We start from the raw sequence: 144,179 nt of genomic DNA on the forward strand, positions 1-144,179 counted from the left end.
TGCAAAATAGAGATTTCCATTTAAAGGAGAAATGACTAAGACAATGAATTTAAAAAAGTATCATGAGAGATGAGAAGAAAATAAATGAGGCATTTTTAGAAAATAGTAACAGATGAGCAGAAGGCAAGTTAATGCTACCTCTGTAATAATAGTAGTTCTTTTTGTGTTGTACCTTACTTATTTAAAATATTAAATACACAATGGAAACATTTATATTTAGGATTAAGTTTTCAATATCTTTTTCTATTTGAAAATGTGTCACAGAAAGAATGTCAGCCTAAAGATATAATGGAAACATGTAATAACCTACACTGTTCGAATGTCTAATTTGTAAATGCTGTTAAAGCAAACTTGTCAGTGGCTTTATAAGGAATTAAATATGTTCACTAATGAAGATTTGTTTGAAATTCTAAACTGAACGGTTGCGGACACTTTTTCTAACTCTGCCAGCTCTTTCCAGCTCTTTTTCTTTTAGCTCCCGTTGGAAATAGTCTTTTCATTGATCTAATTAAATTTTGTTATTGTTTTGCTAGCTTTTGGCCTTTTTTTCCTCCTTTACTTTTTCCTCTCCTCCTCATCCTCTTCTATCCTAAATACTTTCTCCAATTAAGTTTTCATTTAGCAGCCAAACTGTCTCTGCCCCACTATGAATCTTTATCAACAATTTGCTTACCCAAGATATGAGATAGTATCAATATTTGGAAGCTAGGAATTTAAATAATTTGCTTAAGCATACATTTAAAAAATTTGTTGAAGTATAAATTAATTGAATTTAGATATTTATAAAATTTATCCCGGATACTCAAGCTATCAGCATCTCCATAACACTTATTTTTGTTCAGTGCTCAAATTAAAACATGGTTATTTTAAAAATAATGAAGAAATGTAAAGAAAGATTAGACCATTGCTTTTAAGTTTTGAAATTTATTTTATTGATTAAAAAACAAAACACTAATTTAATAATATTTTTTCTTAAATGACAACAGTAGAGTTTTCTGAGTTGTGTTTCATTAAAAGAACAACGTGACCTCAGTTCCTTGTTTAAATTATGACCTTAAAGGGTAATCATGGAAAACAGTGGACCTTTGAATTAGTTATGAATGTATCAGTTATGAACGTATTGTATGGTCTAAGGAGTTCCATATGGAGTTGCTCCTTTTTTTTGTTTTGTTTTGTTTAGGGAGCATCAGCCAACTATACACATGAAATTAAACCTAAGAACTTTCACAGGAATTCTTAAGGATTTTCTGAGAAGGCAGCAAGGGCAAGAAAAACTTCAGCAAGGCTAGTTACAAGTTTCAAGTGGTCACCCCTTAATTTTGAGAGGTTTTAAGTTAAAGTAATGCATCTTTTTATAAATCTATCATATTTCATTAACTACCCCAAACTGCTCTCTTGAAATCATGGTTTAGCACTTACATTCTTTTCACATAGGTCATATACTTGGTACTTAAAATGACCCCTATGATTTATATGTAAAGGTATTTTACTAATTGGCTTATTTATATGTATATATAAATAACTGTGTAAATTATATGTTTATATATGTAAATTCTGAATATATGTGTGTATGTATTCAGTAAAAAGTCTTCTTAGGTTAACATTTTAAACCTCCTATACTTGTTATAAAAAGACACAGACTTTATGGACTCTCCAAATGTCTGATTCTCAAATTCATATTGCATTTGTGAAATAATCAAACTAAATACATTAAACATAAGCCCATCATATATAATAGTGACTAATGCACTACAGAGCATATATAGGATGTACCAGCCTCAAGCATTGTGGACTGCGTGTGTCCTAAGTTGCTTCAGTCATGTCCCACTCTTTGTGACCCTATGGACTGTGCCCACCAGGCCACTCTGTCTATGTGATTCTCCAGGCAAGAATACTGAAGTGGGTTGCCATGCCCTCCTCCAGGTGATCTTTCCAACCCAGGAATTGAACCCATGTCTCTTATGTCTCCTGCATTGGCAGGTGGGTTCTTTATCACTAGCACCACCTGGGAAGCCCTAATTGTGGATTACTGAACTCAAATTTCTATCCCAGGAGTATTTTGTATGTGTTTGTGGTTTATATGCCATGATCAAGTGGAAACGTTCTTTTGCTCAAAGCTTCCAGACGAATATACGTGTATGACAGTTTCAGAATAGGTAATTTATAGACCAGGGACATAACATTATAGTTTAATATGTAAAGCACTGTAAATGCTGCTGCCATTTTAATTTGCTTAGTAAAACATTTCTTCCTTCAGTTATCAAATATTTTACTTTATACAGAAGTGACAGAGTAATTTTATAGAGTAAAAAACATAGCATAAATCCCAGAAGCCTTGATCATTTTGTTCTGTCAATTTTGGAACATAAAATTAAGGTTTAAATGTAACTTATATTAGTGACAGTTGAAGAAAAGCTAATTAAGAATTTTCTTTAGTTTTAACACTTTAATAAGGTGATGAACAGTCCAAATCAGTGAAAATAGAGAGTTTACAATGAAAACAATAATCTCGAGTGTATAATGACCCCCAGTGTCTTAATAGTGTGTGTGTGTGCACTCAGCAGTGTCTAACTCTCTGTAGTTTCATGGACTCTAGCCTGTCAGGCTCCTCTGACCATGGAATTTTCCATGCAAGAATACTGGAGTGAGTTGCCATTTCCTACTCCAGGGAATCTTCCTGACCTAGGGATTGAATCCGTGTCTCTTGTGTCTCCTGCATTGGCAGGCAGATTCTTTACCACTAGCACCAAGGAAAGTATCAATATGATCTGCTCAATTCTGTGCCCATTGGATTAAGGCTTATTCACATTGTCTCCCACTCTACAGTAAATTATCTAATCAGATTTGCAAAAGCTAAAGATAATATGATATTGGCTAGAGAGAGGGAATAGTATCTAAAATCATTTAGTACTGATTAAAGAAAAATCATTTAGTACTGAAAAATAAAATCTTGCTTTACCAAAGTGAATTTATATTTCTCTCCTACATTTAATGGATTTTGGGGGACTTAAAGCACTTCTTCCATGCCACTTTAGGATACTAGAAAGAAAGCAGAATGGTAAAAGAATATTCACAGATTAGTAGTTTTGGATGTAACTCTGCCATAATACATAATAATGTAATTAAATCAGAGTATTGCATATTATAAGTTTTTAAATACTTGCTGGCATGTTGTAGAGAATGTTTTTATTTCAATGATTTGAATATTAACTATTTTCTATTATTTACTAATAGTACAAAAACATCTCAACAAAATACACAATACTGTGAATGGATATTATGCTTTCCCAGTCACACATTGCAAAATAAGCTTTTAACAATTAGAATAGACTTAAATCCATAAAACATAACTGAGTCAAGATTTCAGCTTAGGTATAAATAATTTTCATGGCATAATTCTCTCCACTTTGACCTTCTGCCTCTGACAGCCCTTCATTTTTAATTGAGGGTAGGGGGTACCATTTAGTTTACTTGGCAAATTTCTTTTTCTTTTGTCAAATAATGATAAACTTAGTTGACTTTATGATAGTAATATCACAAAGACCATATCATTGAAATATAGTTACCAACAATTGTTGTATTGCTATATGTAACAACTAATTGTAGCAAGGATTAGTTTGTAGCTGGTGTTGGTATAGTAACTTATAATTTTTTCTTGTCCAGATACTTTTTTTCATCCCTCTTGGTCTTGATCTTGTCTGTTGTTTTATTGGTTTAAGAAGTTTCTTTATACTCAATATAGATGAAATTACCCATCACAATGCCTTGCCTTTGAACAAAATGTGGACTTACAACACATATTGGACCCCCAGATTTTTTTTATCTACATGATAAACCAATGAGATTCTTCCCTGAAACATCTTAAGTAAACTCAGTAGAAAAGAAATGCTAACTTCTTCTTTGACAACAACAACATTAAACGAAATTTACCTTAAACTTATGTGATTGTATTGCCGGATTTCAAGGAGAAAAAATAGCTGCAAGACAAAACCGGTATACAAAGGGAAGGAGAGACTGATGAAAGGCTCTGAAATGACCGTCTAAGGCACTAGATCCATTTGTTCCTGAAGTCATTCCTCGGGCTGCTGCTGCTGCTGCTGCTAAGTCGCTTCAGTAGTGTCCGACTCTGTGCAACCTCATAGACGGCAGCCCACCAGGCTCCGCCGTCCCTAGGATTCTCCAGGGAAGAACACTGGAGTGGGTTGCCATTTCCTTCTCCAATGCATGAAAGTGAAAAGTGAAAGTGAAGCTGCTCAGTCGTGTCCAACTCTTCGCGACCCCATGGACTGCAGCCTACCAGGCTCCTCTGTCCATGGGATTTTCCAGGCAAGAGTACTGGAGTGGGGTGCCATTGCCTTCTCTGCATTCCTCAGGCATAACTGGCAAATTCCTAATTTTGTTGTCTAAATTGCATTGTATTATTTTGCCACTGGTAATTGAAAGAATTTTGATAAATATGGAAATTATTTTCTGAAAGTATGCTTTTAAAGTAACAGTACATAATATATGATATGAAAAGGTGGAATTGAGGACAGAGAAGATCCTTCTAATTCTTATTGAAAATTAATAATATTCACATAATAATTAAGCAGATTTTAATTTTTATTAATATATGTTGCCTTTTGAGATTCAGACTTTCTCAAGCCTGAAATTTTAGAAAAGTAGCAAAAAGTATCTGAATATTGGAGTGGGATGATAATTTATGAAATTCTCTTTATGCAAAATAATAGACAGAAACACATGGAATCTGTGTTCAATTTCTTTTAGCTTTGTATTTGGGGGAAAAAAATGGAAAAGTACAGATGACACTAAATTCTCTCGGGGAATAAAATACCAAATTCATGAGAACAAATAATGTGAAGCGCTCTTGACTCTACAAGTAAGCAGAAAAGTGATTGTCTTTGATTTTGAGATGTACAAGAAGTGTAAGATAATTTATCTAGGAACAAAATTCACATTACAATTTTTTAAAAGGCCATAAAAAAAAAAAAGGCCATAAAATAAAATGACATAGTAGCTGACTTTATCAAGCTGCTTACCTAGTCCAGAAAACTTCTTTTATATCTGCTGTCATATTTCTGCTGAATGGACTACATTTCACAAACTCCCCCTCCTGGAATTATAAGGGTTAAAATAGGTTAAAGAGAAGGAGGTAATGGGAGGTTGGTGGTGAAGTTGAATCTATGGTTACACTTTTTGCTTTAGGTTCTTTGCTATATCCTTGATTCCTTAGTTTCATTACTTTTTACATAAGTCAACTACATCAGATTTTGTTTTATACACTTTATCCAAGCTGGATTGATCAGTTATCATAGGTATAAAATGACACTACTAGAGTCTGAAATTAATCCATTCTTGGCTTCATCAAATTATCACTTTCCTTTAATGGTTCCTTCACTTTAAGTGTCTAATATTCATTCACATTTCTGTTGATTGTATATCTTTTTAATTTTAAATTCCAAATTTACTGAGAAAATTTTAAAAGTCAGAAAAACAAAAATGTATTTTGATCTAACCCAATGGAGATAATTAGGTTATTAAAGTCTCTTGATCCTTCTTCCCATATATATGTTCTACTTTCATTTCCAAATTAGGATCTACTGAGATTATGATGAATATCCCCTTAGTCAAGAACATTTCTGGCTATAAATACAGCTTACACTCAAACAACAGAGTATAAAATATAAAAGACATTAGATCCACAAAAAAAAAAAGTCCTTTAAGTTTGGTCTTATCCAAAACTACCATGAGCATATTTGGTCTATGCCTAATGGTTTTGAATAGAAGCAAATTATCAAGGACATTTTGGCATAGATGAATAATCTGAAGATGTTTTAGGCAGAAGTAAAATGTTCTGCCAATATCAAGGACCCTTTGGGATGGACCAAATGCCCTACTGACCAAATATTCCATGAATCAAATGTCTTATAGATGTTTTGGAGTGGATCAAATGTCTCTGTTGTTCAGTAGCTCAGTCATGTCCAGGTCTTTGCAACTCCATGGACTGCAGCATGCCAGGCTTCTCTGTCCATCGTCGTCTCCTGGAGTTTGTTCAAACTCATGTCCATTGAGTCAGTGATGCCATTCAAACATCTCATCCTCTGTTGTCCCCTTCTCCTCCTGACTTCAATCTTTCCCAGCATCAGGGTCTCTTCTAATGATTCGACTCATCTCATCAAGTGACCAAAATATTGGAGCTCCAGCAACAGTCCTTCTAATGAATACTCAGGATTGATTTCCTTTAGGAGTGACTGGTTTGATCTTGCAGTCCAATGGACTCTCAAAAGTCTTCCCCAACATCACAGTTCAAAAGCATCAATTCTTCGGGATTCAGCTTTCTTTATGGTCCAACTCTCAAATCCACACATGACTAATAGAAAAACCATAGCTTTGACTATATGGACCTTTGTTGGCAAAGTAATGCCTCTGCTTTTTAATCCACTGTCTAGGGAAGTCCCCATGCATTAAATCTTGAAATTTCTAAGTTACTTGGAGTTCCAGATATGGATAATCATTTTACACGTCTTTATACAATGTGATTTGCTCATTCCTACATTTCATCCTGATCAGTGTTTAAAGATTGCAACATACTGGTAGTAAAGTTTTAACTGAAAGCAAACAAACAGAGATAAAAATATATTCTTCTTCATAATAGTCAAATATTTTTAAAAGGTAAAATTCATAGAGTGATAAATGTTAGAATTACTGTAAATATTGAAACCAGGTCGAACATGGACCTTGTAGAAGACACCATCAAGTGTTATTTTTGTTTTTTCCAGTGAAGTTCTGTCAAAGACTAAAATGTCTTATTATTAAATAAATTTATGCAATAAATAATACAGAAAAATAACATTTAACGAGTTAGAAAAAACATGCAAATTATATCAGTGATTAGTATCCAATATTGGTTGTTGTTTAGTCACTAAGTCATGTCTGACTCTTCAATTCCATGGACTGTAGCATGCCAAGCCCCTCTGTCCATAGGATTCTTCAGGCAAAAATACTGGAGTGAATTGCAGTTTCCTTCTCCAGGGATTACACAATGTTTACCTTATACCAAAATCAATAAAAAGAAAAAGTTGATATATATTAAGGTTAAATAACAAACATGAAAACACGAATGAATTTAGAAAGTTATTATGAAAATGAATCATTTCCAAGTCACAAAATATACCATCAACCTTATTTTTATTGATTTATTTTATTCCTTTTTACTGATTCATATGGATTGTTTTTATTCTTCAAGCATAATTCCTTCCTGGATTCTATAAGGAAAAATTTTAATAAAATGTTATCACCTGAAATAAATATTCTAGAACTGACATGAATGCTGAATCTATTTGAATTTGTTTCAAGTCCAGAGTCTGTGAATAATCGGCTACATCTTTAAGAATTTTTTGAAAGAAAACTAGCTTTCAGTGTAGATTTTCATCAACATCAAAGAGAATAAAATCATATACATTTTAGCATTAAAGGAGAATTGTGAGAAATCTGTACTATAGGCAAATTAACACATATTTTACATATAAATCCTTTAATTTAGCTGTCATAATAAACTGAATCAGAATGCTAGTAGTCTGTGATTAAGCATCAAATATGATACATTCATGTCTGGTAAAGAAAAAATTAATGATTAGCTAATAAAGTATCTCTCTCCTCACACATTTAATCATTGATCTCTTTTCTGAAATGTTTACTTAGCTTTTTCTTGAATTTTAAAGTGCTAATTTCTTTATAACTGCACAATATGCTCTTAAAATCTTTATTAAATATAGATTTGGAAAACTAAGGCACAATGATATCTCTTCTGTAGTTGATTTTTAAAATAATTTTAGATCATTTTGCTGAGGACAATAAAATATAATATTCTTTTAGTTTCATATTGTCTCCATAGCAAATTACCACAACTTGGTTTGAAACAACATAAATTTGTTACTTTATGTTGCTGAAAATCAGAAGTCAGAATGGAACTCACAGGGCTAAATTTCTTTCTGAAGCCGTTAAGGTCGAATCCATTTCTCTCCTTTAACAGCTTCTGAAAAGCATTCCTTAGCTCCTGGCTCCTTCCTCCAGCCTCAAAACCAGCAATGACCATTGGAGGTTTTCTCACAGTGTCAGTTCTATTTCTGATTCTTCTGCCTCTCTTCCCAGATTAAGGCCCATTCAAATATTTAAATAGTTTCTTTACCCTAGGATCAGTAGGTTAACAACATTGATTTGATTCTGTGACCTTAATTCTCTTTTTCCATGTTCTATAACATTTTCATAGGTTCCAGGGATAAGAATGTGGACAGCTTTAATGTCTGAGGTAGCATTATTTTGTCTCCCTCAATTCTCATTATACAAATGTAAATCAGTTATTATGTTTGTTATTCATTAAAAATACTGATTATCTACTGTGGGCAGGGCACTATGATAGGTGCAGATGATACATTAATAACATGGTTCTTATTCTCAAGATATATGGTACATAATGAGAAAATAAGTGTTGTTAATAGACTATTAAATGTGCTAAGTTGCTTCAGTTGTGTCCAACTCTTTGCAACCCCATGGACTGTAGCCCACCATGCCCCTTTGTCCATGGAACTTTCCAAACAAGATTACTGGAGTGGGATGCCATTTCCTATTCCAGAGGATCTTCCTGACCCAGGGATCGAACCACACCTCTTGCATCTCCTGCAATGGCTGGCAGATTCTTTATCACTAGCACCACCTCGGAAGCCCAACACCATTAAATACTGTGTATTAAAAATACATTGAGAAGGGCAAGAAAATACACCAAAGAGGTCCTCATTATCCACTAGGGATGACATTTGCTTGTTGAAGATGGCGTCTTTTAAACTGAGGTTCTGGAAAAAATATAAATATCCCATGCATACCTATGTGTATGGATGTGTGTATATGTACATGTGTGGCTGTGCATGCTTGCAATGCATGTCCAGGTAAATGAAGATTTTGTGCAATGATCCTGAGGTGGAATAGCATAAAAGACAAATTTTAGGAAATAAAATATAGAAAACCTCTATATTAGCATACAGGAAATAGATAATAGCATTGTCAGTGGTAAACATGGGAATTAAGAAATAAATCAAATGGAGAGGAATGTATCTGTCTGTGTAAAGAGATCAAGGATATCTTCAACTCGGAAAACCTGATAGAGAATTAATTTCATCAGACCTGTATTTAAGAGGATTATTCTAGCTGTTATTGGAAAATTAAATGGAGGTTGGCATAGAATTATGAAGGATTAATGACAAGCTCACAGTTTGTTGCAACAATCAAGAAAGAAGAGAATGAGATTCTCCAGGTGACTGAAGCAATCTGTTATGTTAAATAAGCAGGTTGGTTTTAACATGTGAAATCTTTAGCGTATGAGTACCTATCAACAGTTTCCCAGCATAGGTACATCTACCTCTTCATGGTGAGATGCTCAGTCCACAAGAAAGGGCAAGGTTTTATGTCATATCATATTAAACAGTCTGGACTGTCAAAGAAGTGTGAATTGCAGTAGTCATAAATGTATCTGTTCAAGTCGTGTCTGCCATAGGAAAGGTGGGTTTTTAGTGTCCACAGCTCAGAAATCTCTAGAAACTTCAGTTAATATATATGTAACATGTATATAACATATATACTTAAATTTTTCCTGACTGCATATGTGGACACTGCCTTCATTTTCTGAGCCAACATTTCAGTAGCTCCTTGCCCCCAACAAGCTTCTACAGCTAAACTCTATGCTAAATTATTTAACAATTAACCTATTGAGACCATTTTCCCCATTTTCTCTATGGAGAATCATAGCTCTTTCAGAGAAACAGGACAGTTATTTTTATTGTTATGGATATCAAGAGCTTACAACTCTCAACACAAGAATTTAACTTCATTATTTTCTCTATTAAGTGCAATCTCCTTTCTAATTTACCTTTAATGTATTAACAGAGGGTTCTTATGTTAAAAAAAGAATCATGACATAAATAAACAGTTAATACCTCAAGATTTTATTGATAAACAGATGGCATTAGCATCATAAAAATGGATTTCTGCCAGATTTTGGACAAAATTGTAAAGAAACGAATACAATAGAAGAATGAGTAAACCACTCTAAAGTTACCAGGAGATATGTTCAAGCCATGCACTTCAAATCCATCAAGCAGGAAAAGAGGAGATCCACTGAAAGGGCAGTCAGATTTCACATAGGGAAGAAGTTGAAATGGATGTTCTGTGAAGATTTTTCTTTTTTTAAATTTGACTCTTGGGCCTTCCCTGATAGCTCAGTTGGTAAAGAATCTGCCTGCAATGCAGGAGAACCCAGTTCAATTCCTGGGTCAGGAAGATCCCCTGGAGAAAGGACAGGCTACCCACTTCAGTATTCTTGGGCTTCCCTTGTGGCTCAGCTGGTAAAGAATCTGCCTGCAATGTGGGAGACCCAGGTTCTGGGAGACCTGGGTTCATTCTCTGGGTTGAGAAGATCCCTTGGAGAAGGGAAAATCTACCCACTCCAGTATTCTGGCCTGGAGAATTCCATGGACTGAATAGTCCATGGGGTCACAAAGAGTCGGACGTGACTGAGCGACTTTTACTTTCACTTTAAAAGGAGAGTTTTGCTTTTAAGGCACAGTAGAATGGGTCAGGAGAGACACAAACTCACACACACACAAAAAAAAAAAAGGAGGAAAGATGAAAATCATAAGAATGGAAGCTTGAGATAGGAAACATGACTCCTGAATTGCATTTGATATAGCATAGTACCAAAGGCTAATAGAAATGAGAGCTATCATGAATTGACTGATCTTGAATAGCAGAATATAAGAAATATTTTTTCCAATTAGCAGCTGAGGTCTTCATGTAGGTTTTCAAGGAGAGCATTGATAGGAAACTGTTCAATGTATTTGAGGATTATGCCAATAATGACACAGTATTTTTATTAATATTACAGATAGTTCTCAATTTATGATGGCTCCATTTAAAATTTGTCAACTTTATGGTAGTGTGAAAGTGATACACATTCAGTAGAAACTCCACTTTGAATTTTGAACTTTGATTTCTTCCCTGGGCTGGCAATATGTAGTAAGATACTAGAGCCTCAGCTTGCAATCAGTTATATTATTATGAGAATGAATAACCAATACACTTAACAACCTTTCTATTCCCAGACAACAATTCTGGTTTTTACTTTCAGTACGGTATTCAATAAATTACATGAGGTATTCAACACTATAAAATAGATGGTGGTTTGATTATTTTGTCCCATTGTAGGCTAATATAAACATGTTCTGAGCATGTTGTAGGTAGACTAGGCTAAGCTATGTATGCTGTGCTTAGTTGCTCAGTCATGTCCAACTCTTTGTGACCCCATGTCTGTAGCCTGCCAAGCTCATCTGTCCATGAGGATTCTCTAGGCAAGAATACTAGAGTGGGTTGCCATGCCCTCCTCCAGGGAATTTTCCCAACCCAGGGATTGAATCCAGGTCTCCCACATTACAGGTGGGTTCTTTACCATCTGAGCCACCAAGGAAGCCCAAGAATGTTGGAATGTGTAGCCTATCCCTTCTCCAGGAGATCTTCCTGACCCAGGAATTGAATCAGGGTCTCCTGCATAGGTTAGCTCTTTTGTATTTCCCTACAAATTGATGAATTTTCCCCTCTTGAAAAAAATCTGATTACAGTAGGATTTTGTACAATGTTGAGGATATTTTGTATGATGAAATTGGCAATTTGGGATTAATGTCTTCATCTTGGCAAGTGTATTGGTCAAATGGAGGAGGGTGGAACTCAGAAAAGGTTTCTAATTGACTGTAGGCACATGGACTTCTCTGTTTAATGACACGATGCTGGTAAAATTTAAAGGCTATAAATTTGGAACTGATTGGAGGAAAACCTTCCCATGGTGTGATGACCACTGGCAAAATACTCTGTATCAGGAAATCAGAAAAATACTGTAACTGCTCCTTAAAATGGACTATATAATTTTATGGCTGGTGTAACATGTGTAGCTATGAAAGTTAAAATAATGATGGGTAAAGTAAAAAGAGGTAATTAAATATCACACTTCAGTGCATTAACCATTTATCCACAGGGACAAGAGAAGTGCTTTTTCTCTAATTGATTCTAGTAAAATTGATTCTGTTTGAGTTGCTATGATTTGTAAGGTCTATTTTATTTTGCTATTGCTGAAACATCATTTGTGGTTCTGTGTTAAAAATGGTTTGCTGTTTGGAAGGACATGGTTTCTACTCCAACACTTGGCATAGTACAGATATTCAGGCAACTTGTAGCCTGCCTTTCTATTTCAGATCATAGCAGCTTGGGGGTATAAAATGGTTTACAGTCTCACTTATATACTCTGTTTCTCTCCATTATAAATCTTTTCAATACTTTCAAAATTTCATGCAGTTTTCTTTTTCTGAGAGCAACAAGTGATTATATAATCCCGATATAAATAATGACCAATCTTCGGAAGTTTTCAGAGAGTATAATTTAAAAAAATCTTAATTTAAAAGCTTTACTTTTGCTTTTTAAGGCCTCAAGTTGTGAAAATAAAAGGGAAAGTGTCTGAAATATTGTAAAACTAGTCTGAGTATAGGTAATGAAGTTGACCCAAACACTAGGCTTTCAGTCAGCCTCTATTTATTTCATGTAACATTGTAATTCAGGACGATCTTAACAAATTATTTAATGCAATTGTTCAGTAAATTTTAGGATCAATTTTCCTATCCCCTTTTTAGATTCTTCTGGCTGGTCTGATAATTAACTTGACATGGAACAGATCAAAGGAAAAATCAAACAAAAGTTTAGTAATAGATGTACATGGAAGTGACCCTCCAAAATTGAGTAATTCACCAAAATGGCTGAAGCAATTACCTTAAAATTATCTTTGGCAAAAGACAAAAGAAGATGTTGGAGATAATCTTTTTGGATTTAAAAGGGGAAGATGGCAATTTATATGAAAAAGTAAATGTTTGGTAAATGAAAGTTTGTTGAGCCATGCAGAAGCAATGGGACACAAAGTGGACTCTGATTTCTAAGCCCTGCCAAGTTTTCCCCAGCACACTTAGCCCATATTTTTTGCAGATATCTGTACTAATGACTCTATTTCAGGAACAGATCCTCCATCTAAATTCTTTTAGGCAGTTTGAGGGAAGGTTAAAATTTCTTTCCCAGTCTTTTGAGCCTTGATTGTTTTCAGCTTGAAATAATCTCCATGCTGTAGAAACACATTTCAGGGTGGCAAATTTTAGTTCCCTAGAAATGTAAAATAAGATCATTTAAAATTAAAATTACGTGTGACAAATAAATAATAGACTAGATTGAATAAACTGTATCTCTGGTGTGTCACTAAATTAGCTTCAGCAATGAGTTTATTATCTCTCTTATGTCTGGTTATTGCACTATTTCAAAAACATTTTATAATTGCAATTTTTCTGTATTGAATGCTAACTTTATGTGAGAAGCTGTATTTGATAATATATCTGCTTTAACTCAGTTAATTACCACAATACATTTCCATTATCAATATATTGCCTTAACTTTATAGTTAAGTGAATTAAAGCAAAGAAAGGTAAGATCACTCAGAGATCACCAGTTACTTCAGGGGAGATCTGGGATTCACTCTCAGATTGGATTCAAAAGCTCTTATTCTCAGTTATTGTATTTGAAAACCTATACCAAATTTACATCACTGTGGTACAGCTCATGTGTAGACATAAGTATCACAAAGTAGTCATTAAATTCTTTAACAAAAGAAACTACAATTTGCCCAACTTTATATGCCTGTTATCCATAACAGTTGTTCATACATTGTACTTCTGCCACTTGTTGGCTGTGCAAGCTTGGGAAAGTCTATTTACTTCACTCTGCCTCAGCCATATCATCTGTAAAATGAGAACAGTTTAAAGTATGCATCATATAACAAAGGGGCAGATAAGGGAAAGGAGAGCAAGAATGGGAAAAAAAAAAAAAAGATCAGCAGATATCTGAGTGTAAAATACTTTAAAAACTGTCTTGCTTAATTTTCTATGTAATAAAAATATTGCCACAGTATTTCCATGGGCTAAAGAGACTCTTTCTCTTGCAAATTCACATTTGATAGTATGAAAGAGAAAGAATTAACATGTATTAATTATTAATTGGGCTTCCCTGGTGACTCAGATGGTAAAGAGTCTTCCTCCAATTCAGGAGATCTGGGTTCAGTCCCTGGGTTGGGAAGATCCCCTGAAGAAGGGAAATGCAATCCACTCCAGTTTTCCTGCCTGGATAATTCTAGGTCACATAGAGTTGGACACAACTAATAAACACAATAATTAATTAGGGATAACCTGCTGGCTCGGTGGAAAAAATCCATCTACCAGTGCAGGAGATGCAGGCTCTATCCCTGGGTCAGGAAGATCCCCTGAGAAAGGAAATGAAACAGCAACTCACTCCAGTATTCTTGCCTGGGAAATACCATGGACAAGAGAGTCTGGCAGGCTATAGTTCCTAGGGTCCCAGAGAGTCAGAAAAAATGACTGAACAACCACACCAATCATTAACTAAGCAGAGCATAAGATCTTGGGGTGGATTAAACAATAGTTAACAGTTGAAAATTGACAAGAGACCATTGACTGGTGGTCTCTAAAGTAGGAACCATTTCACTCCTTGGGCTAGAGAAGAAAATTCTAGAAATTCTATTCACATTAACATATTTAGTGTTATAGGTACTTAGTTTAAAATTTAAAATAATTAATCAACTTTATGTACATTTATCATCTGATTTTTTAATGAGCTTTAATAAAACAAACAAGTTTATAATAGAATAAAAATGCATGTTAAGAATGCAAGCATCTCTAGTGTAAATATATTCTACTAGTTTTCTTTTATATAGTCCTTGTACAAATAAATCAACTGGTAATAGACTACAATATTATTCTTGGGTTCTATTTTTCTTGGTTTATGATAAAGGAGTAATGTATCATTTACATGGAACAACATCAAAGAAAATGATAGAAATTAAATGATTTCTTAAAGACTCAAACTATGTGTTTGTATCACTATAGGTGATATACTATCCTAGTGTATAGGAATCTACATCAGCTTATGGAACAATGAATGGCTTACATTGTGTCTTGAGGGATGGAGTAAAAGAGAAAATAAAAATTTTTAAAACAATGCATTCTTTGCTACCTATGAACTATAGCAAACTAGGGAAACTGTCATCAACAATATGCTCTAGAGATAACCTTTAATCATTTCTCAGGATCACATGAACTTTGAAAATGTCAAGGAACAAGTACTATAGCCTTTTCAGAATGGAATTTGGATGCCTGTAGTCATCCCAGGAAGAGTTTTAAAGAAATCATTGTTGTAATTTTCAACAAATGCTGTTAGAATATGAAATTGGATTTTTCTATCGGATAGCTATACAATCAAAAGATCTTTGCAGTCAATCTATTAAACTTTCTATTTATCCTATGAAATTTAGGAAAGTATAGTATTTAAGTATTGTGCATAATATAATGAGGAATTTTAATTATCTTGAAAAAGCAATGCTACATTGAAAAGTAATTTAAAATTCTCAGTTGTAACTTGTTTGATTCAAGGAGAAAAAGAGATCTCTTTTTTTCTGAACATATTTGTATAACAAAATGGCTATTGCTGTACTACATTTTCATCTCCTTTTCAAATATTTATAACCAAACACAAATAAAACGTGGAATGAATCTTTGATAATATTTGTTTTGCTTGAATGAACTGTTCTTAAACCCAAGTAAATGAAAGATTAGTAGGAGGAGGTGGAGGAAGAGGATGAGGAATGGAAACTGCTTTGTGTCTTCGAGTAATGACATCAAGAAAAAATACAGTGTGCTATTACTACATCAATTCTGTCTTAGCAGAGTTATGTCTTAGAGTAGTTACCACATAAAGTATTTTATGCTCTGAAATTATTTATAGCAATAGCTTAATCATTAGGGTCTACCATACCCCCTTTATATAGTTTTTAAGATCCAATCTAAATTCTAAATGTACTATAACACATATAACTGCATGCTTATAAGACAACTTTTGATTCATTGACAATGGCTTTGAGTTAATGACTTCATAAATATAAATTGATACATAATTTTATAATGATGTTTATCATTCCTGGTATCATCATACAAAGGTTGCTATGGTTTAAATATTTGTATACTCCCAAAATTTACATGTTTAAATTTTAATGCCCAATGTATTATCATTAGGAGGTGAGTCTTCTGGGAGGTACTTAGGTTACGAGGGTCAAGTCCTCATTGATGGGATTGTTGTTGTTTTTGTTCAGTTGTTCAGTCATGTCCACCTCTTTGAGACCTTGTGGGCTATACCCTGCCAGGATCTCTTGTCTAAGGAATTTTCTGGGCAAGAATACTCAAGGGGGTTGCCATTTCCTCCTCCAGGGGATCTTACCAACACAGAGATGAAATCTGTCACCTGCTTTGGCATAAGGATTCTTTACCACTGAGCCACCAAGGAAGCCCTCACGAGTGGGATTATTGCCCTTTAAAAAACACCACAGAATTATCTTGCCCTTTCCACAAAGTGAGGAAACAGTGAGGAGTTTGACATCTACAACCTAGAAAAGTATCTTCACTACAACCTAACCATATCAGTACACTTTGGACTTCCCTGACTCCACAATTGTGGCAGATAAATTTCTGTTGTTTACAAGTTATCTTTCCTATGGTATTCTGTTGTAGAATTCTGAATAGACTAAGACAAGTATGTTCCTGTGTTGGAATCTCACCTAAGATAGAATCTAGTGACTATATTCAGTTTTGGCACCAGGCATTCTCAAAGTAGCCAACATTATTCTCCAGAGGTTCGTATTTATTTATTCATCCAGTATTCACTAAACATGCTTAGAAACAAACAAACAAAAAAAATCTGTTGCATACAAAAGAATTTTTGACATATGTATAGATAATAGTGGGACTCAAAGAACTGGGTAATACAGCGACAATGTAACTGCTAATAGAAATAATAGAAGCTGGTATTTAGGGAAGGAGTTTGCTATGACCTCAATCAAAATCGCTGCAGATGATGATTGCAGCCATGAAATTAAAAGACGCTTACTCCTTGGAAGGAAAGTTATGACCAATCTAGACAGCATATTAAAAAGCAGAGACATTACTTTGCTAACAAAGGTCCGCCTAGTCAATGCTATGGTTTTTCCAATGGTCATGTATGGATGTGAGAGTTGGACTATAAAGAAAGCTGAGCGCTGAAGAATTGATGCTTTTGAATTGTGGTGTTGGAGAGGACTCTTGAGAGTCCCTTGGACTGCAAGGAGATCCAACCAGTTGGTTCTAAAGGAAATCAGTCCTGAGTATTCATTGGAAGGACTGATGTTGAAGCTGAAACTTCAATAATTTGGCCACCTGATGCGAAGAGCTGACTCATTGGAAAAGACCCTGATGCTAGGAAAGATTGAAGGCAGGAGGTGAAGGGGACGACAGAGGATGAGATGGTTGGATGGCATTACCGACTCAATGGACATGAGTTTGGGTATGCTCTGGGAGTTGGTGTTGGACAGGAAGACCTGGTATGCTGCAGTTCATGGGGTCGCAAAGAGTCGGACATGACTGAGTGACTGAACTGAACTGAACAATATAACATTCTGGTAAAAATCTTTTAGATCAGTGATTTTCAATGTCACACTTTGAGTGACAATTTTTGTTCCCAAATTACCCGATTGCAGAGGAATTAGGAAGAGGTTCTAGTATGCTAAGAAGCCAGTGTCTGTCTCAGAGAGAGCAGACTGTCAATTGTTAAGGGACAACCAGCACCCAAGATCTTTTTTCCATTTTGTGAACGTATTGCTGGCCACATTCCCTCATCAGTATCTAAGGGAGAGGGAGATGGAAGTTGGCCTATTTTCTAAAGGAAATCACTCTACAAGTTGTATCAGGATTGGCACCTTGGAGATTCTGCTTGAGGCAAAAAGCTTTGGAAAGGAATATCCCTACTAACTATTTTCCAGAGTTTTGTTATACATACACAGACAAGTGGCACCACAGAAAGAATGAACTAACAGATCATATTTGTGCGATGAAAGCATGCTTTATACAATCAAAATGTATTGAAATACATTTTTAAAAAACCTGGTGTAGTCAACATCCAACATTAGAATTCACCCATTACAAATACATTGGAAGTCATATATATTCCTTTCCTGAATAAATTCTCCTGTCTGACAAGAAATATGTATTCAGTTTCTCAATTGTATCTGAGTCTTTGTGACCCTTTAAACTGTAGCCCTTCAGGCTCCTCTGTCCATGGGGATTCTCTAAACAAGAATATTGGTATGAGTTGCTATTTCCTCCTCCAGGGGATCTTCCCAACCCAGGGATGGAATTTGCGCCTCCTGTGTCTCCTGCATTGAAGGTGGATTCTTTGCTGCTGAGCCATCCAGGAAGCAAGAAATAGTGATCCGTATTCCAATGCATTTTCATGCATATCTTCATATTTTATTACATTTAAATTCATCTCTAATGAATTTAATATATCCTTGATTAATATGCACTGTTTGCATTTTTTATCTAAGTTCATTATATGTCTATTTTAAACTTTCTTCACTCCTAATTTGTTAATGTTTATTTATGCCAGTAGGTACAGCTATAGTTTGTTTTTATTTTGATTTCAGTCTACTATTCTACTGCATAAATATTCTACAGTATACTTACCTATTCCACTGGTGTGAACTTAGTCCCCCTTCCCTCACTTTTTCACTCCTATAACTTTTTATTACAAGCCTCCATATTTCTCTGGGATTACATAATTATATAACCTGTAACTGGGTTATAGGATATGCATATCTTTACCTTTACTGAATATTTTAGTAATATACTCTGTAAGCACTTCAGTGAGTACTATTGGGAGAAGTCTTAGAGGGGTGTGTGTGTGTGTGTGTGTGTGTATGTGTGTGTGTGTGCGTGCACGCTCAGTCACTCAATTGTATCTGTGTCTTTGTGACCCATGGACTGTAGCCCACCAGGCTCTTCTGTCCAAGAATACTGAAGTAGGTTATTTCCTACTCCAGGAGATCTTCCTGACCCTGGGATCGAACCCGTGTCTCCTGTGTCTCCGGCATTGCAGGCAGATTCTTTACCATTTAACTGGGAAGCCCCTAGACTTGATGAGTATTCTGTTAAATATTTAAGTCATAGATGAGGGTATTATTTTTTGGAAACAGACATGCAAATCTATGACTAAACTGGAAATAAATAAACTTCCTAAAATATGCTGCCTTTAAATGCATTTATCTTTCAAAGTAATTGTTCACCAACATCCAGAAAACATAATTTCTGATTAAAATCAGGTAACCTTTATTTCTATCACTAATTTACTTGCTGATCCACTAATACTGTTAATTTAGTTAAATTTAAATCATATTAGCAACTACATTTGCATGTATTAGTTTTCATTTTATGTGTCTTTGAATATTTAATTACCCAATTTTTGGAAAGAATTTTACTCAAGTCTGAATAAAAACCTTACATTTTTAACATTGCTAGTGGGTAAAGAAATATTTTGAATATAATTTTTTCACTATTTCCTACACATTTGTGATTGCATTTACATTTAAAAACATTTCCTTTGCTGTAGCCCTATTGGACATAATTAATTAGAAGCATCCAATTCTAGAAAACTAATACATCTATAAAAAGATTGAGATTATACATCTAGACATTTAACTTGTGAATTTCTACCCCTTAAAAAATAATATTAAAATTATATGGAAAATGTATCACTAAGCACTTTTCTTCTGTACATGTCATGACAAATATTAGCATTGTGTACCTTCAGCATAAATGAAGTTGACAAATTGTCAGAACTCATAAATGAATAGAGTTAAAGAAGTTTCTTGAAATTTAATCCCCTCCTTCCTTGTAAAGTATTTTCTTCTTGAATTACTAACCAACACAATAAAACTGAAGTATTAATAGTCAAGATTAACAAAAATAATGCTGATTAGATGTTTTTATTGTTTTTGTTTTCAAGACTATCACTAATTCGATGTCTTCAGGATTTCATCACTTAGTCAAATATCTTAGAACAACTGTACACAAGCAAATCAAGCACTTAACGAATATAATGAGTTTGATCTTTCATTTAAATCATATGTCTATAATAACAGTTGTGCAACGAACGGAACAATCATATTTCCCTGATTTCCACACAATTAAACTCTCCTAAGGAATTAAAAATCCTGACTTTAAAAGACCATGCCGTCTTGTGAATTTTAAATGTCTTTTTTTTTTTTTTGGTATCTCAGCACTGGAGAGCATATTTTTAGTTCTTAAAATAGAAAGGGTAAATTTCAAAGCAGTTTTTCAGCATGTGAGTATTACTCAATGGTAGGCAGAATAGTAGTCTCCAAAGATGTCCAAAAAATTTGTCCCCGAAAAGGCTAAGGCCTGGATCTGTGCATAAATGAGATTATATGAAAAGGAACATGACTTTCTCTTGTACGTGGAATTTGTGTTGCTAATAATCTGACCTTAAAATTGGGAGATTACCCTGAATTATTTCAGTGGGCCCAGTATAACCCCAAATGATCCTTAAAAGTAGAAGAAATGAAAAGAAGAGGAAAACCAGAGAGATTACCATATGAGCAGGACCTGGCCAAACATTGCTGGCTTTGAAAACAGAGGAAGAAGATGGGCCATGAACCAAGGAATGTGGGCAACCTCAAGAAACTAGAAAAGGCAAAGATTTCCTCCTAGGCCCTAGAAGGAACACAGACCAGCCCACACCTTGATTTTAAGCTAGAGAAACATTATGAACATCTGACCTTCAGAATTTAAGATAGTAAATTTGTATTGTGTAAGCCACTAATTTTATGGTAACTTTTTTACACAAGCAATAGGAAACCAATGCTGCCCCAGAAGATATTTAAGGTTTTTCATGTGTGACATTCATGGTATTTTAATGAATAGAATGTCAATCTACAAATATTTCATATTTTGGAATGTATATGTGAGTCAGGAAATGTATTCCACTTTCAGTCAAAATTCACAGACATGTTTTACTCAGAAGCTTGGATTACCAAATAACTACAGAAATTAGAGACAGGAAGCACATTAATTCTGGGTAAATCTATCTTCCATTTTTAGCACTTCTTTGTTAATGCTTCTTTTAGGTAGATAGAGCTCACTTGTTGCTCTGATATTCTCTAATTCTTTTTCTTTGTGTGTGCCACTTTGATATAACTTTCCTTCAATTATTCCTACCATTTAGATTTAAACATTTCTATACACTTATCTTATTTCAGATTGTCAAGCTTGTATTTCATTTTCTCAAGGATCACTTTTTCGATGCTAATCACCAAATCCAGGATAAGGCAGTAGTAAGAGCAAATCCTTTTTTTCTGTGATTAGATATGAACACTGTTTCTTCGAATAAGTTATTCAAATTCAGCCAGCATTGGTTTGGGTATAAAGAGTTCATTCCTGAAGAAATAAGTGTCTTCTGCTGCTTTTTTTCAGGGGGATTAAAATTTTTATTTTTTATTTGAAGTATTGTTGATTTACAGTGCTGTCAGTTTCAGGTGTACAGAAAACATTCATTTTTGCACATATATTTATCTGTTCTTTTTCACATTCTTTTCTATTATAGATTATTATAGGATTAAATATAGTTACATGTGCTAAAGAGTAAGTCCTCACTGCTTATCTAATTTAGGGGAATTTTTATTAATTATGTTGATTAGTTCAGAAAGGCTGGCCAATTTCATCTAATCTTGCACATTTCTGAGTCACTTCAATCTACTTAGTCTTTTTTTTCTGTGGCTGTTTTACACAGATGTTTTCTTCCATTGTCATTTCAAATGGTTCATTTGCCTGTGAGAGAGCCATGGGTTTCTTTTATGTTAATTCTGACTTTGGTCCAGTGGCTGATGCTTCCTGCTGCTTAGAACTGCCTTTAACTGATTCTGGAAGATTTACCTAGCACTGGATTGCACTCCTAGAAACGATTGGTTTTCTTTGCTCCTCCTATTTTTTTAAAAAAATACTTTATTGGAGTATAGTTGCTTTACAAGTTTCTGCTGTACAGCAAAGTGAATCAGCTATAGTTAGTGTTAGTCGCTCAGTCATGTCTGACTCTTTACAGCCCCATGGACTGTAGCCCACCTGGCTCCTCTGTCCATGGAATTCTCCAGGCAAGAATACTGGGATAGGTTGCCATTCTTCCCTACCCAGGGATTGAACCCAGGTCTCCTGCATTGCAGGCAGATTCTTTACCATCTGAGCCAGGAGGGAAGACTGAATCAGCTATATGTGTATATACATAATTTACTGTTGTTGACCTGAAGATCCTGGCACACTTGAGCCAGGTAACTGTAGTCTTTCCATGAACCTCCTATAACATTGTACCAAATGGTGTTGAAGTGTCTCTAAGACTAGGAAATGTGAGCTAAAGAGTCTTTCTAGGGAAAATGAGCTGCAAGCCTCCCTCAAGCCAAAAAAAAAAAAAAAAAATCAAAGTAAAATGAAACTTTAAAAGAAAAAAAAAATTCTATGATTAAATGGGTTATTTCTTTAAATAAAGGAAACAGTGTTGTTGAGTTCTGTGGCTTCAAAGAAATCATTTATTTTCTTAAATAGGAAAATCTCATTAAATCTATTGGGGAAAAGTGCACGAATCAAGGATGGCGTCCTAAAAAGAGGCAACTCAGCAGACCTGGGTTGTAAAATCCCAACACATTTCAAAGAAAAACTTGTCTTAAGAACGAGCCCTTGACTGGCTCTGAACTTAACCTCTGATTTCTTAGGATGTTCTGCTTGGTAAGATTATTATTAGTTTTTTAACGCCTGAGGCCTTGGACCAAACTACCAGTGTGACCAGATAAATTTATCCTAATGATGTGATTTGTGGTGAATGCTTATTTTTTCTTTGGGATGAAGTGTGGATGCAGTCTGAGAAACTGAAGTCAGACACATGGCAGTACTTCACGTGTACTATCACTGCTGCTGGGAGAATTAAATCTATGCCTTTATGACTCCACTGGTCAGGGACACCTGAAAGCTTGCACCTGGTTTCTCTGGCCTTCCCCCGATGTGCCTTTTCACTTTGCTGATTTTGAACTGTGTCCTATGTTATGTAATAACTGTAACCATGGAAATAACAGATTTATTATGACTAGTAAAGTCTTCAAATAAATTATGGAGGCTGAGATGGGTCTTGGGACCCTGATATAGATGAGAAAAAGAATATTATTGTAGAAAAATACATCTTGTTTAATAAAAGTCTTAGACTCCAGTTACAGTTGCCATGAAAGTTTTAGCACCAGTCAAAATAAAATTAGCAATAACAAAAAATTAGGGCAGTGAATTTTCCTAGTTCTGTTTGTTATATAAACAGCAAAGATCATATTTACTCAAAAATAGAAACATTAAGGAAATTAGGGCTACAGAGTCTATCTGCCTCTTATAGTTTACAATTTGATATGATTATTTTCTATTATTCACAAAAACTCATCTTTAATCATATAATTTATTTAAGTGAAATCAGGGTCTCATATGTCTAATTTTGATTTATAGTAAACTTTAAAAAAGTATGGTTAGAGATATGACAGGTATGTAATATGTATTGATGCTTAAGGTGTAGTTGAATTTCCTTTTAGCGTGCATTCATATATGTGCATGCTTAGTCGCTCAGTCATGTCCGACTCATTGCAGTCCCATGAACTGTAGCCCACCAGGTTCCTCTGTGGGGATTATCCAGGCAAGAATCCTAGAGTGGGTTGCCATTTCCTCTTCCAGGGGTTCTTCTCAACCCAGGAATCGAAACTGCATCTTCTGTGGCTCCTGCATTGACAGGTAGATTCTTTACTACTGAGTCACCTGGGAAGCCCACATTCATCTACAGAAGGTGCTGAGGATCTAAAACTATTTCTCAGATGCCTTTGCAGCTAATTTTCTGGATATACTTTGGTTACTCAAATAGTATAAATTTAGATTTGAATTATTGGAACAGGGAGGTAGGAGTTGAGATGTCTCTTGTACTGACACAGATGAGGAAAGAAAAACAATGCAGTTAGGTCAACTCTGCTTTCTGATTCTAAGTTGTTTGATTGCTTGTTTTTTTTTCTAGAGTGGAGCTTATGATCATGGTAGAGGCAATTTTATTTGGAAGGTGAAATCATTCCTGGAAGTGTGGCCAGAACATTTATTTTAATATACTTCCAGTGATTTTGTATCCTCCTAATGACCAAAGTGAAGTGAAAGTCACTCAATTGTGCCTGACATTTTGCAACCCCATGGACTATACAGTCCATGGAATTCTCCAGGCCAGAATACTGGAGTGAGTAGCCTTTACCTTCTCCAGGTGATCTTCCCAACCCAGGGATCAAATCCAGGTCTCCTGGCATTACAGGCAGATTCTTTACCAGCTGAGCCACAGGGAAGCTCAAGAATACTGGAGTGGTTAGCCTATCCCTTCTCCAGGGGTTCTTCCAGATCCAGGAATCAAACCCGGTTCTCCTGCATTGCAGGAGGATTCTTTACCAACTGAGCTATCAGGGAAGCACTAATACTGGCTAATAAATCCCTTTTGATTTAAATTTGCCAGAAAATGTTCAGGTGCCTGAAAGCAAAATCAAGGGATTCAATATTTGGAGGAAAAGAGTCACCTTTAATTTACGCTGCTTCACAGCTTTACTTGAAAAAAATTTTCAAAAAAGAACATCAATATTTCACAGAATTTTCATGTTTTCTTTTTCTTCAATAGAATACAACCAATTGCAGTGCCAATTTACCTAATGAATTCCCAATCTACCAGAGTGAGCTCTACTCACATAAAAAGCACAGTCAAAACCTTTGTTCTAAGGGCTCTTTACATTTTAGTTCAAGAATTCAGGAAACTCAACATAAAAATGATATTATTAAGTGGATATAGATAGTTCTCTGTTAAAACCATAAAATGGTTATGCCAACATGAGAGTCACTTTTAATATACTCACCTCAAACCATTTATTTCTTCACCTCTGTCAGAATCTCTGGAGAGCATCAGCATCAGTACGTAAAAAATGCATCTCATTTTCTGTAGTAGACAACAAAGCAATAGCCGGGAACACATGCTGAATCATAGCCCAGCAAAACTCGTGCTATTCACTGTAACTCCTCCATGCCTTAGGCGCCTCCTAACCTAGAATTCTGAGTGAAGGACAACCATCACTCATAATTTTGCTTCAGGTGTCTCAAAGAATTTAAGAGCTAAGTGAACAGCTAAGTAAAGTTAGCTTAAGAGTCTCAGTCTCCAGAACTTCTGTTTGCAAAGTTATTCACATTTCTGTGCCTGTGACTTGTAAGTAAAACTGAAGAGTCACTTAAAGAAAATCATGTTGTCTTGGGAAATTATTTTACAAAACAGACACAAGAGAGACCTGAAGAATCCTTACTATATTCTAATGTGCTTATAATCTTTGTTTCAAAGGAAGAAACTGTTTCTTTGTATTCTGTCCTTTACTTATATATGAATTATTGTTAAAATTCTATTCTAAAAATAATAAACACAAAGCTTTAACCTTTTATAGATATTTAATTCCATTGATAAATGAGAAATACAAATACTTAGGAAGTAAATGTAGTTTTAGTTACCAAATAGTGAAAAATGGTGACTGTACCAAAAACTATAATCAAAGCAATGATAGCAAATAAAGCTATAATCTTCTGAATAACCCAGGTAATATATGTGTGTAAGTTGAAAGAAATAGTAGTGGTAAAATATTTTGAAATACTGTTTCAACATGTAAGTTTGTGCCTCTAAAAAACAAAAAAATGTAAGAAAAATGATAATTGTGCATATTCTTAACTCTAAGAAAAAGTGTATGTGTGGTCTTTCTTAGTTCTCAGTTACCATGTCACACTGTAAATACCTCTCGCCCCCATGTAAATCTCATTTAAATGACTATAAAAATCATACAGGTACCTTTAATTTGAATCTACCTGCAGAATATAAGGAATTATATAGAACTGACCCTTGAGGAGGAAATGGCAACCCACTCCAATATTCTTGCCTGGAAAATCACATGGACAGAGGAACCTGGCAGGCTACATACAGTCCATGGGGTCACAAAAGGTCAGACATGACTGAACACACATGCAATAGATGAATAGATTAAAAATGCCTTCTCCTATATACATTTCTCCTCTACTACATTTTGTGTTTTCCTATGGCATAACAAGAGTCCAATTTTGTCAAGAATTCTGCTAATGCAATTTGGAGAGAACTCTCCTACCCGTGTTATCAGATCATCCTCAACATCTAATTAAATTCTTTCTATCCCACATCATCTCCTAGGTGATACATGATCACCATGACATACCATCAAGGAAGAATTCTGTTAGGTCAGTTTACAGTGAATCTCTCTACCCTTTATGCTTCTTCTCAGTAATTTCCCATCTAACAAATCACGTCCCCCCTCCCCCACCACACACACACCAAATACTCCTTGGCTATTAATCCCCATTTTTCTTTTTTGTATTTAAAGTTGAGCCTGATAGCTCTCCCCTACTGTGATACTCTTGACACCTATGATGATAGGCCTTACTTTTTTTTAACAGACATCAAAATAAGTTTTTCTTTAACCCCACCACCTAAACAAAACAATTAAATACTATCTTTCTGTTTCTTACTTTGGCAAAGTTCCTCATAGGGTAGTCTACATTTTGTCTCAAAATCTTCTTTACCACTTTTCTTTTCAGCCCAATTAAATCAGCATTTTACACCTAGTATTCCACCAAAACTATCCTTGTCAAGATCACTGAGATGGAGACATTTGATTGAAGTCTTAAAGGTGGAAACGGAGAATACTACTCAAAACTGTGGCCCTAGAAAAACAAAGGAGACAGTAAGGCTCAGTGTAGTAGAATACGTATTCAGAATGGAAAAGATCTCAGATGGAGGAAGCATTGTAGGTCGTGAAGATATAAGGTCAGCTCTACACTACCCTTAGAGAATTTGAAATAAAGCAGAGATAGGGTAAGGAGATGGGCTTTCCTGATGGCTCCATCAGTAAAGAATCTGCCAGCAATTCAAGAGACACTGGTTCCATCCCTGGGTCAGGAAGATCTCCTGGAGAAGGAAATGACAACCCACTTCAGTATACTTGCCTAGAGAATCTCATGGACTGAGGAGCCTAGTGGGCTACAGTCCATGGGGTTGCAAAGAGCTGGAGACGACTGAAGTGACTCAGCACACATGCGTGGTAAGGAGATTATCCGGGCTATGGTGCTGGTGCTGCCAACAGACAGAAAAGGAGATGACTGGAAGCACGGAAACCACTTAGGAGGCAATGAGAATAATCGAGGATCTAGATAACACTGCCTTTGGTCCCAGAGTAGTAAATTGCTGATAAAAATCTGAAGTATTTCCAGGGTTGAGTGGACAAGATTTGCTGAAGAAATTGACACAGAGTATGAGAAAATGAATCTAGGATAATTCAAAGATCTCATTGTTATCAATGAAGAATACAGTATTCTCATTTTCAGTCCTATAAGGGGATTGTATTTATAGGGAGACTTGAGATTTCAATGTGGGAAATGTGAAGACAAGAATGATATGAAGTTGGGGGAGGGTAGATTTTTCTTAGAAATTGAAGCATGCTTCATGCTGAGGATAAGGATTCAGTTAAAAAGGGTGGAGGAGGGAGAATGGATCAGAAGAGAGATGGGAATTTTGCCTGAGAAATATCACCGTGGAGGAAAGTACAGATGGAATGTAATGTATAAAATATGAGTTTTGGACTTGAAGAAATGTGCAGAAACACAATAAGGGGCTGTGTTTTCATCTTAATTGCTCTTTCTGGAGCACTTTTCTCAGAATGTCCTTATTGAAATATCTTCCCAATGTTTTGCTTTGTTGAGGTATATGTTGCATATTTTGAAATGAATAGATATTAAATATGAGTACTATATGCTTTGGTAAATGCATACATCCATGTAGAGTGTGCTTTTATTGAAATATAGACATAACTCCCTTTATCTCAGTTTCCAATCAATAACATCTTCATTCTGACTAAATCATTGGGAGCAAATTCTCTTCTGCTTTCTTTCACCAGAAAATAGCTGTGTCAGGTTTAAATTTCAGAAATGTTTGGTTCAGTTGCTAAGTTGTGTCCAACTCTTTGTGACCCCATGGACCACAGCAGGTTAGGCTCCTCAGTCCTTCACTATCTACCTAAATTTGCTCAAATTCATGTCCATTGACTCAATGATACTATCTAACCATCTCATGCTCTGCTGCCTCTTCTTCTTTGGCGTTCAATCTTTCCCAGTATCAGTGTCTTTTCCAATGAGTTGGCTCTTTGCATCAGATAGCCAAGTACTGGAGCTTCAACTTCAGCGTCAGTTCTTCCAATGAATATTCAGGGTTGATTTTCTTTAGGGTTGATTGATTTGATCACCTTGCTGTCTGAGGGACTCTCAAGAGTCCTCTCCAGCACCACAGTTCAGAAGCATCAATTCTTCAGTGCTCAGCTTTCTTTATGGTCCAGCTCTCACATCTGTACATGACTACTGAACAAATCATAGCTTTGACAATATGGACTTTTTAAGCAAAGTGATGTCTCTGCTTTTTAATATGCTATCTAGGTTTGTCATAGCTTTCCTTCCAAAGAGCAAGCATCTTTTAATTTCATGGCTGCAGTTACTGTCTGCAGTGATTTTGGAGCCCAAGAAAATGCAATCTGTCACTGTTTCCACTTTTTCCCCATCTATTTGCCAAGAAGAGATGGGACTGGATGTCATTATCTTAGTTTCTTAATGTTGAGTTTTAAGCCAGCTTTTACACTCTCCTCTTTCACCTTTATCAACAGGCTGTTTAGTTCCACTTCACTTTCTGCCGTTAGAGTGGTATCATCTGCATATCAGAGATTGTTGATATTTCTCCCTGCAATCTTGATTCCAGCTTGTGGTTCATCCAGCCCAGCATTTCACGTGATGTAAGCTGCATATATGTTAAGTAAGCAAGATGACAATATGCAGCCTGTCGTACTCCTTTCTTTTAAATTTCAGAAATATGGAATGATAAACTATGAAGTTCTCTGCTATCATGAATTTTAATGCTGTGGATTTATAATGTTATGTGTGTGTGTTAGTCACTCAGTCACGTCCAACTCTTTGCAACTCCATGGACTGTAGCCTGCCTTGCTCCTCTATTCATGGAATTCTCCAGGCAAGAATACTGGAGTGGGTTGCCATTTCTTTCTCCAGGGGATCTTCCTGACCCAGGGATCAAACCCAGATCTCCCACATTGAAGGCATATTCTTTACCATCTGAGCCACTAGGGAAGCTGTATATTAGAGTTGGACATGACTGAGCAACACACATAACATTATAAATCCCACAACATTAAATTTCAAAACAGCAGAAGAGTTCATATTTTATCATTTCATATTTGTGAAATTTAAAAGAATGGAGTGTGATAAGACTGTATATTGTAATGTTATATGAATCAGTAATTTGTCCTTTTTAACCCCATAGTTGTAGTACATTGTATGAATATATACACTTATACCAGATAAGAGGCATTTTGGTTGTCTTCTGTTTTATGGTGATTATGAATAGATTTACCAGAAATATTATTGTAAAATTCTTTATATTGACATTTGATTTTATTTCTCCTGGATATATGCTTAGTGGTAAAAATGTTGAGTTATAGAAAAGGTATATTAACTGTATAATAAGTTACCATATTATTTGTTAAAATGATTGTTTTACACTCTCTCAAGCAATGTAGAGTTCTGGTTGTTACATTCCTTACCATCATTTAGTTGGATGTGGTGCTCTGTCTCATTGTGGATTTAATTACGTTTCATTGAAGATGTTGAATATTTTTTCATATGCTAGTTTACTTATTTGCCATTTTCCTCCATAAAATGTTTCTTCATGCCATTTTAATTGTTGTTCATTTTCTGGTTTGTCTCTTTAACATTAGAGCTCTTTTGTTTAAACTTATATATTTTGGGATTCACATGTATGTTATAAACATTTCTCCCAATCTGTTACTTGCTATTCTTTAATTATATATATATATTTAATTATAAATATATATATGTATACATATATATATATATACATATATATATATATTTGACTGCATTGGGTTTTAGCTGTGGCACACAGGATCTTTGTTGTAGTGTGGAAGCTCAGTGGTTGCCACATGTGGGGTTAATTGCCTCATCCATGGCATCTGGGATCTTAGTTTCCCAACCAGGGATCAAACCCATGTCCCCTGCATTGGAAGGTGGATTCTTAACCACCAGACCACCAGGGAAGTCCCTCCTTAGTATTCCATTTTTTTATGTAAATTTAAAAATGATTTTTTTTTCTTTTTATATCTGATATTTCATTGGTAGCATAAATAAATGCAATTGATTTCTGTGTTTTAATCTTCTATCTTGCTACCTTGAGGAATTTATTTATTGAGTTCCAGTAGCTTTTGTGTGGATTCTAAAAATAATCATGGCTTTAAAAGAGCATTTCTCTATGACTCAATATTAAGGAGGCTAGCCAATTTAACTTTCTGTCTCCGAATAGTATTTGTCTCAGTATTTTATGTTCTCAAAAGCAGTTAGCATGCACTTTAAATATTTATTTTCTTGATTATTGGCCCAGCTATATCTATACTTCAGGGACTATATTTGTCATTTTCATCTTGGTAGCTTCCATGCTCCATAATATGTCTGGAATATTTTAGTTGCTCCATAAATAATTTTAAAGCTAAACCATACACTAAAAAATTATTATTGCTATATTATGCAAGCATTCAAATGATCACTGCTGTAGTCTTAAAAAATGGATTTAAATTGTAGCTTAATGGAAGAGTGAAGCTTAAATGACAAAATGGAGAAAGGGAATTTCAAACATGTTATACACACATACATTCTAATTTTAAATCAAACAGTGTAGATATGAGAATAGCTCATGTCTATTATGGTAGATGGGAAATAATGTCCAAAGTTTAGGGGTGAAGCAAAAATAATTAGTAGGGAGAAAGTCAGATTTGAAGAGATTTATGAACATGCAATATTATGCTGAATGGAAACACACAATTGTTCATTTATTCTATTAATGAGTTTATGTTAATACAGATAATTATATCATATCAGCTATGTGATCAGAATCAGTCACTTGTCCTGTGTCAACATTGTATGTGAAGTAACTTAATTGATAAAAGTCTACTCTGTCTTAGATAATTTTTCATAACTTCAGTATCCAATATGATGTAATGGATCTGGTATTTACATTTCCTGTTATGCTTGAAAGGTGTCATTTATAGTTTCCTTTTCATTCATGGCAGCATGTTTTATTATAAAAATGAGATTCAGCTTATGGGGTATGATATGTTGAGTTACCACCTGCCAATTTAGGAGACGTGGGTTCAATCCTTGGGTTAGGAAGATTTCCCAGACAAGGGAATGGCAGCCCACTCTAGTATTCTTGCCTGGTAAATCCCATGGACAGAGGAGACATCTATAGCCCATGGGGTCTCAAAACAAGTCAGACATGATTTAGTGACTAAACAACAACAAAAACATGTTGAGCTATCTCCATATAAATATGTGTGTGCTCAGTCGTTCAGTCATGTATATAAATTCAATAGACACATGGTATTACAATACTTAATTTTTTCAACTAGTCTAATTTAATAAAGAAACTTAGGTCATGCAACTACAGAAGTTTGAATCTGGTGAAACATGAAAGAAAGTTTATATTCAAAAGATGCTTTAAAACATTGATGCTTACAGTAATTAGGCCTAAGTACAAAGCTCAACTTTTTAATTTACTAATTGTATGACTTTGGCCAATGTGGTCCTTTTGACTCAGATTCCAAATATGGAAAATGGTGATGAAACTCCCTCTGTCATGTATTAATTAAATAATTATTAAAATTAATTTTAATTAAAATTAAAAGAGATAATATACATAAAAAGTTTTGCCCAATGTGTGATATGTAGAAGGCCATAGTCAGTGGTTTTCATTAAGATTCATAAAAATCATTTCACTATAGTATCATTTTTTCCAATTGTTTCATTCATCTAAAATCTTCCATCATCTAGAGGGAGTTTTGGATCCTGTGCTTTAGAGCAAGACTACATATTATTATGCTAAAAGAGTATTTTCATTACTAAAAGTTGTATTTTTCAGAGAACATAGTGTAATCATTGATTTTCTATAAGCAAAGTTGCTAAGTGCAGTGAAAATTTAACATTTGAAAATGCAGGCTACAAATAACCGGTTTTTTCCCAACAAGGCACATCAAGTTGGCTAATTTAGTTTGCATTGACCTTGTGCCTTTGAGTTTCTTTTCCATTCTCTTCCATCAAACTGACAAACTCATTCACACTCAATATATTTTTCTGGAATTTATATATAATTATTTTAAAAATATTAGGTAAAATACATTAGAATACAGAACTTAAAGTAAAGGCATTGTGTGCTCAGTTCCTCAGTTGTTTCCACCTCTTTGTGACCCCAAATGGGATTTTCTAGGAAAGAATACTGGACTAGGTTGTCATGCCCTTCTCCAGGAAGAAAAGGTATAACTCCTGACAAAACTGTAGAAAAATAATGATAAAAAGTTGGGGAAAATACATCATATAACTTCAATAGTCTTCTCGGCACTTTCCAAAATATTGTTACATAGAAGACTGCTGGCTCTAAGCACAAGTAATAAAAGACTAGAAGGAGCTTTTGTATTGATGTCTACATTATCTACTTAATTGTTTTACTATACATTAACCAACTTCAACCATATAATGATTATATGTTAATTATTTCATATTTAGATTGTCTGGATTCTATAGAGCTAATATTTTCCCTTTAGAATCTTTGATAACAAGTGCTTAATATTCAAAGATATTACTAAAAAGAGTTGTCTTTGGTAAAAGTTTTTCTCCAACATGCATTTAATTTGTCTGTGTGACCCTAATGATGGCCTTCTAAAATCAGGCAACTTTTATGAGGAGTCCGAAGCAATCAATGCTTACCTTGGATATTTTGCTCTTTTGTTGACCCTGGTTTTACAGTATCAAATGTGACTACTCAGCATCACTCATTAAGTATGCACTTCATTTTAATAACATATTTCAATAACACTTATGTGGTAGAGACGTTTATTATTTTTTTCTTTCCTAATTACAACTGTGTTTTTTTGCATTCAACAGAACATGTTGCAATTATTAAAAATGGTGATGCTTATTCAGCCTGCATCTTCAATCATGTGTGAAGACTGTCACAGGGGAATGAACAAATTACTTAATTAAAGTTATTTTATATAAACCACATTTATGAATGACTTTTAATTTCTGAAAATAATTAAAGTTGTATGTATTTAAAAATATATTGCATACCAAATTAACTTATAATGGTCTTATCAGATCCTAGAACATTGGAAATATTTAATACATGTTTAATGGGCATGAGCTCATGACAGGTCACTAATGGAACCCACTTAATATATGTCTTAGGAAGTTTTATATATATACATATACTTCATATAAATCAACTTCAAAATAGATACGTTTCCCTACGATTAGTCATGGAGAGCAAGCATAACTAAATTAAATGGATAAAAACAGGTTATATTTACTCTCACATAATATTATCTATATATAAATATAATCAATGTGTCTCAGAATACTATCCTTTTACTTTAGGAGGAAAAGATCTTAAAAAGGTCTTCTCCATTATCAACCTCTGCTCTCCCTAGCCCCCATAGTTTATAAACTGGTGATTTTTAGGGGGAGAAGCATATGAATTGAACAATTAAACATTGATTCAGTTTCAGTTCAGTCACTCAGTCATGTCCATCTCTTTGCCACCCCATGGAATGCAGCATGCCAGGCTTCCCTGTCCATCATCAACTCCCAGAGATTACTCAAATTCAGGTCCATTGAGTCAATGATGTCATCCAACCATCTCATCCTCTGTTGTCTCTTCTCCTCCTGTCTTCAATCATTCCCAGCATGAAGGTCTTTTCCAATGAGTCAGTTCTTCATATCAGGGGGCCAAAGTAATCGTGTTTCATCTTCAGTATCAGACCTTCCAATGAATATTCACGACTGATTTCCTTTAGGATAGACTGGTTGTAACTCCTTGCAGTCCAAGGTACTCTCAAGAGTCTTCTCCAACACCGCAGCTCAAAAATGTCAATTCTTCAGCACTCAGCTTTCTTTATATCCAACTCTTATATCCATCCATGACTACTAGAAAAACCACAGCTTTGACTAGATGGATCTTTGTCGGCAAAGTAATGTCTCTGCTTTTCAATAGATAGTCTAGGTTGGTCATAGCTTTTTTTCTAAGGAGCAAGCATCTTTTAATTTCATGGCTGCAGTCACCATCTGCAGTGATTTTGGAACCCAAGAAAATAAAGTGTCTCACTGTTCCCATTACTTCCTCATCTATTTGCCATGAAGTGATGTGACCGGATGCCATGATCTTAGTTTCTTGAATGTTGAGTTTTAAGCCAGATTTTTCACTCTTATCTTTCACTTTCATCAAGAGCCTCTTTAGTTCTTCTTCACTTTCTGCCATAAGTGTGGTACCATCTGCATGTCTGAGGTTATTGATATTTCCCCCAGCAATCTGATTCCAGCTTGTGCTTCATCCAGCCCAGCATTTCTCATGATGTACTCTGCATACAAGTTAAATAAGCAGGGTGACAATATACAGCCTCGACGTACTCCTTTCCCAATTTATAACCAGTCTGTTGTTCCATGACCGGTTCAAACTGTTGCTTCTTGACCTGCATACAGTTTTCTCAGGAGGCAGGTAAGGTAATCTAGTATTTCCAACTCTAAGAATTTTCCACAGTTTGTTGTGATCCACACAGCCAAAGGCTTGGGCATAGTCAATAAAGCAGAAGTAGATGTTTTTCTGTAATTCTCTTGCTTTTTCTTTCATTCAATACATGTTGGCAATTTGATCTCTGCTTCCTCTGCCTTTTCTAAATCCAACTTGAACATCTGGAAGTTCTTGGTGCACATACTGTTGAAGACTGGCTTGGAGAATTTTGAGCACAATTGTGTGGTAGTTTGAACATTCTTTGACATTGCCCTTCTTTGGGATTAGAATGAAAACTGAACTTTTCCAGTCCTGTGGCCACTGCTGAGTTTTCCAAATTTGCTGGCATATTGAGTGCAGCACTTTCACAGCATCATCTTTTAGATTTGAAATAGCTCAACTGGAATTCCATCACCTCCACTATCTTTGTTTGTAGTGATTCTTCCTGAGGCCCGCTTGACTTCACATTCCAGGATGTCTGGCTCTAGGGGAGTGATCACACCATTGTGGTTATCTGGGTGATGACAATCTTTTTTGTATAGTTCTTCTGTGTATTCTTGCTACCTCTTCTTAATATCTTCTGCTTCTGTTAGGTCCATACCATTCCTCTCCTTTATTGAGCCCATATTTGCTTGAAATACTCCCTTTGTATCTCAAATTTTCTTGAAGAAATCTCTAGTCTTTCCTCTTCTATTGTTTTCAACTATTCCTTTGCTTCGATCAATGAAGAAAGCTTTCTTATCTCTCCTTGCTATTCTTTGGAACTCTGCATTCAGATGGGTATATCTTTCCTTTTTTCCTTTGTCTTTAGCTCTCTTCTTTTCTCAGCTATTTGTAAGGCTTCCTTAAACAGCCATTTTGCCTTTTTGCATTTCTTTTTCTTGTGGATGGTCTTGATCACTGCTTCCAGTACAATGTCATGAACCTCCATCCATAGTACTTCAGGCACTCTCTCTATGAGAACTAATCCTTGAATTTATTTGTTGCTTCCACTGTATAATTGTAAGGGATTTGATTTAGGTCATATCTGAATAGTCTCGTGGTTTTCCCTACTTTCTTCAATTTAAGTATGAATTTGGCAATAAGGAGTTCATGTTCTCAGCCACAATCAGCACCAGGTCTTCTTTTTGCTGATAGTACAAAGCTTCTCCATCTTTGGATGCAAAGAATATAATCAATCTGATTTTGGTATTTACCATCTGGTGATGTCCACATGTGGATTCATCTCATGTTGGAAGAGGGTGTTTGCTATTATCAGTATGTTCCCTTGCAAAACTCTATTAGCCTTTACCCTGTTTCATTTTGTACTCCAAGGCCAATCTTGACTGTGGAAAAGAATGTTCAAACTACTTCACAATTGCACTCATCTCACACTAGCAAAGTAATGCTCAAAATTCTCCAAGCCAGCCTTCAACAGTACATGAACTGTGAACTTCCAGATGTTCGAGCTGGATTTAGAAAAGGCAGAGGAACCAGAGATCAAATTGCCAACATCTGTTGTATCATAGAAAAAGCAAGAGAGTTTCAGAAAAACACCTACTTCTGCTTTATTGACTATGCCTAAGCCTTTGCCTGTGTGGATCACAAAACTGTGGACAATTCTTAAAAAGATAGGAATACCAGACCACCTGATCTGCCTCCTGAGAAATCTGTATGCAGGTCAAGAAGCAACAGTTAGAACCAGACATGGAACAACAGACTGGTTCCAAATCAGGAAAGGAGAAGGTCAAGGCTGTATATTGTCACCTGGTTTATTTAACTTATATACAGAGTACATCATGCGAAATGCTGGGCTGGATGAAGCACAAGCTGGAATCAAGATTGCCGGGAGAAATATCAATAACAACAGATACGCAGATGACACCACCCTAATAGCAGAAAGCAAAGAAGAACTAACGAGGCCCTTGATGAAAGTGAAAGAAGAGAGTGAAAAAACTGACTTAAAACAGCATTCAAAAAATAAGATCATGGCATCCAGTCCCATCACTTCATGGCAGGTAGATGGGGAAATGATGGAAACAGTGAGAGGCTTTATTTTCTTGGGCTCCAAAATCACTGCAGATGGTGACTGCAGCCATGAAATTAAAAGATGCTTTCCTCTTGGAAAAAAAGCTGTGACCAACCAAGATAGCAATATTAAAAAGCAATGACATTACTTTGCTGACAAAGGTCCATCTAGTCAAAGTTATGGTTTTTCCAGTAGTTGTGTTATGGATGTGAGAGTTGGACTGTAAAGAAAGCTGAGTGTCAAAGAACTGATGCTTTTGAGCTGTGGTGTTGGAGAAGACTCTTGAGAGTCCCTTTGACTACAAGGAGATAAATCCAGTCAATCCTAAAGGAAATCAGTCCTGAATATTCATTGGAAGGTCTGATGCTGAACCTGAAACTTTGGCCACCTGATGTGAAGAACTGACTCATTGGAAAAGACCCTGATGCTGGGAAAAACTAAAGGCAGGAGGAGAAGGGGATGACAGAGGATAAGATGATAGAATGGCATCACCTTGGATATGATTTTGAGCAAGCTCAAAAGTTGGTGATGGATAGGGAAGCCTGATGTGCTCTAGTCCATGGGGTTGCAAAGAATCAGACACGATTGAATGACTGAACTGAACTGAATTATTTCACTAAATTAACTACAGTAAACATTTTCAAATTAGAAATTGTGTATTAGTAAGCATTATTTCTATGTATCCTATAAGTGGTAGCTTGTTAATTATCAGGAAATAGTTTAGAGAAGGAAGATATTTAAATCACTGTTTAATTAATTAATACCTTCATCTCCCTCCACCATGGAAAACTAGTCACTTCTAAAATTATATGTGGTATGTTAATTTTAATTTGTTTTATGCAATGTAGATTTTATAATGTTATTTAAGGTAGAATTGGAAAACAATATTTGAGTACTAATTAAAATTAAAATTATTAGATAAAATTTCAGGTGTGGTTTCACACAAAATAGATAAATTTGTTTACTGTGTGATAAGTACTTAATTATGCTTTATTATATGGTTGTTCAATATGTTCCTGAATTCCCAATTCAGTAATAATTATGAAAATGATAACTTGAATTATTATACTTTAGGAAAATATTTCATATCTTTTGATAGCATATTTTTTGCTATTTAGTTATTTTAAAGTAAATCCAACAGTGAGTTTGTCACTTTTTATACATTCCATACTTGGCCACTAAAATTATAGGTAGTATAGACATACATGTACTGGATGCCCCATAACTTAGAAATAAAAATAGGGTTCGTATTATAAACTTATAAAATGATACACATTCTCTTGCTGTCCTCACATTTCTGGTTGGATATAAGATTTGGAATATCAGTTTTTACTCTGAATATCAATAATCTTAAAAGAGTTTTTACTTTTAAAAATATAACTATATTAGAGATATAATGTAAATATTGTACAATTTTTAAGATATCTGAACTTGAAGGCACCTATAAGATCATGAAGAAGTCCAACAAAAATTCCAGATACAAATTAAGAAGGTTTTCTTTGCAAATCTAATGAACTGATTTGGGAAAATAACTCTTTTCAAACTTTGCTTCTTTTGACTTGAAGTTTTATTGCTCTGCACTTTAAGATTCATCCTCATGTAACAAAGTGGTAGGGGTTTACAGTTTAAAAAATATCAACAGTGGAGAAAAAAAAAAACAACTCTAGCCAACCAATCAAATACTCTTTAAAGGGAAATGGTAGCAAGTGTTCTGAATTTGAGCCAAAAGCAATAAAGCAAATAAGGCTTTCACTAATATAAACATATTTTCTGTAACTAAGAAAAAAATCCTTGTTTAGGTTTACAAAACCTCAGATAATGCCTGCAAAGACCAGTTCTTAAACCTTTGCACATAGATTAATTATCATAATCTAAATATACCTAGAGTCATTAGCAGAAAGGTATATATTTATGTATCAGGATAGTAGAAGGATATTCAGAAATGAAAGAGAAATAGGTGTTTTTTGTTTTTTTGTTTTTTCTTTTCAGTTTGGAGTCTAAAAGCTTGGTTTATCTTATACGAGAAAACTCAAGCAACCAGGCCCCCTATAAGTTAAGCTCCTTTTATTACCCTTCATTTTGCTCTTTTTAATGTAATTTCTCTCCTTGATCAGCCATGTGAAGTATGAAAAAGAAATGTTTTCCAAGCGTCAGGCAGCTGTATTAACCTCTCATTTAAAGTAGCTCTATCATCTGCTTAAGTCAGCATGGAGTAAACTTTTTTATTATATGAGTTTCACATTATTAAGAGAATTCCCCAAACAAGCACAGCTACATTGAGTAGAAAGAAAATCAGTTTCATAAGGAAATTTGTTTCTTTCTAATCACATGCTGCAGTCCTTGGGGTTGCAAAGATTGGGACATGACTTGGTAACTGAATAGCAACAACACCCACAAATATTGGTATACTATAATATTTTTTTTATTCTATCACTTGTATACCAGAGCACCTGACCTGCCTCTTGAGAAATCTGTATGCAGGTCAGGAAGCAACAGTTAGAACTGGACATGAAACAACAGACTGGTTACAAATAGGAAAAGGAGTACGTCGAGGCTGTATATTGTCACCCTGCTTATTTAACTTACATGCAGAGTACATCATGAGAAACGCTGGGCTGGAGAAAGCACAAGCTGGAATCAAGATTGCCGGGAGAAATATCAATAACCTCAGATATGCAGAGGACACCACCCTTATGGCAGAAAGTGAAGAAGAACTAAAGAGCCTCTTGACGAAAGTGAAAGAGGAGAGTGAAAAAGTTGGCTTAAAGCTCAACATTCAGAAAACTAAGATCATGGCATCTGGTCCCATCACTTCATGGCAAATAGATGGGGAAACAGTGGAAACAGTGGCTGACTTTATTTTCTGGGCTCCAAAATCACTGCAGATGGTGATTGCAGCAATGAAATTAAAAGACACTCCTTGGAAGGAAAGTTATGACCAACTTAGACGGCATATTAAAAAGCAGAGACATTACTTTGCCAACAAAGTTCTGTCTAGTCAAGGCTATGGTTTTTCTAGTGGTCATGTATGGATGTGAGAGTTTGACTGTAAAGAAAGCTGTGCACAGAAGAATTGATACTTTTGAACTGTGGTGTTGGAGAAGACTCTTGAGAGTCCCTTGAACTGCAAGGAGATCCAACCAGTCCATCCTAAAGGAGATCAGTCCTGAGTGTTCATTGGAGGGACTGATGTTGAAGCTGAAACTCCGATACTTTGGCCACCTGATGCAAAGAGCTGACTCATTTGAAAAGACTCTGATGCTGGGAAAGATTGAGGACAGAAGGAGAAGGGGACGACAGAGGGTGAGATGGATAGATAGAATCATTGACTCGATGGACATGGGTTTGTGTGGACTCCAGGAGTTGGTGATGGACAGAGAGGCCTGGCGTGCTGCAGTTCATGGGGTCGCAAAGAGTTGGACACGACTGAGGGACTGAACTGAACTGAACTGTCTGACCTTTATTCAAAGTAACTCAAGTTGCTCCTGTGAATGTGAAAGTAGAATATGAGTCATGGAATGTGGAATTCAGTAAAATGTAAAATTCAGTTCAAAAATCACATATTTATGCCAAAAAATACAGGAAAGGATTGAATGAAATGAAATGATTTTGTGATCTGTGTTACCTACTAATAAAGTTAATCAATGTTGCAATTCCTTCAAAAATTTAGACCATGTTACTCAGAAGCTTATGCAAAGCACAAGATATAATCCTTTGAAGAACTCTGAGCATATTAATTGAAAATAATATTTTGTAATCCTATCATCTAGTTTGGACTTCTCCAGTGTTTAACTGGTAAAAAATCCACCTGCCAATTCAGGAAACACAGGTTTGATCCTTGGGTGGGGAAGATACCCTGAAGAACAAAATGGCAACCCACTCTAGTATTCTTCCTGGTTAGTCCAATGGACAGAGGAGTCTTGTGGGGCTACATTTCTTGGGGTTGCAAGAGTTGGACAAGACTTAGAGACTAAACAACATCTAGCTTATTTCCAGTATCTACAAACCTGGAATCACACTACAAGTGCTCAGCCTAGACCTGACAACCTCTTTATGTTTATGTATTAGGCAACTAACAACTAATTTTAGCATTCAATTCTCATTTCCCTGGTTGTAATATGAGAATATTAAACTTTGCCTTGAGTATTGTGAGAAATAATTATATAATGTTTATAAACTTCCTTCCAGCTCCAAAGTAGAAAAGTCACAGATGTATTTCCTATAGTCACATTGGATGTTCTCATAAATGCAAATCGGGAAGCGTTATTTTTAACTATAATCAAAATTTAAAAGTCAGAATGAGAAAGAGACAAAGATAAAGATGATACAGTGCCCAATGTATATTTTAGCTGTTAGAGGAATGAGTTTCCATGTTTTATAATTTTTACCTCCAGCCATGCTAAATGACACAAATGTAAAGAATGTGTCAGATGGTCTAATGTGGAGTTGAGTAACAGTAGTCCTTCCTTATCCAAGGATTTCCAATCTGAAGGCTTCCAAGGCACAGATTCAACCAACCTAGGATCTGGGGTTGGTTGAATCTGTGAATGGGGAAACTGCAGATAGAATAGGAAAGGCCAAATGAAGTATTTGAGGACTTTGGTATCCCCTGGCATCCTGGAATTAGCACTGCAAATAAGGATAAGGAGGGATGATGGTACTTCTGTGAAACTGGAATCACTCAATGAAAACCAAATTAAGTCAAGTCACATAATATAACTTTACAATGGACACCTGTGCAAGTTAGAATCTGCCAGAGGGCAACAAGGAGAAGGCTTATCTAGATGGGGTTTTAACTACATTTTGGGGGCTTCCCTGATAGCTCAGTTGGTAAAGAATCTGCCTGCAATGCAGTAGATCCCTGTTCGATGGGTTAGGAAGATGTGCGAGAGAACGGATAGGCTACCCACTCCAGTATTCTTGGGCTTCCCTTGTGGCTCAGAGGCTAAAGAATTCACTTGCAATGCCAGAAGACCTGGATTTGATCCCTGGGTTGGGAAAATCCTCTGGATAAGGGAATGGCTACCCACTCCAGTATTCTTGCCTGGAGGATTCCATGGACTGTATTTTCCATGCAATAGCATAGAGTCGGACATGCCTGAGCAACTTTTACTTTCACTTTCATACCAAATAAAGTAGTATGATGATACTCTTTTTTACCATTATGTTATAGAGAGAAAAGTAATACAATTGAACTAAAGATAAGGAAAACTAAACGTAATTCATATTTTAATAGTTCTCCGAATCCAAAATATATTAGAAATTTTGAAAATAATATATAGAATTAACATATGTATTTGGGCTATGCCAAAATTTGGTGACTTGATAAAAGTGTTAACCTTTCTCCTTCAACCTTTCAATTGGTGAAATAGGGCTATGTTATCACATTGAATTTTTGGAGTCATAAATTTAAGAATAATCAATAATATAAAGCCTGTAGTGCTAATCTCATTGCTCTTTCAGAAAGATTGATAGAAAGGCCTGGCTTTAAAACACTAAGCTGTCCAGTTTTGGTCCATGAAAAATAGCATCAACATGATTATATCTTCAATAAGAAAATAAAATTCCTCCCAGAAGCTTAAGGTCTGTGCTAAACAAAACACTGGGAACCATTCAGAATTTTGTGATCCTAAACGACTAAAATTTACTTAAGCAAAATTGATGAAAAAAGGAAACAATGGCAATTTAAAAAATCTGATTTAATTTAAAGGGCTTTTGATCAAATATCCAGCTTTGAGCAGCAAATATTCCCTACTTAGTAACTTTGCCAAATATCTTGCTTTGTGTTTGGCCACTGCAACATAAAAGTGCTTATGTTGGCAGTAAAACTAAAGGGGATTAATTAAGTTGTACAAACAAATATAAATGTGGTATTGTAGTCTTTCAAGAAAATCAAGTTTTGTTTTATTTTTCTCATCTAATCCTGGTCTCCAAAACTGCCTAATAGAAGTACAGATATTTTATATAAATTAAAAATTTAGTAAGCTCTTATTAACTAATGAGCTAGATCTTTTTTTTAAACTAAGCTATTTGAAAATCAATTTACTTGCTTCATTTTTCTTTTAAAAGGCCAACAAGAAATAAGTGAAATTATATTTTAAAATTTTAGATATAAATGATAGGAACATAAATTAAAACCTCCTGTGTTCATGCTAAGTCACTTCAGTCATATCCGACCCTAGGATATGAGAGTGTAGCCCGCTAGGCTCCTCTGTCCGTGGGACTCTCCAGGCAAGAATACTGAAATGGGTTGCCATTTCCTCCTCCAAGGGCTCTTCCCAACCCAGGGGTGGAACCTGCATCTCTTAAATCTCCTGCGTTAGCAGACAAGTTCTTTACCACTAGCTCTACCTGAGAATCCCCAAACCACCTGAAGTTCCCTAAATATAGTGTACTACTTCTTTGAGTAAACTCTTACCAATACATATTGGAATTTCCTTTGGTAAGGATTCTGTGTAAATATTAAATTAATATTAAATATTTTGTCATTTTATTGAGTTTTTTTGAGACTGAGTGTTTTTATTTTTGTTGTTTTGTTCAGGCATTCAATTATGTCCAATTCTTTGTGACCCCATGGACTGTAGCATGCCAGGCTTCCCTATCCTTCACCTTTTCCCAGAGCTTGCTCAAACTCATGTCCATTGAGTCACTGATGCCATCCACTCATCTCATCCTCTGTCATCCCCTTCTCCTCCTGTCTTCAGTCTTTCTCAGCATCAGGGTCTTTTCTAAAGAGTTAGCTTTGCACATCGGGTGTCCAAAGTATTGGAGTTTCAGCTTCAGCATCAGTCCTCCCAATGAATATCCAGGGTTGATTTCCTTTAGGATGGACTAGTTTGATTTCTTTGAAGTCCAAGGGACTCTCAAGAGTCTTCTCCAACACCACAGTTTAAAAACATCAATACTTTGGTGCTCAGTCTTCTTTATGGTCCAACTCTCACATCCATAAATGACTACTAAAATACCATAGTTTTGACTATATAGACCTTGATTGGCAAAGTAATGTCTTTGCTTTTTAATATGCTACCTAGGTTTGTCATAGCTTTTCTTCCAAGGAGCAAGTATCTTTTAATTTCATGGCTCCAGTCAGCATCTACAGTGCTTTTGGAATCCAAGAAAGTAAAGTCTGTCACTGTTTCCATTTTTCTCCAACTATTTGCCATGAAGTGATGGGACCAGATGCCATGATCTTCATTTTTTAAATGTTGAGTTTTAAGCCAGCTTTTTCACTCCCCTCTTTCACTCTCATCAAGAAGCTTTTTAGTTCTTCTTCGCTCTCTGCCAGAAGGGTGGTGTCATCTGCATATCTGAGGTTATTGATATTTCTCCTGGCAATCTTGATTTCAACTTGTGCTTCATCCAGTCTAGCATTTCTCATGCATATAAGTTAAATAAGCAAGGTGACAGTAGACAGCCTTGACATACTCCTGTCCCAATTTTGAACCAAACCACTGTTGTGTTGTTTCTTGACCTGCATACAGGTTTCTCAGGAGGCAGATAAGGTAATCTGGCATTCCTATTTCTTTAAGAATTTTCCACAGTTTGTCATGATCCACACAGTCAAAGGCTTTAGCATAGTGAGTAAAGCAGAAGTAGATGTTCTGGAATTCTCTTGCTTTTTTTGATGATCCAGTGGATGTTGGCAATTTGATCTCTGGTTCCTCTGCCTTTTCTAAATCCAGCTTGAACATCTGGAATTTCTTGATTCACATACTGTCGACGCCTAACTTGGAGAATGTTGAGCCTTGCTTTGCTAGCATGGGAAATGAGTGCAATTGTGCAGTAGTTTGAACATTCTTTTGCATTGCCTTTCTTTGGGATTGGAATGAAAACTGACCTTTTCTAGTCCTGTTGCGGCTGATGAGTTTTATACATTTTAGATATAATTTATGTATCCAATATATGCTTTGCAAAAATTTTCATCCAGTCAGTGGTTGGTGTTTTCATATTTTCATTCTTTTAACAGTATCTTTTAAAGAGCAATCATTCTTATTTTCCCTCTCTCTCTCTTCTTTTTTGTTTTTTCCCGTGGTTGAAAAATGGGTCTTGCTTTTGGTGTCTTGGCTAAAAAAAATTTCCCATAATCCAAGAACACACTGTAGTTTTGTTTTGCATTTCTCTAATAATTATTGATGTTGAGCATCTTTTCATTTGCTTCTTGGCCATCTGAAGGTACAGATTTTTTTAAACCCAAAAAGATTAAATATTTTGAAGTCATAGTTCTGGTATAAATATCCACACTTTTGAATATTCTGGGTTTGCAATATTAGTGTAGTAAAATAATTATTTCATAAAATTAATGATAGTATATCATGTTTTATAAAGAGAACAAAATTTTATTAGGTAATTTTATCTAAGATTAAAAATAACATGGAATTTACATTGAGAATGTAAATAGCAAATGGTAGCTATATTAAACTTATACAAATTTTAATGCCACTCTTACATTATTTCCTTGACATATTTTGTTAGTAGTATGAAATAATTAGTGAGAAGAGAAAGAACATTTTAGTATAAATGTTAAAGTGCAAAATATACTTGAAGCATATACTATTATGCATAACTTTTCAATATTTATTTTACCAAGACTGACTGCTAAATAAAAAAATAATAAGAGATTTTACGAAAATATTCAGAATTTTTATGTTCAGACAAAAGAAAAGTGAAAGTTGATTTTTTGTGTGTGTCTATTGTATTTTCAAGAGTGCTACAAATAGAATAGTATAAAAGAAAAAGAATTTTAAGAAGCACAGTAAAATATAGAACTTACGTTTTCTTGTTGCTAGAATGCTTGGAAGTTATAACCAAAAGAGCTCTTGACCTTATGAGCACCTCTATCTTTTATGAGAGCAAAAATATCTCAAGTAGCACAGTGCTTCTCTTTCTACCCCTAGTTTCATTAATTTAGATATACAGTAAATGTTCTTTTTCAGTATTCTTGTTTGATCAAATCAAAAGAAACCATAATACCTGTGGTATCACAGGGAAAATGATTAAGGATTGGTGAAAGTGAAGTAAATCGGTTGCAGTATTGGTCCATCAATAGAGATGAATCAGAATACAGCAGCCTTTTCATTTAAATTTTTTTCCAAAAAAAAAAAAAATAATAATTTTATCCTTGAAGCAACTACTTCCTCCAAACTACCACTGATCTTATTCATTGTTAATAGAGAATTACAGTTCAGGAAATTCTAGAAACTAAGTGTATATTTCAAATGTTTTAGTTAAATGTATTTGGTATATATTTCAATGGGAAAATCAGAGTGCTTGCACCCTTCCTTAAGTTCATAAAAGTTTACGAATGCATTATTTAATAAGTATATCTTGCCATACAGAGAAAAAAGCTAGACAAGTACCTAACCATGATTAAGTTGTTATTTTGAGGTGAAAGTAGCAAGGAAAATAAGCCACCAAATTTTACTTTTAGCTTTAAATGATTAAATAATAGAAAATATGTTTCTATTTCCTTCAGCTAACTCTACGATTCTGTTGTCATTCTCTTTGGTTTCTACTATTAGTCCTAACACAAGAAGGAGATATAAAATCAACAAATCTAACTTCCTAGGGGCTTTCCCAAGGATGGCTCAGCAGGTAAAGAATCCTCCTGCAGAGCCAGATACCACTGAACACACAAGCTCCTAACCTCTCCAAAATATATTAAGTCTCTCAAAATTGGCAACCAGACTGTGCTCAAATTAATAACCTAAAAAGAATACAGGACTTTTTTTTTTTAGTAAAGCATTTTGAGAGCATATGAAAGTTTGTGAGTGGTTTGTTCCTCAAAGAAATAGGTTTTTTTTTGTTTTTTTTTTAATAAATTTATTTATTTCAGTTGGGGGCTAATTACTTTACAATATTGTAATAGTTTTTGCCATACATTGACATGAATCAGCCATGGGTTTACATGTGTTCCCCTTCCTGGACCCCCCACCCACCCCCTCCCCATCCCATCCCTCTGGGTCATCCCATTGCCCCGGCCCTGAGCCCTTGTCTCATGCATCGAACACGGAATGGTGTTCTGTTTCACATATGATAATATACATGTTTCAATGCTATTCTCCCAGAACGTCCCACCCTCACCTTCTCCCTCAGAGTCCATAAAATTGTTCTATGCATCTGTGTCTCTTATTCTGTCTCGCATATAGGGTTATCGTTACCATCTTTCAAATTCCACATATATGCGTTAGTATACTGTATTGTTGTTTTTCTTTCTGGCTTACTTCACTCTGTATAATGGGCTCCAGTTTCATCCGGTTCTACTGATATGGATGAAAAGAAATAGGTTTTTTTCACTTTGTCACTGATTTACAGCTTTGCTTACTTTAATTTTTTTTTCTAGCTTTATTGAGGTATAATTGACAGTTAAACATTGTATATATTTAAGGGTACAAATTGATGATTTGATATGCTATATATATTGTAAAATAGTCACACTACTTAGCTAATTAACATATCCACAAATTCACATAGTTACTATTTTCCTATTTTTTGTGTGTGCAGTGATAAAATTTTGATCTATTCCTTTAGCAGATTTCAAGAGTACAGTACAACATTGTTAATATAGCCTACATTGTTGTCCATTAGATCTCCATGACTTATCTTCTTACATAACTGAAATGTTGTAGTTTTCCTTACTTTTTAACATGTCAAGAATTTTTAGTTTTTCTGAGTCTGGGAGTATATGAAATGGGAACTTTAAAACTGAATCAGGCTTCATTGGCCTTATATGCACTGAAGATTTAACATACAATGGTCTCTACTAAAAGGCTAACTACATGAAAAGGTGGAAGACAATAATAATTAATCACACTGATAAAAATTCTATTTTTGGCTTTATTTTACTTAAGAAGTCCAATTCTTAAGATTTAATTAAATTGTCTCATATTTTGTTTAATGTTTGAAGTTTTCCATGTGCAATGAAAGTGATCATTTGACATAAGAAAGGAAGAATACTATTTCTGGGAACTGTTGTAATGACTTTCTCAGAAGAATAAAGAATCTGACTAGTAGTGAAGAGTCTGCCTTGGTCAAACTGTGCTAATTAGTAATCACTTCACCCATCTAATACTATCTTAATTTCAAAACACCGAAGCAGATTGGTTCTGGAAAAAAAAAAAAAAGTGACTTGAATAAGTATGTACTCACCATTCACTTTAACTCTATTGGATTTGGAGAGTTGATGTATGGCAATTTTGAGCAATTGACCAATTTAAAAGGAATTATTTCAGATAGTGTTCACTGTAATTTTAAATTCCTGTCTTTTCTACAGGTTACTATATCATTGATAACTGAAATTTTTCTCAGAGCTCTTCCATTGCAAATAAACAATTTGAGCTTCACTTTATTATTTATAATTCAATGATGTCAGGAACAATGAAAGAGATATTCATCTACTTGGCAGATTTCATAGAAACATGCATTTATGAAATACTGATGCTATATCTGCACTGCATAATGGTAATATGTACTCAAGAATAACCTGTTTGGAAGACTATTGTATTATAATCTCAGTCCTCTGGGGAGTTATTTAATCAAAATAGCTCTGCTCAAACGCACTACAAGAGGAGACATGAAAAAAATGTCAGAGGATCAAGGAGAGACAAAGGACTAGCAATTGTAATACTAAAAGTAATTTAGTGCCTTGAGGAATGGCAATTTTTTTTTTCTTGAAGTGGAAAAAGCTCTGATAAGTCAGGAATATCAGAGCTCCAACTGAGATCTCAGTGAATGGCAAAATAAATTCTCATACCCTGAACAACTAAACACTTAGAGAAAACGTGTTAAGTGAAAATGGAAATGTAAGTCACATTCTGCTCCTTAATAATCAGTGTTAGTGAAACACTAATTGGTATTATATGATGATAAGCAACCATATTCGATCGTATTCCTCTATCTTCTTAACTCTTTTTTGCACCGCATTACTTCAAGTAGGCTTTCCAGTAACTCTATGGGCTAAATTCTAGCAATCTTCATGAGTTATAATAAGGAGTTAAAGAACATAATGTTTTTGCATAACAAATCAAGTATTAAAATATACACTCTTATCTTACAGTTGAAATCCATGGTAATTACTCTATTAATGAGTAGTATGTGTTTAACCAACATGCTTAATTATCTTAAACTTTCATTATTGAGGATAAAACAATATAGGAGGTACAGAATGGTACAGAGTTTAACTGCTTCTATTTATTTGTTTTTGTGTGTGAATTCATTGTTACCTTTCTCCAGTCTAAAAGCATCATGTCAAGATTTCCTCCAAACTATCTTTACATAGCTTTCCTCCCGTAATACAATACCAGTAATTTTTCCTCCTCATTAATAGTCAGTATTTTGGCATTACACAATTATTGATATTATCATATTAATCTTTTTTAAAGTATTCTAGCTTATAACACATGTTTGTGCATGACAACCTTTTTGAAATTTGTCTTCAACTTCAAAGTAATTGAGAATAATACTTTGTCGATCTTTATCTCTGGCATTAACTGTTATTACTGAGCAATATATTTCTACAAATATCTCAGGCTACTGTTGGTGGTAGGTGAGTTTTAAAACATAAATTTTGAATACAAATTTGACCCTCTATTTCCGGCAGAGTTTATTTGCTCTATGTTTGATAAATCACTTGGTTCAGTATGTTCCATGGGTGCTCCCATCATTGCTCTGATTTCAAGAGCATTATCCACCTTATATACAGATTAGTGTGTAGCCAGTGTTTCAACCAAACATGATTCAAAGCTTATCTCTTATGAGAGGGTCCTACAATCATGAATGGTCCTCTTTATGAAAAAAAATCCATCCAGTACTGATCTACTCCCTTTAGATATGTTTTTATATTTCACTGTTTGAAGAAAGACTTACTGTTTAATTCAAAATGACTTTAAATGTCAGTGGTAATGATATTAATAATAGGCAGCATTTTTGAGTATTTACTAATTTCTAGAACCTGTGCTAAGTTATGCATATGAACTATCTCACTTAATGCCATAATACTAAGAGATAAGGTTAGCTCTATTAATTTTTGGCAGATAACATAGAACTGGGATCTAAATCATGTCTTAGAACACCATAGTTGATGGTCTCTAGAAAGAGATCTGAGCTCAATTCAAATGTTATTCTCTCCAGGAGGCCTTCCCTAACCTCTGTATACAAATATGATCTCTGCCATTATCACAGTCTGCCTTCTTTGGCACAAGGTAGCTGCAAACTATCTACTGTGGACAGTGAAAACTCAGTGACTGAGTTTTCTATTTATCATTTTTGAGTGGGAGAATTTAAGAAACAGTGTGAAGTTGGCTTAATCCCTGAAAGGCAATGTGTCTGATGGTGAAGGCTCCATCAGCTCCTAGAACAAGATCGGGGTACTTAGACAATGCAATAAATAAAACCTTATTATAAGTCACCACAGTGCTGGGGATTCCTTTTTTGAAACCAGAGGTTGACTGTGCACTATTAATTCATGCATCCATTCATTCAACAAACATATTTGTGCACCTGCTATGATTAGGAACTGTTCCAAGTACTAAGAACATTACAGTAATCAAAACAAAAACCTATGTCTTTTTGAAGCTTGCTTTCAGGAAGAAAGACAGAAAAGAGAGAACAAGGACAACAAATAATACTGTTTTTCAAAATTATCTGTTAATCATGATAAGTGCTGTGGGTGGAAATATGAAATTGTCATAGGGAGGGACACAGTTGGTGAAGGGATGAGTTGCTAATAAAATGACATTTGACCAAAGGGCTGAATGACATTTGACCAAAGGACAATAGAAAGCCTAGCATACAGTTATGTTGAAAAAGAACTTTCCAGGAAAAAGGGACAACCTTCTGTCACTGAAGGACAGCAAGGAGGTTAACACAGTAGAACAGAATGACTGAAAGGAAGTACAGGGAAAGCAAGACGACAGAGGCATAGGAGGGCCTTGTGAGCTCTTCATTTTTCATCTGGTGTAACTTACTCACTGTGAGCAGTGCATGGTTGTTGAATAAATGAAAGAACAATCTCTATGATGATAAGATTTAACTATTCTGCTTCATTCTACCACAAATAAAAGAAAAAAAAAATCACAGTTGAACTGACCAGGTCCATATCAAACAAATGCAGGTAGTATTAACAAGCATAAGTAGGTATATCCTAATTACAGTACTCATTGGCACAAAATATTAATGAAAGAAAAATTTTAAAATATATAGTGATGCTTATAAAAATGGGTTTCATTAGTTTTAATTTAACTACTTATAATAAAGAACCACTGGCTAATATTTTATTTACAGGAATAGATTATTTTCTGCTAAATAGCTTCTAAAAACAATCTTTACAAAAATTGTTCTAGAAGAAGAATGAGATTATTGATAAACATTTTGTACCAAACAACTGTGTAGCTCAAACTGTAAAGCATCTGCCTGCAATGCGGGAGACCTGCGCTCAATTCCTAGGTCAGGAAAGTTGCCCTGGAGAAGGAAATGGCAACCTACTCCAGTATTCTTGCTTGGAGAATCCCATGGACAGAGGAGCCTGGCAGGCTAAAATTCAGGCTATAGTTCATGGGATCACAAGAGTCAGACTCTTTCTTTCTTATTCTTTAAAGTAGCCAGCTATGCTTCGAGATATTTTCTTTCATGATTCTTGACAACTTTATTTCAGGTATCTAATGTTATGTAGATACAACAATAGATCACCAACATTAAAACAAATAATCTCCAAACTTAGTTTATTATTTACTCACAATATGTGAGTCAGTAATTTGAGCTGAATTCAACTAAGAGTTTCTTCCACTTGTTTATAACAGTCCTTAGATGGAATGGATCCTGATTTTCCACATACCTTTTCATCCTCTAGATGCTACACTAGTCTTTTTTAAATGATTGTAGAAACATTCAGAAGTTGCTGTTTAAAGATAATTCCCCATGAATCCCTTATGTGACTACATGGATAGGCATTTATGGACAATTTAAGAATATTTGTAAAAGGAGTTATAGCAGGTTAGTACTTTGTTATCAGGGAAGACTTCCTTACATTCCAGAGTAATTCATACAGTGTCTCCTTTGAAGCAAACTTTAGGCAAGTTTTTTAGCATCACCTTATGAAATTGGGTGTTTCCTATCCTTGGGGTTCCAAAGCTGGACACAAATTAGCTGTGTGTTTAGAATTCCCCTAGGCCCATGTTAAATAACCCCTATGGGACTTGGAAGGTAGGAGAAATAATGAAAGCAAGAAGTTCAAGCTGCCTGCTCTACTAAACGTTATGAACTGTCTAAAACCATTTGGTCTGATTGTCTCCTTACTAAATCTGTGGAAGTGTGACACATTGACCAAGCAGCTGCTTGCAGTTTAGGGGCTACTTGATTGCAAGGCTTTCCAATAGTAGACTTGAAAATAAAAACAGTATCATTTTTGCTACATTCTTTTGGTCAAAGAATGTCCCAGGGCCATACCGGATTCAAGCCTTGAGGGCCTAGACTCTTTGCTCTGATGAGAGGAGTGGAAAGACACATTAGAAAGATGAATGTGTAATTGTAGCATTCTCATTTTATTCTACATATCTTGTAAACTCTTATTCATAATTTTATCTCTTTGAATCTCTATGCTGTAAACTCATAATTTTTAAAATCATATTTATTCTATTAATCCTCTCTTCAGCTCTATCTAATCTGCTATAAACTAGTTCATTGAGATTTCCAGCTTCTAACTGAAGTATAACAAGTGCATTAAAATGTGCATAAATCACAAGTATAAACAGCTTAATGAATTTTCACAAATTACCAATTGCAAGTAGAACCTTGATCAAGAAGGAAAATATCACCAGCATTGTCAAAATCTCCATTATGCCTTCATCTAGTCACTACATACTCTCCAAGGATAAGCAATAGTTTGGCTTGATTTGAACTTTATATATGAATGGAATCATAGGTATGTATTATTTTGTGCCTGTCTGACTTACTACTACAGTACATTTGTTGTTGTTCAGTGGCCCAGCTGTGTCCTACTTTTTCTGATTCCATGGACTGCAGTGAGAATCATCTATATTAAGATTCAGTTTACATTCTCTGAACACAATGTTATTATGCTAGAAAATATATCTAAAAGTTAAGATATTTCAAATACATTTTTAAAAATTTAAAACACACTAATAAATAATTTATATCAAAAAAGAACCTATACTTGAAATTAGAAAATCTTTATACTTAAATATACAAAAATTTTAACTTCTCAAAACTTATGAGATGAAGCTAAATTATTATTATATAAGAATATAAATATGCTAATGTGTAGAAAAAGAATAATAGCAGCCAATTAAGTAGACCCTGATGACTCAGACAGTAAAGAATCTGACTGCAACATGGGAGAGATGGGTTCAATCCCTGTGTTGGGAAGATCCCTGGAGAAGAGAATGGCTACCCACTCCAGTATTGTTGCCTGGAGAATTCCATGGACATATGAGCCTGGCAGGCTGCAGTCCATTGGGTCACAAAGAGTCGGACATGACTGAGAGACTAAAACTTCAAGTAGATAAGCATCAAACGTGACTATTACTAAACTATTAATAAAATATCCCCAAAAAACCATATAAAGAAAATTTTTAAAATAGGATAGAAATAAAAGACATACAGACATAAAATTGTTAAGATTGTCAGAGACAAGTTTGCTTTTTATCTTCAAAGATTAACACATGTAAAAATATACCAAAATTAATGAAAAAAATTTTGAAATTTATAAAACTGTCCCAGATCCTGTTTACTTCCTTGTGACTATTCCTTTGATAACATATAACATGGCATTGTAACTTTAGAAGAGTTGGATCTTATTTCATGAACCTTTAAATGTGGACTGGCTTTGTGATTTTCTGTGGTCAATAGAGTTTGAAAGAAGTGCCAGTATTCCATTTCCCAACAAGACATCAAGAGTCGTTGAATGCCTGTGTTCTCACTTTTGTTTCTCTAACTCTCCTCTGAGAGCAAGTAAATGTGAGCCAACCTGCTAGACAATAAAAAAAAAAAAAAACTCGTAATTTACAGTCCAGCCAGGACAAAGAGAACCACCTATGCCTGCTGCTAAATACAGATGTGCAAGTGGGTATCTCTGGGCCCTTAGAGACTAGGTGATCCTTTAGCTAACCCATACACATGTGAGCCTAACAGAGCTTATTGTTTTAAGCTTATAGGCTTTGTGTGCTATTTTTTAAATAAAGATTTTATGATTTTATTTCTATAATTCTTATTGCTTGCTTATTACTTATCAATATAATTATTAAAGTTATGTGATTTTTACTTATAAAATATATTCTTTGGAAATATATCATATGCTGCTATAATGGATTCAGTGCAATTACCTACTGCTATCATAAAGTTGTGTAACCAGCAATCACAATCATGCTTGGACCTAGAGTCTGTCATACAGGGTGAAGAAAGTCAGAAAGAGAAAAACAAATATTATATATTAACGCATATATGTGAAGTCTAGAAAAATGGTACAGATGAACCTATTTACAGGGAAGAAATAGAGATGCAGATGTAGAGGATGGACGTGTGTACATGGAGGGGGAAAGAGGAGGGTGGGATGAATTGAGAGAGTATCATTGGCATATATATACTACCGTGTGTAAAACAGATAACTAGTGGGAAGCAAAGGGAGCCCGGCTCGGTGCTCTGTGTTGAAAACGTGTGAGTGACCAACAGAAAGAGGGCCATGGATGGAACTGGGATTCCCCAGAAATGACTCAGTCCCACTCCAACTTTGAGCAGGGAACAGCCAAAATGATGAAGTAGAAGGGGAGCTGGTATATGAGCGTGGATGTGTTGGACATGGGGCCCTCTCACAACAAGAAGAACAGAAAAGAATAGGGAGACAGATGAAGAAACAAAACCAATCCTGTGCATGTAGGAGAAATATGATTTTATCGATGACCTTAGGCTGAGTATGACACTCAATATATGCCTGTGCAGCTGCTGCTGGCCCGTGTGGTGGTGGTTTAATCACTAAGTTGTGTCCAACTCTTTGCAACCCAAGGGACTGTAGCCCGTGATGTTCCTCTGTCTTTGAAATTTTCCAGGCAAGAATACTGGGATGGGTTGCCATTTTCTTCCCCAGGGGATCTTCCCATCCAGGGATCAAAGCTGCATTGCAGGCAGAATCTTTATCAACTGAGCCTCCAGGGAAGCCCATGGCAGCTGACCCACTTGGGCTGGCTTTTTAAGGAAGAGAATGGAGAACCAGATGTTAAAACTTGGCTGGCTGGCCCCAAGGAAGAGGACTTGGAGGTGACATGCCTCCTGGGAAAAGGAAAGAGAAGCCATGAGATGAGAGGGAGGAGACCAAGATGAAGGTTCCCCTAGAGTAGCCAGGAAGATCTCTGACCTCCCAAAGGATGGATCTGCCTCAGGGCTGCTCAGGAAGCTAAGCCTCATGCAGGAGGAAGAGTTGCTGTTCCTGCAGCTGCCGACTGGCTTCCCAGCCAGCTGCCTCTTCAGGACATCAAGACAAAGGTGCTGAATAAGGATGGACAGATGGTGGTTATAAAGCAGGATAAAAAGCAGGAAGCCAGGCTGCCAGAGAATGCTTGTACCCTGGCTGACCTGACAGAGTGTCAGTGATAAGTCGCTCATCCACACATCAGGGCAGGGCACTACCTCCTGGGCAAAGTTACTCTGGATGTGATGATGGGGAAAGTCAGCTCTTTTCTACAGGAGCTGGTGGCCATGGGCTTTGGAGACAATAGAATGAGTGAGACGACATTCTTGGGATATGCAAAGTGCAAACTTATCTGCTCTCCCAATTTTGAATCCCTGTTGGATCACAAACACCAGTAAAATGAGCAGATGGAGAATGGTGGTGATTGTGCCCATGACTACTGTCTGCTCCAAATGTTATGTTCTCATATCTGTTCCACTCAGAAGGGGCCTGTTTAGGCCGCCCACTCCAGCCATTGTCCCAGTTTGCTCCACCCCAAGTGGCTCCCCCCTAGAGCAGCTGTGAACAGGGCATAGCCTTCCCAAAGCATGCACCCTCACTACTGGAGAGCTTGTCCCTGCTGTTTATTTTTCTATTTATGTCTTATCTCTTCAACAGGCTGCATCCTCCTAGGTGAAGAGGGATCTGTGGGAAAAAACACGATCCTTCTCTTGGTAACATCTTGGTTCTCAGGTAGGAAAAATAAGAAGGGCTGCAGCAGCTTTGGTGCCCTCATCCCTCCTGAGAGATGGCAGAGACTCTCTTGAGTCTCTTGAGGGAGAGAGCAGAGGTCTCTTGAGTCTGAGATTCAGCCCCTGCTCTCTCTGTTACTAAGTGTGTAATTGCACAAACTCTGTAACCTTTGTGAGCTTCATAGTCCTCTTCTGACAAAAATGAGGATGATACCTACCTCATCAAGTTGGTCTGGGGATTCAATGGAATAATCTGAATGAAAACTCCTTGCATAAGCCGACATACAAGTTACATACAAGAAGGTGATCAATTAATGTTAGGTTAGTTTCCCTTATCAAAAAAGAAAAAAAAAGGTGATGTGTTATCAGTAATTAATAATTCAAATGTTCATAGAAATTTTCTATTGTAGTTTACTTAAAATCAAAATATTGAGCAGTAGGAATGACTTTTGGGAATTCATTGCTGGGATATATAATCATTCTTTATGTGAAATATTTAATATCTCAAGTAGCTAAAAGAAATTTAAGAAATTGTATATATGTGGTCAAAGGTGATCAATAGTACAAAAAAAAAAAAAAAATATGCCTTTGTAGCCCTGTCTAGGCATATAGTCTGCAGCCCGAATAGCCCAGATCAAAAGAAACTAAATTTCTGATGGCAAAAAATATGCAGTTAGAAATATAACTTGTGCTTACCACCAAAATCAAAATTGAACATATACCTTGATAATGTGATTGACAGTGTTTAGGAGTAGAGTTTAAAAGTCACAATAGTGATCGACTTATCAAGATGAGTGTTTATTGATAATAAAATCTTGTTGTTGTTGTTCAGTCGCTCTGTCCTGTCTGATTTTGCAACCCCATTGAATGCAGCACGTCAGTCCTCCCTGTTGCTCTGAAAGCAACTGCTGAAATGTATCAAGCCCAGAGAATGCCAGCTGTTGGTTCTGTGAGCAATGCCAAAGATTTCACATACTAAGTATCATAACGCCTGGAGAAAACTAACATTTAAAGCAGGTATTGATGAGAAATAGAAGTCAAAGTTAACAGACCAAAAAAAAAAGAAAGAAAGAAATCTGGTCCTTTGAGATAAATTGAGTATTTAGTTCCAAATTGTTTTAGGATTTTGTAGCTTGGGGTAAATCACTTAAAACTTCCTTCTCCCATCTGTGTCATCTTTTACACAATAAAAAGAGGAATTTAAGACTGCCTATTTATAGGTTGTCTGTGTGGATAATATAAATTATTATTCTAGAATTATTATCAATTTTGCTCATTAATTTATTTTTATTACATATTCAGAAGAAGGAAATTAACTATTTTATTATTTGACCTTTTATTTTATATTGAAGTATAGCTGATCAACATTGTTTTGATAGTTTCAGGTGGACAGAAAGGGACTCAGCCATACATATACATGTATCCATTCTCCCTCAAACTACCCTTTCATCCAGGCTGCCACATAAACATTGTGCAGAGTTCCATATGCTATACAGTAGGTCCTTATTGGTTAGCCATTTTAAATGTACCAGTGTGTGCATGTAATTCCCAAACTCCATAACTATCTCTTACCCCTACCCCTCCCCCGATAACCTTAAGTTCTTTCTCTACATTTGTAAGTCTGTTTCTATTTTGTAAATAAATTCGTTTGTATCATTTCTTTTTAGTTTCTGCATATAAAGCATAGCAGGAAATTAACTATTTTAAATCATTGTTTTATTAAAGAATAATTTATTTTTGGAAAACAATTTCTGCTTTGAATTGTAAAAAAAAAAATCATGATATCAAAACTCACTTAGTTGAAACCATTTGGAATTCTTCTCCCATTGTTAGTTTATCACCTTTTGGAGGCCCTAGTTTTTTTAGCTATTGTTAAAAGAGTTGTGAGCTGGAATGGACCAAATTTTCCATCTGGACAAAGTAGGATTTTTATGCAATATATCAATAAATTGCTAGACTAAGGAGACCTATGGCCAAGACTATGAAAACTGTTTTCAAACAGTTTAGATAGTGGTACTTTTCTCAGGAAAATTCTTTGCTAAGACTTATCCCAAGTGCTAAAGTCATCCTTTCACTGAACCTAACCTGAGATAAGTCATGTGTAACCATTCTAAAGTTTCTTTTGTAGTTTTTATCATAAACGGTCCCTGCTTGATCTCCCTGTGGTTCCCAGGCTCCAACCATGTGTGCTCTGCCAAGCAAGTCTTGCCCATTGTATAAATCTCAACACAGTAAGATACATGCTCTCAGGCTCTAACTCAAGATACACACTTCCTGAGCAGGATTACCTAATGGTCTCATCCCCTCATTTTATGGAGAAGGAAACAGAGAGTTCTCAAGATTCACTCAGCAGCAAAAGTATTGTAGAAGCATATATTTATATATAAATTATCATTTATTTCCATGAGAGGCTACTTCCAAAGACTTCTTCAAAACTACTCCCAGAATTATGTTGCTAAGAAAGCAAATAAAAGAATGCAATCTTGTCACTTCTTATAAACAGTGAAACTTTAAAGGACCTCAAAGAAACTTCTTGGTCTTATGGAGTCTAAATCCAATGCATCTATCAAGTCATGTCTCCATCTGTCATTCATCCATTAAATGTGTATTGCTTGAGAAGCAGACAACATTGAGGTAGATATTAAGAGGAGAATAAATGATACACAAATATTCCCTGCCATCAAGACCCTTAAAGTTTACTGTATGAGAAAGATTGTAAACATGATCACAACTGCATTAATAACACAAATGACCGAACTTCTGGATTTCTCCCACCCACACTCTCAGCACCAGTCACACTACTGTTGCCACGTAATTCCCACCTTTCCTAATTAAGCCCAGTTGTTTCATGTGGCCTTCAATTTCCATATGTTGTATCTTTCCTGTCTAGAATATTTCAGTTTCTTTCTTACTTTGGCAAACTTCTAATCATTCATTTTGTTCAGTTATGACCTCTCTGAAAGCCCTCTTCACCAGAGTTGATTGAGGCACCAGAGTTTTGTAGTTATATCTTGTATATTCTGCTAAGAAATCATCTTTAAATAAGTGGGTTTTGCTCACTGGTCAAAAGCAAAATTCTAACCTGCATGGGTTTATCTCTGCTAACTTCTCACAGGGCCCTTGGAGAAATAATTTAACTTTTCCAATAATCAGTTTCCTTATCTTTAAAAGTCTTTATAGTATCATTTACCTCTGTTGGAACAAGTGAATGAGTTAACACCTGTAAAATGTTTCAACAGAGTTCAGCATATATTAGGTGGTTTATTAATATTAGTTTTTCATATGATCATCAATCCAAATATCCTGACTCACAATAATTATCAGTAAATGTATATTGAAAATGTGAAAGTGTGAATTTATAATTAATATGTCTTTGCACTGGACTTTAAATAAATTAAAAAAGAGAAAGCTAGAAATTAAAACTAAGCCTAAGACTACCTGCCCTAAAGTCAGAAAGTACTTAATGAAAATCAACATTTTTAACAAACAGACTTTGCAATTCTAACCATACTCAAAGATGAAAAATGCTACAGATATTTAATTTTTTATTGCATTCATTTGTCTCAAGTTGACTTGGGTAGTTTTAATAAGCTAAACTCTGACTGTTTCAAAATATTTTTCCTTCATTATTTGGTTAGGAGTCTAATGAAGCAGCACAACAGTGTTCCGTTTTTTTACTGTTCCTCACGGGGCAACTCATTGAATCATCTGAACACTTGGAAATCCATTGTGATACAAATAAACAATTATGTAGTACTCCTTTAAAATAAATCACTGAAAATTTTATTGAAAACATGCAAAATGAATTTAAGAAATTTAAGAAATTCATATATAGTAATGTGTTATATTAATGTCTCATTATATTTTTAAAAAACAATTAAAAAAACCCAAATCTGAACAATTTAAGTAATTTTAGTGAAAGCCCTAGTAGTAATGTTTGAATGAATCTAACAGTTTATAAAGATGAAAAAACAAAATTTATATAAGTGGACAGAGTAATAGATTATGATCGCTTCATCAGCATCCTGAAAGAAGAGACTGATTACTTGATGACTAGAGTAGAACATTAATTAACAATGAGATTAAAAAAAGTACTTCAAAGATTATATTTATAGGAGACTATGAACAATCATACAGGGAATGCCAGCCAGTATTAAGAATCCATTGATACTGTTTCAAGAAAATTGCAAGGAGCTTACAGTACATGGTGGTTACCTGTCATCACTATTTAAAAAGGAACAATCCTCAACAGCACGGTCTACATAAAAAAATTTTTTCAAGATGAAGTGGACATAACCATGACATCTCATTCTTTGACACCTAAAGCTGATGGCTCACTGCCTGTGAGACTGACATCAGACATTGAATACCTAACAGCTGCCTCCCATGTAAAATCACAGGAAAAATAGTACCAATTACTGCAATGTGTACAGCATCCATCTTCATCTGTTCAATGTTCATTTTGCAGATGTAATTCTAGTCAACATCATCATCATGTAATATCCCTGCATCAGCACTGGCTTAGCAATTTTACCATGTCCTTATCCTAGCGAGACTAGGTGGAATCTCTCTTAGCTTGGGCTGTCATAATAAAATACTGAAGACCCTGTGGCTTAAACAACAGAAATTTATTTTCTCAAGGTTCTGAAGGCTGATAGTCCAAGATCAGGGTTTCACCATGGTCAGATTCTGGTGAAAATTCTCTTTTGAGGTTGCAGAGCCATCTTTGTGTGTGTCTTCACACAGTGGAGAGAGAAAGAGAGGCTTCCCTCTGGTGTCTCATGTTCAGTTCAGTTGCTCAGTCGTGTCCGACTCTTTGTGACCCCATGAACCACAGCACGCCAGGCCTCCTTGTCCATCACCAACTCCCGGAGTCCACCCAAACCCATGTCCATTGAGTCGGTGATGCCATCCAGCCATCTCATCCTCTGTCGACCCTTTCTCCTCCTGCCCTCAATCCTTCCCAGCATCAGGGTCTTTTCAAATGAGTCAGCTCTTTGCGTCAGGTGGCCAAAGTATTGGAGTTTCAGCTTCAACATCAGTCCTTACAATGAACACCCAGGACTGATCTCCTTTAGGAGATCAGGTTGGATTTCCTTGCAGTCCAAGGGACTCTCAAGAGTCTTCTCGGACACCACAGTTCAAAAGCACACTAATCCCTTTGTGTGTATGATCGGGTGGGGTCTCACTCTCCTGAGCTCTTCTAAATCTAATTGCCTACCAAAGTTCCCACCTCCAAATGCAATCACAATAGGGATTAGGGTTTTGGTATATATGTTTGAGAATTTCATGAACATTCAGTCCATAATATAATCCTAAATGCACAGGTTTGCAGTTTCCTTTTTCACTCATTATTGGTTCTATAAAAACATCAACATTACATTTTTATACATGAAAATGATTGAAGGGAAACTATGTGTGAATTAACACTGAAGATCAGATCATTAGAGGATTAACAAATCAAGGATCTTACCCACTATATTTTACTAACAATCTCAAAGAGAAATTAATTGTAAACACCTACAAAGCAGAGGGCGGCTTCAGATCACAGGTTTTTTTCTGGCCACATGAGGGCATTCTGTGGCTCCCATCAACATAAAGGGTCACTCAGCTCCATATGTCATCGCATCAGTTGTGCAGAAAGGAGTTGTTTTGGTAATGACATATCTCCATTTTATATTCTGATAAGTACATTGCTTAGGTTACATTTTCCACATTAAGCCATAGGTGAATTTAATGAGTAAAACTTGAAAGCCTTGACCAGTGTGTGTAGTTGAGTTGAAAAATGTAACATAATCATGCATTTTTAAGGGTTCTGTGGCTCCTAATGTAGCAGAACAGTTTTATTTCCTAACATTAGTGTCTCTAGCAAACGTATTTTTTCCTGTAAATCCATAGATTTGTTATTTGGTTACAATAATTAGGGGTTGGCAAATTTGTTTTCTGCCAAGGGCCAGACAGTAAATAGTTTAGGCTTTGTGGGCTACTTGTAGTCTCTGTTAATCTTTGTATTCTATTTTTACAATACTTATGAAATATCAAAATATTTTTAACTCATGGGTCATGATTTGCTGACCCCTGCATAGATAATCATAGACAAATCTGATAGATTCTGCTAAAAGCATGCCTTAGAGAAGGACTCCCCTGCTAGAAAATATTATTTATTTGCCAGGTATACTGCATATATATATATATATATATATATATATATCCCCCTGTACATTATGGTGTTTTGACATCCTAAAAAAAAAAAAAATTCTGGCTGGGAAGACTGTCCCTCCTGGGCTAGCCAATTCTTAGAGATAGCAAGGGATTTGGCCTGGAGCAAACCTTTGATATGCAGACTAACCATTCCAGAGCCCTCCCTCCTCCAGCTGGCTTATACACCCCAGCAGGCAGTATCCTTCTGCCTTAATTGTCCCAGGGCCAGGTCCCAGGGAACTAGAAATTAGAGGGCACCCATATAGCCCAAAGCCAGTCAGTTTTATTCAAACTGCCCAATCCTAAACTGCTTACTCTGTCTTACTTTGTCTTTCCCAATGAAGACATGGGTTTTTCCTCACTTCTTCTTCTGCCCTGTGATCCAAACCTGGTTTCTCCTGTGGACCTGTGTGGTGAGCCATGTCTCTTGTTTCTATGGGAAACATTATTAACATTAAATTTATCTTTCAGTGGAGTTGACCTTTCTGTGAAATCACTCAGTCATGTTTATAAGTTAAGACCTGAGTACAAAACACCAGAAGGTCTGACTTCAGCATATTTACAAGGAGACTCTACATGGGGTTACTTGCCCTTCTTTTTTCCCAGGAATGTCACCCAGTAAAGGGAAGGAATGGTTTGAGAGTCTGCATTTAAACATCTCTTTTCTCTACTTCGTATGTTTTCACATGTATGAGACTAATAATGATTTTAAAAACCAAGTTATCAATAATATATTTGCATTGTTTTACTAATGATTTTAATTTTTTTTAATCTAATGTATTTACTTCATGCTTATTTTTATTCTCCAAATTTTCTGTTGAGAGCTTATGGGTGAAGTGGAGAGTCTAAGTACACAAAATGTACTAAATGTTATTCACAAAGGTGTGCATCTAGTCCCTTGGTGGTTTCTATACCAAAGCAAACCTGAGTGACTTACAAATTGCATGGTTCACCAACCTACAATATAGTATATAATCTAAGAATATGGACTCTGGAAAGAGATTCACCTTGTTTTCATTCTTATCTTTGCTATTAAAATATTTGATATTTTGGTATACTTCATTGTTTAATGCCTTATTTCCCTCATATATTAATTAGATATACACCTCTCTGTAAAGTTATGATTAAATAAAATTATTCATAAAATGCACTTAATACAGTGCTTGAATCACAATAAGCAATCAATTGAGGTTTTGTGGGTCTAGCCCTAGTAGTTGTCTACTGTTACCTGCCAGGAGCTTGGGAGTCTATCTTCTCAAAGTAGTAATCTTAAATGGGACTAGAGCCTTTTCACTATTACCTTCAGTTTAGTTCAGTCACTCAGTCGTGTCCGACTCTTTGTGATCCCATGAATCGCAGCACGCCAGGCCTCTCTGTCCATCACCAACTCCCAGAGTTTACCCAAACCCATGTCCATCGAATCAGTGATGTCATCCAACCATCTCATCCTCTGTCGTCCCCTTCTCCTCCCTCCCCTAATCCTTCCCAGCATTAGGGTCTTTTCCAATGAGTCAACTCTTCACATGAGGTGGCCAAAGTATTGGAGTTTCAGCTTCAACATCAGTCCTGCAATGAACACCCAGGACTGATCTCCGTTAGGATGGAGTGACTGGATCTCCTTGCAGTCAAAGGGACTCTCAAGAGTCTTCTCCAACATCACAGTTCAAAAGCATCAATTCTGCGGTGCTCAGCTTTCTTCACTGTCCAACTCTCACATCCATACATGACCACTGAAAAAACCATAGCCTTGACTAGACAGACCTTTGTTGGCAAAGTAATGTCTCTGCTTTTAAATACGCTATCAAGGATGACCATAACCTTCCTTCCAAGGAGTAAGCGTCTTTTAATTTCATGGCTGCAATCACCATCAACAGTGATTTTGGAGCCCCAAAAAAATACAGTCTGACACTGTTTCCACTGTTTCCCCATCTATTTGGCATGAAGTGATGAGACCAGATGCGGTAATCTTAGTTTTCTGAACGTTGAGCTTTAAGCCAACTTTTTCACTCTCCTCTTTCACTTTCATCAAGAGGCTCTTTAGCTCTTCTTCACTTTCTGTCGTAAGGGTGGTGTCATCTGCATATCTGAGGTTATTGATATTTCTCCCGGCAATCTTGATTCCAGCCCGTGCTTCCTCCAGCCCAGCGTTTCTCATGATGTACTCTGCATATAAGTTAAATAAGCAAGGTGACAATATACAGCCTTGACATACTCCTTTTCCTATTTGGAACCAATCTGTTGTTGCATGTCCAGTTCTAATTGTTGCATCCTCCCCTGCATACAGGTTTCTCAAGAGACAGGTCAGATGGTCTGGTATTCCCATCTCTTTCAGAATTTTCCACAGTTTATTGTGATGCACACAGTCAAAGGCTTTGTCATAGTCAATAAAGCAGAAATAGATGTTTTTTCTGGAACTCTCTTGCTTTTTCGATGATCCAGTGGATGTTGGCAATTTGATCTCTGGTTCCTCTGCCTTTTCTAAAACCAGCTTGAACATTGGAAGTTCATGGTTCACATATTGCTGAAGCCTGGCTTGGAGAATTTTGAGCATTACTTTACTAGTGTGTGAGATGAGTGCAATTGTGAGGTAGTTTGAGCATTCTTTGGCATTGCCTTTCTTTGGGATTGGAATGAAAACTGACCTTTTCCAGTCCTGTGGCCACTGTTGAGTTTTCCAGATTTGCTGGCATATCGATTGCAGCACTTTCACAGCATCATCTTTCAGGATTTGAAATAGCTCAACTGGAATTCCATCATCTCCACTAGCTTTGTTCGTAGTTATGCTTTCTAAGGCCCACTTGACTTCACATTCCAGGATGTCTGGCTCTAGGTGAGTGATCACACCATCGTGATAATCTGGGTCATGAAGATCTTTTTTGTACAGTTCTTCTGTGTATTCTTGCCATCTCTTCTTAATATCTTCTGCTTCTGTTAGGTCCATACCATTTCTGTCCTTTATCGAGCCCATCTTTGCATGAAATGTTCCCTTGGTATCTCTAATTACTATTACCTTATATTCAATATATTTCATTGGCAGTGTTTCTAAAAAAACATGTAGATCAGAGAGCAAAACTCTTCTGCTACACTAGGGGGTACAAAGAAGTTAAAAATGCATGATCATGTTCCATTTTTCAACTTGACTCTACTGCGCACTGATCAGTGGTTTCAACTTTTACCTAATGAATTCACCTTTGCGTCCAACCCCAGTTGAAGTTAACATCATCCTTCTACTCTGTTGGTGATTGATGAAACAAAGGCCATTCTGGAATTCTTCCTGGGCCTATCTTCTACACTTCAAGGTCAAAACTGCGCTCCTTAAAGCCACCTGGCACTCTAATAAGGGTTATTTCTCTTTGCCTCAGTTTCTTGCCTAGAAACTTCCTTGAACTGCCTTTTTTACTGGCCAAAAGCCCAGTCCAGTTCAAAAGAGTTTTCTCTCCTTTTATATCTCTTTTTCTTAGTTTCTTTCTTTTTTTTTTTTGTATAGGAAAAGTTTCTTCTAAGTAGCTACTTGCAGATTTCAAGTCATTGTGGACAACTTAAAGAGAGAAGCTGCCCTTTCAACTTCTGTAAACCATTCTTTTTTGTTGTGACCTTTGAATCTCCTTTCATTTACACATACATATTCAAGGAGTTAGTAGGACTATTATGGCATCTCCAAACTTAGCCGATTTTAATATTGTGTTTATCTAAGTTTATATTAACATAGCTTTATCCCATGATTTCAAGGGGTCAAAACACTTCCAAGAACTTTTCAAACATGAGTGAGAGATATAGATGATAATTTGTGATTGGGGTGTGGGGATGATGCAAATATTAATACAATTACCCAATCTTCTTTCTTATTACCATTAATTTGAGTCTCCTCTTAGGCACTGGAAAATAAAGAAATTCCCCTCTCCATCACCTCTTTTGCCTCTAAATACACAATAGACTATTTATAGGAAGACAAGATCAAAAGAGGAACAAGGTACAAAACACTTAAAATTAACCAAACCATTTCATCTGTGTCTGTGGTTCCAGAAAAGCTTACAGACACCTCAGCCCTAGCAATGATAGAACATTTCTGATACAGATCTCCTGTATCACTCTTGGCTGGTGGCTAAACTGTACCAGCTCATCTTTAATTCTGATATTGAAACACCATGAAGCATCTCTCCTTTGATATATCATGGCATATAAAATTAATCTCTTGTGTCCTGTAAGTTGCAATGTATGCTCTGCATGCCATGTCTTTGTGATGCACCAATATTTCAATTGTTCCTCAGTTATGGTCTTCAGCTGACTATTTTCCCCTTCCAATTGGGATATTAGAAACGAATATCAGTGAAGTTTCTGAGTTGTAGAGAGAATATTATTATATTCTTAAAACAAAGTCCTAGTGTGATTTATTGTTGTCTAAGTTCCTTCCTGAAAGTAGGGAATAAAGAAATTTGTGGAATCTCAGTGTATTTTCCCTATTTCCTCTCTTTCTCAAATGTTAGGGGATAATAGCAAGAAGAATTATAAACCTTTTGCCTGTGTCAGCCATTATATCCCTTTCACATTTACCTTAAACATACTGATAAGTCTATATAGTAAACGGTATGGTTATCAGTCATAATGTTTTTTCTCCTGTCTTCTTTCTAGAGCAGTCAGTCACTCAAAAAAGTAATCTTCATAAGACCCTAGGATATTTTTAACTTTCAATTTGGATGTTTGGTCCCAAGAACTATACAGTGAAATTTTACGGATGAAATAGTACTTGAAACACTCTGACACTGGCTACACCAATGAGCCTTGTTTTGTGTCAGAATTATTCTACTCATATTCGTGTTCATGAGTATTAGAAACAGGCCAGGTGTTCTACAAATTATATAAATGATCATTTAATCCTGAAATACACACACATATATGGCTTCCCAGGTGGGTCAGTTAGTAAAGAATCCACCTGTCAACCAAACATGGTTTGATTCTGGGTCACAAAGTTCCCCTGGAGAAGGAAATGACAACCCACTCCAGTATTCTTGCCTGGAGAATTCCATGGACAGAGGACCCCAGCGGGCTACAGTCCATGGGGTTGCAAAGAGTCAAACAGCAGCGTATATGTGTGTTTATATATATATATATATATATATATATATATACACATATATGTGTGTGTGTGTGTGTATAGTTGTTCAGTATCTGTCTATTACAATTTGGCATACCTTGCACATATAGCAAAAAAAAAAAAAACCCAAAAGGCATGGAATAAATGCCAGCCAGACAATCACATGCCAAGTTTGGCATACACTAAATCAAGGAGGAAATCATAAGCTGCTTAAGCTATAGTAGATAGTTAAAAAAAAAAGCGCCTTCTAAATATATTACATATAAAGTAACTAGTTACAGATGAGTCATCACAATTAGCATACCAATAGGTATGATCGTCCTCACCCATTTAAACATTTATTCAGCACCAATTATTGTGCCAGGCACTGTGCTAAGAACTGGCGATAAAGTAACAAGTGACAAATCTCTGACTTACGATAACTTCATTTCACAAATAAATGTCAGCAATCTAATAATCCATTTCTTATCTTGTGACTGAAAAAAAACTAAATATCTTCTTAATGTTTCTTTCTTTAAAACTTAAAGAAATGACAAGTATAAAGAAATGGCTGTTTAAATCTGTAGTTTGAATTTGGCCCTCAGATGACTGAAGCACACATAATACTATTGAGACGTCTCTTTTGTATCATGAATGTAACAGAATAGAAGTGTTTCAGGGATGTATATCACTATGCAACTATTTCAAATCAAAGGAGCTTGTGTTAGGCTATTTATATTTCTAATCAAATCTCTTGCTTTGATCTTGCTGAGTCTAATTTTATTTGGAATTCCTAAAAAGACTCCTTAGAATAGTTATCTGTGTCTTGTAGTCTTGAGTTCTTACTACATTATAAGTCATTTTAAATTTTAGATTCAGATTCTAATGGGAAACTTTCAGCATAAAAGCCACAGCACTCAAATTATTTCCATGAATACCAAATTATTCATATTACCATATTAATATCAATAAATTATCTTATTTTTCTACTCAAATCATTTTCAATTAATCCCTCATCAGGGCAATCAGAACTGTTTTGTCATTCTAGAATTAGAGGATTTGCCAATGTGTTCTCCATTTCCACTACATTTTCATCATCCTTACTTTTAATCTTTTTTTTTGAAATGTTATATCTACAAGAGAATAGATTCAGGAACAGTTGAGGAAATCAAGCAGTGTTGATATGAATCTGTCTGTTCAATACAAGGAAAGAATCCCCGATAAACCAAATGCTCATTTATCATCATCTAATAAATATTTTGCATCAATTCCACTTATGTTTTACAAACAATTAAACAATTTCATTCTTTGCTTTCTTTAAAGCAATTTCACAATCACAGCACTACCACAAGTGTGACCAAATATATTTGGGGGTAGAGGAGAAATCTATGCATTATAGAATGTGTCACAGCATTCCTTCAGTTCACTTCAGTTCAGTCGCTCAGTCATGTCTGACTCTTGGTGATCCCATGGACCACAGCATGCCAGGCCTCCCCATCCATCACCAACTGCTGGAGTCTACCCAAACCCATGTCCATTGAGTCAGTGATGCCATCCAACCATCTCATCCTCTGTCGTCCCCTTCTCTTCTGGCCTTCAATCTTTCCCAGCATCGAGGTCTTTTCAAATGAGACAGCACTTCACATCAGGTGGCCAAACTCTTGGAGATTCAGCTTCCACATCAGTCCTTCCAATGTACACCCAGGACTGATGTCCTTTAGGATGGACTGGTTGGATCTCCTTGCAGTCCAAGGGACTTGCAAGAGTCTTCTCCAACACCACAGTTCAAAAGCATCAATTCTTCGGTGCTCAGCTTTCTTTATAGTCCAACTCTCACATCCATACATGACTACTGGAAAAACCGTAACTTTCACTAGATGGACCTTTGTTGGCAAAGTAATGTCTCTGCTTTTTAATATGCTGTGTAGGTTGGTCATAACTTTCCTTCCAAGAAGTTAGACTCTTTTAATTTCATGGCCGCAATCACCATCAGCAGTGATTTTGGAGCCCCCCAAAAATAAAGTCAGCCACTGTTTCCACTGTTTCCCCATTTATTTCCCATGAAGTGATGGGACCAGATGCCATGATCTTAGTTTTCTGAATGTTGAGCTTTAAGCCAACATTTTCACTCTCCTCTTTCACTTTCATCAAGAGGCTCTTTAGTTCTTCTTCACTTTCTGCCATAAAGGTGGTGTCATCTGCGTATCTGAGGTTATTGATATTTCTCCTGGCAATCTTGATTCCAGCTTGTGCTTCCTCCAGCCCAGCGTTTCTCATGATGTACTCTGCATATAAGTTAAATCAGCGCAGTGACAATATACAGCCTTGACGTACTCCTTTTCTTATTTCAAAAGAATGGGAAAGACTAGAGATCTCTTCAAGAGAACTGGAGATATCAAGGGAAGATTGCTTGGAAGGATAGGCATGATAAAGGACAGAAATGTTAAGGACCTAATAGATGAATGCAAAATATATTTATAACTCTAAGTTGTGTTTGTAACATGACAGCTAAAAGAATCATAAGCTCATCAAATCACAGCCTGAAGAAATTTTCATGGGAACAGGTTAGGTATGTACACTTCCTGTCTTCAATACAAGAATTTACACAAAACATGCAGTTTTTAAATGTCATTCCAGTGACTGACTGCCAGTGTATGTAAAGCAAAGATAGCAATGACCTAATTTAGAAAGCATGCTGGTAAATTATTGCATTGTTATTTTTTATTATTTTACTTGATTTTCTAGATAGCACTATTATTTTTCTTCATGGTAAGCAATTACTTCTATAAAATAACCCTGATAACCAGTCATACTTCTACATATTCAAAAATCGAAACTAACTTTCTGAGAAAATGTTATGTAAGAAAGGAGGACAAATAACTTTTCCCTGGAAAGTTTCAAAAAATTAGCATTTTCCTTCATGAAAATTCTCCAAGAAATTGTAATTATTTTCTTATATATGGTAAACTTTATATAAATAAATGTATTAACATGGTACATAATGAAATTTCAGTAAAAAAAAAAATAGCAAAACAATGTTGAATAACCAAAGAGATCATCATTGTTGTTGTTGTTCAGTCACTATCAGGTCCTACTCTTTATGACCCCGTGGACTGTCCCACACCAGGTTTCCCTGTCCTTCACTATCTTCCAGTGTTAAACTCAAATCCATGAGTTTGTGATGCCATCCAGCTATCTCATCCTCTGCTGTCCTGTTCTTCTTTTGCCTTCAATCTTTCCAGAATTAGGGTCTTTTCCAATGAGTCAGCTCTTTGCATCAGGTGGACAAAGTATCAGAGCCTCAGTTTCACCATCAGTCCTTCACAGTATTCCTTTTGTTCCCCAGAGATTCACATCCCTCCTACTTAGTCACCCTATCACAAGTTTCGCAAAGTTTAATACTATTTCAACATCTGCTCAATATGCATGATTTCATCATATAAACCAGGTACAGGTACAGATGAGGCTTTAGGATGTAATCTATCAAGTACTGCTCCTGCAGCAAAATTTCCCTATCAGTGACCTGTAAAACTAAAAAGGCAAAATAATTGCCCTCAATAAACCTGACATAAAATGGTGAAACAGGTCTAGGAAAAGAGCATTCTAAATTCCAGTTCAAAGGGGGACAAATAGAAGGTAAAAAAGTCATGAGTCATTGAAGTTCTTAACTCTAACTCTGAGCTCTAACCTGAAAAATGTTGGGGGTTTCTTGATTAAGCCTCTAGTTCACAGTGATCTTAGGATCCAGTTTCTAGAATCTTGTTCCTATCGTCTCATTCAGTTTTTCTTTTTCATGAAAGATATTACAGTTTTGCTGCTGAATAATTTTGTCAACTTTCTTCTTGTTAGTAGAATTTTGGATGTCTTTTAGTTTGTACTCTTTCTGTCCTTTTCAGCCCAAGTTGACAGTATTTCTGCTTTTTGGACCTTTCATGAATTTTACTAGCTTGCATTCAATTAGATGAAAGTCACTCCCACTGATTCTTTCAATATAATCCTTTATTTACCTTGGCCTTCTATTGAGATAACTCAGGAATAGTATTCTCAAGACTTCTAGAGCCCCATGGTTTGATTAATAGGTTCAAAGAGGTTTACCCTTTTTCTCTTATAAAGAGCCCTGTGTGTGATTCAACATTCTGACTTTAAACTTTTGATCTTACGAGGTTTCTGTAGAAGATTGTATGGTCACACTTCTGGCCTTTTCTCTAGAATATGGTACCTTGGCAATAAGTCTCTTATTATCTCTCTCTCTCTCTCTCTCTTTTTTTTTGGTTTTTGTTACCTGGAGAAGATTTTTCAAAATTATTGAATCTAGGTCTTCTTTGGTGTTTCAGCTTTTTCCCAAATTTTTCTCTCTGTTCTGCCATTTTAGTATTTCTTACTAGAAAGAAATTATTATATCCAGAAGGTTCAGAACTAAGATGCTGAGACTCAAACCCAGAATCACATTCATCAAATAGCTTAACTACAACTGAAATTTAGTATCTAACCTCACAGGATGTCTGTTGACAAATTGAATACATTGATTGGAAAAGAAAAAGATCCTGAAAATTGGAATGGGGACATATTAGGAGATCCTGGTGTACTGGGGACATTAAGCCCCAAATTCCAATGAATGGTTGTTAACAGAAACAGCTGTACTATTTCTGAATGAGGAGATTCATTCTACTTCTTCTGAATAAAATATAATGCCTCTCCTGAGGTTGTTGAATTTCAAGACATAGTTGATTCTCCTCAGGACCCATTTTTCCACTCCTCTTTGCATCTATACTTATAACTAAACATGAGTCCCAGTGGTTTCCTAAAGGTGAGGTACAACAGGTGACACATGAAGAAGTCTGCTATAATCCAAAACACTATGTGAGTTCTCCAGTTTATAGAGATGAAAATCTTTGGACTATGTATGGAAATAGATATTAAGTAGAAGAAACATAAGGTTGAGTTAGGCTGAATTTATTGACTTGGCCTCACTAAGCAAAGATTTTGGACTTAATGTTGCAAATTGGGTGATCAAAAAAGGAACTAAAAGCTAGTTTAGTTGAACGATTCAAACATGGACCAAAAACTGACCTACCCTAAATGAAGCTGAAATATCAGAAATGTCACAATATACATACTATAGTGGAAGAAATCCAGAGGTTTAGAGAGATTGGAATGTTAGAGAGGATTATTTAAGACCTGTTACGCATTCTGAGAGGGACTAGAGGACACATGTTTTATCAAGACTATGAGGAATACTTTTGTGAGGGAACTCCAGCATCCTTGAAAAGCTCTGTGATCACTCATCTGAAGGCCAGGAATTATGTTGGGCTCTGCTGCCACTGAATTGGCAAATCTGAATACAGTGCGGATAATTGGATTCCTGGGTGTCAGGGGCCAAGTGTCAGCACTTAGTCCCAAAGGCAAGGTGGTCATGGTTGTCGTAATGGATGGCAGGATCAAACCAGTAATCAAAATAGTTTGCCTTGCAGAGACCTATGGTGTTGTCTAGTTAATCAAGGTGTTCCTAGAATTCTTACAAGATCTGTATAAGCATAAAAATTCTAGGACAAGTGAACAAAAGTCCAACTTGAATCATGAAAGCAAAGAATCATGGCCTACTTAATTAGTTCCTAGACTTGAGCCAGTTTACAGAATTCCTATTAATAAAGGAGAAGCCTTTAATAAAGGTCTCCTTAGTGAAGGACCCACTACACTGCCAAAACTTTACACAATCTTTCTCCTATACTTCTGTAAATGGACTTATAGGCTATTACCAGGGTGACTATATAGTGGTAAAATAAAATAATGAAACTCTTCAAGGATTACTGAACACTGACTCTGATTTGACACTAATTCTAGGAGATTCATTATTTCACCATGATGTACCAATCAGATTAGGGATTTATGGAAGTTATCCAGTGAATTGAAGACATGATGCAAACCTATCTTGATTTTCTCTCTAGTTAGGCAGAAAATCTAGAAGAGTGAAAAGTTGTGGAAGGTTATTGAACTGTATTTCTCATTAAGAAGTGGAGGCTAATGAGTGATCTGCAGAAAGACTCTTCTGTTCTGATTCACTAAAATAGTCATACACCCTTGGAAAATGAGACCCCAGGTATGGACCTGAGTTTGGCCATCAGCTTAGTGTAAGAACAAACATCCAGGAAGACTACATGAATTTGGATCTCTTATTCTGTGAGTTGACATTTAACATATCTACTCCACCAAAAAGTGAATATAAAGCAGGGTAATTTCAAATTCTTATTAATTAAAATATGTAGTCCTCTTCATTTCTGGAAAACCAACTAAAGAGATTGCATTTGGCACAGAGATTAGAAAAACAGAAACCACTTACCTTAGGGATACATGAGGATACAGCATATGCTTTCGCTAATAATATTCTTTTCTCTAATCTTGAGTAGCATTACTAAAACTAGTTACATACCTATTTTTCTCACGGGTCGGATCATTGTTCTCACTCCTTCACTTCCTTCTCTTCTTCAGTGGTGTAGTTTTCTACTCAAGACATTTAATATAACTGAGAATTGCTGCAGCTTCCGGTGAGCATTTGAGAACAACCTGCTTTAGTGCTTTATGTTGAGCTTCTCAGTGATGGTTCTAGTGGCTTTCTCAAGTATTTGCTGATTTCTGAAGCTCTTCAGAGAAAGATGTTAAGAGGGATGTCTTCGAAATGGTAAAATTCTAGATTGTTGTTGTTGTTCAGTTACCCAGTTGTGTCCAACTCTTTGTGACCCCATGGACTGGAGAACACCAGGCATCTCTGTCCCTCACCATCTCCTGGTGTTTGCCCATGTTTTCAGACAAAAAAAAAAAAAAAAAAAATGAAGGCATGGATCTGCTACAAAGGAGAGCAATTGCTAAACACCCAGGTTCTCAGCTGAAAGACTGGAAGAATACATTCTAAGAGTAAGAGTAAAACGAAAGTAGATACAGTCTTTCAAAATCTACAAACAAAAATCTAGGTAGCTAATTAAGTTGAAATTATCTTGTCACTGTGTCTTTCTGGTTGAACTCTCTTGGAAGAGATTAAAAACCTCTGAAATTTTCCTGTAAAATCTGTTACATCTAATAAAAAATTATCAAAGGTCCCAAGAACAAAGATCTGAATATAAAAATACAGAAAATAAAAATAAATCCACAGATAGTTCAGGTTTGAGAGTATTAGACATGCAGTTTAGGTTTAAAACAACTGTGATTAGTAGACTCAGAAATATATGATCAGATAAATAATTTTATCATAAAAGTAGAATTATAAAAAGAAAAAAGAAATTCTAGAACTAGAAGAGCACTAATTAAAGACTACAATAAACATAGTTATAATTAAGATTAATTCTTTCAATTTGCTTCAGCAAAGTTACTGTAATAAAAAAAGAACTATAAAACTTCTCCAAAGAGGAGATTTGGAGAAAATACACCAGGGATTTTAGATTTGGATATTTTAGTCTTAAGGATTACTCAGGATTGATGAACAGGGCAAATTGCAGGAAAAATCAATGTTTACATTAAAATATGTAAATCTATACTGAGTTTCTATTAATTCAGGTTGTTTGTGGTCTAACCTTATACATGTATTTCTGAACAAACTGGTCTAAAAGGAATTTGACCTCAGATAGTCTGTGATATCATGGTTTGTGTTTGCTAGGTGACTACAGTCGTGCCCAACTCTTTGTGACACTATGAACTGTAGCCCACCTGGCTTCTCTGTCCATGGGATTCTCTAGGCAAGAATACTGGAGTGGGTTGCCCTGCCCTCCTTTAGGGGATCTTCCCAACTCGGGAATCGAACCCACATCTCCTTTGTCTCCTGCATTGCAGGCAGATTCTTTACCCCTGAGCCAACCAGGAAGGCCCTGATATCATGGTTTAGTTTGGTACAATTTTCAGGTTTCTTGAGAGTGATTTTAAGAATACAGTCCATATTGTAAGTTGTAATTTCTGATTTAATTCTCAATATAAGCTAAATCTAGATTGCTAGGAGAAATATCAATAACCACAGATATGCAGAAGACACCACCATTAAGGCAGAAAGTGAAGAGGAACTAAAGAGCCTCTTGACGAAAGTGAAAGAGGAGAGTGAAGAAGCTGGCTTAAAGCTCAACATTCAGAAAACTAAGATCATGGCATCTGGTCCCATCATGTCAAGGCAAATAGATGGGGAAACAATGGAAGCAGTGATGGCCTTTATTTTTGGGGGGCTCCAAAATCACTGCAGATGGTGACTGCAGCCATAAAATTAAAAGACGCTTGCTTCTTGGAAGAAAAGCTATGACCAACCTAGACAGCATATTAAAAAGCAGAAACATTATTTTGCTGACAAAAGTCCATATAGTCAAAACTATGGCTTCTCTGGTAGTCATGTATGGATGTGAGAGTTGGACCCTAAAGGAAGCTGAGTGCCAAAGAGTTGATGCTTTTGAACTGTGGTGATGTTGGGGAAGACTCTTGAGAGTACCTTGGACTGCAAAGAGATCCAACCAGTCAATCCTAAAGGAAATCAGCCCTGAATATTCATTGGAAGGACTGATGCTGAAGCTGAAACTCCAATACTTTGACCACCTGAGGTAAAGAACTGACTCATTGGAAAAGACCCTGATGCTGGGAAAGATTGAAGGCAGGTGGAGAAGGGGACATCAGAGGATGAGATGGCTGGATGGCATCATCGACTTGATGGACATGTGTTTGAGCAGGCTCTGGGAGTTGGTGATGGACAGGGAAGCAGATGTGCTGCAGTCCACGGTCGCAGAGTCAGACATGTCTGAGAGACTGAACTGAACTGAAATGAAAATAAATTCTTTAGAATTTCTAAAGGAAAACAAGAAAAATAATTATAATGAATAATAATGGTAAACGTTTTCGTGAATTCTAGATTTATGGCTTGGCTGCAAGGAAGAATGATCATTAAATTAATTAAAATAGCAAATCCATGATGAGGTCAAGGTTATGATTAGATAATCGTTTGTTTTCAAAATGTTAGTTTTGGTATTATTAAAGCATATCCAGTGGTAGTGGCATATCCAGGTAAACTTGAGTAAGAAGCTGATCCTTCTTATATGGTTCCTGGTATTAGGATGGTATAAAAAATCAAATTCATTTAAATGTGTAAGGCTTATTTTATCCACCTGTTCTCTGTTCTTAGGTTTTCAACAAACTATTTTTTGTACATTATACAGTTTCTGTCAGTATTTTAATGCAAAGTTGAATCATTGTACTATAAATCTATCCCCAGCTTGCCTTATATCTGTTGCTTTATTAATAAAACATGCAATAGTAAAGTTTGTGTAAACACTGTGGCAAAAATGAACTGATCTAGATATGACAGATTCTTCTAATTTTCTTAGATGTTTTAAATAATTCCTAAAATTTGTTTACTTGATTATAGAGCATCCTATGTGGTTTTGATAATGAAGTAAATCTGTAAGACTTGGGATGACTTGCTGAGTTATTAAATTAGCCTCTAAATTAAATTTTAAGTGTATCTTAGCTTAACTTTGGCACCATATAAGTGTATTCAGCTCAGAAGTATTTTCAAGTACAACTTAAATGGTATGATATTTCTTTGAGAATAACGAAAAAATTATGTATATGATTCCACTTCTTTTTTTTTAGAACTTGGGAATTGGGATCTACTTTAGTTTAAGTGACTTGTTATCTATGTGAAATAAGAGGCAGTATCTCTAAAAATTTTGTGGCTAATAATCATACAGGTTAGAACTCTCTTTACAATTCATGATTAACCCAACTTAGCTAAGGGTATGGACAATTTATTTTCATGATTGTATCATCCATGCCCTGCAATCTCCTTTTCTGTTTTCAGTGTTATTATTTTTTCCCCTCTCTTGGGTTTCTGTGTATTTTCCTCTATTTCTCATTTTGTTTTTCATTTACCCCATTTCAGTCATAGTCAACTACAATTTATTCATTGTCCAGTGCCTGGAACCATGTGCAAGGGTCATGTTTGAAATATGTAAGATAAAGTCTTTACTTTTTACAAACGTATGAACTAGTGGTACATAAAGATCATGAACTTCTCAGCTTGCTCCACATGCTCACAAAGCAGAGTGCAAACAAGTGCAGATATACAAGGTGAAAACCACACTCATGAAGTCTAGAGGCAACAAGAAAGAGAGTGTGATAGTTAGAAACATCTGATTTAAAAACAAACAAGCAAACAAAAAATCTTGGAGAAATTTGGAAGGGAATTAACTAGCTGGCTCTTAAAGAAAGAGAGAATAATATCAAATGGGCAAAAATCACATGCACAGTGGTGTCTAGCACTGTCTCACAAATACCATCTGTTTGTTGAATTAGTCTCAGGTGGAGATGAGCAAGTGATGTGTAGGCAAAATCAGTCAAGTGAATCTTGCTGGAGCAGGGAGGCTACAGTGGGAAAACAAAATTTAAAAGGTAAAGTCAGAGAATTTGGAGACAATTCCAAAATTTTGGAAAGATTTGTATGGATATTGTGTTATTAAACAACTACATTTGGAACGTGATAAAATACTATTTAAAGTAGATGCTTTGGAAGAAGTGATTCTTGTGGTAATCTACATCTAAAATACTGTAATTTTGATGAGAAAGTACTATGAAACCAAATAGCAACAATTTTTTACTTGCATTAATAAGGTATTTGCATAAGTAGTAGGCTAGCTAACAGGAGCAAAAGAAATTGAATTAAAAATAATTCCAATTAAATGCTATCTTTGTCAAGAATGGGTACAAAGTTATGTTTAAACCAAGTGGGACAAATAATAATCACATGAGTGCAGCCCTATTATATGGTGTTACTTTTAAAAATGTGAGATTAATGTTGTTGCCTGACATTTCTGTAATGTATTCAAGCATTATAATCACACAAGTACCACATGAAATGTAATAATTAAGAAAATTCCAGCCCATACCTCTTGGGTTCATATCCTTTTCAAACACTAGCCTTTTGGAAATCATAAACATTACTTAATCTCCCTGTACCTCGGTTCCTTTACATGTTAAAGGGAGCTAATAGTAGATATATGTTACTATTTTTATGAAAATTAAATGCATTAACATTTGGAACTTGGAAATATTTGTCATTTAGTAAGCCACCACTAAATGTTAGCTATTTTGCTATTGATACTGTTGCTATTAGATAAGATTAAAATAATATCAAAAATATAAAGCACAAAATTTACTCTTTACTAATATAGAATCACCCTATTCTCCTTTCCCGAGTGGAGAAGTTTTTTTCCTTTCCTTTCTATACTTTTATTATGAATTTACCTAAAATTATGTGTTTATGCATGTTTATTTAGCCTTTTAATGTAAATTGAGATCATATTCCATGTTTAGCTCTGTCTTCTCATCTCATAGTATGCCTGGATATTCTGTGTTAGCAATAAAGCTTAAAATATCTTAATATAGCTACACAGTAGTTCATAATATTCATGTGCAATGATTTATTTAATCAGTTTCCTTTAGCTAGTATTTAGGATATTTTCTTTTATTTTTTCCTATTATGAACAGTGGTAAAGGGTATTTTTTGCAAACAACTTAATATACATATGATAGTAAAAACTTTTAAACAATCAAAACAGAAACCAAATAATCAGCATAGTTACTAGATGAAAGTGTTATAGTAAGAATCAAGCAAACAAAAACTAGCATATTACAAAATACATAAATATAAACTATGATAAGTAGTTCTGTAAACTATATTCTAAGAAGTAATATTAGCTGTTTTAAAAGGGTAGCCTTTAAAATTTTTAAAGATATCATCAAATCTGTCCTTCTAAAGGCATTTTACTAACCAAAAAATTCCTAACTAAATAAATATAAGTTTGCTGCACTAGTGGTAAGGAACTTGCTTTCCAGTGCAGGAGACATAAGAGATATGGGTTCGATCACTGGGTCAGGAACATCTCCTCAAGGAGGGCATGGCAACCCACTACTCTTGCCTGGAGAATCCCATGCACAGAGGAGCCTAGAGGGCCACAGTCTATAGGGTTGCAAAAAGTCAGACATGACTAAAACGACTTAGCATTTATGCAATGTTGTATAGACAATGAAACTATAATGATAACAGAGTAATAAGAAGTCACGAGTATTAAAAGAGTGACTGACATTTTTTAAAATTTACCAAATAACAATGTTGTACAATCCATTAATGACATTCCTTATTGAGTTAACGGTGGCAAAATTAAAGGAAATTTTTACCGCCTATAAAATGTCTAATATAAGGATGTATTTCATATAGCCCTTGATTGTCTATTAATCACAAGTCAAGACTTTTAGTTTTATATTAGAGTGTGAGTGTGCTCAGTCATTCAGTCATGTCTGAGTCTTTGTGGCCCCATGTACTGTAGCCTGTCAGGCTCCCCTGTCCATGGAATTTTTCAGGCAAGATTACTGGAGAAAGTTGCCATTTCCTACTCCAGGGAATCTTCTCCTTCCAGGAATTGAACCTGCATCTCTTATGTCTCCTGCATTGGCGGGCGTGTTCTTCATCACAAGTGCCACCTGGCAAGCCCTTTTGTATTAGAATCAATGATCAAATAATTGCTTGGAGAAGTAAATGGCAACCCACTCCAGTCTTCTTGCCTAGAGAATCCCATGGATGGAGGAGCCTGGTAGGCTACAGTCCACGGGGTCACAAAGAGTCAGACACAACTGAGCGACTTCACTTTCACTTTCAAATAATTGCTAGAGTATGTAGTCAACAAAGAGTGGCCAGAAAGGCTTTAACTCTTTGTATGTCAGAGCTAAACCTTAAACCAACAGGGTAGTAAGTTTTTCAGAGGAATTTTGTATCTCTGTGTATATTCGTCAAACAAATTCAGCAGCCACAGTGGCCAGAGCTAAATAATGGTTTTTCAGTTTGACTGTGATTTGAATCAACATTTGACAAATATTGACTAAACTTACTTTATGTCCCTGGTACCATTTTAGATCCTGTGGATTAAAAGGTGAGTAAAATACAATGGTTTCCCTCAAGGATTTTAAAATCTGGAAAAATAGCTAGACGTATAGACACATTAAATAGACTTCAATGCAAAATGTTGGTAGGCTTACCTGTAAGAAGCACTTAACCAAGTATTAGGTGGAAAGTGAGCAGGTTTTAAGTAATGTTTTCTGGAAGAAGTAATTGCTTTTCAGAGTTTTAAAGAGAGAGGAGGACTAGGCCAGTAGAAGCATCAAGGAAGAGACTGGTGTAGATACTAGTGGAGGAGGTGTGACATGGAAGCGGTCTGTTTCCACCAGTTGTCTTGTGGGGGAAAGCAACTACTGGCCAGGAACGTCAGAGAGAAATAATCTTCCACCAAAGTTTTCTTCTTTGCAGAAGCTTGGGTTACAATAACTAACATAAAAATTGGTCATTTGAAGGGAAGTTTTCTGAAAAAAAAATAGCCTAAAGTCAGTGACATTGGCTAGGTAGTTGGGAGACAGGCAGTCGGAAATGGATGGTCCTGCCTGGGATGATGTAGACCTGTTGGTTTCTTTAGTTTGGAAGGCAGAACTGGTACCTATTAAGACTGTCTCTGGTGGTGATCGGAAGCCCAGTGCATTAGTGTGCACTGCTTGGTTTTTACTGCTGAAAACAATATGAAACAGATCAACTCAGATGGCAATTATTCACTTTGCTAGAAAAAACTGAAATGAAATAGAGTGAAGAATTTTAAGACCTCAGGTTTTACAACCGTAAGGGTCTCTTTGTATATAATAGCAATGCTGAAATAGTTTTAAGATGTAAGATTCACAAAAATGTATCAATTTAAAAAACGGATCCAGCTTTGAGACAAAAATGTTAAGGTGTAATCTTTCTATGAAACCCCACTGTTTAATATGCCTATAGTTTGAGAAAGAGAGGATCATGCAAAAAAGATAGTCAAAAAGTTAGTAAATAAGTAAGTAAAAGAGGTAGACATTAGTACTATGTCTGGGAAGGAATTATAGGTGTCACTGACACATGAAAAAGACATTTCCTTCTGCTATTCTTTTATTATCTTTGAACATGGTATTTTTAAGATTTATGCAGATTATAAAAACATCTTTTATATTATATGCTTATAAAATAGCAGTGCAAATTCTCAGCACCATATTTAAGATTTATATGTCATGGTATACACATTGTAAAATAATACCCATTTTATTCAGAGTCAACCCCAAATCATCTATTGGCTTTTAGAGGCTCTTAATTGGAAAATTCTGGCATCTTCTCTTTGAATGTTGATATAATTTCTAAGAATTAGAGTTTCTGGAGAGTATAATATTGTTACCATATAGGAATGGGAATGCCAAGTTCAGCAATCTGACCGCTTGTAAGCTGGTAAGCTGACTCTCTTTACTGTATTCTGCTGCTGCTGCTAAGTCGCTTCAGTCGTGTCCGACTCTGTGCGACCCCATAGATGGCAGCCCAGCAGGCTTCTCCATCCCTGGGATTCTCCAGGCAAAAATACTGGAGTGGGTTGCCATTTCCTTCTCCATTACTTTACTCTATCATACACTTAGAAGAAGGTGACTGAAAATTAGTTTTATATACCAAAATTGATTGGAGAAATACATTCATAAAATCTATCTAACACTAATTCACTGAAAAACACATGTGTAATTTTGAAATCCTCCCAAATAAACACAGTATACAATTTGGAGTCATTTTGAAATATACAATTCACTTCTGATTTATAAGAAAATTGTGTATTTTCTTATACATAATTGGAGAAGAACAGTACCATCTTCCAAATGGTCATTACTTGTTACAAAACTCAGATCTATGGTTAAAATCAATACCAAACAGAAACTGTCACTATAGAAAGGTCTCAGTAATATAATCAGCAAAGAATGATGAAAACATAATCACAAAATATATAGCCAGAGGGAAATGATGTGACAAAGCTGACAAGCAAGTGGAATCCAACATAACTCTTCTCCATGAGTGGCTTACTTCCAGACAGATAACAACCAAGGAACAGCAATGTTACCACCTCCCTTGAGCAACATCATTGTCTTCTGAGTAAAAAGAATGACAGAATTGAATATATTCATAGATACGTGAGGCTGTAGGGTCTGCTATGTGTTTTGAAAGGACACAAAGGTGTAAATGACAGCACAAGAGCACTATATATTTGAAGTGTGGGGCAAAGGTAGACAAGATTGAGAATACATTTGCCTGGCTACTTCCAAGGATAAAAATGAGTAAAATCAAATGAGACAAACAGCATGACAATATCTTGGAGAACAAGTTATTTAAAGCTCTCCTTTTTCTAGTGCTTATGCATAAGCTTCTGTGATCATGAATGAGTATTCTCTAAAATTTATAGGCCATATTAGATGTTTAGAGAATGATTTGCTCCTAAAAATATAAGGAAGATTTTGTAAATGCACTAACCATGAATTAGGAGACCAGTTTCCATAAGTTCCATAAGTATACTATTTTCTACAATAAATTTATTATTTCCATGTGCTGATGCAAAAATGAAGGTACAAAATAGAGGTAGAGAGAATGAAAAAATAAATTTCAAAAAGTAGAAAATCAAAAAGATTCTTCAAATTTTACACTTCTTTAGAAATAAAGTTCAAGAAGAATGCTTGCTTTGTTAAAGCTTTGAAGTGTGTGTTAGCTGCTAAATTGTGTTTGACTATTTGCAACCCATGGACTGTAGTCTCCTCTGTCCTACAGGCTCCTCCTCCTCAGGCTCCTCTGTCCATGGGATTATCCAGGCAAGAATACTGGAGCGGGGAGCCATTCCCTTCTCCACAGTTTCTTCTCAACTCAGGGATTGAACCCTGGTCTCCTGCATTGCAGGCAGATTCTTTACCGTCTGAGCCATGAGGGAAGCTTACAAATTAGATTTAATTGCAACAACTTACTGATGAATTTTAATATTTCCTTTGAAAATACTTTTTTTCTTAAATAAAACCTTTGGCAACAACAGCATGTGTGTGTGTGTGTGTGTGTGTGTGTGTGTGTGTGTAATTGTGATCATGGCACCCTGAACATAACTTATTGTTAAATCTATTAACATACTCAAAAGTTAACTCAACAGTTGATTCATTACTTCATATGTAGGCCTGAAGTAACCTCAAGAGTCTTCTTGTGAGTATCTATTGTTACACTAATAAAAAGCAGAGTGATTAGAAGTCTCAGTTTTGGTGTTAAGTATCTCTAGGTTCAAATTCAGGCTGATCCTAAACATATTTTGTTTTACTAGACAAGCTAGCTAATCATTTTGAATTAATGTATCCTCATCTTGAAATCTCTGTAACCATACTTACTTAGCAAGTATGTTGTGAGGATTAAATAAAATAATTTAGAGTAAAATCCTTACCATGTTTCCTGTCATACAATTCACACTTCAAAAAATATGTTTTGAATATCCATATAAAAGATGAAGATTCTTCTGCTGTGGTTGGTAAGATTTTGCCTGTCAGATCTGCCTGTCTGCCACTGATTGCCTCTTATTATGCATGTAAATATATCTTCCACCTCGAAAGAGACTTTGTAAATAACATTAAGGTTACTGCTGTCCTTCTGACCAATAAAACTGTGAAATAATATATTTATGGGTTTTTTAAACCACTAAATGTGCGGTCATTTGTTACAACAGTTATGCTGCTGCTGCTGCTGCTGCTAAGTCGCTACAGTCGTGTCCGACTCTGTGCGACCCCATAGACGGCAGCTCACCAGTCTCCGCCGTCCCTAGGATTCTCCAGGCAAGAATACTGGAGTGGTTTGCCATTTCCTTTTCCAACGCATGAAAGGGAAAAGTGAAAGTGAAGTCGCTCAGTCGTGTCCGACTCTTAGCGACCCCATGGACTGTAGCCTACATGGGATTTTCCAGGCAAGAGTACTGGAGTGGGATGCCATTGCCTTCTCCGTACAACAGTTATAGCATACTAAAATATCCACACTGATATGCATACCCTATGTAGGTACAGATACATAATCCCATAAATATGTTTTTAGTTAATTCAAGTACATAATAAATGGTATCCTAGAGGACTGGAAAAGCTAATTCCTCTTCAGCTATTTCTCTCAGGGAGTATATTGCATATTAGAATGTGATTTAATTTAAATATTTGTGGCTACCTGCAGGATCATTGTTCCTTAGGGGTAACTGACTTCTCATCTTCTGATGCTCATTTAGCTCCAGAGATGGTGACTTTACATTATTCATGTTTGCCTGTATTTATCTACCATATGAGAATTTCAATAGCTCTGGCGCTGTGTGTGTGTGTGTGTGTGTGTGTGTGTGTGTGTACCTGTCTGTATTTTAGTACTCTTCTCTGATTAACTGTAGAGATTATTTTGGAAACATTTCATTTATAAAATGAAACCATTTTATAAACCTTGCCACTTATGGTGACTACCAACTAAATTTGTGAAGTAGGAGCCCAAACTGAATTTTAAATGTATTTGTAGTAACATTGAGAATGTTCACCGATATCACGTTACACATAGAGAAGGAGTGAAGTAACAGTCAGAAAGAGAAAATGATGCTTTTCAAATAAGATGTCATGGCTGAATTACCAAAAAATTTAGAGAGCAGTTACAGCACATGGGGGAGATTTAAGAGAAGATACATATAGAAACTTTCAGGAATATTGCTAATAAATATGTTGAAATACATTTTATTCTAAAACTAGTTACTATTAACCAAAGAATACATTTCAAAAATTTATTATAATTTTTGTTTTCTTAGTTAGACAATTTATTTGGCAAATTAATGGATTTTTTAAAATAATCAATTATGTGATTCAGTAAATACTTTGAATGAACTATATCATTTAATTCCACAATATTTTTGTGAGCTGTCTTTTTCTATTCATTAGATAAGATGAGCAATACAAATGTTAAAAATTCAAAGTGAAATAGATTCAACCCTGGCGCTATGAAGTCAGAGCTCACAAGATTAACATTTGCTGAAAAATAAAGTATTATGTAAGAATTTTGTAATAAAGGGGACTTTTAGTAGAGCTATGATGCTTTTAACATAATTCTTTATAGAATTTAATAAAGTTAAAAATATGCCATGTCTTAATATTAACATGATAGAAATATATAAGATCTAGTAGTTTATAAGCATTCACAAACTATATAAACAATATCATTTGAAAAAGTATTAAAACTATAAAAATTCTAAATTAATGATATATGAACTATGACGGAGTATAAAAATGTATATTCAATATATTTAAATTTTAGAATCAAGTAAATATATACAAATCTACCTTTGGGAAAAAATAATTTAAAAGAAAAAACTATACCAAGTGTTTACTAAATGTTTATACTAGACCATGGGGTAATTATTTTTTTCATTATATATTTCATGTTTTCCAATATTTTACATTGAATACAGAAATTCTTAAGATGAAAAAATTCCTGCTTATAAATAAAGAAATACAAAACTATCAGTAATGTCAAACTCTATTGAACGATTCAATATCATTCAATATTGCTATATGTCTGATGCCTTACTAATATTATACACAACTCATCAAATTTCTGCAATTTATTTGCAGTTCAATCAAACAACACAGGGCTGAGGGAAGGGACACATACAGGCATAAGGATGAGGGGTGGGTATGGAGAGAAAAATCTTAAATAAAGACAATGCTGTAACAATTAAAATCACATAAAAATAATAAAATCACATATAACAAGTTATATCACTATTTAGGAAAACAATTTAAATCTTCATTTAAAATAACTTTCTTACTCAAATAACTCAAGATTATTCTGATAATCAAGATTTCCAGCAAAGTTCAAAATTTTTGTTTCCTAGAAAGATTCTCTGATTTCAAATTGTGTCAATTTGCAATAAAAACCTTAGGTTTCTATATTCCTTTATTTCAACACTTTCCATTTTTGTATACAGCCAGATATAGGTGTCTCTTTTCTTCTTCCTCCTCCTGCTTCACCCACTTACCCTCCCCTCACCCCCCTTCTTCCTTATTTTGAATATGTGTGTTTGGAATAAGTTAGATTTAAGAAGAATAGAGGGAGAATTTTGAATATAAACATTTTAGAAATGTAAAATCAGTAGCATCTTAGAAAAAAAATCTAAGATCTATCACTGTAGATGATGTCATATACATACTTCATTGGTGTGTGGAGATTCTGAGATCAGATTCCAAGTATGCTGAATTGGGCATCACTTCAAGTATTTTTTTTTTTTTTCTTAAATGGTTGAGAATAACTATAGACCTAGGGGTATATCTCCTGCCCTGAAAGTGAAAGTCACTGTGTCATGTCTGACTCTTTGTGACTCCACGGATAGTCCATGGAATTCTCCAGGCCAGAATACTTGAGTGGGTATTTCCTTTTCCCTTCTCCAGGGGTCTTCCCAAACCCCAGGAAGGGAAACCAGATCTCCCTCATCACAGGCAGATTCTTTACCAGCTGAGCCACAAGGGAAACCCATCTCTTGCCCTGTGTATCTGTGTGTGTTGTGTGTGTGTGTGTGTGTGTGAAAGTTGCTCAGTTGTGTCTGACTCTTTGTGACCCCATGGTGTATACAGTCCATGGAGTTCTGCAGGCCAGAATACTGGAGTGGGTAACCTTTCTCTTCTCCAGGGGATCTTCCCAACCCAGGTACTGAACCCAGGTCTTCCATATTGCAGGCAGATTCTTTACCAGCCGAGCCACAAGAAATTATGAAAGCTTCCTGATGGGAGAGACTGACTGAGGGGGAAACTGGGTCTTCTTCTGATGGGTGGGGCCATGTTCAGTAGAACTTTAATCCAATTTTCTGTTGCTGGGTGGAGTTGTGTTCCCTCCTTGCTATTTACCTGGGGCCAAACTATGGTGGAGGTAATGAAGATAATTGTAGGGAGCCGAGTTAGGCATTACTGACAAAATGGAGGCATAGCCCCAATCCCCTCTCCTCATCCCGCAGGCACGGTCCTAGGATGAAGGAGTTAGGTCTTGTGATTCTGACTTGTCCTTTCCTTCCTCAGGTTGAGTTGGCTGGAAAGAATGTTATAATCCATAAAATTGTTGAGTTGCCTGGAAAGAATGTTATAATCCATAAAATTAACTATTGACATTTATTCAAGGATCTTTACAAAGAATGCTCCAGGATGAGCACATAGGCTGCAGCCTGAGGCCATGGGAAACATTGTTATCTGAAACTTGCTTGTAAGGGAAATGTTTATGGCAAAACAAGTTTGCTGAGTTTAAGGGTTAGGAATAATTAAGAATAGTTAGAAGCTGAAAGTTTAAGATATGTTGTAGTGTTGGCATATTTTACTATAGCTTATAGAAACTAGGAATTTTAGAAATACTAATAGCTAAAAGCCTTTTTAGGAGATGATGAGCTTGAGTTACTAGGGGATAGCAGGATTTAGAGAGATAAGAAATAACCTGAGGAATGTGGTCTACAGCCCAGAGACAAACTTGAGTTACAGTGTTATCACAAGGACACTTAAGAGGGAACTCTGAAGGACAACAATGATTTATGGAGACAGTAAATATGGGTGAGGGGAAACTGAAGATGTCATACCTCTGACCTAATGCTTTCGTAAAAGTATAAAAGAAAACCTGATGCTTAAAATAAACATGCAGCCCAGTGCTTTGAGTGAGAGGCTGCATCATTCTCTCCGCCGACCCCGTTCATCCCTTCAGAGTGTTTCCCTAGCTGCTGGAGCTGGACTCCGGCAGATAATGGTGACCTCCTTCAAAAGATCCCATGCATGTACTGCTACACTTAGTGCCCCCAATCTTGCAGCAGGCCACCACCAACCCATGCCTCTGCTGGAGACTCCTGGACACTCACAGGCAAGTCTGGGTCAGACTCTTGTGAGATCACTGTTCCTTTCTCCTGGGTCGTGGTACATAATGTTCTGTTTGTGCCCTCCAAGATTCAATTTTCCAGTCCTGTGTAAGTTCTGGCAACTCTATGGTGGGGTTAGTGGCGACCTCGTCCAAGAGGGCTTATGCCATAACCAAGTCTGCCTCACTCAGAGCCTCTGCCCCTGTGGCAGTCCCCTGCTGATGCGCAGCCCCACGGGAGATGCACAAACACAGCTTTGTCTCAGTCTCTGTGGGTTCCCTGGGTCCTGGTGCGCACAAGGTTTGTTTGAACACTCTTAGTGCCTCTGGTGGGAATAGAGTTTGATTCTAAACACAAATTCACCCCTCCTACAATCTCACTAGAGTTTCTCTGACCTTGGATGTGGGGTATCTCATCTCCGCCACTCGCTGCTCCAGCACCATGCAGCCGCCACTGGCCGCTCACTGCTCCAGCCTCTTATCCTCTTATTCTTCTCCATCAGAGGGCAGACAGACTGAAAACCACAATCACAGAAAACTAACCAATCTAATCACATGGATCACAGTCTTGTCTATCTCAGTGAAACTATAAACCATGCCGTGTGGCGCCACCGAAGATGGACGAGTCATGGTGGAGAGTCCTGATGAAGTGTGCTCCACTGGAGAAGGGAATGGTGAACCATTTCTGTATTCTTGCCTTGAAAAGCCCATGAACAGTATGAAAAGGTAAAAAGATAGGACACTGAAAGATGAACTACCCAGGTCAGTAGGTGCCCAATATGCTACTGGAGATCAGGGGAGAAATAACTCCAGAAAGAATGAAGAGATGCAGCCAAAGCAAAAACAACACCTAGTTGTGGATGTGACTGGTGATGAAAGTAAAGTCCAATGCAGTCAAGAGCAATATCCCATAGGAATCTGGAATGTTAGGTCCATGAATCAAGGCAGATCGGAAGTGGTCAAACAGAAGAGTGAACATCAACATTTTAGGAATCAGCAAACTAAAATAGAATGGAATGGGTGAATTTAATTCAGATGACCATTATATATACTACCGTGGGCAAGAATCCCTGAGAAGAAATAGAGTAGCCATTATAGTCAGCTAAAGTGTACTAAACACAGTACTTGGATGCAAACTCAAAAACGACAGAATGACCACTGCCTCTGTTCGTTTCCAAGGCAAGCCATTCAATATCACAGTAATCCAAGTCTATGCACTGACCAATAATGCTGAAGAAGCTGAAGTTGAATGATTCTATGAAGACCTACAAGACCTTTGAGAACTAACACCCAAAAAAGATGTCTTTTTCATTATAGGAGACTGGAATGCAAAAGTAGAAAGTCAAGAAACACCTGGAGTAACAAGCAAATTTGGCCTTGGAGTACAGAATGAAGCAGGGCAAAGGCTAATAGAGATTTGCCAAGAGAACGCACTGGTCATAGAAAACACCCTCTTCCAAAAACACAAGGGAAGACTCTACACATAGACATCACCAGATGGTGAATACCAAAATCAGATTGATTAAATTATTTGCAACCAAAGATGGAGATGCTCTATACAGTCAGCAAAAACAAGACTGGGAGCTGACTGTGGCTCAGATCATAAACTCATTGTTGCCAAATTCAGACTTAAATTGAAGAAAGTAGGGAAAACAATAGACCATGCAGGTATTACCTTCATCAAATCCCCTACAATTATACAGGGGAAGTGAAAAATAGATTTAAGGGACTAGATCTGACAGACAGAGTGCCTGATGAATTATGGTCAGAGGTTCATGACATTGTACAGGAGACAGGGATCAAGACCATCCCCAAGAAACACAAATGCAAAAAAGCAAAATGGCTTTCTGAGGAGGCCTTACAAATAGCTGTGAAAAGAAATGAAGTGAAAAGGAAAGATATAAGCATCTGAATGCAGAGTTCCAAAGAATAGCAAGGAGAGATAAGAAAGTCTTTCTCAGTGATCAATGTAAAGAAATAGAGGAAAAAAATAGAATGAGAAAGACTAGAGATCTCTTCAAGAATATTAGAGATACCAAGGGAATATTTCATGCAAAGGTGGGCTCAATAAAGGACAGAAATAGTATGGGCCTGACAGAGGCAGAAGATATTAAGAGGTGGCAAGAATACACAGAAGAACTGTACAAAAATGATCTTCACAACCCAGATAATCACGATGGTGTGATTATTCACCTAGAGCCAGACATCCTGGAATGCGAAGTCAAATGGGCCTTAGGAAGCATCACTATGAGCAAAGCTAGTGGAAGTGATGGAATTCCAGTTGAGCTATTTCAAATCCTGAAAGATGATGCTGTGAAAGTGCTGCACTCAATATGCCAGCAAATTTGGAAAACTCAGCAGTGGTCACAGGACTGGAAAAGCTCAGTTTTCACTTGAATCCCTAAGAAAGGCAATGCCAAAGAATGCTCAAACTACTGCACAGTTGCACTCATCTCACATGCTAAGTAATGCTCAAAATTCTGCAAGCCGGGCTTCAACAATATGTGAACCATGAACTTCCAGATGTTCAAGCTGGTTTTAGAAAAGACAGGGGAACCAGAGATCAAACTTCCAACATTAGCTGGATCATCGAAAAAGCAAGAGAGTTCCAGGAAAACATCTTCCAGCTTTATCAGCTATGCCAAAGCCTTTGACTGTGTGGATCACATTAAACTGTGGAAAATTCTGAAAGAGATAGGAATAGTAGACCACCTGACCTGCCTCTTGAGAAACCTGTATGCAGGTCAGGAAGCAACAGTTAGAACTGGACATGGAACAACAGACTGGTTCCACATAGGAGAAGGAGTACGTCAAGGCTTTACATTATCATCCTGCTTATTTAACTTATATGCAGCATACATCATGAGAAATTCTGGGCTGGATGAAGCACAAGCTGGAATCAAGATTGCTGGGAGAAATATCAGTAACCTCAGATATGCAGATGACATCACTCTTATGACAGAAAGTGAAGAAGAACTAAAGAGCCTCTTGATGAAAGTGAAAGAGGAGAGTGAAAAAGTTGGCTTAAAGCTCAACATTCTGAATACTAAGATCATGGCATCTGGTCCAATCACTTCATGGGAAATAGATGGGAAAACAGTGGAAACAGTGGCTGACTTTACTTTTTTGGGCTCCAAAATCACGGCAGATCGTGATTGCAGTCATGAATTTAAAAGACGCTTACTCCTTGGAAGGAAAGTTATGACCAACCCAGACAGCATATTAAAAAGCAGAGACATTATTTTGTCAACAAAGGTCTGTCTAGTCAAGACTATTTTTTTCCAGTAGTAATGTATGGATGTGAGAGATGGACTATAAAGAAAGCTGAGCACTGAAGAATTGATGCTTTTGAACTTTGGTGTTGGAGAAGACTCTTGAGAGTCCCTTGGACAGCAAGGAGATCCAACCAGTCCATCCTAAAGATCAGTCCTGGGTGTTCATTGGAAGGACTGATGTTGAAGCTGAAACTCCAATACTTTGGCCACCTGATGCGAAGAGCTGACTCATGTGAAAAGACCCTCACACCTGGAAAGTTCAATGTCAGGAGAAGGGGACGACAGAGGATGAGTTGGTTGGATGGCATCACCAACTCAATGGACATGAGTTTGGGTCAACTTTGGGAGTTCGTGATGGACAATAAAGCCTGGCATGCTGCAATCCATGGGGTCGCTAAGAGTCTGACATGACTGAGGAACTGAACTGAACTGAACTGAGTCACAAGGGAAGCCCATCTCCTGCCCTGGCTCCTCTCAATTGCCTTTGCCTTTCAGTTATCTAAATATACATCAACCACTTGGATGTTGCATGCTGGCTCCATCTTCAACTCTTGGTAGAGCAGAGCTGAGTTTATTGCTTACTGTGATGAAGTATTGCTTACTTTGACAGAGGCTTAGTAGCATCCTAGAATAGAAAGGGCAGAGTCTGCATACTTATGATATTTGATGGTTTAACTTAATAAATTGTCTTTCAATCCAAAGGCTTGATTGACTTTGGATAAGGATCATGATATAATAGTTTAGGAATAGGTGAATATAGGAAGTTTTGGGGCAAGGATTGTGGAGAATCTTGATGTATAAACAGAGATATGATTCTCTCTCTTGAAAAGTTAAGCAGTCTTAAATGGCTTATCAGGAGTTCTTTAAGTTAACAAGTAAGATATTTTCAACTGTCATTATCCTGGTAAAGAGTTTCCTAAAATAAACATGTCACATATATGAAGACAGTGGACTTGTACAGTTCAGTTCAACTCAGTCACTCAGTTGTTAGACTCTTTGTGACCCCATGGACTGCAGCACACCAGGCCTCCTTGTCCATCACTAACTCCTGAAGCTTGCTCAAACTCATGTCCATCAAGTTGATGATGCCGTCCAACCATCTCATCCTCTGTCGTCCCCTTCTCCTTCTACCTTCAATCTTTCCCATGATCAGGGTCTTTTCAAATGAGTCAGTTCTTCACATCAGGTGGCCAAAGTATTGGAGCTTCAGCTTCAACATCAGTCCTTCCAATGAACATTCAGGACCGATTTCCTTTAGGATGGACTGGTTGGATCTCCTTGCAGTCCGAGGGACTCTCAAGAGTCTTCTCCAACAGACAGTTCAAAGGCATCAATTCTTTGGCGCTCAGCTTTCTTAATGGTCCAACTCTCACATCCATACATGACTACTGGAAAAACCATAGCTTTGACTAGATGAACTTTTATCAGCAAAGTAACGTCTCTGCTTTTTAACATGCTGTCTAGGTTGGTCATAGCTTTTCTTCCAAAGAGCAGGAGTCTTTTAATTTCATGGCTGCAGTCACCATCTGCAGTGATTTTGGAGCCCAAAATTTGACTAGGAAATCTGTGGTACTATTTACACTAATAATCGAATCATGTAACTATTAAGGCCTCGTGTGTGTGTGTGTGTGTGTGTGTCTGTGTGTGTGTGATCTTTTGTTTCTCAACGTGAACAGCTAATTCTGAATTTCAAATTGACTTTTTCCTATAATTCAGCTTAAGCCATATAAAATTAAAAGTTTATAACTTATGATAAAATGAAACAGAAAAATTTGGGAGATTAAAAGCATGTTCTTCATCCTTGCAAAGGTTGTATGTGATCTCAAAAAAGTGAAGGTGTACTGAAATTTTAATAAGCATCATATAACTTTGTGATATGATCATCATTATTATTTTCCCCTAATTCTAGGGGATTTCTTTACAGTGCTGAAGTTAGGGAGTATAACAACTGCTTAATATACTCAAAGTATTAATTTCCAAGGATGCATTGATCTCATAACAGTGCCTAATGATTATTATAATGTGCATGTGTGTGTATGTCTATATACACATAAATATACCACACACATATGTACTCTAACAGAATAGACAATATGAAGAAATATGCCTACAATTAAATGTTGTCTAGAAAGTATATACTCTGAAATAGAATGTCATGTCCTTCTTTGCTCTGTTATTTTGCTCTATCTTAGCATTTCTCCTTTGACACTTCTGTGAGAGAGTATGCTCATACTCACAACTAGAGAGGTTTGCTTTTTGCTCTTTGGAGGCTATTTAATTTTAATTGCTCCCCAAGCATAGGCCAATTCATAATGGCAAGAGCAGAGCAAGCATCCTTCATAGATCCTTTGAAATTTGAAGAGCTGCTATTCACATTGCCTTAGGCTCCCATTCCCACATTTGTGTGAAAATGTGAGCAGGGGAATACCTATCTCATACACGCCCAGTGTTCTGAAAATATCACATGCAGATTTGTTTAAGATTTTTAAGTTATCCATATAACATTTAAAATAAAGCTATTAAACAGATGTTGTTTTGCTACATGCATTTTAAAATGGCATTGAAAATGCATGATTATGAAAGAATAACAGTGTTTGAAGTAATTAAGCTAAACCGAATATACACATTGAAAACTGTGTGTGTGTGTGAGAGAGAGAGAGACTTAAGAGGGTGTAAAAGAATTGTAAGTCATCTCCCACACTGGAGAATAAAAGCATTAACTGTACCTTATAATTTGCATATTTAATATATACAAAAGTGTACTAAATATCACTGATCTTTTTTTTAAAGAGCAATAATTTCTTAAAGCATTTGATTTCATGATTTTTGTATAAAGCAAAAAACAAGTGAATTCACTTGCCCAGCTGTTTAAATGTAAAACAATATGTAAACCACTTTTACTCTGTATTTGTGGAAGATAGAATGAAAGTAAGTAAGTGTTTTCTAGGGCATATTGGAATAACAATTATTATTATTTTCAAAATTCATTTAAAAATCATTCAACAGAAGAAATTTAGACCAGGAGACATAAGAGGAAAATCATTTGAGACATATCCTTTGTTAATACTTTGATAAGTGATCCTTTTCAAATGGGAAAAATACACGTGAAATTTGAAGACAAATTTTATTGGAGTGTTGACTTGAGAAACACACACACACACACACACACACGTAAGAGCTGTGAGCTGAGTTTAATGTCTTACTGAGGATGATAGCCCAGGGAACAACCTCTCAGATAGCTCTGAGAAAGAAGTGGCAAGAGGGCATGTGCAGAGATCATTATGTGTATGAGTTTGGCAAAGAGTTGCTTGTATTAATAATCAAGCATACTTCTTGGTAAAAAGTTACTGCTTATAACAAGGAACAGATATCTCAATGAATGATTTTAGCGCTTTTCTATGTATGGGAGGGTGTAAGAATTCAGGTTTATTCAGATTTTTCCTGTGTTTCCGGGGCACAAAGTGCCTTATCCTGACCTCCACCCTGTTTTTCTTTCAGGGTATGTTGTATGTTAGCAACTATGCTAGTTAATGACTTGATTCTTGTAGAACTGGATGGTGGGCAACATTCTTTTTTTTATAAGAAGATGACAAGGAACTTATCATAGTTATTAGAGACGTTCTCTTGACATTGAATTCTAAAATGGTTTCTTTCCATTTCCATCTGAAGGACAAACTGGGAAAAATGAATCACTGATATGTACATAAGTCAGTCAAGTAAGGCTTATTGACTCTAAAACTGGATGTTCATTTTACTTTGAAGACAAAGATTCAGAAGAATTTACTTGATCTTCTCGAAGGTGTATCTTCCAAGAATATGAATTGCTCTTTTTTTTCCAGGAAAAAATTAGAGAATATTTTGGTTACACTTTTCCCTCAGTAGAATTTTCCTGGGTTATAGTTAAAGTCTTTGATTTAGAGATACCTAAAGCATGTTTGTTTCCTCCTCCATATTATATTTCAATTGGATATTCCATTAACTTGATACTTTTACAGTAAGTAATCAATAGATTAGCCACTTATGCAATGTACGCTTATGCCTCTTTGTATTTCTCTTCCTGATTCCTCACTGCTGCTCCTTGGGACATCAGTGAAATTAACCACCTCAACTCAAGTCCTCTCTTTATGTTGCTTTCGGGGAAACATGATCTAATAAAAGGGACTTTTCCTCTCCAAACTCAGGAATCTAATTCAAAAAAAAATGCCATGTATACCTATTCTGATTTTTAAAGTGTTTTTGGTTTTGCTTTCAGTGATCTTTTGCTGTAAATAAATGCAGTATAGCTAGAAATAAAATAACCACATGCATCACTCCACATGTCTGTTTTCTGAGAACACAGAAAATATTTCTTATCTTCATATTCTGTTATCTCCTGTTAATGTTTTTTCATTGAGTTCTTTACTGTGCAATCGATATCTTACACACCAAATTGAAAGTAGAATCGTGCCACACTTTCTTCGTTACTCATTTTTTACCTTTGGTCAAGCCTGTTAAAAGCAATAATGGATTAAACACAGATATAGGAGAAGAAAATAAATTTACTTAGCGATATATAGTAAAAAAAAAAAAAAACAGCAAGGAAATATCTCTACATACAAACATGGGAGAATTTGGGGGGGTTACTTCTGAGGAATGGGGTACCATTCTGAGACCATTCTGAGTTTTGGGATGAAATGTGAAGGAAGAGACCATATATCCAAACACCACTATGGTGTGATAAAAAGTTACTTATATTTTAAAATATTTAAATTTCTTGGCTATACAAAATACTGTGTCCTCCTCCATCCTTCACAAATAACCTTCTCTTCTTGATCCTTAGAGACAGTGTGTGAGAAGGATATGGTATTCCTGATTGCATATAATTTCCCTTACACATATATACATATATATATAATTTCTTATCTATCTATCTATCTATCTATCTACCTACCTATCTATCTATCTATCTATCTATCTATCTATCTATCTATCTATCTATATAGATGGCACTGCTAGTGGTAAAGAACCTGACTGCCAATGCAGGAGATGTAAGAGATGCATGCTCAATCCCTGAGTTGGGAAGATTCCCTGAAGGAGGGCCTGGAAACTCACTTCAGTATTCTTACCTTGAGAATCCCATGGACATGGACAGAAGAGCCAGAAAATTTACAGTCTATAGGGTCGCAAAGAGTTGGACATGACTGAAGCAACTTAGTATACATATATACTGAAGCACAGAGGAACCTGACATGCTGCAGTCCATTGAGTTGCAAAGAGTCAGACTTGACCTAGCAACCAAACAACAACAGCATATATATATATCTCATAAAATAAGAAGGAAACAAGTGATACTGCTGAACGGAGAATGAAAAGATAATAGAGTCATCAAATCATAGGCAGGCAGTAACTATGAAGATGGACATTACCCAGAAACACCCAGCTCAAGAAGTCCCACGTGAAGTTATAGAAAGGAAATAGAATAATGTTCGTGCTATGGAATAGTTTCAGATTGATTTTATCCATTTTTGACAGTGATACCCAACCTGAAATCCAGGTTAATATGTACTATTTTACCCCCAATTATTTATATCGTATGTTGTCCCAACTGCATTTCAGGTTAAACTCATACTCTGTACTCTGAGTCAGACTTGGGGTTTCATCTGAACTGCCGAAGAGGTAGAAAGGGCCTGACTCAAGGGAATACAGTGTTCCTGTCCTGTGCTGGGTCTACCTTTGGGATTTACTATAAGGTTAGGTTGATGTGGAGGATGCTCAGAGATGAAGCTTTAGACTTCAAAGGGATGAATTGAGATTGGATTATTCAAAGAAGCAAATAAGCAAACAACAATTTATGTGCAGCATTCTGTGATATGATTTGAATGATTCAGTCAGAGAAATGCCCTTGTAAAATGCCAAGTGAGAAAGAAATTTGGATACATAGTATCAGTGAATTAATGGAATACATAGGAATGAGCTACTGAGAACTATGAAATTTTCTTGATACTCATAAAATAATATGTGGATACATGATGACACATTGCATGAAATATGTGTGAAGATTAATTGCAAAGATTAATGACATTCTACATGCAAATTACATTAACTTCACAAAGAATATTGAAATGTAATGATAGTTGGGAGAAGGAATGCAAAAAAAAAAAACTTGTATTGATTTTTGAAAAATAAATGAAGTATTTTTTACTGTGTTAAAATATACAGGATCATGGAGTTATAGTAATCCAAGGATTATATACACATTATTTTAATACTTTTGGAAAACAACCAGTATTATCTTGTGAAACTGAAGATATATATACCCTGGAAATTCTACTTTTAGTTATATCATCTACAAAATTCTTTCATGTATGCATGAAAAGACATGCACACCATTGATTAAAAGAGTAAACAAGAACAAAACAAAACAAAACTCAGAAACACAAGCCACTTGCTCATAAACTGAAGAGTGGCTAAAAAACTGTGGACTGTTTATACAGCAAAGTTTTGTCAGTCTTGAAAAGACTTGAATACAAAAACATGCATGAATCTTAGAAATATAAAGCTTAGTGAAAAGTAAGATTCTATAGACTATTATGTGCATTTTTATGGTGGTTGAGTCGCTAAGTTGTGTCCGATTCTTGCAATCCCACAGACTATAACCCATCAGATTCCTCTATCCATGGGATTTCCTAGGCAAGAATACTGGAGGGGGTTGTGACACTATTCTTATGTTTTTTAGTCTTAAACAATATATTTAAGATTATATAAGTGATAATTACATACATTACAAGTAATATAAGTGATTACATAAGTGATAATTTAGTTCAAAAAAGTTGCAAAAGAATAAATACAAAAATTCAAAGTGTGGAGGCAGAGGAATGAGACTTAGAGAAATAGTATAGGTAGCTTTGACTGTTTTGATTAGTTTTTATTTTTGTTCATTTTATTATTGTGATTTATAGCTTATTGCTAACTGTGGAAAATTCTGAAAGAGATGGGAATATCAGACCATCTGACCTGTCTCTTGAGAAACCTGTCTGCAGGGCAGGAAGCAACAGTTAGAACTGGACATGGAACAACAGACTGGTTCCAAATAGGAAAAGGAGTACGTCAAGGCTGTATATTGTCACCCTGCTTATTTAACTTACTTGCAGAGTACATCATGAGAAACACTGGGCTGGAGGAAACACAAGCTGGAATCAAGATTGCCGGGAGAAATATCAATAACCTCAGATATGCAGATGACACCATCCTTATGGTAGAAAGTGAAGAAGAACTAAAGAGCCTCTTGATGAAAGTGAAAGAGGAGAGTGAAAAATTTGGCTTAAAGCTCAACGTTCAGAAAACTAAGATCATGGCATCTGGTCCCATCACTTCATGCCAAATAGATGGGGAAACAGTGGAAACAGTGTCAGACTTTTATTTTTGGGCTCCCAAATCACTGCTGATGGTGATTGCAGCCATGAAATTAAAAGACGCTTACTCCTTGGAAGGAAGGTTATGGCCAACATTGATAGCATATTGAAAAGCAGAGACATTACTTTGCCAACAAAAGTCCGTCTAGTCAAGGCTATGGTTTTTCCAGTGGTCATGTATGGATGTAAGAGTTGGACGGTGAAGAAAGCTGAGAGCCACAGAATTGATGCTTTTGAACTGTGGTGTTAGAGAAGACTCTTGAGAGTCCCTTGGATTGCAAGGAGATCCAATCAATCCATCCTAAAGGAGATCAATCCTGGGTGTTCATTGGAAGGACTGATATTGAAGCTGAAACTCCAATACTTTGGCCACCTCATGCAAAGAGTTGACTCATTGGGAAAGACCCTAATGCTGGGTAGGACTGGGGGCAGGAGGAGAAGGGGACAACAGAGGATGAGATGGTTGAATGGCATCACCGACTCGATGGACATGCATTTGGGTAGACTCCGGGAGTTGGTGATTGACAGAGAGGCCTGGCATGCTGCAATTCATGGGGTCGCAAAGAGTCAGACACGACTGAGCGACTGAACTGAACTGAATATTACAGATATTTATTTTATATGTATAAAATATTATGAGGCAAAAAATCCAAATCCAAGAAAACAGTAAAGTTGTACTGCAATAAAAGTAACAATCAGGGTAAGTGCAAATTAAAAAAACCGAAGTCTAACTATATGAATTAAACAGAATGATGGACAAAGTTGATGAGCATATTGTGTGCTGAGAGTCTGTGCTGTGGCATTCTCTAAGAAGCAAGTGCAAAACCAAAGAAGTGTGAAGGGTGAGAGAAAGGTAATGGAAAAGAGAGAGACTAGCTTCTCTCATAAACATCTAAAAGAAAATTCCAAGAGAGGGGAAAAAAATGGTGAAAAGGAATCCACTGTAATAATAAATAATAATATTAATAATAATATATGCTTAGAACTGCTGAGGCCTAGATAGGTAAAGTTGCAGACACCAAGTACAAAAAAAGAAAAAGAAGATTGTCTGAAATGTATGGATAATTAGATTACTAGCAGCTTTTTTTTTTTTTTAGTAATCAAGTGATAAAAGATAATAAGTTGATATTTCAGAGATATTCTCTTTTAAAGAGAATTCTATGTCAAGCAAACCAAATACTCAATTCAAAAGGCAAAATAACTTTCATTCAGGCAAAGAGTCCAAAATTTACCATGTACTCTGAAATAATTATTCACAACTGTGATGTAATCAAATGAAAAGTTCATTCAAGAAAGACAAAGATGTGGAATATTTTATAAATGATATTTTCACTTTAAGAAATACTTTTGTATAATTTATAATATTAAAAGTTGATTAGTATGCAAAATGTAAAATATTACAAAGATTTATTTTCCCAGATGCCCTCAAAATATTATATTAAAATAATAATCATTTCCAATAAATAATCACTCTTAATAAATTATCAAAATAAATTTTTCTAGTCTGATAAACAGTACTCACTATATTCCTAGATAAAGAATGAAGGGGATAAAAAGAACAGAAATACCTCCACACTAATTCAAAAGAAAGAAAAAATCTTAGCTAAGAAAAAGGGAAAAGATATATAATATGGTTTTCAGTAATTGTTTTTATCATTTTCAGGATGTTGTTTCTATGGAGATAGTGTGATTATTCATATTAAAAAACCCAGAATGATCATTATAAAAACTACTAAGATGATACATGTAGTATGTTGGTTGCATAGTAAACCAATACATAATAAAAAAGTTAATGAAAGAGCATATGACCTTTATTATAACAACTATTAAAAACAGGAATGAACTGTGGTATATTTATAAATAAAATAATTATTATAAAAATTTTAATCATATGGAAGTTCATAATAAATAATACCATAAGAAGGCAATATTTTCAAACTAATTCATAATATAATTAAATTCCAACAAATATGATTTTTCTGAAATATATAGCCCATACATTGGAGCACAGCTTTTCTAAAGATAATTGGCTAATTATTGGAAAAAAATCAAATTAAATACTTAATGTACATCAAGTATAAAAATACTTTTCAGATTTAAAATAGAAAAATATGTAAAATGTACATTTTCAGAAAAAATGGAAGAATATGTTTTTGTAATTTTAAGATGGTAAAAATTATCTAGATTAGTGCTGTAGAATGAAACTCTGCAATTGTGGAAATGTACTATATGAATATCCTTTCAGAAATCTCTCATCATCCTCACACCCAAGCTACCAACCTACCTTCATTTACACACATATCCTCTACTTTCAGTTCTTTCACTACAGAGTCATTCCCCTGCTCTTGCCAACAACATCTGTTTTGCCTCAGCTCTGGATCAAATCTATTTTTGCCTTCTCAATTTATGCCCTCCGATTATTCCTTCTCATGCATTCCTGATTTTGTCCTCTTCATGCCATAATTTCCATCAGCATACAAATATGTACTAGAATCTCCAATTAAGATAAAAATATCTCCGGCCTTACATTTCTCTTCAGCTATGGCCCTATTTTTTCCATTTCATTTCCTAGCTGAAATTATTTATATAGTTGTCTTCATTTCCCCTCCCCATATTTATGATTTATTCCAAAGTCTTCCACTGAGAGCACTCCATTTAAACTGTCCAGATAGTGGACCGCAGGTTTATCCTTTACATACTTTCTTCTCTTGACTTTGTAAATTTGTTGTTTAGTTGCTAAACCATGTCCGATTCTTTTGTGATCGCATGGACCTTAGCCTGCCAAGCTCCTCTCTCCATGGAATTTCTCAGGCAAGAATACTGGAGGGGGTTGCCATTTCCTTCTCCAGGAGATCTTCCCCACCTAGGGATCAAACCTACATCTCCTGCTCTGGCAGGCAGATTCTTGATCATTGAGCTACCAGGGAAATCTTATCTTGGCTTCCTGATTCCTTAATTTCCTCTTTCTCTCTCTCTCCCAACAGTTTCCCTTTATATCTATTTTTGATACTTACTCACCTGCTCAACTTCTGAATATTGTTATTTGATCTTGGCTCAGTCTTGAACCTTCTACTAATACAAACATTTACCTAGGTTACTCTATCCAATTGCCTAATATTACATATCATCTATATGCTGTTTCCTTAGACTATATCACCAATCTCAGCTTTTCCAGAAAAATGCCAACTCATAAATTCAACTACTTATTTGATATTGCAATTTAGACCTCTGTTTAGAAACTTAAAGTTAACTTGGCCATAGTAGAAATATTGATAATTCTCTCTAAATCTGCTCTTACTAGGTCTTTCATATTCATAAATGACAACACTTTTAATCTTTCAAGCCAAACATCTTGGAAATGATAGCTTATGGTGAACAGTGTCGGATTCGTGATCTCCAAAAAAGAAGATTTAGCTTTGGAATCAGGGACGCGCTGGGTCACTTAAGAGATTTTGCATAGCAGAGTTTTATTAAAGAGTGAAAAAGGACAGAGAAAGCTTCTGATGTAGATGTCAGAAAGGGGAAGGAGAGTGCCCCCCACCCCTCTTACTACTGGTAGCAAGGGAATTATATATATATTTTAATTAGTTATTACAATAAATCAAAAGAATTTCTCAAGGTTGTAAAGATATTACTAGGCCCACTCCAAAAATATACATTTAAAATAACAGGATTAGTCAGAAGGTTTTCAGGAAGGAGAAACATGTCCTCAAGCAGGATGCACGATTTTTCAGTCAGTTCAGTTCAGTTCAATTGCTCAGTCATGTCCAAGTCTTTGTGACCACATGGACTGCAGCATGCCAGGCCTTCTTGTCCATCACCAACTCCCAGAGTTTACTCAAACTCATGTCCATTGAGTTGGTGATGCCATCCAACCATCTCATCCTCTGTCATCCCCTTCTCCTCCTGCCTTCAATCTTTCCCAGCCTCAGGGTCTTTTCAAATAAGTCAGTTCTTCCCATTAGGTGGCCAAAGTATTGGAGTTTCAGCTTCAACATCAGTCCTTCCAATGAATACTCAGGACTGATTTCCTTTAGAATTGACTGGTTGGATCTCCTTGCAGTCCATGGGACTCTCAAGAGTCTTCTCCAACACCACAGTATAAAAGCATCAATTCTTTGGTGCTCAGCTTTCTTTATAGTCCAAATCTCACATCCATACATGACTAATGGAAAAACCATAGCCTTGACTAGACGGACCTTTGTTGGCAAGGTAATGTCTCTGCTTTTTAATATGCTATCTAGGTTGGTCAGAACTTTTCTTCCAAGGAGTAAGTGTCTTTTTATTTCATGGCTTCAGTCACCATCTGCAGTGATTTTGGAGCCCTCCACCCAAAAAAAACAAAGTCTGCAACTGTTCCCACTGTTTCTCCATCTATTTGCCATGAAGTGATGGGACCGGATGCCATGATCTTAGTTGTTTGAATGCTGAGCTTTAAGCCAACTTTTTCACTCTCCTCTTTCACATTCATCAAGAGACTCTTTAGTTCTTCTTCACTTTCTGCCATAAGGGTGGTGTCATCTGCATATCTGAGGTTATTGATATTTCTCCCAGCAATCTTGATTCCAGCTTGTGCTTCCTCCAGCCCAGCGTTTCTCATGATGTACTCTGCAAATAAGTTAAATAAGCAGGGTGACAATATACAGCCTTGACATACTCCTTTTCCTATTTGGAACCAGTCTGTTGTTCCATGTCCAGTTCTAACTGCTGCTTCCTGACCTGCATGCAGATTTCTCAAGAGGCAGGTCAGGTGGTCTGGTATTCCCATTCCTTTCAGAATTTTCCACAGTTTATTGTGATCCACACAATCAAAGGCTTTGGCATAGTCAATAGCAGAAATAGATGTTTTTCTGGAACTCTCTTGCTTTTTCAGTGATCCAGCAGATGTTGGCAATTTGATCTCTGGGTCCTCTGTCTTTTTTTTCTTTCTTTTTTAAAATTAATTTATTTGTTTTAATTAGACGCTAATTACTTTACAATATTGTGGTGTTTTTTGCCATACATTCACATGAATCAGCCCTGGTTGCACATGTGTTCCCTGTCCTGAACCCCTCTCCCACCTCCCTCCCCATCCTTTCCCTCAGGGTGTTCCCAGTGCACGAGCCCTGAGCAACCTGTCTCATGCATTGAACATGAACTGGTGATCTGTTTTACATATGATAATATATATGTTTCAGTGCTATTCTCTCAAATCATCCTGCCCTCGGCTTCTCCCACTGAGTCCAAAACTCTGTTCTTTACATCTGTGTCCCTTTTGCTGTCTCACATATAGGGTCATCATTACCATCTTTCTAAATTCCATATATATGTGTTAGTATACTGTATTGGTGTTTTTCTTTCTGACTTACTTCACTCTGTATAATAGACTCCAGTTTCATCCACCTCATTATAACTGATTCAAAAGCATTCTTTTTAAAAGCTGAGTAATATTCCATTGGGTATATGTGCCACAGCCTTCTTATGCATTCATCTGCCAATGGACATCTAGGTTGCTTCCATGTCCTGGCTATTATAAACAGTGCTGTGATAAACACTGAGGTACACATGTCTCTTTCAATTCTGGTTTCCTCCGTGTGTATGCCCAGCAGTGGGATTGCTGGGTCATATGGCAGTTCAATTTCCAGGTTTTTAATGAATCTCCACACTGTTCTCCATAGTGGCTGTACTAGTTTGCATTCCCACCAACAGTGTAAGAGGGTTCCTTTCCCTCCACACCCTTTACAGCATTTATTGTTTGTAGACTTTTTGATAGCAGCCATTCTGACCAGCGTGAGATGGCACCTCATTGTGGTTTTGACTTGCATTTCTCTGATAATGAGTGATGTTGAGCATCTTTTCAGGTGTTTGTTGGCCATCTGTATGTCTTCTTTGGAGAAATGTCTGTTTAGTTCTTTGGCCCATTTTTTTGATTGGGTAGTTTATTTTTCTGGAATTGAGCTGCAGGAGCTGCTTGTATATTTTTGAGATTAATTCTTTATCCGTTGCTTCATTTCCTATTATTGTCTCCCATTCTGAAGGCTGTCTTTTCACCTTGCTTATAGTTTCCTTCTTTGTACAAAAGCTTTTAAGTTTAATTAGGTCCCATTTGTTTATTTTTGCTTTTGTTTCCATTACTCTGGGAGGTGGGTCATAGAAGATCCTGCTATGATTTATGTCAGAGAGTGTTTTGCCCATGTGTTCCTCTAGGAGGTTTATAGTTTCTGCTCTTACATTTAGATCATTAATCCATTTTGAGTTTATTTTTGTGTATGGTGTTAGAGAGTGTTCCAGTTTCATTCTCTTACAAGTGGTTGACCAGTTTTCCCCACACCACGTGTTAAAGAGGTTGTCTTTTCTCCATTGTATATTCTTGACTCCTTTGTCAAGCATAAGGTTCCATAGGTGAGTAGATTTATCTCTTGGCTTTCTATTTTGTTCCATTGATCTATATTTCTGTCTTTGTGCCAGTACCATACTGTCTTGATGACTGTGGCTTTGTAGTAGAGCCTGAAGTCAGGCAGGTTGATTCCTCCAGTTCCATTCTTCTTTCTCAAGATTGCTTTGGCTAGTCGAGGTTTCTTATATTTCCATACAAATTGTGAAATGATTTGTTCTAGTTCTGTGAAAAATACCATTGGTAGCTTGATAGGGATTGCATTGAATCTATAGATTGCTTTGGGTAGGATACTCATTTTCACTATATTAATTCTTCCAATCCATGAACACGGTATATTTCTCCATCTGTTTGTTACCTCTTTGATTTCTTTCATCAGTGTTTTATAGTTTTCTATATATAAGTCTTTTGTTTCTTTAGGTAGATATATTCCTAAGTATTTTATTCTTTTTGTTGCAATGGTGAATGGTATTGTTTCCTTAATTTCTCTTTCTGTTTTCTCATTATTGGTGTATAGGAATGCAAGAGATTCCTGTGTGTTAATTTTACATCCTGCAACTTTACTATATTCGTTGATTAGCTCTAGTAATTTTCTGGTAGAATCTTTAGGGTTTTCTATGTAGAGGATCATGTCATCTGCAAACAGTGAGAGTTTTACTTCTTCTTTTCCTATCTGTATTCCTTTTATTTCTTTTTCAGCTCTGATTGCTGTGGCCAAAACTTCCAAAACTATGTTGAATAGTAGTGGTGAAAGTGGGCACTGTGGACTTGTTCCTGACTTTAGGGGAAATGCTTTCAATTTTTCACCATTGAGGATAATGTTTGCTGTGGGTTTGTCATATATAGCTTTTATTATGTTGAGATATGTTCCTTCTATTCCTGCTTTCTGGAGGGTTTTTATCATAAATGGATGCTGAATTTTGTCAAAGGCTTTTTCTGCATCTATTGAGATAACCATATGGTTTTTATCTTTCAATTTGTTAATGTGGTGTATTATATTGATTGATTTGCGGATGTTAAAGAAACCTTGCATTCCTGGGATAAAGCTCACTTGGTCATGATGTATGATCTTTTTAATATGATGTTGGATTCTGTTTGCTAGAATTTTATTAAGGATTTTTGCATCTATGTTCATCAGTGATATTGGCCTGTAGTTTTCTTTTTTTGTGGCATCTTTGTCTGGTTTTGGAATTAGGGTGATGGTGGCCTCATAGAATGAGTTTGGAAGTTTACCATCTTTTGCGATTTTCTGGAAGAGTTTGAGTAGGATAGGTGTTAGCTCTTCTCTAAATTTTTGGTAGAATTCCTCTGTGAAGCCGTGTGGTCCTGGGCTTTTGTTTGCTGGAAGATTTCTGATTACAGTTTCGATTTCCGTGCTTGTGATGGGTCTGTTAAGATCTTCTATTTCTTCCTGATTCAGTTTTGGAAAGTTATACTTTTCTAAGAATTTATCCATTTCTTCCAAGTTGTCCATTTTATTGGCATATAGCTGTTGGTTGTAGTCTCTTATGATCCTTTGTATTTCTGTGTAGTCTGTTGTGATCTCTCCATTTTCATTTCTAATTTTGTTGATTTGATTCTTCTCCCTTTGTTTCTTGATGTGTCTGGCTAATGGTTTGTCAATTTTGTTTACCTTCTCAAAAAAACAGCTTTTAGTTTTGTTGATTTTTGCTATGTCTCTTTTGTTTCTTTTGCATTTATTTCTGCCCTAATTTTTATGATTTCTTTCCTTCTACTAATCCTGGGGTTTCATTTCTTCCTTCTCTAGTTGCTTTAGGTGTAGAGTTAGGTTATTCATTTGATTTTTTTCTTGTTTCTTGAGGTACGCCTGTATTGCTATGAACCTTCCCCTTAGTATTGCTTTTACAGTGTCCCATAGGTTTGGGGTTGTTGTGTTTTCATTTTCATTTGTTTCTATGCATATTTTGATTTCTTTTTTGATTTCTTCTGTGATTTGTTGGTTATTCAGAAACGTGTTGTTTAGCCTCCATATGTTGGAATTTTTAACAGTTTTTTTCCTGTAATTGAGGTCTAATCTTACTGCATTGTGGTCAGAGAAGATGATTGGGATGATTTCAATTTTTTTTGAATTTACCAAGGCTAGATTTATGGCCCAGGATGTGATCTATCCTGGAGAAAGTTCCGTGTGCACTTGAGAAAAAGGTGAAATTGATTGTTTTGGGGTGGAAAGTCCTGTAAATATCAATTAAATCTAATTTGTCTATTGTATCATTTAAAGTTTGTGTTTCTTTGTTAATTTTCTGTTTTTAGTTGATCTATCCATATGTGTGAGTGGAGTATTAAAGTCTCCCACTATTATTGTGTTATTGTTAATTTCCCCTTTCATATTTGTTAGTATTTGCCTTACATATTGTGGTGCTCCTATGTTGGGTGCATATATATTTATAATTGTTATATCTTCTTCTAGGATTGATCCTTTGATCATTATGTAGTGTCCTTCATTGTCTCTTTTCACAGCCTTTATTTTAAAGTCTATTTTACAGGAAAAAAAAAGACTCTTAAAAGAGAAATATGTAATGAATCATAAATCCACTGGATGACAAAAAAAATCAATATGCTTAAGGAAACACAACTACATCAAATATTAACATGCACTACAATTAATCTGACAAACTGTACATATCTAGTCATTTTTTCCAAACTTAATGGTAAAAGATGTGAAACTCTTAATTCAAATAGAACAGATCAATCTATTTTGCCTGAGTTTCAAAAATTCCACTATGTTAGAAACAGCAAGCAGTCTTAAGTACTGCATCCATACATCATGGACTTTCTTGCAATAAAATGTTTTTGTGTTTTTAACTGATCATAAACTCACAATCAGGAGGGGGAAAAAATAACAACACTTTTCCCAAGTCCATGTTCTGAATGGGGTTTTAGGTATAAAGAATCAATGCTTGCCAAAGAGAAAAAGAATCTCTGTAAGCATTAAACCTTTGATGATATAAAAGCTCTTTGTATATATCCCACTTCTTATTAACAGATTACTTTATTTTAGATGACCTACACTGTGGCCCAGAAATGTTAACTTTTAACAAGACTCATGACCTAACTCACTAATTACTGCTATCTGTGTAGTCACTTGCACAATCCATGTTTTCATCTTGGCTTCAACACCAAGTCTTGTTAGTCTGTTGTTATATTTTTACAGCAGTATTGAATGACCTATAGAATACTTCTCCCACTTCTATCTGGAAGCCTGGATTAGAGAACAAGCGACAACAGACTTACTGACTACATTCCCCAGGCTTCTCCAGACTTAAACCCTTCAGCCAAGAAGGCCATTTGACAGCAGGTCTGACCTGGGGAGATGGAGATGGACTTGGCCTCTGACAGTCCTGGCTATCATGCAAGGCCCTCAGGACAACAGACCTTAAGGAAAGTCAACGTAACTATTTCACATCTGTCCTCTCCTTCTCAGGTCCATCAGCACTCACCCTCTGCAGGCACTCAATAACCTAAGGTAACAAAGGGAGTTCCCATAAGGACTACCCTGCCAGTTACCTGCCTTACTTGCCTGTCATTGACTAGGTTCTCCAAGCAGTTATAAATGCGACAGAATTCTTAAGACACAAGAACTTCCTCTTTGACTCAGAACAGTAAGAGGGTATGTACAACAGAAGTATAAAGCAATGAGTTCTAATTAATGTTGCAAAAGATGCAGTTATTATAACACCAATCAGCTCAAACTAACTTCCTAAAAACAGTTTTTAGGATAGGCTGGCTAACATTCAAAAACTGCCCGTATAAGTTCTTAGCTTACATTCTATTTAAACATTTCTAGAGCAAGTTACTATCATAGACAAAAAGCAGACAGTATATCTGGATCTAAACCCAAATGTGAAATTGGGTCCACAGACACACTCTTAACCATTTTTCCAAAGAAATATGTTTAAACGGCTTTACCATGCAGAGCTATGGCTTCCCGGAAGGGTTGCAAATCAGTCTCTACAGATGAGCTAGTTTCCGTTGAAGTAGCTCGGTTAGGGGACACTACAGTCAGTCTTGGGGGAGCTCTAGAGTTTCGTGGTGGAGGAACCTTTCCACACAGGAAGCTGATTAAATCTTCTCTACGAATAGTTCTTCTGCTCTTTTTAACCCAAGCCAACACATCCTTATTGCGTCGTTGATAGCCAATCTGAATTCCAATATCAGAACTTCGCTGATGAGTATCCACGCTTTCTTTGTAGAGGTTCGTGACGGCGGTGGCTGCGTTTTGGAAGGGAACCCACAGAGAAAGTCCTGGGTGCTGACACACCCGGTCTTTGTAGAGCTGGGCCACGGCGGTGGCCGAGTTCTGGAAGAGGTGCCACAGCTTCTGTTGCTTGTGCTCTGGCTGCGCGGCGGCCGCCGCCTTCTCCTGCAGCTCCAGGGGCAGCTGCTCGTCCTGCTCGGCCTCGGCCAGGCACTGCTGCTCCCACTTGGAGAACCAGTGCTCTGGCCCATGCTCCTGGATCTCGGCCTCGCCCTCCTCCTTCCCTTCCTCCATCCTCCGTGGCCTCCCGTAGCCTCCCGCGGGCTCGCCGCCGCCGCGGCCACGTCCTCCTCAGGCGAGGCCCCCGCGAGAGCGTCGTCGTCGAGCAGCCTGGCAGTGGGGCCCAGCGACCGGCGGCTCCTCGCGGTGGTCCAGGCCTCCTGCACCCCGACGGCCTACGAGCCCCGCCCCGCGGCCCCACGCTGCCCGGGACGACCCCCGCCCCAGGCTTCCCCACCCTCAGGCCCTGCTGAAGGTCGCTGCGGACCGGATCAACGCCGCTTCCCCTCGCCTCGCCTGCCCGAGCACGTCTAGCGCCCCGCCATGGCACCACGGCCTTCCTAGGGCCGCTGCTGCCGCAAACCGCCTAACCCTGCATGCAGCCCGGCTTGCGCCGCCGAGCCCACCCCGAAGACTGAGGAACGTCGTTGTCGCCGCCGCTGTCGTCACCGCCTCTGCGGCTCTCTCTGTCCCTTGTTATACTTTAATAAAACTCTGCTACACAAAAGCTCTTGAGTGATCAAGCCTGGTTCCTGGTCCGGAAGTTAAATCTTCTTAGGAGATCACCGATCTGACACTGTAAGCTATCAATAGTATATTATCCAGAAGCAAATCTCCTGAAATATGACTATCAATACCACAGGGTCAAGATCTCTAATCATATTTTCATTTTTTTATGAGAAAATGAAATATGTATTTATATGTATATATATATTCCATGCCTACATGCCTAATAAATACATATTCCATGAACATTTGTGAAATTAAACATTTAGGGTAGTGGTCTTATTTTTAATATTTATAATTAAATCTTCGATGTGTATAATTATTGATATATAGATATATCATACATATCATACATATCAATGTACATACATATCAATATATATTTTTTCTATATTCCTCATGTCTTTGCTTTGATTATAATATGAGTATCTTTTTCTTTTTTCTTTACTTTAGGGATATATTCTGTTATGGTGTATAATTGTTTGGCCACCTACTGCAACAGTGGCTCTCATTATAAAGATATTTGGTCATTAGTCCATACAGTTATTTCACGCATGAGAATTATCATTTTTAATTTGGCAGCTGTGAACTAACACCCCAGCATGTATTCAAAACTGCCACCTCCAAAGAGCAATAAACAGAGTTGACTAAGTTGATTAAGACAATAAAACTATCAGAACTGCTCTAGGGCTGACAAAAATGCTTACATCAACTCATACTGTTTATAATTGCTACTATTTTTTTCTATTTTTACTAATGACAGTGCTACAAGCTACTAATTCCAGTTGTAAATTAAAATGTACATAAAATGATAATGTAGTTAATAAATTTAAGAAATCACCCATTGAAACTTTAATTATCACGATATTTCAATGTAAAATGCACCATGATAAGATATTGAGCTAAATATATTCAAGCAACAGGCATTTAGTCTTCATATTCAGAATACCAGGACTATTAGGAATGAAAATGTAAATGAACTGAACATGTAATTGGAAAAAAATCCACAAGTTATAAAAATATATTTTGCCTCTTTGCTTCAAGTCCTGTTATCTAAAACTATACTCTTTTTTGGTAACATTTAACATACAGAGTGAAATAGGAATTTGGTGTTATCTAGTAAATGTAGTAAATGTAGGCTGGATAAACAGTTGTACTACTGAGTTCAAGGGGGAAATTCTCATTACAACTGTGCTTAATAATAGATAGAGTTCTGATTGACTATTGTTTATTGACTATATTTGCAAATTTCAGATATGTTTCTTATTTTTATTTTTGATAAAGAAAATCTTAATATAAGATATACACATTTAGAAGCGTAATAACAATGTACAAAAATTGGAAAAAATATTACGCTCCATATATACCTAAATATATTTGGAATTCTCAATTTTTTTTTCTTCTTTGTAAACTGAAATAATTTTATAATCAATGTAATAGTAATAATATTTAAAGAAGCAACCAGAATACATTTTATGGAAGTTTCCAGTCAGAAAACAAAGTATGATAATTCTTTTAAGTAAAAATGAGATACAGTTTGCAAAGAATGACTATTAGAATACTTCGCTTTAGTTGGTCTTAATGCTAAACTGCAGTTGTCAACACTGACTATAAATTAGAATCACCTGGGAGGTTTTCACTCCCTTTTAAGCTTCACTGAGGTTTAATTGACAAACAGGAATTATATATACTTAAGGTATACAGCTCAATGTTTTGATATTTGCAAACATTGTGAAATGATCACCACATTCAAACTCTTAACATCCCTGTCATCTCACACACTTTATTTCCTTTTAAGCTGTTGTGAGAACATAAGACCTACCCTCTTAGCAGATTTTAAGTTTATAGTACAGTATTGTTAACTATAGGCACCGTGCTGCCTATTGGATCCTCAGAATTTATTCTTCTTGTATAACTAAAACTTTCTACCGTTTAACCTGGGAGTTTTTTAAATCCATGAATACCCAGTCCCTTAAGGCAAATCAGATCAGAATTTCTGAAGATGAAGACCAAATATCAATAAAATGTCTACCAGAAGCTTCAGAATAAAATGTCTGTTAGAAGCAGTTGAATGGCTCTAGAAGTTTCCCAGATAATTCTAATGAGCAGCTATCAGAGGGAGTTTTCTGTATAGGCTCTTCAAATTTTCAATATCCAATCATCTCTACAGGGGCTTCCCAGGTGGTGCTAATGATAAAGAACCCACCTACCAATGCAGGGGACTTAATACAGGTACTATCCTTGGGTCAGGAAAATCTCTTGGAGGAGGGCATGGCAACCCACTCTGGTATTCTTGCCTGGAGAATTCCATGGACAGAGGAGCCCAGTGGGCTACAATCCATAGGGTCACAAAGAGTCATACATGACTGAAGCGACTTAGCATGCCCACACCATCTCTATAATAGTTCAGTTCAGTTCAGTCACTCAGTCATGTCTGACTCTTTGTGACCTCATGGACTGCAGCACTCCAGGCCTCCCTGTCAATCACTAATTCCTGGAGTTAACTCAAACTCATGTCCATTGAGTTGGTGATGCCATCCAACCATCTCATTCTCTGTCATCCCCTTTGCCTTCCTCCTTCAATCTTTCCCAGCATCAGGGTCTTTTCAAATGAGTTAGTTCTTTGCATCAGGTGGCCAAAGTATTGGAGCTTCAGCTTCAACATCAGTCCTTCCAATGAATATTCAGGACTGATTTCCTTTAGGATGGACTGGTTCATGGACTGTTCAGAATATTTCTGCTGCTGATTCTTCTTATTAATTTTATTAGGAATCTTTCACAGTAAATCAATTCCTATTTAAAGAAATCCTCAACTTTCTAAATGTTGCATTATTCCTCCTTGTGTATACATGCTCAGTTGTGACATGCAAAGGGAGGAATAATGCAACATTTAGAAAGTTGAGGACTTCTTTAAATAGAAATTGATTTGTTGTGAAAGAGTTAACACAGACAATATAGTTAGTTCATGTTTGTCAAGTTATATTCTAAAATTGATATAATTTTTTTAAAAGTTAGTAATTGGGAAGTGACACAAACATAGCTGAAGTATTAAAACACAGGATTTTAAAAGAGAATAAGAAAATGAACTCATCCACCCCAAATAAAAAGTGTACACTATATTGTAATAAATCAGTCCCTAATGAGATAAATAAAAAGTCATTGTCCTAAGTGTTTTTTATACTTTAGTTAGCACTTTTAGGGGCATAACATGCTGACTGAAAGTGAAAGTCTCTCAGTCGTATCTGACTCTTTGTGACCCCCATGGACTATACAGTCCATGGAATTCTCCAGGCCAGAATACTGAAGTGGTTTGCCTTTCCTTTCTCCAGGGGATCTTCCCAACCCAGGAATCTAACCCAGGTCTCCAGCATTGCAGGCGGAATATTTACCAGCTGAGCCACAAAGGAAGCCCACTGGAGTGAGTAGCCTATCCCTTCCTCAGTGGATCTTCTTGATCCAGGAATCCAACCGGGGTTTCCTGCATTGCAGGTGGATTCTTTACCAACTGAGCTATCATGGAAGTCTAACATGCTGACTAATGCTAGAGAATTAGAATGTTTGTTGCTATTTGGACTGTATTTTAAGTTTTAATTATATGAGTAGTCTATAATAAGTGGTTTGGTTTTAACAAGTTTTTATATGCATATTTGCAATTATTTATCTAGTCAAGTTCTGGCAAAAATACAAAGAACATGACAGCTATGCTGATCATTTATTTTTGCAAATTGTGATAATTAATAATTTTTTTTTAACACTGACCTTTATTATAGAGTGGAAGGAAGTAGGCTACAAAAGTAAGTGTAAGAGCTATAGAGACCTGAGAAACTGAGTGAAATAAATGAAATTGTTTGTTACAGTAATTGTTGATTTGGAAGCAAAAATTTAAGATTTATTCAGGTAAAATATCTCACATTTCATTTATAAGTCTGAAAGATTGGGACAAATGTTTTTAGTGTTTTACCTCCATCATCTGTTCAAAAAACAAAAAAGTATATTATTGGTATGTTTTTGAAGTAATATTAAATGTATTAATTTGATTCCATGACTCCTCTTTTCCAACAAATTAGTACATTTATGTAATTACTGTAATGAAGTTGTAACCTCAATGTGTTTACTTTATGAGGTTAAAGCTCATTGTGTTGAAGGCAGTATGTACAGCTTTCCTTTAAGTCCTTAATGACCTCTTTATTGAGTAGGTCATATGATACAGGCAGGGCATCTCTCTCAAGCTTTGGTTTTATACGTGTGGTCAAAGAAATCCAATTTCATTCAGTCACTGGAATGTGAAGTGCATTCCAGATGGATGAACTTGGAGAACAGAGCATCTTTTTTCTCCAGTACCTTTTATATCTTACTTTCTTGCTATGACAATTTAATCTCTCAGAGACAAAATCATTTTTTGTAGTTAAGAATTCATTGTAAAATCTATTAGGCCATTGGTGGGAGAAAAATAATTAAGCTGGAAAATGATACCCTTGAAGGATAGAAAATATTAAAATTTGTAGTCTAGATCATCTCATCATGCATTTGAATGGCTATTTGACATTTAAAAATCTCTGGCTGCAAAAAATGTTGACAAAACATTTAAGTTTATATAAATATAAGCTTCCTAATTTCTCTATTGATTTTCTTCTATTCTTGAGATTGTTATGGCAGAATTTTTCTTACCTGCCCCCCATCATTTGAAGCCTGTGTACATATTGCCAGGCTTTCTGAAGTTATAAGCAAGCCCAATTTTAATTCTACATTAAGAGTCACAAGTGATGTTTGTGTTTAAAGAGAATACTATAAAGAGAATTGTTTATAGTTTTTTCCAAGACCAACTTAAAGGTTTTTATAAAAGTATTAGAACTTACATCCTATAATTAACTTGGAAACAATAGCATTTTCAAATATAGGATGTGAATTAATTCATTCATTAGATCAATAAATACTGAGAAAATTTTATACATCATACTCTTTATTAAGTATCTCTAAGTGGTATGAATGTCTTAATCATATTATTAGTCTGGAAGAATATTTTATCAAAAATGTTCCATGGACCATCTCTTTCAGAATCTCATAATGGAATCATTTTAAAACGCTTTCTGGAGACCTCCCTAGTGGTCCAGTTGTTAAGACTCCATGCTTCCATTGCAAGGGACAAGAGTTCAATCCCTGGTCTGGGAGCTAAGATCTTGCATGCTGCCACACAGCACAGCTGCACACAACTGATGATTTCTGAGTTGCACCTGAGGTCAAATTAAATATATTATCTGCTCATAATTCCTAAGAATATGTATTTTAGCAAATGCTCCACGTGCTTCATTACATAAGAAGAAAAACTATTTGTTTTGGTTCCAGAGTTGTGTGGTTTTGAACAGTAGGCTCATAATAGTCTAGGGCCAGATTGTATATTAAAAGAAGAATGGGTTCTGGACCAAGAGAAGAAATAGGAAAGAATGGTGAGCTCCTGGCTCTGTTAAAAGTTTCATTTAAATATTTTTATTTCAAGCTCCACAAACAAAATACCAACTCTAGCATTTGATCATATTTTCTTCTTTGGATATTACTTCCTGTGAAAGTGTTATGAACTTCACTCAGGTTTCTTCTACAGTTAATAGTGTATGTGAGTTCTATAGATAAATTACTGCTAATGTCCAAGTGCAGATTGATCCAGTATGGTCCATTACAAACCCTTAGTAATCATGTAAGAATTGTTCAGCATTTCAATAAATTGTGCTTTCATGACTCTAACTATTGAAAAATCTCATCAGTTGACACCTACTAAATATTTCAGTGAAATTGATATTAATCCAAGCAAAATTCTTTTTTGTAGACTCAGAGGAAGCAAAAAGTTTTATGGCTTCTAATGTTCAATAATGGGCAGAATGCCATTTTAAAGGGGGATCCAAATATTCATGGTAAAATATCCTTGTGCTGTGAACTTAGTTGCTCAGTTGTGTCTGACTCTTTGGGACCCCATGGACTGTAGCACACCAGCCTCCTCTGTCCATGGGGAGCCTCCAGGCAAGAATACTGGAGTAGGTTGCTATGCCCTCCTCCAGGGGATCCTCTCAACCCAGGGATCAAATCCAGGTTTCCTGCATTGCAGGTGGAATGTTTATTGTCTGAGCCACCAGGGAAGCCCAAAATATCCTTACCATATAGTTAAATAAAATTAACAATGAGCCCAGTGAATATTCACCAGAAAAAATAACATTTTCTAAGCAACTGACAAGCTTGAGGGAAAGGATTTTATTTTTAATTAAAATTGTATCTAATGGCAAGAGTATATTCAAGGAATAAAGGGCATGCGTGTACATGTGTGGGGTGCGTGTGTATGTGTGTGACATGTTTTTTGAACACTGCAAACAGTTTGACAGATACAACACATTCTGTTTAGTCTTAAGGACCAAGAAATGACATTAGAAGGATGACATTTTCAGGCATTATCCTTTAGAATCAAGGAGTCCAGAATGAAGACCAAAGTGTAGGCATTTATTTCTTTTGAAGATTAAATTTGTTTGAAACGTGTTGTGTAATGCAATTGCAGTTATTCAAGATGATTTATTAGACACTTCATTCATGGAACATGAAGGACAAGAGCAGGGAAACAACTCATAAGGACCTTCTAAGTACTTTGGTGAGCTCAAGATACCCTTTGTAATCAATCCCTGATGCTTTCAGAGACTTCATGATCACATAAATATGAACTTTGTTGGATTACAGTGGTTAAGTGAACCACAAATACAAAAATATCCTTTGTTTTGTTCTATAATGTAACTCATCAAGTGCCGACATCCATGACTGACCTGGTGAATAGCTAATTGTTTATTAATTTTAAATTCTTTCTTTTTCTTAGATTAAAAAAAAAAATCTTTTTAGTTATTTGGCTGTGCCATGTCTTGCAGCACTCAGGATCTTCCATCTTCCTTGCAGCATGCTTTATCTTTAAATTGTGAAATGCAATCACTTTAGAGATTCTTTCTAAATTATACTCTTTTTGTTATTCCATCTCCAAGCCCTTGGATACATCCATACTCGTCAATGTATGTTTAATTGATTAAATACATACATTGAAGAGTATGGATATATTCAACAGTTCTTTCCTAAAGAATCTTTTTTCTGCATTATTAAATTCAGCCCTCAAAATAATTTATTGATGGAACACTTCTTTTCACCTAGACAAAGTTCAAGTAAATGAAGAATAGGATTTTGAAGAAAATTACATTGAAATTATCTGAATATTCATTGGCTTTTATAGTTGGTTTAATAGCTATTATGTACAATTGTTTTCCTACTTAGAAATCCCTGTTACATAACTGAAATTTGTAGAGGACCATGCCTTAAGAAGGTTATTGTGCAGGTGACCTAATTCCCCACAGGAATGAAATTAATGCAAAGACCAGCAAAATCTCTCTCAGGATATTCTGCAAAGCAAAGAACTTTATAAACCTTACATATACAAATAATTATAGTGATAATTACAATGATAATAAAAGTAGCTAACCCTTATTTATGTCTTGGTGTGCTGTGTTGTGGTTAGTCACTCAGTAGTATCTAGCTCTTTGTGACCCTATAGACTATAGCCTGCCAGGCTCCTCTGTCTGTGGGGATCCTCCAGGCAAAAATACTGGAGTGGGTGGCCATGCCCTCCTCCAGGGTATCTTCCCAACCCAGGGATCAAACCCAGGCCTCCCACATTGCAGGCAGATTCTTTGCCGTCTGAGCCAGCAGAGAAGCCCAAGAATACTGGAGTGGGTAGCCTATCCCTTCTCCAGTGGAACTTCCCCACCCAGAAATTAAACCAGGGTCTCCTGCATTGCAGGCAGATTCTTTACCAGCTGAGCTACCGGGAAAGCTGCATTTAGGTCTTAGTATGTCCCAAAGAGTAATCTGCATATTTTAGATATGTAAACTTACTTCTTTTTCAAAACACATCCACAAGATGAGTACTATTATTATCTCTTTTTCACAGAAAAGTAAGGCATAGAGGGGTAAACTATTTTACACAGACTTTACATAAAATCACACATCTGATAATTGGTAAAGCTAGAATTCAAACCCAAACTATCTGGCTCCAGAATAAAATTTCAGTTGTTGGATCTATCACATTTTATGAGAAAGGGATCCTGGAAAAAAAAAAATGAAGTAAAGATAAAATAAAAATATTTGGTTTTTGCCAAATAATACAGACTTTGAATTCTTTTTTGAGTTACAGGTGAAAATCAGATGCTTTATCATCAGGAATCACTTTATGACATGTCAGCTTATAAATTGATTAGATTCTCCTCCAATTTTATGAAAGCAAAGAACTGTAAACATTTGAATTACTAAAGGATTTGTTACCTGGTCATTAGGCTCATTCATTTTTATAAGAACAATACCAACATTTATAATCCTCCATTAATTTGGTACCCCAATGTGATTTTTCACTGAGAAACAATAAACCACAGTAAGATTAGGAATGGTGGTAGAAGAATAATTGTATAAGAGAAAGTGAAGAAGATTCAGCCAATGGAATGAATATACTTGGGCAGATCAAATTTAAGAAAGAATATTTGGTGAAGTTAGCTATCTTGAAATGTATTGCATTAAAGTTGTTCATGTGTCTATTTTTATTCTTTGGAAAATATTCATATAACCTGGGATATGGGAATGAGTACAAACAGGTAGTGTAATATAAAAGTTATTTAATAAAAGTCCCATTGTTATGTAGCTTCTACATCTACACATTAAAAAAAACAAAAACAAAACTGTAATCCTCATAACCAGGAGAGGTCTCGATGTAAATTAATCCATGGTGTGATTTTTTTCCCCCTACATATACCATCCATGTGTACCCTTGATGCATAGCACTTGTAATGTTGTGATGTCATAAAGATTCTATAACCTCATCTCCATTTTCTTTCTAACCAGACCAAAGTCATCACTGCATTTAAATTTTCTCAAGTATTTGTGTTTATAAGCTCACTTTCTCTCATTTTGCAAGTTACTACTAAATGCAAGGTGTATATGCATCCTCAGTTGCTCAATTGTGTTCGACACTTTTTGACCTTCTGAACTGTAGGCTACCAGGCTCCTCTGTCTATGAAATTTTCCAGGTGAGACTATTGAAGTGGCTTTCTGTTTCCTACCAACAAATTCACTTTCTCCCATTTTACAAGTTTCACTACCAAATTCAATGTACAGTGTAAGAATTTGCTTTCTCTTAACACTGGTCTATAAGCTCTGGAGCTTATCAACCTCCATTTTTACTTGTCTTCACCACTTAGTAGCTGTGAGGTCTTGTCACACTTCTGTGCTTAGGTTTACTCATTTGAATCATGGAAGTAACAGAAGTATCTACATTTTAGGGTTATTGTGAAGATAAGTAAATTACTATGTGTAAAGCAATTTTAGATTAAAACCAGGCATATAGTAAGTGTTCAGTAAAAAGTTAAGAATTATTATTACATTTAAATGTATAACTTCTATAAATTTCCCTCTTTAATTTATACTTTCTATACCATTTATTGAGTATATAATACTTTCTAGTCACTGGGCTGCTTTTTACATCATCTTATTTCAACCCCTTAAATTTTTTATAAAGTAACATTTATAAAAATTCATTTTAAAAAGTGAGGCTAAGAAAAATCAAGTCATTTGATCCCAGGTGGCTCAGTGGTAAAAAAATCCACCTGCAAAGCAGAAGATGCAGGTTTGATCCCTGGGTTGGGAAGATCCCCTGGACAAGGAAATGGCAGCCCACTCTAGGATTCTTGTCTTCTTTTCTGGAAAATCCCATGGAAAGAGGATCCTAGCAGGCTATAGTCCATGGGGTTGCAAAAGAGTCATACGTGACTTAGCAACTAAACAATATTTTCTAAAACTAAGATTAAAATTCAGGTTGGTGTGTACACATTTTAAACCCTTAGATGATACTGAGATAGATAGGAAAACGATAGACAATTTTTTTTAAAGAAGTTATGTAAAAGAAGGATATTGTAAACAAAACTAAGAAAATGCTGTCTATCTGTGCATGGACTCACCTAATGCATTAGGATCAGAGATATACCACCCTGTTTAACTCGTGGAGTTAACACACTCCGTTAACTGAATGGAGAAGATGTCTAATTATGATAAGCTGGAATGATTTCCATTTGAAGGCAAGATTATCAATGAAGAGTAACAAAAATTTTTCATTCTTAAAAAATATAAAGCCCTTTTAAAAATTATGTCCAAATTTGTTATCTATGTATACAGGAATGATTTTGGTGAGGTCTTAAATGACTCCTATTCCCAAACGTCTCTGAACTCCCAGTGAGGGTTCTCTGAATGGGGTCTATGCAGCTGATTCTGATGAAGAATTTGAGGCCAATTTTATCCTATGGTAACTAGGCAATCCAATCCAGCACCAAATTGTTTTTCCTTTATATTCTATTCTTTTTCTTCACATTCTGTCCAAGCGTTACTTCTATTCGGTCTCCTGACTTTCATACATCTAAAATCCCCACTGTGTATTTTATTTCCTTGGTATCAATACAGTAAACATTCAAAAAACTAAGATCATGGCATCTGGTCCCATCACTTCATGACAAACAAATGGAGAAAGAAGGGGAACGATGAGAGACTTTATTTTCTTGGACTCCAAAATCACTGTAGATGGTTACTGAAGCCATGTAATTAAAAGACGCTTACTCTTTGGAAGAAAAACTATAACAAACCTAGATCGCAGATTAAAAAGCAGAGACACTGCTTTGCCTATAAAGGTACATATAGTGAAAGCTATGATTTTCCCAGTAGTCACATGTGGATGTGAGAACTGGACCATAGAGAGGGCTGAGCACCAAAGAATTGATGCTTTCAAATTATGGTGCTGAATAAGACTCTAGAGTGTCACTTGGACAGCAAGGAGATCAAACCAGTCAATCCTAAAGGAAATCAGCCCTGAATATTTATTGAAAGGACTGATGCTGAAGCTACAATACTTTGGTTACCTGATGCAAAGAGCTGACTTAATGGAAAAGACCCTGGTGCTGGCAAAGGTTGAAGACAGGAGAAGAAGCAGATGACAATGGATGAGATGATTGGATGGCATCATTGAGTCAATGGACATGAGTTTGACCAAGCTCCAGGAGATGGTGAAGGACAGGGAAGCCTGGCATACTGCAGTCCATGGAGTCATAAAGAGTCAAACACAACTGAATGACTGAACAACAACAACAAATCAATAGACTCTATCCAAATACTCACTACTTGGATTCCCATCCATGACTAGGTAAAATGTTAGGAAAAATTACACTACTGAAGTCATTACAAAAATCAATATGAAACTCTTAACATTAATTTCTATCTATAACTCTCTGTTTGATTTACATGAAGAAGTAAAAGAGTCCTCTATATTCAAATAAATAACTTCAGCCAGAATGGAGTTAAGGGATGGAATTAGGCAACAGGATTACATGGCCAAGAAACTGATTAAGACTTACTTAAATGACCTAAAATACATAAAGAAAAGGAAAAGATTCCACATGGGTTTATTTGTAGGAAGGTAGCAAAGTCGGTAAAATATAAATCATGGATATCCATGTGCCTTTGTGCTAGTTAATTATACTCTCTGAAAATTGGTTTCCTGATTCTAAAATCTACAAACTAATACTTACAAGATTATTATATATATATATATATAATATCCATCTTTAACCAAGTCTGTGTTAAAACTTAAATATAGTAGGCATTCAATGTTATTATTAATATCATTATTTTACATGTCAATAATGATATAATAAAATGTAATTTTATTATTATATGATAATGAATGAGATAACATAACAGTAATAATACCTGTCTCTATTTCAAATATTTTTATCAACATACAATTAAGGGAACCCCTGTCAATTAACTCATTAACAGATATTAAGTATCTATATGTTATAGGCATTATTTAAGTCTTGAGTTATTCGGTAGAACTGATCTTTAATATCATGGGTATTTCACTCTGATAAAAGTAACCATACATAAATAGCAATAAAACAAATAAGCAAAAAATAGATAAGAAAATATTAGAAAGCCGTAAGAGTGTTTAGAAATAGACTCTACACAGAAGTGACAATGTGAACTAATATCTGTATGTGGAAAAAGATCAAGTTAGGTAAATCTCTTGACACTGGGTTAATAGTTGACTCAAAACACTCTCTAATATATTTCTCAACTTGTTTAGATTTCAATATTTTAGAAAAACATGCAATGGACTTAGATTTATTAAGCAATGGCATACAGTGAATCTATTGTCACTAATGAGATTAGACTTATCTACAATTAGTATTCTTTTTTTTTTGTTTCACTAATATTTATAAAACATTTACTGAACATTCAACTTATATTAGTTGTCTACTGTCAAAGGAAAGAGACATAGGAATTTCATAGGTACAGCTAGGAATTTCAAAGATACAAGTAAGCTACATTAGTTAACATCCTCTTCTACAAAAACTCCTGTAACCTGGATAAGTTATTTAAAATCTTTATATCATCCTCATTAGAAATATGATGGCAACAGCATGAATATTGAAGTTTTTTGGAAATTATATGAAACTATGGTATAAATCTACACTCAGAAATTGGCATATATCAGTGGATTTATTTTGGGCTTCTCAGGTGGTGCTAGCAGTAAAAACCTGCTTGCAATGCAGCAGACAAGACATGCAGGTTAGATCCCTGGGACAGGAAGATCCCTTGTAGGAAGGCATGGTAATCCATTCCAATATTCTTGCCTGGGGAATCCCGTAAACAGAGGAGACTGATGGACTACAGTCCATAGAGTCGTAAAGAATCGGACACGACTGAAGCAACTGAGCAAGCAATGGATTTAACCAATACGATCTAAGAAGATGAGGGAAAAGAGCTGGGCCACCTAATTTTTTTTTTTTAATAGTATGAGAGTTACTGTGATAAAGGCATGTAGTGCAGTGAAACCACTTAGAAGAATCCTTAGCTGTTATTGAAGGGTCAAAGGGAAATTCCTAGGAAAAATTTTATGCAACAATAAATGGTAGTGGTAGCCACACTACTCACTCACGGTGTTCAGAAAGCTATTGGAAAGCAGATGCCACTGATGAAAGTAAACCTGGAAGCTTGTGTAGGGACTTTTCTACCAAGGTTAATCACATATATCCTGTTTGAAGCTATCAGTCACTAAAATTGGAGGGACGTTATCAAATACAAATAAAATGTATGTAATTCACTCTAATGTCCCCTTCTGTGCTAGAAAATTTGTAAAGTACATTACTTTCTAAAGCAAAGGGAGGAAATATAGGACAACTGTCACCAATTCATACCATTGTATGGCTTGAATTCTCTTTCATATCTTTTGTAGCTAAAGGTTAAAGCAACATATTGAATGACCTGAACACAAACAAGAAAATATATCTGCATTTAGAGTTTTAAAGAAAAAGTTTCTCTTGTTTCTTGGAGTAAAAAAATAATCAAAATCCAGTTGGAAGTCTATTGAGAATTTTTTCTGAATCAAATGTGTTATTCCAGGAATGAATGCTGTATGTCCATCTTGTAGAGGAAAAATGCTACAAACTCCTTTTTCACCATAATTCTTGCTTAGAGTTAATGAAAATAACCTATGTCAAGTAGCCCTAGAATTCATTCAAAATTTGTAGAAACATTTCTATTCCATTAAATGTGTACTCATATTATAACTTTAGTTGTTGAAATCAATTCTCAACCTAAGCAAGGACTTTTCGATGTGCACATTAAGTTGGTCTTATAGCTGATCCTGCCCTGGTACCTTTCCAATTAGTTCCCTAATCGCTGTATGTTTGCTTTATAGCACAGTTTCAAAGCATTGGATTCTAACAGTATAATTCATTTCTGTTGCATAAACAACTTATTTGAGTTCTTGAGTATCCTGTGAATAAAGTTCTACTGTCAAACTGGATACTAGTAATAGCTACCCCATGAATTACTTATTCTCTGTTTTCTTGAATGAAATTCTTCATCTTATACTTGGCTTGAACAATTTAGCTATATAATTATGTATTCATTTTTATGTGGTGAACACCTACCATGTTCTACTGACTGTAACATTGTGTTTTTCCTATCTGGACTGACATTCCATTCTTGAACTACATTTAGGCTCAAACCTATATTCTCATCACTCAAATAAGTGCCCCAGGGCTTGTTTCTTAGGGAACTCAATAACATGTTTGGGTTAGAGAAACACAAGTAAACCATTCTCAATCGAGTCTCATGATTATAAAACATATTATTTGATTTATACCATAATAATAGCATTTGAATTCACATTGTCATATAAATGAAATATTGCTGGAGTCCAGCTCCGGCAGCCAGGGAATCGCCCTGAAGGGATGAACGGGGTCTTTGAATGATGCAGCCTCTCACTCATTTGGACCGCATCTCGGCGGAGAAAATGATGCAATCTCTCGCTCAAAGCACTGGGCTGCATGTTTATTTTAAGCATCAGGTTTTCTTTTATACTTTTACGAAAGCATTAGGTCAGAGGTATGACATCTTCAGTTTCCCCTCACACATATTTACTGTCTCCATAAATCATTGTTGTCCTTCAGAGTTCCCTCTTAAGTGTCCTTGTGATAACATTGTAACTCAAGTTTGTCTCTGGGCTGTATATCACATTTCTCAGTTTATTTCTTATCTCTCTAAATCCTGCTATTCCCTAGTAACTTAAGCTCATCATCTCCTAAAAAGGCTTTTAGCTATTAGTATCTCTAAAATACCTAGTTTCCATAAGCTATAGTAAAATATGCCAATACTACAACATACCTTAAACTTTTAGCTTCTAACTATTTTTAATTATTCCTAACCCCTAAACTCAGCAAACTTCTTTTGCCATAAACATTCCCCTTACAGGCAGGTTTCAGATAACAATGTTTCCCATGGTCTCAAACTGCAGCCTATGTGCTCATCCTGGAGCATTCTTTGTAAAGATACTTGAACAAATGTCAATAGTTAACTTTATGGATTATAACATTCTTTCCAGACAACTCAACCAGAGGAAGGAAAGGCCAAGTCAGAATCACAAGACCTAACTCCTTCATCCCAGGACCGTGCCTGCGGGATGAGGACAGGGGGTTGGGGCCGTGCCTCCATTTTGTCAGTAATGCCTATCGCGGCTCCCCACAGAATATTTAAACCTATGTTTCACACCCTCTAAGTGCTGTTCTGGTTCTTTTTAATTTCAGCCACTGAGTAGATAAGACTCAAAGGAAAAAAAAAATGAATTTATCCATCACTAAACACAACTAATTGCATATTGGCCACTTTACGAATGGAGTTAGATCAAATGACTTAATCACAATTTTTCAGAGGAAAATTATAAATAATTAACTAGTCTGATAAAAGAAAGTGAAATTCAGCACATTCAAACAAGTGATAATCAGATAAGGAAATTACTTACAAGGAATATTCCATTCTCTTAACTGATTCTCTCCCATATAGCAATACCTACTGACTGTGGCTGCTATGTTTTAATGTAGAATTATATATAATAAGCCTGGAAGTCAATTTTAGCTACACAGTTGAACACATGGCTAAATATATTGCAAATACCTCTCTTACATATTAATATCTCTACTTCTCATTCTTACACGCAATGGCACCCTACTCCAGTACTCCTGCCTGGGAAACCCCATGGACTGAGGAGCCTGGTAGGTTGCAGCCCACGAGGTCTCAAAGAGTTGGACATGACTGAGCGACTTCACTTTCACTTTTCACTTTCATGCACTGGAGGAGGAAATGGCAACCCACTCCAGTATTCTTGCCTGGAGAATCCCAGGGACGGAGGAGCCTGGTGGGCTGCCGTCTATGGGGTCGCACAGAGTCGGACACGACTGATGCGATTTAGCAGCAGCAGCAGCATTCTTACGCATCTCAGAAAATTTTTAAAAGAAAGCAAAATCTACATTATAATGAAATCACTGAATTGATACTTTCATAACTTGTGAATAGTATAAAAAGTATCAATATACTCTTTAATTGAATAATTTCACATTATATGAATTGTATCACAAGATAGCTATTTTTCAAAATAAATATAAATATCAAAAAGAAAATATGTAATTGTTCACCAATACATTAAAATAAATTCAAATTCTTACATCCTTCTAAAATCTATGCAAGATCCTTTAGGTTACCTAACCGTCACCCATTTTCTCTAGCCACATTGGTCACTGTACATCTCTGAGAATCTAACAACATTTGCGTATTTTTTCAATATTTATATTTCATTGCACACTGTGTTCTCTGTTCTCAAGTATTTTTACCCTTTATGTTACTGTTTCTTTGGTATTGTTCAATCCCAGTATGAATTTATCAAATTAGACAGGTTTTCTCTCACTGTCCCATCTCAATCAGTTCATTCTGACCTTAGCAATCACACTTCCTTCATTATACTTCAGAGGACTGTTTAACTTTTTAATCTGTTTATTGTCAGTTTCCTTCCAAGGGAATGTAAGCTTTATGAGTGTAATCACCAGGTGCTCTTAATTCACCTCTGCATCCAGTGTCTTGTATTATATCTGACATGAGATAGGTTCAATTATTAATTGTTACATAAATAGAAAGACAACCACATCTACTACATTAGCTGTTTCTACCTAGAACATAAATCTGAAAGTGAAAAAAAATTACTGGGCTAAATGTTAGAATAGATAGTGATTCTATTGTCAGGAGAGACTAGATAAATAACTTTGCAAGAGGTTTTTGAAGTCCCATGTTTTCATTTTTTCTCAGTCCAAAATAATGGCCTTGTACCTGGTCCATCTACAATACAAGATGGATAGAAATTTCAAATAAGATTTTAAAAAGTCAATTTTTAAGCACCATAAAATGAAACTTGAATGACTGATGTCAGAACAATATACTGAAGTACCACAAAGCAATTTTAACAATTCCTCCCTTGATATCGACGATTTTTTTTCTCTCTCAGGAATTTCTTAGTTGTAGATAACTATCTGGATATCTTCTATATTACTCTACTTCAAAACTAGGGTTAGCACTTGCGATGCCATTGATTTTCTTTTAGGAATACTATTAACTTTCCAATAGATTATTATCTCCTTCCACCCTATCTATGTACCATCAGAACTGAGTTGTCTTTTGGGGAATTCATGAGTATAGAACACTTCAACAGTTACTTTGACCATTCAGTTTGCTATCACAATTTTTATAAAGACTCATTTTTTTTTCGTTTAAATCTGTAGATTAAAATGTCTGCATGTCAATGTCAATAATATACCCTTCTCACTCTATTGTTATACAATGATTGTTTATAGAACACTTTGAAATATATTGTGATATAAGATTTTAACAATAAGTTTTATTTTTGCTTTACAGATGATAACATTGATGATCAAGAATTTTAACATTTTTACTTGGATTCACAAATAAAGTAAGTAGAGTGCATAGGATTTAAACCCTTATTTTTTTTTAACTCATAAACTTCTATGAAGGAATTAAAACAGAGCCCAGTTTTCCTACTTCATTCCTTTCCTTGCCTCCTTTCCTTTCCTCTTTTTTTCTTTTCCTTTTGTCTCTCTTTCCCTTTTCCCCTTCAAATCCCACTATCTTTAAACTTAACTGGCATTAGACAGTTTACAGACAACATACAAGTCTTACAAAGATAGTTCTCAAGGTAACTGTTCTAACAGCTGCAAAATAAGATTGTACCAAAGATTCTAAGCAAAAGACAAGAAAAATAAATCAACTCCCAACTGTACCAACTACATCTTTTGCAGTAGTTAAAGAAAATAGCAACCTGGGAAAAACTCCAATTCACAAAGCCTTCTCTTCCCTCACAGTATACAACTCCAGTCCCACTTTGCTCCCCGAGTTACCTGAGTTCAGATTCTCTCTGAAGTGCATCAGCTGATCAAAACCTTCAACCTCTGCTTGAGTAATTTAACTGTTTTCTTTCACCTTGACAATCCTTATGGGCAGAAAACACAGTTCATTTATTTTTGCATTTCACTCTCACTCCCTCAGAGCTAATCAAACACCCTTGTTCACAGTGAGATCTCAAGAAGGTCAGATAGTTTCATAATCATTTTGTAGTTCAGTGAAACTAAGTCCTAATTCCATAACTTGTGCATTTCCAAACATCACTAGAAACTAGGTAGTATGAATTATTATTTTGCATGCTCAATATATTTCCATATTTCTCAAGCTAATATATGTGTGCATGCATGCTTAGTTGTGTCTGATTCTTTGTTGACCCCGTGGACTCCAGCCTTTCAGGCTCCTCTCTTCATGGGATTTCCCATGTTGACCCCATGGACTCCAGCCTTTCAGGCTCCTCTCTTCATGGGATTTCCCATGTTGACCCCATGGACTCTAGCCTTTTAGGCTCCTCTCTTCATGGGATTTCTCCTCTCTTCCCATGAAGAGAGGAGAATACTGGAGTGGGTTGCCATTACCTTCTCTAGGGGACCTTCCACACCCAGGGGTCAAACCTGTTTCCTGAGTCTCCTGCATCGCCGGTGGATTTTTTACCAGTGAGTCACCTGGAAAGCCAGCAAATATATAATGATGTATATATTAGCATCTGTATGATCTTGTGAGACATTCTTTTGCTATTATTTCCCTCTGAATTTAAGAATATAAAACCTTGACTTAATTTCCCCCTTAAAAATCAGTTACTGTTCTAAGAGTATCCTTGATGAGTTCTGAGGTAGGGTATGTATTAAAACTTCAGTTTCTTTGGAAAAGTGTTATTATTACAGTCAGATTATATAATTTATGTAAAATACTAATTATTTTGTGAAGCTGAGTTATCATATAGATCACGAAGAATGTGATTTATAATTATGTTTTAAAGCATCATAAAATAGGGTTGGGAATTTGAGGTCAATAGATTATGAGAATGACAATATGCAAAGAAAAAGAAAAAGACCTGAAGTAAGTATATATTCATGCTTTTAACTAATCCTAGTTTTGTGTGGTGACATTTAGGAATATTAACCAAGATTGAAAGGTTAACCCTGCAAGTGTTTTCCAGTATTTATGATTGCACAAAATGCAATCATTTGAAGAATACAGTTAATTCAATTGGGTCCATAACCATATGGGAATCTTTTTATAACAAAGTATAAATATTCTTAAAGAAAATGGTAAAGCTTTATATTAGAAGGCTTAACCACAGTAGTGATAAGAAATAATTTTCTCAAAGAGATCAGTCCAGATTATTGGAGAGGCTATAAAATAAAATACTTTAATAATTATAGTAGATATTTGAAACTTAGTTAAACCCTTTAAAATTCCTTTTCAGTTGAATTTATGTAGTTTGCTCTTGCACTGTGAGATGCAGAAAAGATATATTTAGAAAGGAGATTTATTTTTGATATAAAGATGCTCCCTGAAGCAAAATCTTTATAAAAAAAGTTTATAAATTTTATTAATAATATAAACACATGTGAAAGGTTTACTTTTAGCTGTATTTATGAAATTTAAGTAAATAACTACAAAATACATAATTAATTATATTCATAACCATAGTGGGCTTCCCTTGTGGCTCAGCTGGTAAAGAATCCACCTGCAATGAGGGAGATCTGGGTTCAATCCCTGGGTTGGGAAGATTCCCTGGAGAAGGGAAAAGGCAACCCACTCCAGTAATCTGGCCTAAAGAATTCCATGGACTTATAGACCATAGGGTCACAAAGAGTCAGATATAACTCAGTGACTTTCACTTTCACTTTCTTTTCATAAGTGTAGTGGGAAAAGCAAACATTATTTAAAATGTACCAGTAGTTCATGACCCAGATGATCACCATAGTGTGATCACTCATCTAGAGCCAGACATCCTGGAATGTGAAGTCAAGTGGGCCTTAGAAAGCATCACTACGAACAAAGCTAGTGGAGGTGATGGAATTCCAGTTGAGCTATTTCAAATCCTCAAAGATGACGCTGTGAAAGAGCTGCACTCAATATGCCAGCAAATTTGGAAAACTCAGCAGTGGCCACAGGACTGGAAAAGGCCAGTTTTCGTTCCAATCTCAAAGAAAGGCAATGCCAAAGAATGCTTAAACTACCGCACAATTGCACTCATCTCACATGCTAGTAAAGTAATGCTCAAAATTCTCCAAGCCAGGCTTCAGCAATACGTGAACCGTGAACTTCCAGATGTTCAAGCTGGTTTTAGAAAAGGCAGAGGAACCAGAGATCAAATTGCCAATATCCGCTGGATCATCGAAAAAGCAAGAGAGTTCCAGAAAAACATCTATTTCTGCTTTATTGACTATGCCAGAGCCTTTGACTGTGTGCATCACAATAAACTGTGGAAAATTCTGAAAGAGATGGGAATACCAGACCATCTGACCTGTCTCTTGAGAAACCTGTATGCAGGTCAGGAAGCAACAGTAAGAACTGGACATGGAACAACAGACTGGTTCCAAATAGGAAAAGGAGTACATCAAGGCTGTATATTGTCACCCTGCTTATTTAACTTATATGCAGAGTACATCATGAGAAACGCTGGGCTGGAAGAAACACAAGCTGGAATCAAGATTGCTGGGAGAAATATCAATAACCTCAAATATGCAGATGACACCACCCTTATGGCAGAAAGTGAAGAAGAACTAAAGAGCCTCTTGCTGAAAGTGAAAGAGGAGAGTGAAAAAGTTGGCTTAAAGCTCAACATTCAGAAAACTAAGATCATGGCATCTGGTCCCATCACTTCATGGGAAATAGATGGGGAAACAGTGTCAGACTTATATTTTTGGGCTCCCAAATCACTGCTGATGGTGATTGCAGCCATGAAATTAAAAGACGCTTACTCCTTGGAAGGAAGGTTATGGCCAACCTTGATAGCATATTGAAAAGCAGAGACATTACTTTGCGAACAAAAGTCCGTCTAGTCAAGGCTATGGTTTTTCCAGTGGTCATGTATGGATGTGAGAGTTGGATGGTGAAGAAAGCTGAGCACCACAGAAATGATGCTTTTGAACTGTGGTGTTGGAGAAGACTCTTGAGAGTCCCTTGGCTGCAAGGAGATCTAATCAATCCATCCTAAAGGAGATCAATCCTGTGTGTTCATTGAAAGGACTGATGTTGAAGCTGAAACTCCAATACTTTGGCCACCTCATGCAAAGAGTTGACTCATTGGGAAAGACCCTAATGCTGGGTAGGATTGGGGGCAGGAGGAGAAGGGAACGACAGAGGATGCGATGGTTGGATGGCATCACTGACTCGATGGACATAGGTTTGGGTAGACTCTGGGAGTTGGTGATGGACAGAGAGGCTGGCGTGCTGCGATTCATGCGGTGGCAAAGAGTCGGACCCGACTGAGCGACTGAACTGAACTGAAATGAACTGAACTGAACTGAACCAGTAGTTCTAATGCTGCTTAAAACAAACATCAGTATTAAAAATCTACAGTTTCAGTGTAAAGGGAAAAAGTTATGCATTACGTTACATCTGGTAGCTATGTGAGTCTGAACAATCAAAGATTATAAACAAGTATCATAAATATCTTACAGATAATCTAATGTATTTTTTCTCAGTTTGTGTTAATAATAAAACCTCTTGTCAATTCACAGAAATTAACTAACTTACCTAAACTACAGAGCTAGTATGTGCCAGAGTAAGGATTACAGCACTGATCTGTATTATCCAGTGTTTGAGTGTTGGTACAAGCAAAGACTTTAGTTTCTATTTGAAAAAAAAAGGAGGAAAGTTAAATATAAAGTTTTAAAAGTGGTTTGTTTTAATTACTTGAAATATAGGCATGTCTTAGTCAACTCAGTCTGCCATAACAAAATACCTTACTGGATGACTTAAACAGCAGAAAGTTATTTCTCCGAGTTCTAGAATCTGGAACAGTGAAGATTAAGGGTGCCAGCTGATTCATTTTCTGGTAAGAGCTTTCTCCTTAGCTTACACATAGTTGCTTTTTTGCTCAGTGCTGAAATGGCTTTTCCTTAGTGCCTGCACATGGAGAGAGAGCTCACTTTCTATTCTTATAAGGCCACTTATTCTGTCTAATTGAGACCCCATCATATGACCTTATTTATCCCTTATATCCTCCCAAAGGCCCTATCCCCAAATACGGTTTGGGGATGAACCCTTCAACATATGAATCTGAGGAGGGGGAATATCATTTTGCCCACATGAAAGCACATACTTGTTTTTGTCACCATAATATAACCTCTGAAAAGTTTCTGCCTAATAGCCGGAGAAATTCCTGGAAACATATGTATTATCTCACAATTATAATTTTAGAAGGTGTTAGGTTCTTCTTACCAGAAAATCAAACAAGACAAAGTTTGTTATTTTTAGATAAAACTGACCTTTCAGTGCAAAATGAATTGGCACTCAGTGGTCTCTTATGTAAAGTATAGCTTATAAGAGGAAAAATGAAGTGATTAAGGAACACTTCAGAATTAGGACTCGAACCGTAATTATCCACAAGTCAAGACCAAAACTATGATAATGAATATCATATGAGAGAGATTAGAGATAATGCTGGAAAAAAGTATCATCAGACTTAGTTAACAGTTCCAAGATAAAGAGTTCTCAATGGGAGAAATATTTGACTTTCTCATGTGCTGTATGTATTTTCTTAATTTATTAAATAATAGCTTTTGTGGCCAATATATTAATTTGGCATTGCTTCATGAACTATGATTCTTGCAAGTTAGTTAATGCTTTTGATTCGAAAGTATACATCCATTGAAACTTAACTATTGATTGAGTGCTATGGGAATTCTAGCTTTCTTGTGTCATTTTTAATTAAGCCTGTGAATCTTTACACTTTGATTTACCAGGTGTGTGGCATTTATGTCTTCATGTGTTCTCATACCATTCTCAGATCCCGTAAGTGAATAGAATAGTGATCAGTTCATTGATTTCTAAAATGTTTTCTAATTTAGAAAACCTCATTTAAAACTAAAGGTAGCAAGAGCCACAAAAGCTGATTTCTTCTAAAATTTCTGTGCATAGAAGACCCCTTCAGAAATAATTTCTGAATAACTACATCTAAAAGTGTATTACTTCTCCCTCCTACATAAAATAGAGTTCTCCATTGGGGATATAATTGTAGATATTCTCATCTAAAGTTCATCATGATTACACATCCACTTTGAGAGTGAATTTTCAGCTTCATATGTTTTGATGAAAAAAATTACAAAAGGAAAACATGTGTCTCTTATGTAGTTTATGTAATTTTAGTCCCATTTGGAACATTGATATTAAATCAATGAAAAACTAGAACCGAGAAAATGAGATCGATTCTCTAAAATAATTTCCATCTGCTTTAATTGAAATAAAATGTTTAGAATACAATTTTATCTAATGACAGTTCAACTCAAAACAGAAATGTTTCTAAACTAATAGACCATTAACTTCATTATTTTGCGTTTTCAGAAGTACTCAAGTCATCTCTACCAAATCAAATAGGAGAGTACATACAATTAAGGCAAGCCTCTGTTTAATGAAAGTGGGAAAACAAATATTTTAAAGTCAATTATTTGAAAAAAATAGAAATGGAGTTGAGGCTGTTTGTTAAGATATGGTTACCTTATATGATGATTTTATAACAATGTACATAGCTTGGTGTTGTATTATTAGTATAAAATATTTTTTTAGAAAAAGTATTTATCTTCATTCACACTAAAACATTTATTAACAACTTTCCTCACTAAAGAGTTGCTACGGGCAAAGTTTGAATTTTTGAAATTCACCCACATTAGAATTTGTGTCGTCCATGGACAAAAATGAAAACATATACTTCCTCCTGTTTCCTAACTGGAAAATTCTGAGTGGCATTAATTTATGGTTTTGGAAGCTAATCACCTCTGGCCTGGAACTAGGATTGGAAAATATTAGCTATAATATATATTTTTGAGAAAAAATAAATGAAACAATTTAAAATAAGGCTGAGATAAGTTTTCCTCTGCAAAACTCCCACACTGTACTTTATAAGCAATTTGTTGCAAATATTCATTCAAAAGTTACTTTCAGGGACTAACTCTGCAAGTGCTAAAAATGCAGAAGATTTGCAAGTTTTAGGCAATAACCAGACTGTCATTTTTAGTAATAATTCTATTATTTTTTATAGATTATAAACATGGAGCAAATAAAATATAGGATTTTGTCTATTATGATGTAGTATAAAAATAGTATCATATAATATTGCTCCAAAGGTTATTTTCTGAGACGCTATATCCATTAAATTTAAATATGTTATGAAGTTCAGGAAAATGCTATCAAATTCAATATTAAGATAAACAATAAAAAACTAACTGGAAAGACCAAAAATAATATTCTGCTAATTGTTTTATTGGGCCTCCCAGGTGGCTTAGCACTAAAGCATCCACCTGCAATGCAGGAGACACAGGACACCTAGATTCCATCCCTGGGTGGGGAAGATCCCCTGGAGAAGGAAATGGCAACCCACTCCAGTATTCTTGCTTGGGAAATCCCATGTACAGAGGTGCTTGGCAGGCTAAAGACCATGGGGTTGCAAAGAGCTGGACATGACCCAGTGCATAAATAACAACAATTATTCCCTTATCTTTGCTTTATGCTTGAATGCTTATCACCTGTGAACTGAGTTAGCTGGAGTTTAGATAAGAGCCTACTAGCTACAGCAAATGATCAAGAATATTTAGATAGTAATAATTGTGCATTTTAATTGAGATTCATAGATATTTGGTGGGTTGAGCTTTTTAGCATAGGGGAAATCTAGCATGTGTAAACAAAGTATAAATATGTAAATTGACAAAATCTGAGTTTAATAGTGCCCTCCACAAAAAAAAAGACCATTTAAGATCATTTTGTCAAATATGAGATTTTCTTATAGTACATTTTATTAAGAATATTTTTATTGATGAAGGAGACAGAATGCTAAAATTTCCATATTATTGGAGAAATTAAGATATCATAAATTATTTGATCAACTAGAATGCGTTGTATACAAGGACCCTTTTTTATATTAAGCAATATCTTCTGCTTTGTTAATTTAAGTATCACTTTACTAACATGCTAGCTTATACACTCAGAAAATTTTCATTTCTTTAATCAGTTCTTAAAAAACAAGTAAGTACATGGGGTAGACAATTGGAATTAACAATGAAACGGAAAATGTAGTAATTGGCCTCTACTAAGTTAGAATGTGTGAAATTAGAAAGAAGTCTAAAATTTGTCTCACTGGTAGTTGCAGTCACTCAATTTATTTTCTGTGAAAATGCAGAAACTTCACTTTAACTTTGTACTTTAAAGTAAAATATCCAATGAATATCTCTATGCTATAAAATTCAATATATCTATGTATCTATATATCAATGTATCTATGTATCTAATATGCAGGGGCTTCCCAGATGGCACTATTGGTAAAGAACCCACTTGCCAATACAGGAGACAGAAGAGATGCAGATTTGATCCCTAGGTCAGGAAGATCACCTGGAGGAGAAAATGGCAACCCACTCCAATTTTCTTGCCTGGAGAATCCCATGGACAGAGGAGCCCATAGCATCACAAAGAGCTGGACACAACTGAAACGACTTATCATACATACATATACTATGTAAGAAAAACAGCTTTTACATTATAATCTACTAAAAACATAGCGATTGAGAAACATTTTCAACAAATTTGAAACAACTAAAGTAAAATAATGTCTATGAGTTGTTCACATAAATAAAATATTGCCAATATCAGATAACAATATTTACCATAACGTTTCATTGACAGCCCAGCATAGAACCTGTGAAATCTGTCTACAGATGTAGCATACAACAGCCTGAAACTTTCAAATTTAATTTCTATTCAGAGTGATTTGAAATGCTATGCTATAGTAACATGTGACAACACATTTACCAAAGTGTTCTCAATCTGTTTCAGCAGATGTTGAAAATGAGCTATTTCTAGTTTTATAGTATGTAGTGAGTGGGGGGACCAGTTCAGATAATTTTATTATCTTGGCCTGTAAAAAAAGGGGAAAACTTATAACAGAGACTATACAGACTTGGCACTGTATTGCTCTCAAAGGAATTTACAAAAGGTGCCGGTGTTGTAGCTAATACAAAGCAATAGATACTCTAAACAAAGCAGTTCCATCTGGCTATGAATTGTACTTTTGTTGAGTATCTAAGTGTCTGTATTTTATTACACCTCAAACCAAAGTATGTGATATCAGCTTGGAAATACTTCTAATATTTCAATGTTTTGAAATACCTCTATATATCCTCAGAACAGAGAATTTTTCTAAGACTATCATCCAAAACTTTTATATGCCAAATAGTATCTCTGAAGAAAGATGCTTATATGGCACTGTGATTAAAAAAAAAAAAAAATCTTAGAAGACAAAGTCAATGTTGGAAAAATGCTTGTGCATAACAAGCAACATAGTTCTAAAAGTCAAGTCACTCAGCCTGTGCTAATAAGAAAAATCTTTCAGACAAACTATTTAACTGGGTTTAACAACATTGTTTATAGCTAATCCTAAAATCCACTAATAGGAAACTGAAGGTCTATATTCAATGCTAGTTTTGCTCCCTTTAGATCTTGTTCATAATTACAGTTTGGTCTTTAATTATTCTTGCTTCTCATTTTCAGTTTATGATTAATACCAACAGCATGCCCTGGCGACTGAAAGTGCTGAAGTGGACAGGAGTAAAACAGAGGACAGCAATTCCTTTAGTCTGTTGGTCCAGGTGATGAAATGGATTCTTATTTTGTTTTCTTTTGCTTTTAAACCAGTTGTTGCAGAATAAAAATTAAAGAAAATTTTTCATGGAAATCAATCTATAGTGTTCCAAAAGCAGGCCAGGGCATTATTTTCACAATATTTTAAATATATTTAATAGTGATATTGTCAGTGAATAAGCCGTTGGATTCTGGACCCATGATGCAGCCTAATCCCAACTCTGTAATTTCCTGATTTCATGACTTTGGACAAGATTCTTAGACTGTCCATGTTTTGGTTAGCACACGTTTAAAAATTTTATAATATGGTGCAAAGTGCAAGAGTTGTTTTGCTGATTAGCTCAGTATGTGCAAATCATTTTGAAAACTGCCAGTCATATTATCTCTTAAAATTTACATATTGCTGCTGTAACTGACCAAAATACTTTGGGTGATAATTGAGATCTTATTAATTACAAATTGGAGCTGTTTTCAGCTGGCTTTAACATGTCCTCCAAACAGGTAGAACTTAAAATTATATAGTCAAATATTTTAAGGATAAAACTGAAGTTTAAGGAGAATTTTAAAAACGGTTTTAACTTTTAACTATTTTAGCATGTTTATTCAAACAATCATTTAAATTTATGGCATACTTTATATACTTCCATCACAGCCTAAATTAGAAACATCTCTCTGAACTCTGCCTTAAACAAACATCAGCTAATTGTAACAAAAGAGAAATGGAAAAACCCCAACAAAAGTATTAAAATGTAATTAGACTTTAAGAGTAGCACATATGCTTGACTCTTTAGTGATATGAATAATGAAATTGGTTTAAGAGATTAACAGAACAATACAAAGCAGGAGGATAAAGCCAAAATTTGTTGAGCAGATGATGCTATTTTTAATGTCAATCAGGGCAAACAAAAATAGCCAGGACATGAATCAGGATTATTTATTGAGTCATTTATTTTATCATGTGGTCCAAAGGAATAACATGTTGAGCATTAGTTATTCCATGTGATAGAGTCATGTAGGCCCATCCAATGTCTTGAATCATGTTCTTGTGGAATTTTCAAGTTTTCTCTGGTCCCCTTTAAGTGTTCATATTGGTTTGATGTGAAATTATGGATCCTTCTAAGCAAGGCCTGATTAAAAGATCTTGTCATTCTGTTTTCCTGATGTAATACTCTGATGAAAGTAATCTTTCCCTTATCTAAATTCTTGTTGCACTGTAACCATGGGTTTCTCAATGCTTTTCATTATACTCAAAAGATTTTTGTAATGCTGTTTGGAACCAGGATGCCGTTGGTCCAAATAACCTTTGATAGGAATGAGGCAGAATGAGCTAAGTTAACTCAGATTGAATTGTCACACTACCCTATCATGAACACTAATGAGCCTCATTTTTCTCCCAAAAAAGCCCTGAAGTACTTTTGAAGTCTTCAGTCCTGAGTCGTTGTGGTGCCAAAAAGGTCAGCTGTCTGTAGCAGACAAGCAATGGTGAGTGTCTTCTTGTCCCACATTATAGAAAAAGCAGTCATAATATAGTTTTGTATTTTCTTAATTTATTACAAAGTTTAGTAAAAATTGTTGCTTCGGTTTCTACTGATAGCTACCTTACTCTCACAGCCTCAGCAACAAAACTAATTGCTGATATTGATTGAGAACTTGCTTACTTTTTACCAAACACTGTTCTAAATTCTTTCCCTGGGTTATCTTATTTACTCCAAATCCATATCCTTTGAGGTAGGCACTAGTATTGTCACTTCCTGGCCCCTTTTATACATGGAGAAAATGAGCCTCAGAAAGGCAAAGCAGCTTCCCTCAGGTCCATTCTTTAAAGTGGCAGTGCCAAGGTTTGAATCCAGGTTGTCTGACTCCAGAGCCTGCAGTCTTTAAGAAAAAAGGGGGATGAATTGGGAACAGATTGGAATATCCATCACTACATTCAGAATGTTTTTTCTTCTGCTAAGTTTATATTACTAAGTCCATCTTCATATCAGTATTTATTCCACTGGTTGTCATCCTAAGAACTCAGAAACTTAAAATAGACACATCACTAATGATAGTCTGTCTTTTGTCCAGACCTCTAAAAGTTTATGACTAATTTAGAGGCAGGTAAGAATTACTCTAAATCAGCAGTTAGCAAAAAGTTTATGTGAATGACCAGATAGCAAATATTTTACAATATGCAGGCCATACAGTGTCTTTAGGCCTTCCCTGGTGGCTCAGATGGTAAACAAACTGCTTGCAGTGCAAGAGGCATGAGTTCAATCCCTGGGCCTGGAAGATCCCCTGGAGAAGGAAATGGCTACCCACTCCAGTATTCTTGTCTGGAGAATCCCATGGTCAGAGGAGCCTGGTGGGCTACAGTACATGGGGTTGTAAAGAGTTGGACTCCACTGAACTAACAATTTCACTTTTTTTTTTTTTTTCACACAGTCTCTGTGGAAATTACTCAATTCTGCAGTTGTAGAAGAAAAGTATTACAGACATGGGGTTGAATTAAGGTTGAGGAACGTGGGACATACTGTTTAAGAAGGCACTCATTCATAGGGTTATTTGCGTGCCAGAGTCTGGAAGTAAGCACCTCTGTAAATCTTGTATATTTGAGGCCTTACTTGCCCCACCCTAGTCCTTTTCTTGATTAGAGGAATGCAGCCAGTTGTATTCCAAGAAAACTTGATTTACAAAAAGAAGTGCTCAAGGCTAGATTTGACCTCAGGGTAGTGGTTTGCAGAACTCTGCACTGACAAACAAAATTTCTCATAGTCTCTGACAGGCTACTCATTACTCCAGCAAATGAATCATACCTGAGTCATCTTATATCCCTTAGATTACTTACAAGAGCATCCTGAATGTGATAGAAAGCCAATCAATACAAATAAAAGAATGTGTCTATACAAAGGCAAAACCTTTTTATAGCCTTTGAGCTTGTTCAGCTCTTAATCATTAACAGAAATACAAGTAGCTCTAAGTCAGAGATCTAAGTGGGAGGAAGGTGAGAAAGAGGCTGTATTGCTTCCTATATCTCAGAGAGGCATGGGCTTATTTCTTGCTTGGAGGATATTGAAGAAGGAGAGGGAGAAAGCATTGCTCTTAGATTTTAGAAAAAAAGTAGAAAGAAGAGGAAAGCATTTAAATTTTAAAGATAAATTGATTGGAGGGAGGGAACAAGATGGCAGAGGAGTAGGTGGACGTGGAGTACAACTCTCTCACAGGATGCATCAGCAATACACCATCAGACACAGAAGTGCATGCAGAATACCAGCTGAGAGTGGATAGAAGTAACTGACCAGAAGAAAAGAATATATAGAACCATGCAAAACTCAAAACTCAGTAAGAAGAAGAAACTAGGGGGGAAAACAGGAGTGTTAGTAGGGCTTGACCTGCCCTTGGCAGGTGGAGGAACTGAAGCAGGGGTCTGATTCCCGCAGTGGGGCAATTGTCTGAGTCAGAGGAGGAGAATTTAAGGCTGAGAGTGAAACAGCTGATTTTTGGCATCCTCAATGGAATGAGAATCAGACAGTCCTTGCCACAGCCATACATATCCCCGACAGGGACACAGGTCTCCTGGAAGGCACAGTGGCTGGGAGCTGGAGTTTAGGGATTGTGGAGCAATCCCACGGTGAGGGCTACTGTTGACTGCAGAGAATGGATGGAGGGGAGGTGAGGGAGGAGATTGTGGTGGGAAATGCCTGTGGAGATTGTGGTGGGAAATGCCGGGCAACCATGGAAGCAAGGCGATACTGCTGAATCACACGTAGGGAGTTGAGCCATCACCATAGTCTCTCTCTCGCCACACACCAGCATTGGCAGCTGAACAGTAGAGAGGCTGGCCCATCAAACACTTGATACACTAAACTACAGAGTAGGACCCTAGCCAGGGGTGCCCCTCTACGTGCCTGAGGCACCAAACAACAGAGAAGGCCCCAGGCAAGGGAGCCCTCTAAGAGCCTGAAAAGGCAGAGCTACGGAGAAAATCTGGCCAAAGAGGCCTTCTGATCGCCAGCTACAAGAGGCTCAAAAAAAGAGTCTGATAGGGCCATAACTCCTGAGGCAGAGGCAGTCCAAGTCCCTGCACACTTGGCGCTGCCAGGGTCCCTACAAGCCAAGCAGCTGCACCACCTTCATGCTCAACTCTCACTGGGGCAGAGCTGCCACAGGCAAAAAGAGTCTTGTGTCTATGAGCGCAGGGTCACTTCTGTAGTGTCTGACTTTTTGCGACCCTGTAGACTGTGGCCCGGCAGGCTTCTCTGTCAGGGAGGGGGGTTCTCCAGGCAAGAATACTGGAGCATATTGGCCAATACTGGTTGCCACACCCTTCTAGAGCACTATATTTCCTGCTGCCCTAGCTGCCAACTCCCCTGAGTACCTGGTACTGACAGAACCCTGCAACCCAAGCAGCTGCACCACCTCCACACCTGGCCCTCACAGGGGCAAACCCAAATCCTCTAGGGCAGCCTCTAGAGTAAACCCCAGTGGAGGACCCATATGCAGAGGTGGAAATAAAACCACAATTGAAACCCAGGGGGCAGTGTGGCTAAGGCTGCTGCTGCTGCTGCTAAGTCGCTTCAGTCGTGTCCGACTCTGCGACCCCATAGATGGCAGCTCACCGGGCTCTGCCGTCCCTGGGATTCTCCAGGCAAGAATACTGGAGTGGGTTGCCATTTCCTTCTCCAATGCATGAAAGGGAAAAGTGAAAGTGAAGTTGCTCAGTCGTGTCCGACTCTTAGCGACCCCATGGACTGTAGCCTACCAGGCTCCTCCGCCCATGGGATTTTCCAAGCAAGAGTACTGGAGTGGGGTGCCAGTAGCTAAGGAAGAAGATTCAAAACCTTCCCACAAGCTGTACAAGCTGCAGATTTATCCACACAATCAACTAGGCAGACTCTGTGTCCATGGAATATAAAAAAGGTCACTGAGAGCTCCCACAAAAGAAAACACACTAGTTCTGACAGCCCTGGACATTGGAGGCAAGAACACATAGGAGTAGAACCAGATTAGAATCTGAGCTACTCCCACAGCAGGTCCAGAAATCAGCACAGTGTTGGAGGGCATCCTAGAGAGGTGAGGTGGACTGTGACTCCCAGCGAGGGAAAGGACTCTGACAGCAGCGACTCAAGAAAAGACATTTATTATCTTTATGTTTTGACTTGTTCTGTATATTCTTTTGGATATCCCCCGACTCTGTTGCACTTGTCGATTATATCAGCACTATGAAATCTAATTAAGCTTTTGAGCTTTTTTTTTCTTTGTCATTTTTTTTATTGTTGTTATAAATCTACATTGGGCTTTTGCAGTTCTGTGGAGTTTTCCCTTTTTTTTCCATTTTAATTTTTTAAACCTATTATTATTTTTCTACATTTATGCCTTTTTCTTTCTTTCTTTCTTTCTTTTTTTTTTTTTTTTTTTTTTTTACTATTCCTACTGTTCTTTCCCCCTTGCAGTTAAACTTTAATGTATATAAATCTTGTTTATCCTGGACAGGGACACAGGTCTCCTGGAAGGCACAGTGGCCTCTATTTAACTTTGCTTATCTATTCTTTCTTTCTTTTCTTTTTTCCTTTCCTCTCAACATATTTGTTAGTTTTGTTTTCATTGCTTTTTTCCCCACTTGACACCTTGCTTTAGTTTTGTTTTCCAGTTTATGCTTTAATTAGTTTTGTTCTTAACTGCTAAATATAATTTTTGATTTCCTTTGTTCACTCGGAAATCTACTGTACTTTATTTGTTAGACTGTTTTGACTTTGCTTATGGGTGTATATGTATATGTGTATATTCCATTATTTTAATTGTTATTTTCCTGATTTTGTAACTGTCATTTTTATTTGGGTTCATCTTTGGTTTCTTGTTTTTGGATATTTGTTTTAATCTCACTTATGCCATAAGAAACCACTTGTGGAATCTTTGTTCTTGACCAAAGATCAAGCACTGAGCCTTTGGAGTGGGAGCTCTGAACTCCCACTTTGGAGTGGGAGCAACTCCAAGTTGCTAGACTACCAGAGAGCTAACCCTAGGGAGTAACAGACAGTGAGAATTCACACAAAGAAAATCACTTGAATACAAGACCCTGCATAACCTGTGCAGGATGCCTCATCTAAACAACAAACAAAAGAAAAATACAAACCCAATCATCAGCAAACAGGATTACCACCTCACTCAGCCTTGCCCATAAGAGGAAAAACAAACAAACAAAAACTCAGCACAAATCTCGCCCTATACAAAGCTTACACAAACCACTGGACAAACCTTAAGAGGGAAAAACTAAAAGGAAGAAAAAATTCAAACTTGAAGCCTGGGAAAAGGAGACCTGAAACACAATAAGTTAAAAAAGAAAATGAAAAGGCAGAGAAATACTACACCAATGAAGGAACAAACTAGAAATACAGAAGTCCAAATAAATGAAGAGGAAATAGTCAAACTACCTGAAAAAAATTCAGAATAATGATAGTAAAGATGACCAAAAACCTTGAAAACAAAATGGAGAAAATGCAAGAATCAATTAACAAAGACCTAGAAGAATTAAAGAATAAACATAGACAAACACAATTAGTGAAATTAAAAATACTCTAGAAGGAATCAATAGCAGAATATCTGAAGCAGAAGAACGAATCAGTGAGCTGGAAGATAAGATGGTGGAAATAACTTCTGAAAAGCAAAATAAAATAAAAAAGAATGAAAAGAACTGAGGATACTCTCAGAGACCTCAGGGATAGTATCAAATGCACCAACATTTGAATTATAGGGGTCCCAGAAGAAGAAGAGAAAAAAGAAAAAGTATGAGAAAATTTTTGAAGAGGTTATAGTTGAAAAATTCCCCAATATGGAAAAGGAAGTAGTCAATCAAGCCCAAGAGGAACAAAGAGTCCCATACAGGATAAAGCCAAGGAGAAACATGCCAAGAAACTTACTAATCAAACTAAAAAAGACTAAACACAAAGAGAGAATATTAAAATAAGCAAGGGACAAGCAACATACAAGGGAACCCCATAGGCTTAACAGCTGATCTTTCAGCAAAAACTCTGCAGTCCATAAGGGAATGGCAGGTTGTATTGCCAGGATATATTTAAAGTACTGAAAGGCAAAGATCTACAGCCAAGATTACAGTACGCAACAAGGATCCCACCCAAAATTGATGGAGAAATATAAAGCTTTTCGGACAAGCAAAAGTTAAGAGAATTCAGTGCCACCAAACCAGCTTTACAACAAATGTTAAAGGGACTTATATAGACAAGAAATACAAGAGAAGTAAAAAGATCTACAAAATCAACCTCAAATAATTAAGAAAATGGCAATAGGAACATATATATCAATAATGACTTTAAATGTAAATGGATTAAATGCTCCAACCAAAACACATAGACTGGCTGAATCATGGATAGAAAAACAAGACCCCTATATATGCTGTCTACAAGAAACTCACTTCAGACCTAAAAAGTGAGGTCACTCAGTCATCTCTGACTTTGTGACCCCATGGACTGTAGCCTACCAGCTCCTCTGTCCATAGGATTTTCCAGGCAACAGTACTGGAGTGGGTT

At 36.0% G+C, this 144,179-nt stretch overlaps 1 protein-coding gene, 1 long non-coding RNA gene and 1 pseudogene across 3 annotated transcripts; 1 reads left to right on the forward strand and 2 right to left on the reverse strand.

Annotated features, from left to right (window-relative positions):
- Positions 1-21,505: 21,505 nt before the first annotated feature.
- On the reverse strand, positions 21,506-112,325 carry LOC145521278 (uncharacterized). Its single transcript, XR_014065303.1, has 3 exons — positions 112,221-112,325; positions 73,651-74,003; positions 21,506-25,050 (listed from the first exon to the last, which is right to left on the reverse strand). It is a non-coding gene; the product is annotated as an uncharacterized LOC145521278 (long non-coding RNA).
- Positions 54,566-55,618, forward strand: LOC145534910 (DNA-directed RNA polymerase III subunit RPC4-like; annotated as a pseudogene).
- LOC145521210 (HUWE1-associated protein modifying stress responses 1-like) lies at positions 75,655-109,893 on the reverse strand. 2 transcript variants are annotated; one of them, XM_081529524.1, is made up of 2 exons: positions 108,936-109,845; positions 75,655-77,603 (listed from the first exon to the last, which is right to left on the reverse strand). In XM_081529524.1, the coding sequence occupies exons 1-2, from the start codon at positions 109,516-109,518 to the stop codon at positions 77,572-77,574; spliced, it is 615 nt and encodes a 204-aa protein (XP_081385650.1). In that variant the 5' UTR covers positions 109,519-109,845; the 3' UTR covers positions 75,655-77,571. The 2 variants fall into 2 exon arrangements, with proteins under 2 accessions (XP_081385650.1, XP_081385732.1); XM_081529606.1 differs by lacking the exon at positions 75,655-77,603 and adding an exon at positions 94,355-95,731 and having other exon boundaries at positions 108,936-109,893.
- Positions 112,326-144,179: the final 31,854 nt, after the last annotated feature.

Source organism: Giraffa tippelskirchi, chromosome 1, assembly GCF_054371585.1.
Source record: "Giraffa tippelskirchi isolate mGirTip1 chromosome 1, T2T-mGirTip1v1.2.pri, whole genome shotgun sequence".
Classification (NCBI taxonomy): domain Eukaryota; kingdom Metazoa; phylum Chordata; class Mammalia; order Artiodactyla; family Giraffidae; genus Giraffa; species Giraffa tippelskirchi.

Bases quoted from the DNA above. Each gene is read 5' to 3' on its own strand.
- LOC145521210 (XM_081529524.1), bottom strand. From the start codon at position 109,518: ATGGAGGAAGGGAAGGAGGAGGGCGAGGCCGAGATCCAGGAGCATGGG. The intron at 77,604-108,935 runs GTAAAGCCGTTT...TTCCCACTGTAG, and splicing joins GGAAGCCATAGCTCTGCATG to CCTCCCTGCTCCAGCAAGAT.